This window comes from Oncorhynchus gorbuscha, linkage group LG16 (assembly GCF_021184085.1).
Source record: "Oncorhynchus gorbuscha isolate QuinsamMale2020 ecotype Even-year linkage group LG16, OgorEven_v1.0, whole genome shotgun sequence".
Lineage (NCBI taxonomy): Eukaryota > Metazoa > Chordata > Actinopteri > Salmoniformes > Salmonidae > Oncorhynchus > Oncorhynchus gorbuscha.
The window spans coordinates 69,280,813-69,394,463 of NC_060188.1; the positions used below are offsets into that span (position 1 = coordinate 69,280,813).

General features: G+C 43.2%; 1 protein-coding gene across 2 annotated transcripts; it reads left to right on the top strand.

Annotated features, from left to right (window-relative positions):
* Positions 1 to 13,186: 13,186 nt before the first annotated feature.
* LOC123998842 (nectin-3-like protein) lies at positions 13,187 to 104,047 on the top strand. 2 transcript variants are annotated; one of them, XM_046304040.1, is made up of 8 exons: positions 13,187 to 13,393; positions 65,659 to 66,006; positions 66,890 to 67,189; positions 67,428 to 67,545; positions 67,682 to 67,833; positions 90,357 to 90,501; positions 95,033 to 95,135; positions 102,418 to 104,047. In XM_046304040.1, exons 1-8 carry the CDS (start codon positions 13,312 to 13,314, stop codon positions 102,583 to 102,585), a joined length of 1,416 nt encoding a protein of 471 aa, XP_046159996.1. In that variant the 5' UTR covers positions 13,187 to 13,311; the 3' UTR covers positions 102,586 to 104,047. The 2 variants fall into 2 exon arrangements, with proteins under 2 accessions (XP_046159996.1, XP_046159995.1); XM_046304039.1 differs by lacking the exons at positions 90,357 to 90,501; positions 95,033 to 95,135; positions 102,418 to 104,047 and adding an exon at positions 71,353 to 73,952 and having other exon boundaries at positions 13,190 to 13,393.
* Positions 104,048 to 113,651: the final 9,604 nt, after the last annotated feature.

Here is a 113,651-nt window from a genome sequence, read left to right on the forward strand (position 1 = left end):
TTAGCAGACGCTTTTATCCAAAGCGACTTACAGTCATGTGTGCATACATTCTACGTATGGGTGGTCCCGGGGATCGAACCCACTACCCTGGCGTTACAAGCGCCATGCTCTACCAACTGAGCTACAGAAGGACCACATCAATGGGACCTCAGTGGAGACTACTACAATGCTCTACCTTCCGGCTACCCGGATAAAGCACTAAATAAACTTCAGTTAGTGCTAAATACGGCTGCTAGAATCCTGACTAGAACCAAAAAATTTGATCATATTACTCCAGTGCTAGCCTCCCTACACTGGCTTCCTGTCAAGGCAAGGGCTGATTTCAAGGTTTTATTGCTAACCTACAAAGCATTACATGGGCTTGCTCCTACCTATCTCTCTGATTTGGTACTGCCGTACATACCTACACGTACGCTATGGTCACAAGACGCAGGCCTCCTAATTGTCCCTAGAATTTCTAAGCAAACAGCTGGAGGCAGGGCTTTCTCCTATAGAGCTCCATTTTTATGGAATGGTCTGCCTACCCATGTGAGAGACGCAAACTCGGTCTCAACCTTTAAGTCTTTACTGAAGACTCATCTCTTCAGTGGGTCATATGATTGAGTGTAGTCTGGCCCAGGAGTGTGAAGGTGAACGGAAAGGCTCTGGAGCAACGAACCGCCCTTGCTGTCTCTGCCTGGCCGGTTCCCCTCTTTTCACTGGGTTTCTCTGCCTCTAACCCTATTACAGGGGCTGAGTCACTGGCTTACTAGGGCTCTTTCATACCGTCCCTAGGAGGGGTGCGTCACTTGAGTGGGTTGAGTCACTGATGTGATCTTCCTGTCTGGGTTGGCGCCCCCCCCCTTGGGTTGTGGCGTGGCGGAGATCTTTGTGGGCTATACTCGGGCTTGTCTCAGGATGGTAAGTTGGTGGTTGAAGATATCCTTCTAGTGGTGTGGGGGCTGTGCTTTGGCAAATTGGGTGGGGTTATATCCTTCCTGTTTGGCCCTGTCCGCGGGTGTCATCGGATGGGGCCACAGTGTCTCCTGACCCCTCCTGTCTCAGCCTCCAGTATTTATGCTGCAGTAGTTTATGTGTCGGGGGCTAGGGTCAGTTTGTTATATCTGGAGTACTTCTCCTGTCCTATCCGGTGTGCTGTGTGAATTTATGTATGCTCTCTCTAATTCTCTCTTTCTCCCTTTCTTTCTCTCTCTCGGAGGACCTGAGCCCTAGGACCATGCCTCAGGACTACCTGGCATGATGACTCTTTGCTGTCCCCAGTCCACCTGGCCGTGCTGCTGCTCCAGTTTCAACTGTTCTGCCTGTGATTAATTATTATTTGACCATGCTGGTCATTTATAAACATTTGAACATCTTGGCCATGTTCTCTTATAATCTCCACCCGGCACAGCCAGAAGAGGACTGGCCACCCCACATAGCCTGGTTCCTCTCTAGGTTTCTTCCTAGGTTTTGGCCTTTCTAGGGAGTTTTTCCTAGCCACCGTGCTTCTACACCTGCATTGCTTGCTGTTTGGGGTTTTAGGCTGGGTTTCTGTACAGCACTTTGAGATATCAGCTGATGTACGAAGGGCTATATAAATACATTTGATTTGATTTGATTTACTCAACTCTGCACCTTAGAGGCTGCTGCCCAATATACAGTTGAAGTCGGGAGTTTACATACACCTTTGCCAAATACATTTAAACTCAGTTTTTCACAATTCCTGACATTTAATACTCGTAAAAATTCCCTGTCTTAGGTCAGTTAGGATCTCAACTTTATTTTAAGAACATGAAATGGCAGAATAATCATAGAGAGAATTATTTATTTCAGCTATTATTTCTTTCATCACATTCCCAGTGGGTCAGAAGTTTACATAAGGTCAATTAGTATTTGGTAACATTGCCTTTACATTGTTTAACTTGGGTCAGATGTTTCGGGTAGCCTTCCACAAGCATCCCACAATAAGTTGGGTGAATTTTGGCCCATTCCTCCTGACAGAGCTGCTGTAACTGAGTCAGGTTTGTAGGCCTCCTTGCTCACACATGCTTTTTCAGTTTTGCCCACAAATCTTCTATAGGATTGAGGTCAGGGCTTTGTGAAGGCCACTCCAATACCCTGACTTTGTTGTCCTTAAGCCATTTTGCCACAAGTATGCTTGGGGTCATTGTCCGTTTGGAAGACCCATTTGCTTTAACTTCCTGACTGATGTCTTGACATGTTGCTTCAATATATCCACATAATTTTCCGTCCTCATGCTGCCATCTATTTTGTGAAGTGCACTAGTCCCTCCTGCAGCAAAGCACCCCCACAACATGATGCTGCCGCCCCCGTGCTTCACAGTTGGGGGAGGCTTGTTCTTTGGCTTGCAAGCCTCCCCCTTTTTCCTCCAAACATAACGATGGTCATTATGAACAAACAGTTCTATTTTTGTTTCATCAGACCAGAGGACATTTCTCCAACAAGTATGATCTTTGTCCCCATGTGCAGTTACAAACCATAGTCTGGCTTTTTTATGGCGGTTTTGGAGCAGTGACTTCTTCCTTGCAGAGCGCCCTTTCAGATTATGTCAATGTAGGACTCATTTTACTGTGGATATAAATACTTTTGTACCTGTTTCCTAAAGCATAATTAGTGGCGGTGGCGGCTCCGGTGCAGGTCGTAGCCCCCACCCAGACCCCGGATCCGGCCATGGCACCGGGCTGAATGCTGTGCCTGGACTGAGCATCGGCGCAAAGGAGGGCTCCAGCCATGGAGCTGGGTTGGACACCATGCCTGGACTGGGCACCGGCGCAGAGGAAGGCTCCTGCCCTGAAGCGGGACTGGACACCGTGCCTGGACTGGGCATCGGTGCAGAGGAAGGCTCCTGCCCTGGAGCGGGACTGGACACCGTTCCTGGACTGGGCACCGGCGCAGAGGAAGGCTCCGGCCTTGGAGCGGGACTGGACACCGGCGCAGAGGAGGGCTCCTGCCATGGAGCGGAACTGGATGCCGTGCTTAGACTGGACACCGGCGCAGAGGAAGGCTCCTGCCCTGGAGCGGGACTGGACACCTTGCCTGGACTGGGCATCGGCGCAGAGGAAGGCTCCTGCCCTGGAGCGGGACTGGACACCGTGCCTGGACTGGGAATCGGTGCAGAGGAAGGCTCCTGCCCTGGAGCGGGACTGGACGCCTTGCCTGGAAGCTCCGGACCGTTGACCGTTGCTGGAGGTTCTGGACCGTTGAACGTAGCTGGAGATTCCGGACCGTTGACCGTTGCTGGAGGTTCTGGACCGTTGAACGTAGCTTGAGGTTCCGGACCATTGACCGTCGCTGGAGGTTCCGGACCGTTGACCGTCGCTGGAGGTTCCTGACTGGGAACCGTCGCCGGAAGCTCTGGACTGTGAACCGTTGCAGGAAGCTCTGGACTGTGAACCGTTGCAGGAAGCTCTGGACTGTGAATGCGCACTGGAGGCCTAGTGTGTGGAGCCGGTACAGGTGGCACCGGACTGGTGACACGCACTTCAGGGAGAGTGCGGGGAGCTGGCACAGGACGTACCGGACTGGGGAGACTCACTGGCCATATTTGGCCAGCTAATGTTAAATTTTACTTTATGTGTTGGTTATGTAGGCTTATTCTAACCCATAGCTTTCTACTACATATTGTAACAACTCTGGGTTCATAAGCGTGGATATCGACTCCGCTCGAGCATGTTTTTGGGGCACAGTTGACGGCACGCTGGACTTCGGGCTAGAAGGTCAAGGGTTTGAGACCTGTTCCCTGCCTGTTTCATTACAATATAATAACACCATTAAATTATATTTTTTTACATAAAAAAACAAGGTTTATCATATAATTCCACTCATTCCAATAAATGTTATACCTCTTGATCTTCAAGAATAGGACTTGGAAATATGGAAGTATAGATTAGCCAAATTGTTTTACCTGAGCATAACCCCAAAACGAAGGACTTAGCCATTCCTACTCTGTTGTTTATGATTTTGTTGTCATGGAGGACTGATTGGGTGTCACACCCTGACCATAGTTTGCTTTGTATGTTTCTATGTTTTGGTTGGTCAGGGTGTGATCTGAGTGGGCATTCTATGTTGGATGTCTTGTTTGTCTATTTCTATGTCTGGCCTGATATGGTTCTCAATCAGAGGCAGATGTTAGTCATTGTCTCTGATTGGGAACCATATTTAGGTAGCCTGGATTTCACTATGTGTTTGTGGGTGATTGTTCCTGTCTCTGTGTTTTGCACCAGATAGGGCTGTTTTTGGTTTTCCAAGGTTATTGTTTTGTAGTGTTTGTGTTTATCTTTTTGTTATTAAACATGAATCAAAGAAACCACGCTGCATTTTGGTCCGCCTCTACTTCACCTAAAGAAAACCGTTACATTGGGCTCATTGATTCGAGGTGAAAAATAAATGCTACGCCCATGGAATGGCATGCTTTGAGCAATACTGAAAAGTGCTATTTACATGTGAAAGATGAATGTCATATGCTGCATTTGCTATAGGCCTTTTTTTAAAACCGTTTTGTTGGTGACACTTTGATATCTTGATAATATTCAGCTGTTTAAGTAAGCCTGGGTATAGCAAGTATCAGTATGTTTCATCATAGAAAGAGATACATTCTATTATGGTTTTCTTGGTAGCCTATTGGTTTTTTCGTTCCTGTTAATGGAACTATGCGTATTGAAAACTTGTTTATGGTTAGCTGGAATTGCTTAATAGATTACGTGGGTCGAATTTGCAATGGGAATGGGGGCCTGCTTGGTCCTCCTTTTCCTGTAGTCCACAATCATCTCCTGTCTTGATCACGTTGAGGGAGAGGTTGTTGTCCTGGCACCACACGGCCAGGTCTCGTCGTTATCGGTGATCAGGCCTACCACTGTTGTGTCATCAGCAAGCTTAATGATGGTGTTGGAGTCCTGGCTGGCCGTGCAGTCATCAGTGAACACAGAGAACAAGAGGGGAGGTTACCTTAGCATGCGCCCCTGACGGACCCCTGTGTTGAGGATCAGTGTGGAGGATGTGTTGCTACCTACCCTTACCACCTGTGGGCGGCCCTTTAGAAAGTCCAGGATCCAGTTGCAGAGGGAGGTGTTTAGTCCCAAGGTCCTTGGTCCTTTTTTGATGAGCTTTGAGGGCACTATGGTGTTGAACGCTGAGCTCTAGTCAATGAATAGCATTCTAACATAGATGTTCCTTTTGTCCAGGTGGGAAAGGGCAGTGTGGAGTGCAATAGAGATTGCATCATCTGTGGATCTGTTAGGGATGTATGCAAATTGGAGTGGGTCTAGGGTTTCTGGAATAATGGTGTTGATATGAGCCATGACCAGCCTTACAATGCACTTCATGGCTACAGACGTGAGTGCTACGGTTTGGTAGTCATTTAGGCAGGTTACCTTAGTGCTCTTTGGCACAGGGACTATGGTGGTCTGCTTAAAACATTTTGGTATTACCGACTTGGACAGGGAGAGGTTGAAAATGTCAGTGAAGACACTTGCCAGTTGGTCAGCGCATGCCCGCAGTACAGGTCCTAGTAATCTGTTTGGCCCTGCGGCCTTGTGAATATCGACCTGTTTAAAGGTCTTACTCACATCGGCTGCAGATGAATGGTTCCGATTACTAAGAGCTGTTTTCTTGGATCTCTGTGCAGTAGTAGGACCAGCTTTACAGAAAAGCACCCGCAGAAACCAAGCCGTGCCTGTCCCACTTCAACTCCTTGGCAACCTCGTCAATAGCGTCGATGGTGTCTCTTTGCGTTTGCAGGACTGCATCTGTGAGGACATGGCCGCTGGAGGGTTGTGCAGTGGTTGCGCTGGGGCTGGGCGCACTCAGCTCCTGCTCAGCTGCAGCACCACCAACCCTGTGACTAAAAACAATAGAAAATGTAAATTGTTTGTGTAAATAACTGTTTATGCACAACTTGAATCGATTTGGTTTACTCTTTTCAAACGAGAGAATACAAATTACATACCTGGATCATCCGGTGCGTCTTGCATGTCCGTGTCCCCCTCCACCTCAGTCACTACTCCACTCCAGAGGGATTCCCCTATAATGCGGCAAGTCGCTCATCAAGGGGGTTGAGCTCCGGTGTCCCTTTTCCCCCTTTCCCCCACATGTGGCACAAACACTTTGTCTGTGTAAGGCTATGCACCTTTTGGCCTCCACTTTTATGTCAGACCATTTTTTTTCCTGAGAGGGTCCGACCTTCTGAGCCAGTAGCATTCACAGCGTCCACCACATGCTGCCACTCAACGCCTTTTTGGCATTTGTAACGCCCACACTGTGTCCACCAAACAACATATTTTTTCTTGCTCCAACCTCCCCTACAAGAACTTCCATTTAAAAAAATAAATAATTTGCCTTTCTGTCGGGATTTGCTGTCATTGTCGTCATGCAGTCAGTGTTGATGAATATTAATTAGGGGTGTTTCACTAACTATTTATAGGCAACTATGGGCGTTAAAAGGGTGGGACAAGATGCTCGCTCACTCACGACAAATTTCGAGTTGATTGTGATTTATAAAGGGAAACAGGGAACTGTGTTATAAATCAGAATAATTTTGTGCATAAGCACTTTATCCTCCGCATAGTTTATAAGTGAGGCCCCGGGTGTCTGTGACAGCACAGAGCAGCCTCCAGGTGGCGCAGTCGCATGTCGAGAAGACCAGACAGCTCTCTGGAGGCAGAGAAGAACCTAAAGGACAGCCAAAGGATCACGCTACCTGCTGCCATGGGAGAGAAAGTAGACATCCCATAGGCATATCTGCGAATGGATTCACTTTAGATTTTTACATCCATTCTCACACCTTTGAGGCATTTACACTGTTGTCCACATCATGCTTTTTATAATGGGACTCTGTACTGGGCAATATGGATTGATGCTGCCTGTATGGAAGCCTAGTGTGAAACAGACCTCTAATGGTGATCTGGTTATATAGTGGATTTGATTTCCTTGGTATGACAATGATCAAAAGGTTGTTACTCAAATTCCTTGGAATCAAATCGTAGCACATATACTGCTATTGTGAATATTGCTGTCATGAGCTTGTGTGCATTTAAGCAGAAAGTCCAATTTTAGATTACAGCTTCAACGCTGTCTTTTTTACATCCTGTATTAAAATGCATGTACATACTTTTTACAAGGGGGTTGATACGTGCTGAAAATACAAGTATTGGTTATGACTCTAAAGGAGGCAAAAAAGTGCATGTGACATTTTTTATTGCAGTCTGAACTTGTTTGTTTATCTGTATCAGTTATGTTGTCACTTTAAATGTATACTGAACAAAAATATAAAAACAACAATTTCAAAGATTTTACTGAGTTACATTTCATACAAGGAAATCAGACAATTTAAATAAATAAATTAGACCCTGATCTATGGATTTCACATGACTGGGAATACAGATATGCATCTGTTGGTCACAGAAAACTAATAAAAAAAGGTATGGGAGTGGATCAGAAAACCTGTCAGTATCTGGTGTAACCACCATTTGCCTCATGCAGCGCGACACATCTCCTTTGCATAGAGTTGATCAGGCTGCTGATTGTGGCCCCCACTCCTCTTCAATGACTGTCCGAAGTTGCTGGATATTGGCGGGAACTGGAACAGGCTGTTTTACACCTTTATCCAGTGCGTCCCAAACATGCTCAATGGGTGACATGTCTGGTGAGTATGCAGGCCATGGAAGAACTGGGACATTTTCAGCTTCCAAGAATTGTGTGACAGATCCTTGCGACATGCTGAATGAGGTCATGGTGGCGGATGAATGGCACGAAAATGGGCTTCAGGATCTCGTCACAGTATCTCTGTGCATTCAAATTGCCATTGATAAAATGCAATTGTGTTCATTGTCCGTGGCTTATACCTGCCCACACCATAACCCCACCGCCACCATGGGGCATTCTGTTTACAATGTTGACATCAGCAAACGGCCCGCCCACACGATGCCATACACATTGTTTGCCATTTGCCCGTTACAGTTCAAACCGGGATTTATCCATGAAGAGCACACTTCTCCAGCGTGCTAGTTGCCATCGAAGGTGAGCATTTGCCCACCGAAGCCTGTTACAACCTCAAACTGCGTTCAGGTCAAGACACTGGTGAAGTCTAAGAGCACGCAGGTGAGCTTCCCTGAGACGGTTGACTGCCAAATTCTCTATAACAACATCTCTGGTGGACATTCCTGCAGTTAAAACTTGATATATCTGTCGCATTGTGTTGTGTGACAAAACTGCACATTTTAGAGTGGCCTTTTATTGTCCCCAGCACAAGGTGCACCTGTGTGTAATGATAATGCTGTTTAACCCCCTAGAGTCGATTGACACAACGGTGCGTCAATCTAAGTAACATAGCAAAAAAATCCCCATCAAATCTGTCAGTTCAAGCTAAAGATCTGTTTTTTTTGGATTGGATGCGACTCAATCCCCCGCAGCTGCCGATATCACACTTCCGCATCTGCTAGAGCGGTGTTTGTCAGACAATGAGAATTTGAAAAAGTCTGTAGAGTCCGAACGGTTTGATCTACTCTAGTTTATTTCTTTCTTGAACTGCATTGTTGGTTAAGGGCTTGTAAGTAAGCATTTCACAGTAAGGACTACCCCTGTTGTATATCCGCGCATGTGTCAAATACATTTTTATTTGATCACAAACTCTCACGAACACGAACAAGGGTGTTCCCCGTTTTGCTCTACAACCCCCAAAAGTGTCACGTGAGTTGTCTGAAGGTAACTGGTACTGGTTTTAAAAAATGAATGGAAGGATGAAGGTAGTTTTGTAAATACATTTTTGCACAACATTTGAGAGAAATAAGCTTCTTATATGTATGGAACATTTCTGGGATCTTTCATTTCAGCTCAGGAAACATGGGACCAACACTTACATGTTGCGTTTATATTTTTGTTCAGTGTAAATAAAAAAGGATTTCTGATTGAATGATTTTTGATTATATTTGTTACTAGTACGTAACATGCCAATAGAATAGCATAGGATTTGGTCTGGAGTGAAACTTGGTCTGGTATCAATTTCTTATGCAATTAGGGCATTGAGATAAAATGGGTGAATATTTCCTTTAAGTCAACAAATGATGTCTTAAGTCCATGATTTATTGACTTAAGTCCATGTTAAGTCTTTTCTCAAGTTTGAATCGGGCACCCAATAAAGAGCAGTATGCAAGATGTGTTACCAGTGTCATAGTTACCCGTGTGAATTCTCTATTATGGCCTGCAGATGTCGATGTAGGTTCAAATATGGTCCTAGCTGTGCAGCTCTCGACTATGAATCTACTCATGCATGATGAGGTGTAATCTTGGGAGGAATAAAGCAGAAATCTAGTTGAAGGCTAGGCCCTAGTGAAGGAATGCACAACTTTATGGTGGTTTTATTAACATGTGCTCACCTTAAATAGTGGTCTTTCCCTCACTCAGTCAGAATGTATCTCTTTCAAATGGTGCCTATCTTTCCTATTCATTGAAGCATACAACTTGATGCTCTGGGATGTGAGCTCATCTTGATATTAGAGTGCTGGTGAGGTTTGAAAAGCTCTGACAATTTGAATCGGGGGTAAACTAAATCCATGGTCTTTTCCCTGACTGTAATTGTGTAAGGCTTTAGCCACAATTAAAGTCCTAATTTAACACCTGATGTACATAACAAATGGCACGTCTCAATAGGTGGTCCAGATATGACATGACATAGCATACATGGGGGGGAGGCCAATGACATTACATCAGGCCAACTGGCATACATGGAGGAAGTTTTTAAATTCTCTTTGGTTTAGCCTTCATGGAAAAAGCAGAATTAAATGGTCTAGAACTCCAAAAGTAACCCGGTCCGAACAGAGTACTGTACAGAATATCCTTGTCCCTGGGAAAACATGTAGTCCATTGAAAGACCCTTAGCTATACAGACAGACTACAGACAAACATGCATGCATCCATCCATCCATCCACTGACCCAGGCCTGGGAAACTGGACGCTTGAGTGTAGTTCCCTCAATTTACATCATGACTTATTGTGCTCCATAGTCCCAGACCTGGCCACAACCCAGACAGACACTTGTGTATGAGACAGGACAGGAAAGAGAGAGAGATTCATGTGGGTAAACACAGAGGGGAGGAGGAGACCCACAGAATAAGAGGATAAAGAAGACAGAAAGAGGGGGACTTGTACTTATTTGATCTTCACTATGCCAGCAGCCTTCACCAGCCCCACTCCAATCCCCCCTGGCCCTCACTGAAGAGCACTTGAGGCTTACATAACATTCCTCAGAGAGACAAAGTACTCTGTGAAAGAGAACAATGTGAACACGAAGAGATGTTTGTTGTCCATGCCATAGGACAACAGCACAACACATTTTTAAACAGACTCCTCATATCCTACATCAAACATGTTGTCATCATGGTTATTGTTCAAAGTGAAAGTTCTGTTACACAGCTCCTTTTCCTCCTCTGTTGCCCTCGGCTTCAATTAACTGCTTCATTTAATTAATTATGTATTATAACAGATGTATTGTGGTTCCACATGAGAATTTGTGGAAAAAAATGTGCCCTCTTGTCTGACAATGGAAGTGCTAATGGTTTTACTTCTCTACCTTTCTTTAAATAATTATGCTGCCTCTCTCAAAACAAACCATTAATTTCCTTGCTAAAGATATGCAGATGTATTTTAACGTGGAGCAGAGTGCAAAGCATTCATCTAAGATTAACAGGATAGGACCTTAACTGTGCAGGTTCTGTTGCCATTTGTGAGTGTGTATGTGTACAAGTGTGTGTGTGTGTGTGTATGCTGTATGACCTATTCAGGCTGTCCAGTGTAAAGTCTGTTGGGTGCGTGTGTTTGTGGTAATTAGGGGAAACACTTGTGAAATGGGAAGATCAGTAGGAGAGGACTGCAGTAACTGACAATATCCAATCTGGTTCCAGATTATTCACAGGCCATAGATGTCTATGTCTCTATAATGATATAGAGGGGTACTGGCAAATAGAAATATGACACCCTACTGATTTTCAGTCACACATAAACAAGTTCTATAGACTTATAAATGGAGTTTATGTGGTAGATCATCTGAGATTGACAGTTACTGGCAAGGCCAGCTTCTCTTTGGATATTGTCAGTTGGCGAAGAACTAAACACACTGCACTGTAAACACACAATAATGAAATACATTCTATTTGAGATATAGTGTACATGACTGCATTATGAAATCCTAATATCACATCATCACTGTGTGAATAAAGATATTGCATCATTGGGAAAAGTTATGTAGGAAAAAGTGAAGACACCTGAGGGATGATAGAGTAAAAAAGGAGTTTGAGACAGCTAAGAGACTATTTATGCTTGATCCGAAAATGTGGTCGGAGGCGCCATAAGATGGTGTGACGCAATTGCGAAGTCTCCGGAGGCACACAGAGGCCAAACTGAGCTCTGTACCATATTGCCGTGCGCCTCTCAAATGTTCTGACAACGTGGAAGGCTACGTATACCTCTGCATTTACATGCTTGGTTGATAGGTAGGTGAGAGTAGAAGGTAAATCACCATAAATGCTGCATGGCCAATGCAGACGTTGAAATGACCATGCAGCACCTTTAAAAGATAAATAGATTGAAATACAATACAGTGTCGAGTTTCAGGTCTCAGTTGATCTAAACATTGGCAGATGACAAGGGCTTGTCCAGAGCTGAGTGAATGCCCCTGCTCTCAGGCACATCGATGCGAGGACTCCCAGGGCTCTGCTGCTGGGGCCACCGACAAACAGGACGCTCATGTTATGACAGCCACTCACTGCCCCGTGGTGAGGGGATGTGAGAGAGTTTTGGAAAACTTTGAAGTCATTTTATTTTGATGAGGTCATGAGTGTGGTGTAACCAATGATGTATATATAAATCACTGGGTGTAACCATAGATCATACAATGATCATAAAATGAAACAAATGAAGCATGTACAGTATTTGTTCCACCCCCTCCACCATCAAAACTGTCCAAGACTCCCTAACAATAGGACTCTGTACCATCTGTAAGCCTGCCTCTGTGCAAGGAGTAATGAGTCTGGGTCTGGCTGACTGGTATATAGCCAAGTAGCCTGTTGCTAGATCATTGCTTGTTGTGAATGATCACATGCTCTCTTTTCTCATATACTAGGATATCAGTGTCTGAGCTCTTTGTAGCCCCAATATTAATGTAATTTCATCACTAATCTGACGAGGTATCTCTGAGATTCTAATACACAGACATTGTGATTTCTTTAAAAAGTCTCTATCAATGGTGTGCTCAGAAAAGTATTCATAGCATTCACAATGGCTAGGGCACTCCAAGATATATGTTTCCCCCATCTCATCAGCCAGACGGAAAGACGTGCAGAACACATCCCAACACACACACCCTGGGTTGCCTCACACTGTGCCAGGGTGTGGATGAATAGGGTGGCATGAGAGTAATTGTGTCCCTGGTGGCTCTTGAGAAGACATAATATGAGACTCAAATTAAAGCACTGACCTGGTTAGCTTCCAGCCAACAGGAGGGGCACCCCCCCCCCCCCCATAATTGCTGTTTGCAAGGATTAGCTAGTTAATTTGTGAACGCCCCAATTAGACTTGGGATGGGGTGGTGGGGGTGCTCTAGTTGTTGAACAGCGGCAGGGGGTCGGATACACAGATTGGGTTTTTGGAGATAGGATATGGTGGGGGATTACCCGTGGGGTACATGGGGTTAAGGTTGATACTGGTTCTGTATTAACTTGCCTTCAGAGAGAGGTGAAACATGCATAGAAGAGGAATTAATTCGTACATGGGGTGCAGCGATAGGCCTAAAGCAATGGATGATCGTGGACACAAACACACTGACACATGCACTATGCTCATTGTGCTGCATTCTCCATGCTGTACACAGCAATGTGTCTGAATAAAACCTCCACTTGGTGAGAATATGTGTCAAGGCCAGAGTGTTACTCAACACATGTCAATCATATTGATCTTAAGAAAAGCTTAATTCATTCAGTGAATTTATTATAATCATGTGTTGTTTTTCACTTATCACGGGAAAATTAAACCCGGTTAAAACACATCACGTATGCTTTATTTCATACTCATTAGCCTAAATATGTCATGTAGCAACACAATTTAAATCAATATTTGCAATAAGGATGACGTAATCTAACAACGTCTTTTTGGGGTGGTGTGGTGGAAGATTGCCTCTCATTTGACTGTATCGCTGGAATCAGGTGAGCTCCCCTTATCGCTGCTCTAGTGGTACAGTCCAATCGCAGTTAGGAGTTGTTGCTGAGGAGGTTTCATGGTCCGGCGGACAGACAAACGTGTTCGGTGAAAGACGGATCTACTTTCAAAATGTTCCTGCCTTGCCTCAGGAATTACCCGCTTCATAAGAGACAGCATGCTGTATTTATTTTTCTTCTGTACAGCTTGACAGGTATGCTATCCATTATGCCCGCTCGCTCGGTAACATTAGCTAATGTAAAATATTTGGAGAAGTTCTGAGTGCAGCCGACGAGAGCGAGCCAGAAAGCCGAGTGTTTCGCGCGACTCTGACTACTTGTATGGGGCTCCTCTACAGTCTGAACATTTGTTTTAGTAGTTCATTTTAGATGTGGACTGTATTTTTTTCTATAAGAAAGGTTGACTTTACCATTAAGGACTGTGCAAGGGCAAGGCAGGCGTCCTTTTGTTGAGAAGTTTAGTGTTGGAATGGTGCCGCTACCGATGATTGTGTGATCCGCGGCTGCCATGGAAACATTATTCATGTAGGCATTATTCACAGGGAACCACTGAGGAGCAACAGTGAGGTGCTCTTTAGTGGTGAGACAACTTTGAAGAGCAACACGGTCGCACAGCAACTGCACTCACCTTTACTAACTCAACTGAAGACGTCTGATCCAAACGTCTGGTTGTTGTATTTAGTTGAAGTTATGATTCACAATTTTATTTACATCCTCCAAACTAGGCCTCTTTTGGAGACTCGTTTTGGAGAGTGGGGACTGTGGGCGCTACAGCAAGGAGACCCCTGGCTGCTCCTAACATAAATTCCATAATAGGACATTTATGGTAGGAGACACTCACCTGTGGTGTTATGTGCTTTTAGCAACACAGGTGTTTCTACTGAACAAAAATATAAACGCAACGATTTCATTAATTTTACTTAGTTACATTTTATATAAGGAAATCAGTCGATTCAAATAAATAAATTAGGGCCTAATCTATGGATTTCACATGACTGGGCAGGGGTGTAGGCATAGGCCCACCCACTTGGGAACCAGGACCACCCACTGGGGAGCCAGGCACAGCCAATCAGAATGAGTTTTTCCCCATAGAAGGGCGTTATTACAGACATAAATACTCCTTAGTTTAATTTGCTCTCCGGGTGGCTGGTCTCAATTCAATTCTCTGGCAACAGCTCTGGTGGACATTCCTGCGGTCAGCATGCCAATTGCATGCTCCCTCAAAACTTGAGACATCTGTGGCATTGTGTTGTGTGACAAAATGGCACATTTTAGTTTTTTTTTTTTTTGTGACCCCCAACACAAGGATAATGCTGTTGAATCAGCTTCTTTATATGTAAACTAATTTGTGCACAACATTTGACAGAAATAAGCTTTTTGTTCATATGGAACATTTCTGGGATCTTTTATTTCAGCTCATGAAACATGGGACCAACACTTTACATGTTGCATTTATATTTTTGTTCAGTATACATAGCTACAGTAGCGTTGCTTTCAATTGTATTGCGTTGTGCAAAAACAGCCCGTTGGAATCCAGAAGTTAAATACAATTCCATTCCAACTTCTGTGCCGGTGGGTGGAACTGTTGGTCAGTATTCCTCTCTGCTTACTTCATGGCAAAATAAAAGTCCCCCACAAGTTTTTCCTTTTTTGTCCACATATGGTGCACGTGCAGGACTTTTTATTTTTACATGAGATAAGCGGAGAGGAAGTGCGTCTACAACAGACCCACGTTTGGGAAGTCTGTATTATTAAACAATCTTTTAGATATGTTGTCTGAATTGCCCATCCTGCTTAATGACCAACCATCCTGTTGAAATGGAATTGTGTTTAAAGGTAGATTCCACTAAATCCCATTGCCACGAGCAGCACAGGTGATATTGAGATGAGCTAGATGCAACACTTAGCGCTCAGACATTCGAAAATAGTATCTGCGTGGAAGCAACAGGCTTCAACGCTCTTAGTTGTTGTGTAAATTGACCCACTATGATGTTGTTTACTTTCTGCATATACGTCATCTCGCTGAGTCTACCTTTAACTTCTGGTTTCCACTGAATGTTTTTGTGCAACCAAATACAATTGAAAGCAATGCTAGTGTATGCAAGTACACCCGCATTGATAAAAGCACCTTCCGTGGTGTCTGTGTCCTAGAAATAGGAACGAGGGAATATCATTGTTCATTTTTGCATTATTTTTTATATTTAGTCTTTTGACAAAAAATGTCATTGTCTTTGTAACATTTTTGCCATTTTAATTATGATTTAGTCGAGTTATTGTCAAAATGACAGTGGCCATTTTACTTAAGTAAATGCCATTTAATTTGAGTCATATCACATTTTTATTGCCTGGTTAAACTATAGTAAAGATAAATCACAGATTTTCATGTGCACAAACATACATAGCCATGTTCTACCAACACATTTTTCTACATAACTTCCTATCGCATGATTCTCTTCCCAACAGTCAAATTGGCAGAAGAACACATTACTCTGCAGCAGGTTAAAAATCACACCCCATGACAGGGCTCCAGAGAAAAATGTTCCCCTGGTGGCACTTGTACCACGTTTTCAGTTTGTGGCACCAGCCTATGATTTGGGCGCACCAATTATTTTCTGTGGCAATGTAAGTGCTTGATTTGGACTGAAATAGTATGTGGACACCCCTTCAAATGAGTGGTTTCAGCCACACCTGTTGCTTACAGGTGTATTAAATCGAGCACACAGCCATGCAATCTCCATAAACAAACATTGGCTGTAGAATGGTTCGTTCTGAAGAGCTCAGTGACTTTCAACGTGGCAACATCAATAGATGCCACCTTTCCAACAAGTCAGTTTAAGTTCTGCCCTGCTGGAGTTGCCTGGGTCAACTGTAATTGCTGTTATTGTGAAGTGGAAATGTCCAGGAGCAACAACGGCTCAGCCGCAAAATGGTAGGCCACACAAGCTCAAAGAACATGACCGCCGAGTGCTGAAGCGCGTAGTGTGTAATGTCTCTACAAGAACTGTTAGTCGGGAGCTTCATGAAATGGATTTCCATGGCCGAGCAGCCGCACACAAGCCTAAGATCAACATGCGTAATGCCAAGTGTCAGCAGGAGTGGTTAATGCCCGCCATTGGACTCTGGAGCAGTGAAATGTGTGCTCTGGAGTAGAGGTCGACCGATTTATGATTTTTCAAATCCGATACCGATTATTGGAGGACCAAAAAAAAGCCTATACCAATTAATCGGCCAATTTTTATTTATTTATTTGTAATAATGACAATTACAACTACTGAATGAACACTTATTTTAACTTAATATAATACACCAATAAAATAAATTTAGCCTCAAATAAATAATGAAACCTATTCAATTTGGTTTAAATAATGCAAAAACAAAGTGTTGGAGAAGAAAGTAAATGTGCAATATGTGCCATGTAAGAAAGCTAACGTTTCAGTTCCTTGCTCAGAACATATGAAAGCTGGTGGTTCCTTTTAACATGAGTCTTCAATATTCCCTGGTAAGAAGTTTTAGGTTGTAGTTATTATAGGACTATTTCTCTCTATACGATTTGTATTTCATATACCTTTGACTATTGGATGTTCTTATAGGCACTTTAGTATTGCCAGTCTAACAGTATAGCTTCCATCCCTCTCCTCGCTGCTACCTGGGCTTGAACCAGGAACACATCGACAACAGCCACCCTCGAAGCAGCATTACCCATGCAGAGCAAGGGGAACAACTACTCCAAGTCTCAGAGCGAGTGACTTTTGAAACGCTATTAGCGCGCACCCCGCTAATTAGCTAGCCATTTAACATCGGTTATACCAGCATAATCTTGGGAGTTGATTAGGCTTGAAGTCATAAACAGCGCAATAGCTGCTGGCAAATGCACGAAAGTACTGTTTGAATGAATGCTTACGAGCCTGCAGCTGCCTACTACCGCTCAGTCAGACTGCTCTATCAAATCACAGAGCCTTAGTTTCCGGATTCGACCATATCATCTCAAAAACAAAACGTTTATTCTTTCAGTGAAATACGGAACCGTTACGTGTTTTATCTAACGGGTGGCATCCCTAAGTCTAAATATTCCTGTTACATTGCACAACCTTCAATGTTATGTCATAATTACGTAACATTCTGGCAAATTAGTTCGCAATGAGCTAGGCGGACTAAACTGTTGCATTTACCCTGACTCTGCGTGCAATGAACGCAAGAGAAGTGACCCAATTTCACCTGGTTAATATTGCCTGCTAACCTGGATTTCTTTTATCTAAATATGCAGGTTTATAAATATATACTTCTGTGTATTGATTTTAAGAAAGGCGTTGGTGTTTATGGTTAGGTACACGTTGGAGCAACGAGTCCTTTTTTTGCGAATGCATCGATTATATTTAATTTTACCTTTATTTAACCAGGCAAGTCAGTTAAGAACATATTCTTATTTTCAATGACGGCCTGGGAACAGTGGGTTAACTGCCTGTTCAGGGGCAGAACGACAGATTTGTACCTTGTCAGCTCGGGGGTTTGAACTCGCAACCTTCCGGTTACTAGTCGAACGCTCTAACCACTAGGCTACGCTGCCACCCCATATGCAGCGCAGGACACGCCAGATAAACTAGTAATATCATCAACCATGTGTAGTTATAACTAGTGATTATTATTGATTGATTGTTTTTTTACGAGAAGTTTAATGCTAGTTATCAATTTACCTTGGCTTCTTACTGCATTCACGAAACAGGCAGGCTCCTCGTGAGGAAGGTGGTTAGTGTTGGACTAGTTAACCGTAAGGTTGCAAGATTGAATCCCTGAACTGACAAGGTAAAAAGCTGTCTTTCTGCCCCTGAACAAGGCAGTTAACCCACCGTTCCTAGGCCATCATTGAAAATAAGAATGTGTTCTTAACTGAGTTGCCTAGTTAAATAAAGGTGAAATTATTTTTAAAAAGAAAGGGGAAAAAAGAGCATGTACACTGATTGTTTAAAGCAAAACTACCAAACCTATCGCTGATGGTGAACCTTAGCTATCGAAATAAAATATCTTGAGCAGATAGCCTATAGCCAGAATAGAGTTGTCTCTGGTAGCTTACTTTTATTCCAGTAAAATACCATTTTCAACAGCGCATAGTTCACAATAACCAATTAAATTGCAAGTTTGTCACTCAGCTAATAAAGCCTAATATCGCGCAAGCCATTTTAGCATTTGAATGTGCCATGCAGATGTGCAAGATCAGGAAGAGGCCGCCTAGCTCGTGTTGGTCAGCATGCGAACCTGGGTACAGTGCGCAGTTTGACTATGCTACTGACATTCCCTTCGGTTGTTCGGCATGGAAAATGACTTCTAGATCAATGATTGTCAACAACATTACATGCAGTTTGACACTGAAGGAAAGGACGCATCATTTGTCACAAAATATGAGGAATTTTCGGGAAGGTAGAAAGAAAGTAATATATTATGTTAGTGAATTGGTGATTCATAACGTTTGATTCGATTTTCTGACTGATGCATGTTACATCTTGGATCAGTTTGGGGTCCAAAGCTTCCAAAGCTACTATATATATTTCCCGCAATTTGATTTTGAAATGTTATATACAGCCAGAAGCCTTTTTACTCTATCCCAGAGCAGCAGGCTCCAGCGAAACAGGCCCGGGCTGGGCAGACCCTTTCATTACAGGAATCATGAGGATAATGTACTTTGACCAAATCATAGTTTGAGCTGCCAAAAATAGGATGTTTTTTAACTTGTTAGTGAGGTGACCATGTAATAAATGTTTAGCTCACACTGTGACCAACAAAAAATGTAACTTGCACAGCCAAGTCAAAAATGCAACTAAATGGCCACATTCTGGAGCCCTGGCCCTTGACATACTGTGGCTATATTGTACTCAAAGTTCTGTCATCCAATAACAGCATTGCAACATTACAAAGGGAAAGCTTTTACAATTCTACTAATCGTATGCATGCTTTTGATTGGACTAAACAAATAACACTGAAAAGCTATCAATCTCTCCAAAAACTCTTGTCCAGTCCATTTACTAGTCAGATTTTAGTCACAGAGATGATTTAGTTTCATCTCGTTTATCGTCAACCAAAATGAAAAAACATTTTCATTTAGGAAAAAATAATAATTCTGGGTCTAAATTTTGGTCAGTAATCGTCTCGTCAATTGACACTGGAAAAATAGCTGTTTGACAAATATGTTTGTTGACTGGGGATTATCTGATGTATGTAGTAGGAAGTGGTAGAATCTGCAGACCGGTCCAGAAGGCATCAACATGGTCACCTTTTGCTGGTTACAGTCAATTGTGGGTAATACAGTGCTTGAAATTGAGTTTGTTTGTGGACATCTTTCTCCATTTACTAGACTGACGACGATCAAACAATAGTCTAAAGGTGGTCTCGCTAGCCATGACAGAAGATGAAATAAACGCATGGCAAATTGGTCCAATTGGTGTACCATATGCAGCACCTGTCGCTAGCATTGAAACGTTTGCTGTCAGGCAAGTGAGCATTAGTTGATTTGATTTCGGGTAGGTGTGTCTGTGCAGTTTAATCTGTTTCTCCTGTCCTGAAATGATTGAGATGCACTTTTTGTTGTCAGTTCTTTATTTTAGTTAATATTATTATGCTGTACAGCAGGTGCTATAAAGATGGCTGTCGACTTCCCAGGAATTGGTGAATCCATAAAAGTCTCTTTAGGGAGATCAACGATGCTCCAATATAGACATGATGGTCGGTAGGCTAGTTCTGTGGTCATTTATCTCACGGCTCTTACATTAGAAATGGTGGGCCATGTTGTTATTGTTGCCTGGTTTAGCAGGGATTTTCATGAAACTCAAGCTGTTTCTGTTGTCTGTCTGGTTAAAAGTCAATTATTTATGTAGTGATGATTTCAAAAAAATAATGCAGTCGATCCTGTTTAGAGATCAATATGGTCTCTCTCTCTCGCTCTACACACACACACACACACACACACAGACAGAGGCGCGTCTCCAGCCAGTGTGAGACCTTGGGTCCGGTAAGGTGGAACACAGCCCCCCAGGTGGCCCATGCATGGCCATTAGCTGCTGTGTTCAGACTGACTGATGGCAACAGGGGAAGAGGAGAAACAGTTAAAATACCAGAGGGGAGCGGGGGATTACTGCCGGCATTCCTCTCACATCACTGGTGACTGCTGTGTCTCTGTTCCCTCTGTTCTACACTCTTAGAAAAAAGGAGCTATCTAGAATCCCCCCGCTGCCCCATAGGACAACCATTTGAAGAACCCTTTTTGGTTCCATGTAGGACCCTTTTTGGTTCCATGTAGGACCCTTTCCTCAGAAGGTTCTGCATGAAGCCAAAAGGGTTCCATGTGGAACCAAAAAGGGTTATTTCTAAGAGTGTAGGAGGATCCTCTCCTTCTCATTTCCTCCTCTACCCTTTATTCTGTAGTCAGCTTCTATCTATGTCTTGGCTCCTTCCTCTTCTGTCAGTATGTCTTCCTGCTTGTGGCCTTCGATCGATGAAGGCACTGATGTGACTTGGGAATTGAAAGTAGCTCAATGCTTTTACTGAACCCACACCCACCTTCTCAATGCATCACTGTTGTCTCTGCAAAATATTTGTACACTGCTCAAAAAAATAAAGGGAACACTTAAACAACACAATGTAACTCCAAGTCAATCACACTTCTGTGAAATCAAACTGGCCACTTAGGAAGCAACACTGATTGACAATACATTTCACATGCTGTTGTGCAAATGGAAAAGACAACAGGTGGAAATGATAGGCAATGAGCAAGACACCCCCAATAAAGGAGTGGTTCTGCAGGTGATAACCACAGACCACTTCTCACTTCCTATGCTTCCTGGCTGATGTTTTGGTCACTTTGTAATGCTGGCGGTGCTTTCACTCTAGTGGTAGCATGAGACGGAGTCTACAACCCACACAAGTGGCTCAGGTAGTGCAGCTCATCCAGGATGGCACATCAATGCGAGCTGTGGCAAGAAGGTTTGCTGTGTCTGTCAGCGTAGTGTCCAGAGCATGGAGGCGCTACCAGGAGACAGGCCAGTACATCAGGAGATGTGGAGGAGGCCGTAGGAGGGCAACAACCCAGCAGCAGGACCGTTACCTCCACCTTTGTGCAAGGAGGAGCACTGCCAGAGCCTGGCAAAATTACCTCCAGCAGGCCACAAATGTGCATGTGTTTGCTCAAACGGTTAGAAACAGACTCTATGAGGGTGGTATGAGGGCCTGACGTCCACAGGTGGGGGTTGTGCTTACAGCCCAACACCGTGCAGGACGTTTGGCATTTTCCAGAGAACACCAAGATTGGCAAATTCGCCACTGGTGCCCTGTGCTCTTCACAGATGAAAGCAGGTTCACACTGAGCACATGTGACAGACGTGACAGTCTGGAGACGCCGTGGAGAACGTTCTGCTGCCTGCAACATCCTCCAGCTGACCGGTTTGGCGGTGGGTCAGTCATGGTGTGGGGTGGCATTTCTTTGGGGGGCCGCACAGCCCTCCATGTGCTCGCCAGAGGTAGCCTGACTGCCATTAGGTACCGAGATGAGATCCTCAGACCCCTTGTGAGACCATATGCTGGTGCGGTTATGCCCTGGGTTCCTCCTAATGCAAGACAATGCTAGACCTCATGTGGCTGGAGTGTGTCAGCAGTTCCTGCAAGAGGAAGGCATTGATGCTATGGACTGGCCCGCCCATTCCCCAGACCTGAATCCAATTGAGCACATCTGGGACATCATGTCTCGCTCCATCTACCAACGCCACGTTGCACCACAGACTGTCCAGGAGTTGGCGGATGCTTTAGTCCAGGTCTGGGAGGAGATCCCTCAGGAGACCATCCGCCACCTAATCAGGAGCATGCCCAGGCATTGTAGGGAGGTCATACAGGCACGTGGAGGCCGCACACACTTCTGAGCCTCATTTTGACTTGTTTTAAGGACATTACATCAAAGTTGGATCAACCAGTAGTGTGGTTTTCCACTTTAATTTTGAGTGTGACTCCAAATCCAGACCTCCATGGGTTGATAAATTTGATTTCCATTGATAATTTTTGTGTGATTTTTTTATTTTTTTGTCAGCACGTTCAACTATGTAAAGAAAAAAGTATTTAATAAGAATATTTCATTCATTCAGATCTAGGATGTGTTATCTTAGTGTTCCCTTTATTTTTTTGAGCAGTGTATATTTGACAGCACTGGCATAATAAGACGGACACAATGTTAGATAGAATTATGTTGTTTGACCTGTAAGGTTGTGACTGTTATGGAATTTTGGGTAATGATTAATTGTCATGCAAATGGCCACAGTTATTGACATAATTGTAATTTTTGTTAAAATGTTTTGAGCTTGTAATGCGTCTTTGAAATGAGCTACAACATAGGCCTACCTAATGAATACAAAACAGCTTTAGTGACACCCCTGTCTCAAAACAAATGTTTTTTGACCACCTGGAACTTTTAGAAAGGAAGCTTTTCCTACCAAACGTGCCATTTTGCTCTTAAAATGATTATGTATTAAGGCTATTTTGCAGATTACTCATTTTAGTCAACGGTTATTTTACATAATTGTCAGTTACATGATTATACGATTATTGTGCCAGGCCTATTGACCTGTAATAATGCTATGAAAGCATTGTGTTGATGTTAGGCTGTGGAGGGCAGGCCAGGGGCTACAAAGGAGAAAGAAGGGATTCTGAATAAATCATGTTCTCTTCACATCAAATCAAACTTGTATTCGGCGCATGAGACAAAACAAACAGGTGTAGGTAGACCTTACCGGGAAATGTTTACTTACAAGCCCTAACGAACAATGCAGTTCAAGCTACCCTGCCCCGTGGTTAGAGCGTTGTGCTACTAACAGAAAGGTTGCAAGTTTGAATCCCCCAGCTGACAAGATACAAATCTGTCGTTCTGCCCCTGAACAAGGCAGTTAACCCACTGTTCCTAGGCCTAATTTGCCAGAATTTTACGTACGTAATTATGACATAACATTGAAGGTTGTGCAATGTAACAGTAATATTTAGACTGATGGATGCCACCAGTTAGATAAAATATGGAACGGTTCCGTATTTCACTGAAAGAATAAACGTCTTGTTTTCGAGATGATAGTTTCCGGATTCAACCATATTAATGACCTAAGGCTCACATTTCTGTGTGTTATTATGTTATAATTAAGTCTGATGGAGCAGTCTGACTGAGCGATGGTAGGCACCAGCAGGCTCATAAGCATTCATTCAAACAGCACTTTCGTGAGTTTTGCCAGCAGCTCTGCTGTTTCTGACTTCAAGCCTATCAACTCCCGAGATTAGGCTGGTGTAACCGATATGAAATGGCTAGCTAGTTAGCGGGGTGCGCTTTCATACGTCACTCGCTCTGAGACTTGGAGTGGTTGTTCCCCTTGCTCTGCATGGGTAACGCTGCTTCGAGGGTGGCTGTTGTAGACGTGTTCCTGGTTCGAGCCCAGACAAACAAGCAAGATTTCTGGCTCTCACAGACCTGTAACTTCTTCTGTAAGAGGCTCCTCTGTCCTCCACTCGTTACCTGTATTAATGGCACCTGTTTGAACTTGTTATCAGTATAAAAGACACCTGTCCACAACCTCAAACAGTCACACTCCAAACTCCACTATGGCCAAGACCAAAGAGCTGTCAAAGGACACCAGAAACAAAATTGTAGACCTGCACCAGGCTGGGAAGACTGAATCTGCAATTGGTAAGCAGCTTGGTTTGAAGAAATCAACTGTGGGAGCAATTATTAGGAAATGGAAGACATACAAGACCACTGATAATCTCCCTCGGTCTGGGGCTCCACGCAAGATCTCACCCCGTGGGGTCAAAATGATCACAAGAACGGTGAGCAAAAATCCCAGAACCACACGGGGGGACCTAGTGAATGACCTGCAGAGCTGGGACCAAAGTAACAAAGCCTACCATCAGTAACACACTACGCCGCCAGGGACTCAAATCCTGCAGTGCCAGACGTGTCCCCCTGCTTAAGCCAGTACATATCCAGGCCCGTCTGAAGTTTGCTAGAGAGCATTTGGATGATCCAGAAGAAGATTGGGAGAATGTCATATGGTCAGATAAAACCAAACCAAAAACTGAACTCGTCGTGTTTGGAGGACAAAGAATGCTGAATTGCATCCGAAGAACCCCATACCTACTGTGAAGCATAGGGGTGGAAACATCAAGCTTTAGGGCTGTTTTTCTGCAAAGGGACAGGACGACTGATCCGTGTAAAGGAAAGAATGAATGGGGCCATGTATCGTGAGCTTTTGAGTGCAAGGGCATTGAAGATGATACGTGGCTGGGTCTTTCAGCATGACAATGATCCCCAACACACCGCCCGGGCAAAGAAGGAGTGGCTTCGTAAGAAGCATTTTTCAAGGTCCTGGAGTGGCCTAGCCAGTCTCCAGATCTCAACCCCATAGGAAATCTTTGGAGGGAGTTGAAAGTCTGTGTTGCCCAGCAACAGCCCCAAAACATCACTCCTCTAGAGGAAATCTGCATGAAGGAATGGGCCAAAATACCAGCAACAGTGTGTGAAAACCTTGTGAAGACTTAAAGAAAACATTTGACCTCTTGTCATTGCCAACAAAGGGTATATAACAAAGTATTGAGAAACTTTTGTTATTGACCAAATACTTATTTTCCACCATAATTTGCAAATAAATTCATTAAAACTCCTACAATGTGATTTTCTGTATTTTTTTTCTTCTCATTTTGTCTGTCATAGTTGCAGTGTACCTATGATGAAAATTACAGGCCTCTCTCATCTTTTTAAGTGGGAGAACTTGCACAATTGGTGGCTGACTAAATACTTTTTTGCCCCACTGCATTGCACTTTTACTTTCTTCTCCAACACTTTTTGTTTTTGCATTAAACCAAATTGAACATGTTTCATTATTTATTTGAGGATAAATTGATTTTATTGATGTGTTATTTTAAGTTAAAATTAGTGTTCATTCAGTATTGTTGTAATTGTCATTATTACAATTAATTTTTAAAAATCGTCCGATTTAATCGGTATCGGCTTTTTTTGTCCTCCAATAATCGGTATCGGCGTTAAATTCATAATCGGTCGACCTCTACTTGACAGTACTCTAATGGTTGGATCATGGGATCAGGGTGGTCCTCATGAAGAGGGTGGGATTGTATCAATCCAAAACCCAGAGCCTCACTTTGATCAGGTAAAGGCCCCCACACACCCACTCTCCCACTGCTCTACTCCTGCTGCCTCTCTACATCAAAGCCATCAAACATGGGACTGTGGTCGACTCTGACTGAAAGAGAGAGCGGGAAACGCAGAGGCAGGGCTGCCTGTGTTGAACTCATTATGCTCCACTTCTTACCTGTGTTAAACCTATCCAACTCCCACTGTGCTGCTGCTGTCTCCGCTGTGGCTCAAATGGGACGATACCACATTCCTTCATTCAATAATGAGAAACTGGCCAGACATTCTGAGAGATTTGAGATTTGCGTCAGGCCTGACTTGTGCATTTTGTTAGAATCTGCTGCTTTTGTGTTATCCATTTGACACTATGTGTAGGCCTACTGTATGTGTCTGTGATTTCCTGCCTCATGTCAGATGTGTGTTCAGAAACCGCTCTTCTCTGGGTTTTATGTAAAGCACGTACACAAACACACAGGGACACCTGGCTAACACATTGGTATTCTCTGGTGATCCCCAGGTCTTCGCTCAATGCCACTACAATGTCGTGTCAAGATTGACTAAAGTGTAAACTCAGCAAGCCTGCTTCTCCTCATCCTCCTCTTCAGCCTCACTCACTCGCCTCTGCTTTTTACTCTGCGCTGTTGCATCTGACCCGACCTTCACCCTGACAGAGAGGAGGAGAGGGGCAATGGGAGGGAGGGAAGCAGCTTAAGCATGCTCGTTCTTTCTCTGGGGAGGGCCGACCTTCACGACAGTTAAACACACACACTCAACCTGGCTCAGTATAATAATATCTCGTGTGTGTGTGTGGGGGTAAGCATTTTTAGCTGGAATCAGAAGTTCCATTGTAGAAACATTGCAGGATTGAGGTAATTTCAGTATTGATTTGTTTACATGTCCTAATAATAATTTGAAAGATGGCTCAGAAAACCAGGTGTTTTAATCGGCGTATGCTTACTTTGATTTTGACCTTATGCCAATTATAAGATAAGCAGAGTAAGGTGTTTATATGACTGTTGCATAATCTGCCTACTGTTATAATCAGTTTAATATAGAATTATTAGCGTGCATGTAAACATACTCATTAAATATGAATGCACAAAGCCATCGATCGGGCGATGCCTTTTAATTCCTATGTGAAGATTTAGTCTGCAGTGTGGAAGTTCAGCTTTACAGCGTGATTGAAATTTAAAGGTAAAGGTGTATTCATGGTAAACGCTGCATATGTCTGCTCATTCAGAAATACCCTTTAAACTTATATTGCGGAATCTGTAACACTTTAGTTTTACAGATTGAGTAGAGCCCTATATAGTGCATTTGAAGCCAAGGAATTTAGTTAAGATGTTGTTTTATGGAGACAACATGCACAGTTTGAGTTACTCCAGGAAGTGATGTTGCAGGTTACCTGAGTGCTGCCCCCTCTCATTGAGTATCACAAGTTGAATTCCGCCTTTTGAAACTGCAGGCTGCCATTAGCAACTAAATTATCCTGCTAACTTATTCTGTGTGCGATTTGTAAAATAATCAGTTCAAGGTCATACATCCGGTGTAATAGAAGCAATTATTGGTACCATGATTGTCTTCTATTAATTGTGTTTTTTACATGATGGGGGACCTGTTTTCTGAAAGCAATGCCTGCAGTACTGCCGCGGTCGGCCTTGAACGTCTGTGGCTTCAATGAGAGGGGGCAGTCGTTCTTCCAGTGTGTGTGCGCGCACATGCTTGTGCATTAGGGAGGGGGTGTGGGGGTTCACTGGGCAAGCTGTCTAAAGCAGTGACCCAGCACAAGCTTTGTAGGATCTGTCTTTTGTTAGCTCTTTAGAGGATTAGATTGATGCTAGGTTTAAATGCTTGTGTTTTGTGGCTGAATGAAGAGAATATGATGGGCCATGTTGATGTCTGTTTTTGTTTGAGTGATGAGACCCTGACCTCCCAGCCGGACATAGCCTATGTTTTTCTAATGTGTCCCCTCCCTCTCTTTAAAGGAGTTTATTATCGGACTACAGAGTACTACCAGATGCAGTTTTTAACTCGAAAGACTGAAACTGAGAAATGTACCCCTCCCACTCTGTATTTGACCTTGTACAGTGGCATTATACAGTACCTTCAGAGAGTATTGATACCGCTTTACTTTTTCCACATTTTGTTGTTACAGTCTGAATTTAAAATGGATTAAATTGAGATGTCACTGTCCTACATACAATACCCCATAATGTGAAACTGTAATTGTTTTTAGTCATTTTTACATGTCTTACTAAAATTAAAACAAAAAATGTTGAATGCTGAGCTGAAGTCAATGAATAGCATTCTCATGTAGGTGTTCCTTTTGTCCACGTGGGAAAGGGCAGTGTGGAGAGGAATATAGATTGCATCATCTGTTGAGGCAGTATGCAAATTGGAGTGGGTCCAGAGTTTCTGGGAAAATGATGTTGAGCTGAGCCATGACCAGCCTTTAAAGCACTTTATGGCTACAGACGTGAGTGCTACGGGTCTTTAGTCATTTAGGCAGGTTTACCTTAGTGTTCTTGGGCAGAGGAATTATGGTCATCTGCTTGAAACATGTTGGTATTACAGACTCAGTCAGGGACAGGTTGAAAATATCAGTGAAGGCACTTGCCAGTTGGTCAGCGCATGTTCGGAATACACGTCCTGGCAATCCGTCTGGCCCTGCGGCCTTGTGAATGTTGACCTGATTAAAGGTCTTACTCACATCAGCTACAGAAAGCGTGATCACATAGTCGCCCGGAACAGCTGATGCTCTCATGCCTGCTTCAGTGTTGCTTGCCTCAAAGCGAGCATCAAAGTAATTTAGCTCATCTGTTAGGCTCGTGTCACTGGGCAACATGCGGATCTGCTTCCCTTTTTGTAGTCTAATAGTTTGCAAGCCCTGCCACATCCGACGAGCATCGGAGCCTGTGTAGTACGACTCAATCTTAGTACTGTATTGACGCTTTGCTTGTTTGATGTTTAGTCGGAGGGCATATCAGAATTTCTTATAAGCATCCGGGTTAGAGTCCCGCTCCTTGAAAGCGGCAGCTCTACCCTTTAGCTCAGTGTGGATGTTACATGTAATCCATGGCTTATGGTTGGGCTATGTACGTACAGTCACTGTGGGGACGACTTCATTGATGTACTTACTGATGAAGCCAGTGACTGATGTGGTGTACTCCTCAATGTCATCGGAAGAATCTCGGAACATATTCCAGTCTGTGCTAGCAAAACAGTCCTGTAGCTTAGCATCTGCGTCATCTGACCACTTCTTCTTTATTGACTGAGTCACTGGTGCTTCCTGCTTTAATTTTTTCTTGTAAGCAGGAATCAAGAGGATGGAATTATGGTGAGATTTGCCAAATGGAGGGCGAGGGAGAGGTTTGTATGTGTCTCTGTGTGTGGAGTACAGGTAGTCTAGATTTTTTTTGCTCCTCTGTATGCACATTTAACATGCTAGTAGAAGTAAAACTGATTTAAGTTTCCCTGCATTAAAGTCCCCGCCACTAGGAACCCTGCCTCTGGGTGAGCGTTTTCCTGTTTGCTTATGTCTGTATACAGCTCATTGAGTGCAGTCTGGGTGCCAGCATCGGTTTGTGGTGGTAATTGAACAGCTACGAAGAATATAGATGAGAACTCTCTTGATAAATAGTTTGGTCTACAGCTCATCATGAGATACTCTACCTCAGGTGAGCAAAACCTCAAGACGTCCTTACTATTAGATTTCGTGCACCAGCTATTGTTTACAATATACACAGACCACCACCCCTTGTTTTACCGGAGGCGGCTGTTCTATCTTGCCGATGCAGTGACAACACCGCCAGCTGTATGTTATTCATGTCGCCGTTCAGCCACAACTCTGTGAAACATAAAATATTACAGTTTTTAATGTCCCGTTGGTAGGATACTCGTGATTGTAGTTTGTCATTTTTGTTATCCAATGATTGTACATTGGCTAATAGGACTGCAGGTGGAAGCAGATTACCCACTCGCCGTCAGATCCTTACTTGCAAGGCACCCCGACCTATGTCCCCGATATATCTTTCTCATGCGAACCACGGGGATTTGGGCCTTGTCGGATGTCAGAAGTAAATCCTTCATGTCCAACTCGTTAAAGAAAAAATCTTCTTCCAGTATGAGGTGAGTAATTGCTGTCCTGATATCTAGAAGCTCTTTTCTGTCATAAGAGATGGTGGCAGAAACACTTTGTACAAAATAATTTTAAAATAATGCGGAAAAACACTAAAACGGCAGCTATCTCCTCCGGCGCCATTATCTCTTTAATACCGTTAAATTTTATTGGCTGTGATAGGTGGAAACTGAGGATGGATCAACATTGTAGTTACTCCACAATACTTACCTAAATGACAGAGTGAAAAGAAGGAAGCCTGTACAGAATAAAAAATATTCCAAAACATGCATCCCATTTGAAATAAGGCACTAAAGTATGACTGCAAAAACTAGAAACTGCTTTTCAACAGACACTGGGATACAAATTCGTCTTCAGCAGGACAATCTCCTTCAACACAAATATGTAACTCCTTTCAGGAAACTAGGTGTATGTTGCGCGTCACTACTTTACAGTTTGCTCTGTTCTGTGAAGCGAGTCGTACACAGCGTTGTACGAGATCTTCAGTTTCTTGGCAATTTCTCGTTAGTAGTTTTCAGTCCTACTAACATAATCGCAAAAGGGTTTTCTAATGATCAATTAGCCTTTTAAAATTATAAACTTGGATTAGCTAACACAACGTGCCATTGGAACACAGGAGTGATGGTTGCTGATAATGGGCCTCCGTATGCCTATGTAGATATTCCATAAACAATCTGCAGTTTCCAGCTACAACTGTATTTCTGATCAATTTTATGTTATTTTAATGGACAAAAAAAATGTGTTTTTTGTTCAAAAACAAGAACGGTAGCGTATATGGGTAAGACAGTCTAGCGAGCAAAAAATTTCAGATTTTACACGTTTCTAATTTTGTCAAAGTCGTTTTCATTTCAAGATAAAGTGTACTGTTAGCTAGCTAACGTTAGCTGGCTGGCTTGCTAGCTAACATTACGTGTATGATCTGTGTCATGACGAGGCCCTTTCTGGGTATAGAGCGTGGCATCCCCCTCTCTCTCCTCTCCTACGCCCAGGTTCTGTTTTCTCAGGTCGTAAATTCCTGGAGGAGAGAGTCTCCCCCTGGCCATGCAGAAAGAGACACAGCGAGAACAAATAAACTTATTTTACATCATAGAACTTGAACTGAACAATATCCATTTTTTGGAGAATGTTTAAACGGTCGGTTGGGAAACCAGCTGCGACCCGGTCAGTTTTGTTTCATGTTTGTGACCTCATGAAAGATAATACAGCAACATTACCATAACTCTGTTTGTACAGGTGCCTCCGTTATGAGGTTTGCGTCTAATTATTGTATAAAATGAATGAGTAAAGATGAAACTATTTGTGAAATGATGTAAGGTGATGTTAACCCTTATAATGAAAGAGAATTGTATTCCCTTTAAAGTTTAATCAAGTTATTGACACGCCCCCGTGAGCAGAGACATGATCTGGCATCATGGGACAGCCCTTTTCTACTTTTACGAATAAAACCCCCACCTGAAGAAATCCTCTTCAGACCATGCGTACCTTGGTCACCGAGAGGGCAAAGGTTTGAGTAGAGACCACAAAACCTCAATATAATCTAAGGTTGTAATGGTTGTTGAATTCCTAACTATACCCAGTGGAGCATTGACTACACGGTTGGAAATGCTTGAACTATGATACTATCGATCCTGACAGAAGAAGAGAGAATCTTAGATACTAATTACTAGTCTGCAACTAGAACTTATGTACCATGGGATGCGAAGACCAACAACCCCAGAAACATCTATTCTATAAGAACATTTCTGAATGGTACCCTGTAGTATCCATTCTAACCACAGAAGAATTCAGGGAAGCAGAGAGGCTCGGATGAACTTTCCAACAGAAGGAATGACGATTCCAACAGAGATCCCGACGACAAACTGGGCGTAAATATATATTGATTGCAATTATTCCTGAATGAGTGAGCGTTCATGTGCAAAGGATTAGCATTTCAATTAGTATAATTATCAACTGTGTAGTGACTCTTTTGTAATTCCCACCCTTCTCAGTCCACACCCATTTCCCTTTGTCCACCAGGCCGTCATATCGGCTTAGCCCACCAGGGAACCTCCCTTATCAGTTCATTGTAACCATACAGTGGGCCAAAAAAGTATTTAGTCAGCCACCAATTGTGCAAGTTCTCCCACTTAAAAAGATGAGGCCTGTACTTTTCATCATAGGTACACTTCAACTATGACAGACAAAATGAGAAGAGAAAAAAAATCCAAAAATCACATTTTAGGATTTTAAATTTATTTGCAAATTATGGTGGAAAATAAGTATTTGGTCACCTACAAACAAGCAAGATTTCTGGCTCTCACAGACCTGTAACTTCTTCTTTAAGATGCTCCTCTGTCCTCCACTCTTTACCTGTATTAATGGTACCTGTTTGAACTTGTTATCAGTATAAAAGACACCTGTCCACAACCTCAAACGGTCACACTCCAAACTCCACTATGGCCAAGACCACAAAATTGTAGACCAGCTCCAGGCTGGGAAGACTGAATAGGTAAGCAGCTTGGTTTGAAGAAATCAACTGTGGGAGCAATTATTAGGAAATGGAAGACATACAAGACCACTGATAATCTCCCTCGATCTGGGGCTCCACGCAAGATCTCACCTCGTGGGGGCAAAATGATCACAAGAACGGTGAGCAAAAATCCCAGAACCACACGGGGGGACCTAGTAAATGACCTGCAGAGAGCTGGGACCAAAGTAACAAAGCCTACCATCAGTAACACACTACGCTGCCAGGGACTCAAATCCTGCAGTGCCAGACGTGTCCCCCTGCTTAAGCCAGTACATGTCCAGGTCCGTCTGAAATTTGCTAGAGAGCATTTGGATGATCCAGAAGAAGATTGGGAGAATATCATATGGTCAGATGAAACGAAAATATAACTTTTTGGTAAAAACTCAACTCATTGTGTTTGGAGGACAAAGAATGCTGAGTTTCATCCAAAGAACACGATACCTACTGTAAAGCATGAGGGTGGAAACATCATGCTTTGGGGCTGTTTTTCTGAAAAGGGACCAGGACGACTGATCCATGTAAAGGAAAGAATGAATGGGGCCATGTATCGTGAGATTTTGAGTGAAAACCTCCTTCCATCAGCAAGGGCATTGAAGATTAAACGTGGCTGGGTCTTTCAGCATGACAATGATCCCAAACACACCACCTGGGCAACGAAGGAGTGGCTTCGTAAGAAGCATTTCAAGGTCCTGGAGTGGCCTAGCCAGTCTCCAGATCTCAACCCCATAGAAAATCTTTGGAGGGAGTTGAAAGTCCGTGTTACATTCTCAAAACATCACTGCTCTAGAGGAGATCTGCATGGAGGAATGGGCCAAAATACCAGCAACAGTGTGTGAAAACCTTGTGAAGACTTACAGAAAACGTTTGACCTCTGTCATTGCCAACAAAGGGTATATAACAAAGTATTGAGAAACGTTTGTTATTGACCAAATACTTATTTTCCACCATAATTTGCAAATAAATTCATTAAAAATCCTACAATGTGATTTTCTGGATTTTTTTTTCTTCTCATTTTGTCTGTCATGATTGAAGTGTACCTATGATGATGATAAATTACAGGCCTCATCTTTTTAAGTGGAGAACTTGCACAATTGGTGGCTGACTAAATAATTTTTTTGCCCCAATGTATGTACTGTTTGTTTGTTTATGCATTTCTGTGATTATTTAGTTTAGTTAGTAAATAAGTTATTTAAGACAATTGGTGTAAAGGCTGGGTTCGTGCAGAAAACCAACAATTTACGACGTTTGAAATGAGACTAACGTAAGGTAAAGAATAATTCATTAATTAGAAGACTAATTGATCAGATATTAAAATATCTGAAGAGTTATATTAGGAAAATTAACTTTGTAATCTGAAGATTTTCCTTGGTGCCCCAACTTCTTAATGAATTACATTTACATGATTAGTTTAATCACGTAATAATAAGTACAGAGAATTGTTATTTTATCAAATCAATCTCAATTTAATGATGCCAAAGACACAACATCTGTGTTGTAATATTATTTTTTATCTCAGAGCCATTTACTTTGCTAGTTATAGCCTACCTGCAAATTCATGCGGGGTAGTAACGTCATGAGTTGGGATTATGGTTAATTGTTTAGCTACCTAGGTCAGAGTGAGCGGTTCTCTCATTTGTGTCTGGATGTAGCTAGCCAAAGTTAGCCAGTTAGCTTGGGTGCTTGACTGCTGTTAGGACAGAGAGCTCCTTAAAGAGATGGGTGGGGATAAAGCCTAAGATGATGTGAACGATACTGAATGGGTGTAGACAAAGAGCTCCTCGGTATGTGTGCCAAAACATTAAAGGGACATTTTCTCAAAAATGAGGTTACAAGTTTGTCAACTTTCAAAGCAGAATTACGTTCCCATTGTTCCTCAGCTGTAGTGTATGATATACCATTTTCTAACTCTGAGTCTCCTATTTTATCCAATGTAAAAATAAATTATAATTGTGCTACATATGACCGAATCAAGCCGGTTGGTCACATATACACTGGAGTTGCTTTCAAAGACGACATTGAATGTTCCTGAGTGGCCTAGAAAATGTCTATCTAGCAATGATCAACAACGAACTTGACAGAGCTTGAAGAATTAAAAAAATAATCATGTCCAAATATTGTACAATCCAGGTGTGCAAAGCTCTTAGTGACTTACCCAGAACGACTTACAGCTGTAGTCACTGCCAAAGGTGCTTCTACAAATCATTGACTTGGGTGGGAATACTTGTGTAAATGAGATGGATATTTCTGTATTTAGTTTTCAATAAATTTGCAAAAACATATTAAAAAAGAGTTTTCACTTTGTTATTATGGGGTGTTGTGTGTGTGTGTGTGTGTGTAAATGGATGAGGAAAAAAATTGTTTTAATCCATTTTGAATTTAGTCTGTAACACAACAAAATATGGAATAAGTCAAGGGGTATGAATTCTTTCTGAAGACTCCTTTATATGCTCTCATTTCTGCTCTTATACTATTTTGTAGTTATGGAAAGTGATATTTGCCGATGTGCTTTAAGATGAAGGGAGAGACAGCAGGAGCGGTAGAGATACTCTGATGACCGGCTATGAAAAGCCAACTGACATTTACTCCTGAGGTGCTGACCTGTTGCACCCTCGACAACTACTGTGATTAATATTATTTGACCCTGCTGGTCATCTATGAACATTTGAACATCTTGGCCATGTTCTGTTATAATCACCACCCGGCACAGCTAGAAGAGGACTGGCCACTCCACATAGCCTGGTTTCTCTCTAGGCTTCTTCCTAGATTTTGGTCTTTCTAGGGAGTTTTTCCCTTCGGCTGGGTTTCTGTACAGCACTTTGAGATATCAGCTGATGTAAGAAGGGCTTTATAAATACATTTGATTGAGAGAAAAAGCAGCATTTTAAGTGGGCCTAGACTATTCTCATTGTTGATCACATCAACACGCAAAGGCATTTTAATAGGAAAAGCAGCCTTGGAAAATTACATCTTTAACCTCTGCCAGAAAATGTGCAGCCAGTTGAGGAAATCTATGACTGGGAGATGTTTTAATGCAAATGTAATTATACCATAAAAACCAGTCCTGAGCGAAAGAGCTCACTCCTCTACTGACTCTTCTTCTGTCCCATCTCTAACCCGTTCCCCTCCTTCTCTCTTCCTCCCTCCTTTTTTTGTACATGACCTGCAATGCTGATGGCAGATAGCAGCACTTGTCATCTGTTATTAATCATTTGTGGTTGGTTAGGTCTGATGATGCAGAGCTGGAGGTAGTGACTTCTTCACCCTGCTCTCCAGCCAGAGAGTTTACACTGACTGCTCTCTCCTCTTTATGCAACTCCTAGTCACCACAACAGGCCAGAAGGGTGGATAAACCTGACATCTACCTTCCTCTTCTTTTTCCTTTTAGTCCACCCACCTACTCTGTCGTTTCCTGAGATCTTATTTCATCTATCTCACTGTAGACCTACATTAAATTTTACTTTTTGTTGTTGAATTATTTATATTTCTGGAAACAGGAAAGGCATCTCTAGGGGTTAAAATATACCACCAGTGTTTTCAGGTAGAGCTGAAGTTGACTGTATGAGACACGACTGTACTTTTCGTGGGTTTGTGGGCAGACTTGTGAATGACGTCTCCACATAATTATCTAGCTGGTGCATCACTCTGGCTTGAGGTAGGTTACTTTTTCAGATCCCCTTGTCTATGAGCTGTCTATGTGTGGGCATGGATTTACACTGCTAAGGGAATGTGTGGGGATGGCAGGGAATTGGTAACCAGACGGTTGTGGAGTCCGTCTGGGGGATGTTGTAGGCCTATCCATTCTGCTCCAGAGCTGAATCACTTAACCTCAGCTAGTGAGACTGTTTTAAAGTTGCTCTTACTGTAACTCCCACCCACACGCAGTGCAGAAAAGAGAGTGGCGCAATGAGAAAGGGCACTTCTCATTGTGTCCAAAGGGATGGGTGGGTTCATGCACAGCATGTGTGCCTGTGGAGCTGTGTTTCCTCTTCCTCCCTGCACTATGAGCCTGTGAAGGTGTGTTTTATTATTATAAGCCAGCCTATTTCTCAGTGCAACTAGAAGGCTAGAAGACATGTTGGATGACTAGTGTATTGCTGATGGGCTGAGCACAGTGTGCTGATGTGTGTAGCCTAGCTTGTGCAGAGTGGTGAACACACCGTTCCATAACAGCGGCCCTTCAATTATGAATGCACAGCACTTGGTAACATTTGTTACCCTTATACAAAGTGTTTTTAATGCCATTATGACCCAGTGTAATCTCCCACTGCTCGGCTATTGTTTCCTGTTGGGGAACTCTGATTGGGACTGCATGGGGCTTGTTTCTCTGTGATGTCATATTCTGCCCAGTGCTAGTGGAGGTTGTTCCTGCCCAGTGTGGTTTCTCTGCACTCAGTCAGTGACTGAGTCTCTGACAAGGACCAACCACCAGGCCACTGTGCGGTGGGTCTGTGGCGTTTCACTGTCAGCCCTCACCCTGTCTTTGTTTCTGCCCATTGCCCTGGAAGGCTTTAATGACATCTTGGCACCGGAGGACCAGCCTAAACCCTACTGTTTATCTGTATACACAGCATGTTTGTGTTTTACCACTTAGCCTGAACAAAGTTATAGATGGGTAGTCTGTCTCAAGTTAGTTGGTGTCTTTGCTAGAGGATTTTCAACCTCTACTTTGAGGTGGTTGAGCGAGGACATTCCAGGCTGTGTGAGCACCTTAGCCTACATTGAGGGCTTATTGCAGATCATGGGGTACGTTCTATGAGCTCCATATACACTTTAACACAAGGCCTGTTGGTTGCCAGAGAGGGAAGGCTTCTGGAGATACTGTATACTCACAACGACCAGAGTAAACAACACTTTATAACAATTCAGTCTAGGCTGCAAGGACAGGGAGGGTCATACTGTGTTTGAGCCCTCTGTTTTCAAACTACTCAAACAATAACTTTGTTCAGAGACAAAACTGAAACTTAGAATGAGGAGGGAAAAGTTTATTGGGTGGTATGTCTCAGGACTAACCACAGTTCAAAACAACTTGTTTTCACCAAACCAAGATGCACATCAGAGACGGTTAAAGCCGAGATGCACATCAGAGACGGTTAAAGCCGAGATGCACATCAGAGACGGTTAAAGCCGAGATGCACATCAGAGACGGTTAAAGCCGAGATGCACATCAGAGACGGTTAAAGCCGAGATGCACATCAGAGACGGTTAAAGCCGAGATGCACATCAGAGACGGTTAAAGCCGAGATGCACATCAGAGACGGTTAAAGCCGAGATGCACATCAGAGACGGTTAAAGCCGAGATGCACATCAGAGACCGTTAAAGCCGAGATGCACATCAGAGACGGTTAAAGCAGATGCACATCAGAGACGGTTAAAGCCGAGATGCACATCAGAGACGGTTAAAGCCGAGATGCACATCAGAGACGGTTAAAGCCGAGATGCACATCAGAGACGGTTAAAGCCGAGATGCACATCAGAGACGGTTAAAGCCGAGATGCACATCAGAGACCGTTAGGCTATTATTACTATTTCAATTATTTTGCTTTGCCGACATTGACTCACTCTTGTCTTGTCACTTTGTGGCATTGCCAACAAAGCTTGTTTTAGTTAGGATTTGCTGTTAAGTAAAGGAGCCAGAAGAGCCAGAATGAGAGAGGGAGGGTTGTGGAAGTGGAAAGCTCTGTGACTCTCAGAATGCTGCCTGGTGTTGTGCCACATCTCTTCAAACTACATATAGCTTTGGGACAGGATTCACTCACTCCCTCTGCTCTCTCTCTCTTTCACACACACACACACACACACACACACACACACACACACACACACACACACACACACACACACACACACACACACACACACACACACACACACACACACACACACTTGTAATTACTGTGGCTCTCCTGGCGATAGGCGTCTGTCCGCTGCTCTATAAACAAGCTCGAACCACAGCCAATCAGACCAGCTCATTCACCCCCAGACCCACCAATCAACCACTCTCAAGGCCTGAGGGTCATAGAATTATTATTTTTTCTTAGGGGGTAGATCAGCTTTAATATAGCAGATAGAGTGTAGCTTCCATCAATGTAATTGTCACTTCCAATCCCCCATATATATTTTTGCAAATATATACACTACCGCTCAAAAGTTTGCTGTCACTTAGAACTGTCCTTACTTTTTAAAGAAAATCTAAATACAATTGTCCACTAAAATAACATCAAGTTAATCAGAAATACAGTGTAGACCTTAATGTTTTAAATGACTATTGTAGCTGGAAATGGCAGATTATTTTAATATATTTTTTTAATCCTATAAAAATCAGCTGTTTCCAGCTACAATCGTCATTTACAACATAAGAATGTCTACACTGTATTTCTGATCAATTTGATGTTATTTTAATGGACAAAAAATGTTTATTTTGTAAAGTGACCCCAAACTTTTGAACGGTAGTGTACGTACGTATAAATACATATACATACATGTGTGTGTATATATACATATATTTTTTAAATTATATTTTCCTTTATTACTTTCTAACCCTACCACCCCTCCCCTAATTGGATTAAACTAGTGAACAACAATGCTTAGGCCTATACTTCCAGCTTATACATACTATATACATTTTATGGGCAAAGTCTGTTTTGCAATAGTTGTTTGTTTTTGCTCCTGTTCTTCCTCAACTTCTCCCATCTATTCCTGATGTCCATCCGGAATGTTCTCTATTTGCCATATCTTTCATACTGTGCTCTTTCGCAAAAGTTCTTAACTTTTATATACATACAAAACTTTGGAAAACTATATTCCCTCTTGCCTTGCTGTTGTAGAAACAAAACTTTAGAACGGGAAGCATAAAAAAATAGCACACAGAACAGATCCACTGCTTCTTAGACTTGCTTTCAATGAGAATGAAAGATATATAACTTACATTTCTATGTGAATTTGATCAGGTCGCCTAAAAGTTACATATTGCAGGTTTAAAAAGCTACTCCTTTGGTGCCGAATGACCAATCTGCACGAAAACTTGATATGTGGTATCTATAGACAAAGGTAATACGCAATATATTCCAAACTAGTGCCTAAAACAACATGGTAGCTATTGACCAAGACAAATTCATGTGGGTGTGGTCTGACACACAAACCCTTTGCCTGGGAGTGCGTCATTGTCAAGTCCCTGTTTTCGTCCCCTACGGATAGACAGAGCCTCAGCATCCCTCTTCTTTCTCTATCTTTAAACCAGAGCTATTCAATTCTGGTCCAGGAGGGCCGAAACACTGGTTTTTATTTCCAACTGGTAGTTATTTGCACTCACCTGGTGTCCCAGGTCTGAATTAGTCCCTTATTAGAAGGAGAGGATAAAAGCCAAAAGTGTTTCGGCCCTCCAGAACCGACATTGAACAGCCATGCTTTAAACTCTTTACTGAGCAAGCATATGTCTCTTATCTGATGATTTGTCGCTCGATTTTTTTCCACAGATAAGTTCAATGTTCGTGTCTGACAGGGAGTTTATGGGAACTGGGAATGGTGTTTTGAAGGGGATTTTCCCTCCATGCTAGACAGTTGTGTGTCCTTGGAGTCCATTGTCTTATAGGAGCTTAACATTGTGTGTTTTTAGGCATGCAGGCCATGTTGGCTTGGTGTGGTCCTGACATTTCCTCCGTGAGAGGACTGTGTGAATTTTTACTGCTTCACACGCTGGGTGTGTCCCCTACCTCCTTAGCATGGGACTGTTTATGTAGGCCTGTGTACTATCCACAACTGCTTTCCTGGCTTTCCTAGTGCTCCAACCCAGTAGTAGTACATGTCTGTCTCTAGCTATCCTGCTGATCCTCTATCAACACAGAGCCGTCCTCCGGTCTGCCCTGTGGTTTAGCAACCTTGTATTCTCTCTCACTCCAATGTCTGATGTGGAAGAGTCAGGGAATGTGATAAATACAGTGCCTTGCGAAGGTATTCGGCCCCCTTGAACTTTGCGACCTTTTGCCACATTTCAGGCTTCAAACATAAAGATATAAAACTGTATTTTTTTGTGAAGAATCAACAACAAGTGGGACACAATCATGAAGTGGAACAACATTTATTGGATATTTCAAACTTTTTTAACAAATCAAAAACTGAAAAATTGGGCGCGCAAAATTATTCAGCCCCTTTACTTTCAGTGCAGCAAACTCTCCGGAAGTTCAGTGAGGATCTCTGAATGATCCAATGTTGACCTAAATGACTAATGATGATAAATACAATCCACCTGTGTGTAATCAAGTCTCCGTATAAATGCACCTGCACTGTGATAGTCTCAGAGGTCCGTTAAAAGCGCAGAGAGCATCATGAAGAACAAGGAACACACCAGGCAGGTCCGAGATACTGTTGTGAAGAAGTTTAAAGCCGGATTTGGATACAAAAATATTTCCCAAGCTTTAAACATCCCAAGGAGCACTGTGCAAGCGATAATATTGAAATGGAAAGAGTATCAGACCACTGCAAATCTACCAAGACCTGGCCGTCTCTCTAAACTTTCAGCTCATACAAGGAGAAGACTGATCAGAGATGCAGCCAAGAGACCCATGATCACTCTGGATGAACTGCAGAGATCTACAGCTTAGGTGGGAGACTCTGTCCATAGGACAACAATCAGTCGTATATTGCACAAATCTGGCCTTTATGGAAGAGTGGCAAGAAGAAAGCCATTTCTTAAAGATATCCATACAAAGTGTCGTTTAAAGTTTGCCACAAGCCACCTGGGAGACACACCAAACATGTGGAAGAAGGTGCTCTGGTCAGATGAAACCAAAATGGAACTTTTTGGCAACAATGCAAAACGTTATGTTTGGCGTAAAAGCAACACAGCTCATCACCCTGAACACACCATCCCCACTGTCAAACATGGTGGTGGCAGCATCATGGTTTGGGCCTGCTTTTCTTCAGCAGGGACAGGGAAGATGGTTAAAATTGATGGGAAGATGGATGGAGCCAAATACAGGACCATTCTGGAAGAAAACCTGATGGAGTCTGCAAAAGACCTGAGTCTGGGACGAAGATTTGTCTTCCAACAAGACAATGATCCAAAACATAAAGCAAAATCTACAATGGAATGTTTCAAAAATAAACATATCCAGGTGTTAGAATGGCCAAGTCAAAGTCCAGACCTGAATCCAATTGAGAATCTGTGGAAAGAACTGAAAACTGCTGTTCACAAATGCTCTCCATCCAACCTCACCTAGCTCGAGCTGTTTTGCAAGGAGGAATGGGAAAAAATGTCAGTCTCTCGATGTGGAAAACTGATAGACATACCCCAAGCAACTTACAGCTGTAATCGCAGCAAAAGATGGCGCTACAAAGTATTAACTTAAGGGGGCTGAATAATTTGCACGCCCAATTTTTCAGTTTTTGATTTGTTAAAAAAGTTTGAAATATCCAATGTCATTCCACTTCATGATTGTGTCCCACTTGTTGTTGATTCTTCACAAAAAATACAGTTTTATATCTTTATGTTTGAAGCCTGAAATGTGGCAAAAGGTCGCAAAGTTCAAGGGGGCCGAATACTTTCGCAAGGCACTGTATTAGGCCTATACTGAGTGACAGGAAACAACCTATTAGCAACAGCCTGCTCTACAAGGTCCATTCAGGCTCTACCACATGTTGTTCATTCAATACAGAATAAGGGTCTGTGAATGCCATGGCGATATGCTAATGTGAATGTTGGGGGAGTGAATTGAAAGGGAGGAAAGAGATACATAGTCTTCTTTTATAGGTGTTATAGGCGCGCTTCGATCTGTGGTTTATTGTGATGATAACTCCATGAGTCGTTCTCCCGACGCCACTCTTCCTCCGTGTGACCAACCTTTTATAGAAACACTATGGAATGGTTTTCCCAGTGTTACCTCAACGTTATTACGGCATAAGAAGGACATTATGACTCCATTAGCAGAGTGCTTGTTACCACAGCCTGAGCGCTGAGTTATCATGGCCATGGCAAAACCTCAGCATTAGCAGGTCTGGTTTCTCCATCACCCAGCAGAGACCGACATACTCCCCTGTCTGGTACCGGAGGCCTGTGGGGATGACCCCTCAACCAGACACAGTTAACCACCTCTGGAGAGTTAAGGAGTCTGCATTAGAGGTTGACCGATTATGATTTTTCAACGCCGATACCGATCCCGATTATTGGCGGACCAAAAAAAAAAGCAGATACCGATTAATCGGACAATTATTTTTTTATTTGTAATAATGACAATTACAACAATACTGAATTAACACTTATTTTAACTTAATGTAAAACATCAATAAAATCAATTTAGCCTCAAATAAATAATGAAACATGTTCAATTAGGTTTAAATAATGCAAAAACAAAGTGTTGGAGAAGAAAGTAATATGTGCCATGTAAAAATGTGTGCCATGTACAAAAGCTAACGTTTAAGTTCTTTGCTCAGAACATGAGAACATATGAAAGTTGGTGGTTCCTTTTAACATGAGACTTCAATAGTCCAAGGTTTGAGGTTTTAGGTTGTAGTTAATATAGTATTTATAGGACTATTTCCCTCTCTACCATTTGTATTCCATATACCTTTGACTATTGGATGTTCTTATAAGCACTATAGTATTGCCAGTGTAACAGTATAGCTTCCGTCCCCCTCCTCGCCCCTACCTTGCTCGAACCAGGAACACATCGACAACAGCCACACTCGAAGCATCGTTACCCATCGCTCCACAAAAGTCGCGGCCCTTGCAGTGCAAGGGGAATAACTACTCCAAATCTAAAAGCAAGTGACGTTTGAAACCGTATTAGCGCACACCCAGCTAACTAGCTATCCATTTCACATTGGTTACAGCAGCTATTAGGCTGATAGGCTTGAAGTCATAGACGGCGCAGTGCTTGCGAAGAGCTGCAGGCAAAATGCACGAAAGTGCTGTTTGAATGAATGATTACGGGCCTGCTGCTGCTCAGTCAGACTGCTCTATCAAATCAGACTTAATTATAACATAATAACACAAAGAAATATGAGCCTTTGGTCATTAATATGATCGAATCCGTAAACTATCATTTCGAAAACGAAACTTTTATTTCAGTGAAATACGAAACCGTTCGTTATTTTATCTAACGGGTGGCATCCCTAAGTCTAAATATTCTTGTTACATTGCACAACCTTCAATGTATGTCAGAATTACGTAAAATTCTGGCAAATTAGTTCGCAATGAGCCAGGTAGCCCAAACTGTTGCATATACCCTGATTCTGTATGCAATGAACACAAGAGAAATGACACAATTTCACCTGGTTAATATTGCCTGCTAAACTGGATTATTAGTTCTAACTAGCTAGTGATTTATGATTTTTTTTATAAGATAAGTTTAATGCTAGCTAGCAATTTACCTTGGCTTCTACTGCATTCGTGTAACAGGCAGGCTACTCGTGGAGTGCAATTTTTAGTGTTGGACTAGTTAACTGTCCGGTTGCAAGATTGAAACCCCTGAGCTGACAAGGTGAAAATCTGTCGTTCTACCCCTGAACAAGGCAGTTAACCCACAGTTCCTTGGCAGTCATTGAAAATAAGAATGTGTTCTTAACTGACTTGCCTAGTTAAATAAAAGGTATAAAAAAAGTACTTTAAAAAAAAATTGCCGCCCAAAAATACCGATTTCCGATTGTTATGAAATCGACCCTAATTAATCGGCCATTCCGATTTAATCGGTCGACCTCTAGTCTGCATACTAGGTCCGGTTTGCTCCTGGTATAACTCAGCTAGGTTAAGTCCACATCTGTGTCTCACATACTCCCTTAAAAGACTTTTGCTTGATAAAGGGCAAAAAAAAATTGTCAATAGGACTGTTTGTCCCTCTTGAGATGCCTTAGCCAGTATACACTTCCTCAAAATAGTCAGACTTAATCTAAGATAACTCATTAATTTACATTTTTCCAATGAGGTGTCAGTCACAATTTTACATCTAATAAAGATGCTTGGTACAGTATTTCTCAAGTAAAAAATTTGCACAACCCCTACTGTTGATCAATCATTGACAAAGGATGTAGACTTCGGCTACCGAACTTAAATTGCCTCAAGAAAAAAATGGTGTGTACGAACAGTCAAAAGAAAAAAATTTGCAGGAGACAAAAACAAAAACTTTACAAAATGTTGTAATAATATATGCACAAACAATTTTGAACGGTATCGGATGGAAAGCATGCAGACGCCTTTAGAGATCGCTGGGACATTTATTTTTTTATTTTTGGAACTTATTTTAAGACCCATGTGCTTTCCAGTGCTCAGAATTCAGGCAGCTGAGAGCTGTCTCTGTGAAAGGGGGATTTGTGAAACCTGATGCCTTTGGAGCTGCTACTGTGCACAAAGTAATGATCTGACCTTGTGTGTTATTGTATGTAAAAGTACACGTGCACACAAACACATTAATGACTAAACCGTGTGTGTGTGTGTGTGTGTGTGTGTGTGTGTGTGTGTGTGTGTGTGTGTGTGTGTGTGTGTGTGTGTGTGTGTGTGTGTGTGTGTGTGTGTGTGTGTGTGTGTGTGTGTGTGTGTGTGTGTGTGTGTGTGTGTGTGTGTGTGTGTGTGTGTTAAATCCCCAGTCTTTTCACTCTGCCTAGAACACCTGCTCTCTGCACTAACTGAAGTGGCTCTCCAACCATGTCACCCTTTAACTTCTAACTTTACACACACCACACAAAATAGTAGTTAGTTTTAGGTTTTTAAACAACTAATTGACCAGCATCCATTCAATTATTTTAATTCCATTTCATAAATTGTTTTCAGTGGGTTCAATGAGATAAATCAGATCAATCCCAAACTGTGCGATGTAGTAGGGAATTGGAGTTTCCAATGTCCAATATTCTACATAGTTTAGTGCAAAAAACATGGTACTTCACTAAAATGACCATAATCCATTGTGCCCTACTTGTCCAGTCTGTGCAGACATGAAGAGACAGAAGAACGCACGATCGAGCGCGATAGAGAGCAGCAGTTTCGTGTGTTATCTCAACCTGGAAATACATAGTTGGTATTCAGCAGTCGTAAAAGTATTTACTTTTAAGAACTACTAAAATAGTGATTTTGTCAGACAGCATAGGCAGTAACTCTATAGAGCTGATGCCTATAGACCTGCAAATAGGCCTTAAACAAATGTAATATTCACAACTTAAATATTTTATTAAAGTAATGTGAATAAATGTTGGATAACAAGTGATAAGCAGGAATGGGTAGTCACTACCATCGTGGGACTTTTATTAATTGTTTTATTCTGTGTTACAGCATTCAACCCATATAGTGCATTTAATGTATAAAATAAAAAAAATCAATCAAACTGAGATTGTTTTTCATAATTGAACTGAAACCAAACCGACCTCAAAAAGCACTAATCGCTCAGCACTAACACAAAGACAGCCACTCTACTCAATTGCCCAATTTATCCACGATGGAGAGGGAGTTTAGTTAAATTATAACACTTATTAACATCCATTTTATACCTGTACTAATGATTATGTCCTTATGTTCATCAATAATCAAATAATATTTACAGTTGAAGTCGGAAGTTTACATACACCTTAGCCAAATACATTTAAACAAATTTTTTCACAATTCCTGACATTTAATCCTAGTAAGTAGTCTCTGTCTCAGGTCAGTTAGGATCACCACTTTATTATAAGACTGTGAAATGTCAGAATAATAGTAGAGAATTATTTAAACTTATTTCTTTCATCACATTCCCAGTGGGTCAGAAGTTTACATACACTCAATTACTATTTGGTAGCATTGCCTTTAACCTTTGACCCAGGTTAAACAATTTTCCGGGTAGCCTTCCAATAGATTCCCACAATAAGTTGGGTAAATTTAGACCCATTCCTCCTAACAGAGCTGCTGTAACTGAGTCAGGTTTGTAGGCCACCTTCCTCGTACATGGTTTTTCAGTTCTGCGCACATATTTTCTATAGGATTGAGGTTAGGGCTTTGCGATGGCCACTCCAATACCTTGACATTTTTGTCCTTAAGCTATTTTGCCACAACTTTGGAAGTACGGTTGGGGTCATTGTCCATTTCGAAGACCATTTGCGACCAAGCTTTAACTTCCTGACTGATGTCTTGAGATGTTGCTTCAATATATCCACAAACTTTCCCTGCCTCATGTTGCCATCTATTTTGTGAAGTGCACCAGTCCCTCCTGCAGCAAAGCACACCCACAACATCAAATCAAATGTATTTATATAGCCCTTCGTACATCAGCTGATATCTCAAAGTGCTGTACAGAAACCCAGCCTAAAACCCCAAACAGCAAGCAATGCAGGTGTAGAAGCACGGTGGCTAGGAAAAACTCCCTAGAAAGGCCAAAACCTAGGAAGAAACCTAGAGAGGAACCAGGCTATGTGGGGTGGCCAGTCCTCTTCTGGCTGTGCCGGGTGGAGATAACAGAACATGGCCAAGATGTTCATAAATGACCAGCATGGTCGAATAATAGTAAGGCAGAACAGTTGAAACTGGAGCAGCAGCACAGTCAGGTGGACTGGGGACAGCAAGGAGTCATCATGTCAGGTCGTCCTGGGGCACGGTTCTTGGGCTCAGGTCCTCAGAGAGAGAGAAAGAAAGAGAGAATTAGAGAGGGCATATGTGGGGTGGCCAGTCCTCTTCTGGCTGTGCAGGGTGGAGATTATAACAGAACATGGCCAAGATGTTCAAGTGTTCATAAATTACCAGCATGGTCAAATAATAGTAAGGCAGAACAGTTGAAACTGGAGCAGCAGCATGGCCAGGTGGACTGGGGACGGCAAGGAGACATCATGTCAGGTAGTCCTGGGGCATGGTCCTAGGGCTCAGGTCAGCATGACAACATGATGCTGCCACCCCTGTGCTTCACAGTTGGGATTGTGTTCTTCGGCTTGCAAGCCTCCCCCTTTTTCCTCCAAACATAACGATGGTCATTATGGCCAAACAGTTCTATATTTGTTTCATCAGAACAGAGGACATTTCTCCAAAAAGTATGATCTTTGTCCACATGTGCAGTTGCGAATCATAGTCTGGCTATTTTTATGATGGTTTTGGAGCAGTGGCTTCTTCCTTGCTGAGCGGCCTTTCAGGTTATGTGGATATAGATAATTTTGTACCTGTTTCCTCCAGTATCTTCACGCGGTTGCTCTGGAATTGATTTAGACTTTTTGCACCAAAGTACATTTGGAAATTGCTCCCAAGGATGAACCAGACTTGTGGAGGTCTACCATTTTTTTCTGAGGTCTTGGCTGATTTCTTTTGATTTTCCCATGATGTCAAGCAAAGAGGCACGGAGTTTGAAGGTAGGCCTTGAAATACATCCACAGGTACACCTCCAATTTACTCAAATTGTGTTAATTAGCCAGAAGCTTCTAAAGCTATGACATTTTCTGGAATTTTCTACGCTGTTTAAAGGCACAGTCAACCCACTGGAATTGTGATGCAGTGAAATCATCTGTAAACATTTGTTGGAAAAATTACTTGTGTCATGCACAAAGTAGATGTCCTAACAGACTTTCCAAAACTATAGTTTGTTAACAAGAAATTTGGGGAGTGATTGAAAAACTAGTTTTAATGACTCAACTGTATTTGTCACATGCTTTGTAAACAACAGATGTAGACTAAGAGTGAAATGCTTACTTTCGGGCCCATCCAAACAATGCAGAGAGAAAGAAAATAGAGAAATATTTGATATTACAGTATTCTCAAAATGTGCCTAGCTCATGTATTCTCCTCCAAGAGACCTCTCGTGATGTCTGAGTTCACCCAGGGTTTGTTGTAGTAACTCTGAGTCTCACCTCCTGTCTGCTGAGTGCTGAGACACACATCGGATAGCACAACCTAGAAGGACACCTAACAGTTGATGGCCCTAATATATATATATTTTTTAAATGTTTTAAGTGGGCGATAGGCTTTGGTCTGAAGCCAAAAATAAAGGAAATTCACACGAGCACCACAATGCCTACTCCACCCATGATCTACCAAGGTTTTTCAGTACACAGCTTTGACCAACTACATTAGCCTTGTGTTCTATTCAATAGCCAACTAGGGCTGTCGTGCAAATAGGGCTGTGGTGGTCATGACATTTTTTGTCAGCCGGTTCTTGTCATGCAAAAAGCTGTCAGTCTCACAACCGTAGCTAATATAAACACGTTTTCCAGGCCTCCAAGCTGCTGATGCAAGCCTTTGGAACATATACATTTAAAGAAGTTTAATACATCAATTTAACTTACACCATCACAATAAATCAAGTGATCATATTTTCACCTATCAGATTATTCTCAATTTAATCTTGTCTTTACTAATATGTCAAATATGTTTCGGTTTAGAATGGCCCATTATCAAACGGGCAGGGGGGAAAAATACAAATTTGTATGCACTCAAATAGTGAATGGAGGCCATACGCTTTCCCGCCAGTCAGTTTTGTAGGCTAGTTTGGTTTCAAAGCGGAGCATGTGTTTGAAATGAACAGCTGAAAAATAAATACAAGAACACTTTTTTTCACTCCAAGCATCAGCCACCGTTTGAGGAGCATGCTCTCGCTGCCCGACAGGTATATTCTGCCCAAACTCTGTATGCATGGGCTCTCAAACCTTGTTCATGCAGCTACCCAGTGCTTCATTTGGGAAATCTGTTTGGGAACATCAAAAGTAACATGTTTTCACAATTTTAAATATTTCACTAAACTGTTAACAGCCAGTCTGTGTGCTGAAGAAAGGAATAAATGAGAGAGGAGGAGATGGAACTGCATGGTGGTGAGATATTCTGTATAACTGAAGGTAATGTCACAATTAATTATGGAATTATTTTTTTCAAATCCTTATTACTAAACTATTCAAAATCAAATAATAATTGTAGGCTAACTGTAAGCCACCCTGCGCAATCAATGAACTAATAGCATTGCCTACAACTATTCGTTCTTTCCCAAATTCATGGATAGAAATGTTGGAGCGTAGCATAAGGAGACCAGTCCATCCAGTATGCATAATAATACAGTCCACACTAAAAGGCGATTACTCACATTTGTTTTGTACCAAAGACATCTTAAATCAGTCTAGTTTAGTTTTTTTCTGCCATGCATAATATGCGGTAGGCTATGTATTGTATCACGGCACAGTCATCATTTTTATTCCGCTTTTTCTTTCGAGCTTGGGCTCAAAAGTCTATGCATACGGTCTAATACAGTGGGGCAAAAAAGTATTTAGTCAGCCACCAATTGTGCAAGTTCTCCCAATTAAAAAGATGAGAGGCCTGAAATTTTCATCATAGGTACACATCAACTATGACTGACAAAAAAAAAAAAAAAATCCAAAAAATCACATTGTAGGATTTTTTATGAATTTATTTGCAAATTATGGTGGAAAATAAGTATTTGGTCAATAACAAAAGTTTATCTCAATACTTTGTTAAATACCCTTTGTTGGCAATGACAGAGGTCAAACGTTTTCTGTAAGTCTTCACAAGGTTTTCACACACTTGCTGGTATTTTGGCCCATTCCTCCATGCAGATCTCCTCTAGAGCAGTGATGTTTTGGGGCTGTTGCTGGGCAACACGGACTTTCAACTCCCTCCAAAGATTTTCTATGGGGATGAGATCTGGAGACTAACTAGGCCACTCCAGGACCTTGAAATGCTTCTTACAAAGCCACTCCTTCGTTGCCCGGGCGGCGTGTTTGGGATCATTGTCATTCTGAAAGACCCAGCCACGTTTAATCTTCAATGCCCTTGCTGATGGAAGGAGGTTTTCACTCAAAATCTCACGTTACATGGCCCCATTCATTCTTTCCTTTACACGGATCAGTCGTCCTGGTCCCTTTTTAGAAAAACAGCTCCAAAGCATGATGTTTCCACCCCCATGCTTCACAGTAGGTATGGGGTTCTTTGGATGCAACTCAGCATTCTTTGTCCTCCAAACACGACGAGTTGAGGTTTTACCAAAAAGTTATATTTTGGTTTCATCTGACCATATGACATTCTCCCAATCTTCTTCTGGATCATCCAAATGCAGGTCATTCACTAGGTCCCCCCGTGTGGTTCTGGGATTTTTGCTCACCATTCTTGTGATCATTTTGACCCCACGGGGTGAGATCTTGCGTGGAGCCCCAGATCGAGGGAGATTATCAGTGGTCTTGTATGTCTTCCATTTCCTAATAATTGCTCTCACAGTTGATTTCTTCAAACCAAGCTGCTTACCTATTGCAGATTCAGTCTTCCCAGCCTGGTGCAGGTCTACAATTTTGATTCTGGTGTCCTTTTCCAGCTGTTTGGTCTTGGCCATAGTGGAGTTTGGAGTGTGACTGTTTGAGGTTGTGGACAGGTGTCTTTTATACTGATAACAAGTTCAAACAGGTGCCATTAATAAAGGTATTGAGTGGAGGACAGAGGAGCCTCTTAAAGAAGAAGTTACATGTCTGTGAGAACCAGAAATCTTGCTTGTTTGTAGGTGACCAAATACTTATTTTCCACCATAATTTGTAAATAAATTCATTAAAAATCCTACAATGTGATTTTAAAAAAAATATATATATATCATTTTGTCTGTCATAGTTGAAGTGTACCTATGATGAAAATTACAGGCCTCTCATATTTTTGTGTGGGAGAACTTGCACAATTGGTGGCTGACTAAATACTTTTTTGCCCCACTGTATACATATGGGTTTTTTGAATGAATCATCACCATGGAAAGCACTGTCTGGTGATTATACAGTCACGACAACAGCCCAATGTGCAACTCAATATTAGGAAGGTATTCCTAATGTTTGTTATACTCAATGTAGAACTGTAACTACTGCAAGTACTGTAATTGTAGTTTTTTTGAGTAGCCTGCCCTACAATTCGCGGGCAGTCCGTCATATTTAGGTTGGGGGAAAAGTCGATATAAAACCTTGTTGAATTCAAACGTTCTGCTGACAGGTCCACAACAGTTTTCCATTGTTTCCTCATTCAGAAACTGACAGTCCTTTTCCACACAGAGCGTAAATTACTGCTAAAGATTTAAACATTCTGCCAACACCGTAAATAGACCAGTAGTTTATGTAGGCCACAGTATTGCTGTGTTATAAGAGTGCCACATCATTCCCTAAGGCAGGACATATAAACCCAATCTTTTGATGAACAGAATATTGAACAATTTGTATTTTTCATTCCATGGCCTAATGCCAAGAGTTCTAAATTATACTGCAAATAAAAGGGTGTTATTGTCACATGAGTATGTATGGGGTGGCCAAGTATATAAATCTCAATGTTTTGTATGCGCACCAACTTCAGAAATGGTGCATGCAGAAATGTAGTGTGACATGTATGCAACGGTTATACATGAGACAACAGGTGGTTGTCACGCCTTGGTCATTGTATTTTGTGTTTTTGTTATATGTTTGGGTAGGCCAGGGTGTGACATGGGTTTATATGTTGTATCCGTATTGGGGTTTGTATTATTTGGGATTGCGGCTGATTAGGGGTGTGTCTAGTTAGGCTTGGCTGCCTGGGGCGATTCTCAATCAGAGTCAGGTGCTTGTCGTTGTCTCTGATTGAGAACCGTATTTAGACAGCCTGACTTTCGCGTTGTATTTTGTGGGTGTTTGTTCCTGTCTTAGTGTTGTAGTCACCAGATAGGCTGTAATAGGTTTCACGTTTCGTTTGTTGTTTTCATATACAGTTATTTCATATACCGCAATTTTTTTCATTAAAGTCATGAGTAACCTACACGCTGCATTTCGGTCTGATTCTCTTCATACAACAGACGAATGTCGTTACAGAAACACCCACCACTCACAGACCGAGCAGCGTGTGAACTGGCAGGAGCCTAAGGAGGACGTTATGGACAGCAGAAGCATGGAGTATACGACGTGGGAAGAAATCGACAGGTGGGCGGCCGACTCAGAGCGAGTGCAGGAGCCCGCCTGGGATTCTCTACAGCAATGCGAAGAGGGCTATAGTCGTATGGAGTCGAAAAGGAGAGCACGGCTATACAGAGCGAAAACCGAAAGTAACGGGGGAAAGCGCAGAGAGAGAGTGGCTGAGTCAGCAGTCAGACCTGAGCCTACTCTCCCTGTTAATCGTGAAGAGCAGTTGCAGTGGGAGAGACTGCACCATTTGGAGATTTGGACATGGGAGGAGGAATTAGACGGAAAAGGACCCTGGGCGCAACCGGAAGAATATCGCCGTCCCAAGGAGGAAATAGAAGCAGCTAAAGCGGAGAGGCGCAGGTATGAGGAGGCAGCACGGCGACGCGGTTGGAAACCGGAAAGTCACCCCAAAAAATGTATTGGGGGGGGCTTAGGGAGAGTATGGCTGAGTCAGGAGATAGACCTGAGCCAACTCTCCTTGTTCATCGTGAGGAGCCAAGGAGGAGACCAGAACCAGAGCCAGTGTTAGAGGTGAGCGAAGCAGAGACTGAAGGAGTTAATGGGGAAAGTGGAGTGGAGAGTAATGAGGGAGTTGCTAGTTTGGTGCTATAGATATAATATTCGTCCGACGGATCGTGTCGGGGATTTGATAGTACCTGAGTTAGCGCTCTATACTCAACCTGAGGTGCGTGTTAGTCAGCTGGTGAAGTTGGTGCCAGCCTCACGCACCAGGCCTCCTGTGCACATCCCTAGCCTTGCACGTCCTGTGCCTACACTGCTCTCAAGATCTCCAGTACGCCTTCACGGTCTAGTCTATCCAGAGCCACCTCTACACACCAGTCCTCCGGTAGCAGCTCCCCGCACCAGGCTTCCTGTGCGTGTCCTCGCGCCAGTATCACCAGTTCCAGCACCACGCACCAGGCCTCCAGTGCGCCTCGCCTGTTCAGCGCAGCCAGCGCTTTTCTCCTCTCCTGCGCTGCCGGAGTCTCCTGTCTGCCCAGCGCCGCCAGTGCTCCCAGTCTGCCCAGCGCCGCCAGTGCTCCCAGTCTGCCCAGCGCCGCCAGTGCTCCCAGTCTGCCCAGCGCCGCCAGTGCTCCCAGTCTGCCCAGCGCCGCCAGTGCTCCCAGTCTGCCCAGCGCCGCCAGTGCTCCCAGTCTGCCCAGCGCCGCCAGTGCTCCCAGTCTGCCCAGCGCGGCCAGTGCTCCCAGTCTGCCCAGCGCGGCCAGTGCTCCCAGTCTGCCCAGCGCGGCCAGTGCTCCCAGTCTGCCCAGCGCGGCCAGTGCTCCCAGTCTGCCCAGCGCGGCCAGTGCTCCCAGTCTGCCCAGCGCGGCCAGTGCTCCCAGTCTGCCCAGCGCGGCCAGTCTGCCAGGATCCGCCATAAGTGCCAGTCTGCCAAGATCTTCTAGATCGGCCAGACAACCTGAATCATCCAGTTCCACCAGCCAGCCAGGATTTACTGGAGCCTACTACCTGCCTGAGCTTCCTCTCAGTACTGGGCTGCCTCTCAGTACCGGGCTTCCCCTCAGTACCGGGCTGCTTCAGTCCCGGGCTGTCCTTCTGTCCCGAGAGGCCCCTCTGTCCCGAGCTGCCCCTCTGTCCCGAGCTGCCCCTCTGTCCCGAGCTGCCCCTCTGTCCCGAGCTGCCCCTCTGTCCCGAGCTGCCCCTCGGTCCCGAGCTGCCCCTCGGTCCCGAGCTGCCCCTCGGTCCCGAGCTGCCCCTCGGTCCCGAGCTGCCCCTCGGTCCCGAGCTGCCCCTCGGTCCCGAGCTGCCCCTCAGTTATGTGGGGATCAGGGTGAGGACTATTAGGCCATGGTCGGCGGAGAAGGTGGATTATCCCAGGACGCGAAGGGGAGGAACTAGGACATTTATGGAGTGGGGTCCACGTCCCGAGCCAGAACCGCCACCATGGACAGACTCCCACCCGGACCCTCCCTATGCTCTTGAGGTGCGTCCCGGAGTCCGCACCTTAGGGGGGGGTGGGGGGTTCTGTCACGCCTTGGTCATTGTATTTTGTGTTTTTGTTATATGTTTGGGTAGGCCAGGGTGTGACATGGGTTTATATGTTGTATTCGTATTGGGGTTTGTATTATTTGGGATTGCGGCTGATTAGGGGTGTGTCTAGTTAGGCTTGGCTGCCTGGGGCGATTCTCAATCAGAGTCAGGTGCTTGTCGTTGTCTCTGATTGAGAACCGTATTTAGACAGCCTGACTTTCGCGTTGTATTTTGTGGGTGTTTGTTCCTGTCTTAGTGTTGTAGTCACCAGATAGGCTGTAATAGGTTTCACATTTCGTTTGTTGTTTTCATATACAGTTATTTCATGTACCGCGATTATTTTCATTAAAGTCATGAGTAACCTACACGCTGCATTTCGGTCTGACTCTCTTCATACAACAGACGAACGTCGTTACAGTGGTGTGCTTTCTTAACTGCAAGGGTTGCTGGTGTGAACGCTGGTCTGCTGGCTTTTGCCCTCTAATTGCTCAAAAAGTTTAACTATAAACGTTTGTTTAGAATTTACCATGGATCGTCAAAAATAGTTGTTTGCCGTTTTCAGAAGGTGAATAGCTCAATTGATTGTGACAGTCTTACATTGTAAAATAATGCTAAATTCCCATTGAAAGCAAAGGAAAATGGTTTAAAGTCATTGACTTTTGAAGGTTGCATAACTCACCCATAGAGACTAAACAAAAATATTCCCATGTCTTTTTCTTGTGCCTTTTACAGCTTGTTTCTAGCCTAAAGCAGAGTTATGCATCCTATACATTTATATAATCTGGGTATTGGGGGGGGGGGGGGGGGGCATTAGCCCACTCCCCCCACCACCTAGCGGCGCGCCACTGGAATGGCCGTGCACTGCAGTTGTTGTCTACAAATATCAAACACGGACTAGTCCAGCATCCAGATCCGAGCTGTAAATACAATCAAGACGGTGGCAGAGTTGTTAGTTTGGCACTGTTGATCAGCATTGATTTGGATTCAAATGTAAAGACAGGAGAAGGATCGTGCTAGAATCTATTCTGGATGTTTAAAAAATTGTGTGTTTCTGATGCTAGCAACCTCAGGAGGCTGAAGAAATTCGGCTTGTCACCAAAAGCACTCACAAACTTCTACAGATGCACAATCGAGAGAATCCTCGCAGGCTGTATCACCGCCTGGTACGGCAACTGCTCCACCCACAACTGTAAGGCTCTCCAGAGGGTAGTGAGGTCTGCACAACGCATCACCGGGGGCAAACTACCTCCCCCCAGGACACCTACACCACCTGATGTTACAGGAAGGCCATAAAGATCATCAAGGACAACAACCACCCGAGCCACTGCCTGTTCACCCCGATATCATCCAGAAGGCGAGGTCAGTACAGGTGCATCAAAGCTGGGACCGAGAGACTGAAAAACAGCTTCTATCTCAAGGCCATCAGACTGTTAAACAGCCACCACTAACATTGAGTGGCTGCTGCCAACACACTGACACTGACTCAACTCCAGCCACTTTAATAATGGGAATTGATGGGAAATGATGTCAAATATATCACTAGCCACTTTAAACAATGCTACCTAATAATGTTACATACCCTACATTATTAATCTCATATGCATACGTATATACTGTACTCTATATCATATCATCTACTGCATCCTTATGTAATACATGTATCACTAGCCACTTTAACTATTCCACTTTGTTTACATAATAATAATATAATAATATATGCTATTCCAAAGCTTTGTTTACATACATTCTCGTCTCATATGTATATACTGTACTCGATACCATCTACTGTATCTTGCCTATGCTGCTCTGTACCATCACTCATTCATATATCTTTATGTACATATTCTTTATCCCCTTACACTGTGTATAAGACAGTAGTTTTGGAATTGTTAGTTAGATTACTTGTTGGTTATTACTGCATTGTCGGAACTAGAAGCACAAGCATTTCGCTACACTCGCATTAACATCTGCTAACCATGTGTATGTGACAAATAAAATTTGATTTTAGTTTTGCAAAAACCCATTGCATTGTAAGCATGACAATTTGCCCAAAGTTTGGTGTTTGTTTTGAACTGGTGTGGGTAGCAAGCTATGTTTTGTGGAAACATTCAGGATTGGCATTTGGATATGAGCTAGCTATCTGTAGCCAGCTTCTGTGTTGATGTCTGCAGTTGTTGTCTGGCTTTAGTTAGCTATTTGTGATTTGTGTATCAAACCTTCCATAAACAAGTATAGTTAGCTACCTTTGCCTGTTCGTTAGTTAAGCTAGCTATCTTTCAGCTGACTGGTGTTAGCTAGCTAGCTACAGAGGCTGGCGTCTGGACTTTGTAAATAATACATGCATATCCCCTTCAAGCTTGTGAGTCCCCTATCCTATGCAAAAATAATAATAATTGAGTTTCAGTGCACTAACATGCAATGCAACGCAATCTATTTTACGCAGGTATTTACTTTGCAACATATATTGTCATTGACTAGAACAAAATATAATTGTATGAGCTATGCATCTGTGTACCAGCATTTTTGTACCCCTCTACTACTAACTAACTAGCTAGATGGGGCAGTTCAGTCCCAGAGGCAGTCTGTTCAGCATGCCTTCTTGACTTGATACAATGTGTCATCATGCATTTGTGCATGCACACTGGTAACTGGCATAGCTCAAATCAAATTTTATTAGTCACATGCTCCAAATACAATAGGTGTAGACCGTACAGTGAAATGCTTACTTAGGAGCCCCTAACTAAAAATGCAGTTTAAAAAATGGCAATAAGAATAAAATAACATGTAATTAAGAGCAGCAGTAAAATAACAATAGCGAGACTATATACAAGGGGGTACCGGTACAGAGTCAATGTTCGTGGGCACCAGTTAGTTGAGGTAGTATGTACATGTAGGTAGAGTTATTAAAGTCACTATGCATAGACTATAACAATCGGGGGGGTGCACAATGCAAATAGTCTGGATAAGAGCGTCTGCTAAATGACTTAAATGTAAATGTAAATGTAAATTAGATGATCAGCAGTCTTATGGTTTGGGGGTAGAAGCTGTTTAGAAGCATCTTGGACCTAGACTTGGCGCTCCGGTACCGCTTGCCGTGCGGTAGCAGAGACAACAGGCTATGACTAGGGTGGCTAGTCTTTGACAATTTTTAGGGCCTTTGTCTGACACCGCCTGGTATATAGGTCCTGGATGGCAGGAAGCTTGGCCCCAGTGATATACTGGGCCGTACGCACTACCCTATGTAGTGCCTTGTGGGTCGGTCGGATGCCGAGCAGTTGGACACTTGAAGCATGTGAACTTGAAGCTCTCAACCTGCTCCACTGCAACCCTGTCGATGAGAATGGGGGCATGCTCGGTCCTCTTTTTCCTGTAGTCCACAATCATCTCCTTTGTCTTTATCACAGGAAGAGGTTGTTGTCCTGGCACTACACGACCAGGTTTCCCAATAGGCTGTCTCATCGTTGTCAGTGATCAGGCCTACCACTTATGTCATCTAAATGTAATGATGGTGTTGGAGTTGTGCAGTCATGAGTGAACAGGGAGTACAGGAGGGGACTGAGCACGCATCCCTGAGGGGCCCCTGTGTTGAGGATCAGCATGGCGGATGTGTTGTCATCTACCCTTACCACCTGGGGGCGGCCCGTCAGGAAGTCCAGGATCCAGTTGCATAGGAAGTCCAGGATCCAGGGTTGCATTTAGGCATATTACCTTAGTGTTCTTGGGCAGAGGGACTATGTGTTTAAAACATGTCCTCAGATGAAAATGTCAGGAAGACACTCTTCCTCACATCAGCTGGCCCTTCAGCCTTGGAGAGCGTGATCACACAGTCTCCTGGAACAGCTGGTGCTCCCATGCATGTTTTGTGTTATTTGCCTCGAAGCGAGCATAGAGGTAGTTTAGCTCGTCCAGTAGGCTCGTGTCACTGGGAAGCTTGCTGTTGTGGTTCCCTTTGTAGTCTGTAATGGTTTGCAAGCCCTGCCACATTCGACGAACGTCAGAGCCGGTATAGTACGATTCGATCTTAGTCTGATATTGACGCCTGTTTGATGGTTCGTCGGGGGGCATAGCAGGATTTCTTGTAAGCTTCTGGGTTAGAGTCCCGCTCCTTGAAAGCGGCAGTTCTAGCCTTTAGCTCCGTGCGGATGCTGCCTGTAATCAATGGCTTCTGGTTGGGGTATGTACGCACGGTCACTGTGGGGCAACGTCATCGATGCACTTATTGATTAAGCCAATGGCTGATGTGGTGTACTCCTCAATGCCTTCGGAGGAATTCCGAAACGTATTCCAGTCTGTGCTAGCAAAACAGTCCTGTAACTTAGCATCTTCTTCATCTTACTGGTGCTTCCTACTTACATTTTAGCTTGTAAGCAGGGATCAGGAGGATGGAATTATGGTGAGATTTGCCAAATGGAGGGCTAGGGAGGCTGTGTGTGGAGTAAAGGCGGTCCATCATTTTTTCCCCCTTTGGTTGCACATTTAACATGTTGATAAAAATTTGGTTAAACGGATATAAGTTTCCCTGCATTAAAGTCCCCGGCTACTAGGCGCGCCGCCTCTGGCTGAGCGTAAACAGCTACGAAAAATACAGATAAACTCTTTAGGTAGGTAGTGTGGTCTACAGCTTATCATGAGATTCTCTACCTCAGGCGAGCAATAGCTCGAGACTTCCTTAGATATCGTGCACCAGCTGTTATTTACAAAAATACATAGTATACATTTCATAGGGACCTCACTGTCACCACTGGTCATATAGCTTGTCACTTAGCCAGCAGGGTTGCATCGGTTTCTATTGGACAAGAGCTTGCTAGCTAGCTAACGCTTGTTAGCTAACGCAAGCATGCAAATCAAGCAAATGCTACTGAACTCATGACAAAATCATGTTTTGACATTGTACTGGCTATTGATTTTTTTGTTTTTGCTTCTTGATATTGCTAATATCATCTTTTGGGCACTTAACTACCGGTACGTATCTAATCCGGTTTTGTCATGAAAAAATGACTGAAGTCCCAAATTCCCATTAGTTACTGTGAGACTTTGCACGCTCACAGATACGAAGTCTCAGAAATAAAGATCCGATCACAGAATAGGAGCCACTCCCTTAATAAAAATTGTTACATCTACAAACTTGGTCAATCCTAAAATTAAGTCCAATGGTCACTTTTTGGACTCTAAAGTCTCATTTTTATCCAATATCTAGAATTTGGACTGTCGCTGGAGAAATAACTCCAATGCTAACTGAATACTCCAATGCTAAAGACTCTGTCAAAAATCCGGTATGTGGTTCTCTGTAACGTTTGGACGGCTCATGACGAGGCGGGATGTGTGTTGTGTATCAACATTCAAGTTGATTTGTGAGTTTTCATCGATATTAGCATTGAACTTCAACCAATCCCATACTATAGTTGCGCCATCCGGCGCTGACTGAGGGAGAATGATCACCTGAGTCTCCTCTGGGAACAATGTCTCCTTGCTGCCAGGACAGCCAGACTCGCTGTGTGTGTGTGACAGAGGTGCTACAGTAGGTTCTTCTCTGTAATGAGGATGTACAGTTGAAGTCAGAAGTTTACATAAACTTAGGATGGAGTCATTAAAACTCATTTTGAAACCACTCCACAAATTTCTTGTTCACAAACTATAGTTTTGGCAAGTCGGTTAGGACATCTACTTTGTGCATGACACAAGTCATTTTTCCAACAATTGTTTACAGACAGATGATTTCACTTATTATTCACTGTATCACAATTCCAGTGGGTCAGAAGTTTACATACACTAAGTTGACTGTGCCTTTAAACGGCTTGGAAAATTCCAGTAAATGATGTCATGACTTTAGAAGCTTCTGATAGGCTAATTGACATCATTTGAGTCAATTGTAGGTGTACCTGTGGATGTATTTCAAGGCCTACCTTCAAACTAAGTGGGAAAATCAAAATAAATCAGTCAAGACCTCAGAAAAAAATTGTAGACCTCCAAGTCTGGTATATCCTTGGGAGCAATTTCCAAACGCCTGAAGGTACAATGTTCATCTGTACAAACAATAGTATGCAAGTATAAACACCATGGGACCACGCAGCCGTCATACCACTCAGGAAGGAGACGTGTTCTGTCTCCTAGATGTGAACGTACTTTGGTACAAAAAGTTCAAATCAATCCCAGAACAACAGCAAAGGACATTGTGAAGATGCTGGAGGAAAAGGATACAAATGTATCTATATCCATATTAAAACAAGTCCCATATCGACATAACCTGAAAGGCCGCTCAGCAAGGAAGAAGCCACTGCTTCAAAACTGTCATAAAAAAGCCAGACTACGGTTTGCAACTGCACATGGGGACAAAGATCATACTTTTTGGATAAATGTCCTCTGGTCTGATGAAACAAAAATGTTTGACCATAATGACCATCGTTATGTTTGGAGGAAAAAGGGGGAGGCTTGCAAGCCGAAGAACACCATCCCAACCGTGAAGCACGGGGGTGGCAGCATCATGTTGTGGGGGTGCTTTGCTGCAGGAGGGACTGGTGCAAAACAGGGACTTCACAAAATAGATGGCATCGTGAGGAAGGATAAATATGTGGATATATTGAAGCAACATCTCAAGACATCAGTCAGGAAGTTAAAGCTTGGTCACAAATGGGTCTTCCAAATGGACAATGACCCCAAGCATACTTCCAAAGTTGTGGCAAAATGGCTTAAGGACAACAATGCCAAGGTATTGGAGTGGCCATCACAATGCCCTGTCCTCAATCCCATAGACAATTTGTGAGCAGAACTGAAGAAGTGTGTGCAAGCAAGTAGGCCTGCAAACCTGACTCAGTTTACCAGCTCTGTCAGGAGGAATGCAACTTATTGTGGAAGGCTACCCAAAACGTTTGACCCAAATTAAACAATTTAATGGCAATGCTACCAAATAGTAATTGAGTGTATGTAAACATATGACCCACTGGGAATGTTATGAAAGCAATCAAAGCTGAAATAAATCATTCTCTCTTCTATTATTCTGACATTTCACAATCTTAAAATAGTGGTGATCCTAACTGATCTAAGACAGGGAATTCTTACTATAATGAAATGTCATGAACTGAGTTTAAATGTATTTGGCTTAGGTGTATGTAAACTTCCGACTTCAACTGTATGCTTGTTGCTGGTCTTAAAGGCTGATTCATTTTGATACAATAGAAGGAGTAGCTTTCACAAACGGTTATGTTAAGCATTTCTTTGCCTTCCTCTTTCCCCTGATGGTTAGGTGATTACATTAGAGGGCCTATTTCACTATGATCTGTCTTTTCTTTCTGTATACCTCTCTCTGCTTTTGAGGGGAGCCTAAAAATAACAACAGATCTCTAGGGCTCGAGCAGTTCTCTAGTGGTCTGGTTATTAACATCTACCAATATATGACTATTTAAATCCCCTGCTTCCCATTTATAAAAATCTCCATCTTAAAGTTCCAGTTGTGAGCGACCATACAGCCACTCTTCTCCTGGACAATATGCTCATCAGAACCCACATCCTGTAGATTGGTCTCAGTGGATGAAACTCTGTATCTGCTGGGTTGCACTGTGATCTTTCAAGCATCACCTGTTTGGAGTGAGTGAATGCCCTTTTGTGGAATTCCTGGCTGGGAATGCAGTCGCTATGTGTAACTAGCTAAATACCTCCATCACTGTCAGCTCACTAACTAGCCTTATTGAGCCACCCAGAAGTGACACAGCTGCCACTGATATTTGACATGCCTAACAAGAGTCAACAGCTGTCCAACAGTAAACGTAATGCTGTGGTTCCACCCTGTAGACCTAGGAGCCAAGGTTGCAAAGTCAACTGTGGTCAATGCAGGGCACTTCAGCAATGGGAAAATTCACATACCTAGTCGTTGCGTTACGTGCTATTCAAACATCCGAGAATTCAGGGAAGGATTACAAAGAGTGTTTCCCATCCTTTATTTGCTTGAGATCCCACCCCTATAAAATGGCACAACTCCACTGTTAATCTCTAGGGCACGGCAGGGCGGTCAGCAAATATATTTTCCAATAAAACCCTATAGGGCTGTCCCCGAACATACGTATAACTAAAGAGGGAGCCAGAGATCAATATAGACTAACCAGAAGAAAAAAACCTCTTCTGGTCGGTCAGAACCTTTTTCCTTTTGGAGTTCCAAGTTATCCTACCATTTCTGCTGATGTGGGTGCCACAAAACCTAACTTAATGAAAATCGTTGATCAGCTGCTAGAAGAGTGTCTTTAGTCGCAAAATGTAAAGTTATATTTGTTCATTTAAATGTTGAACTTGAGGTGATTTAATCCTCTGGCCCAAAGCTTGTGGGGGGGGGGGTGCCTTAGTCGACATCCACGTCTTCAGCGCCCGGGGAACTGCCTTGCTCAGGGGCAGAATGACAGATGTTTACCTTGTCAACTCAGGGATTCAATCCAGCAACCTTTTGGTTACTGGTCCATTGCTCTAACCACTAGGCTACCTGCCGCCCTTAACCAAACAAGCATTTTAGCTCATTTCCCCCCCCCAACATCAGACGTTCCCTAACGTCGGACACTCTAGCGGTTAGAGGATTAAATCACCTCAAGCTCAACATTCAAATGAACGAATATAACTTTACGTTTTGCGACTAAAGACACTCTTCTAACTAGCTGACCATCGATTTTCATTAAGTTAGGTTTTGAGATTTTTCAAAAAAGTAACAAATGTACATTTTTGTGAGACGCTGTATATTGTAAAAATTTGACTGCGCGACAGACCACACGTAATTTAATATCCCACATTTTACTTCTGATATATAGCTAACGGATTTCAGGCACGTAATTATTATTATTTTTTTACCGGAAGGTTAGCCAACGAGTCAACTTCACATATGAGGTTGTTGTCTCTTTGTTTTTACAAAATGAAATGGATATACCTTGTAATTGAACAAAATAGTAAGGTGGCCAATAACTGTTTTAATATGGGACGTTTTTTTTTGCTAAACCACTTATCAAAAATAAATGTCAAACACGCTAATTGCTAAACCGGTAGCTAACATTCTTACGACACCAATAATCACAAAACATTGATGGCTTGATCACAAGAACACTTGAAGGTAATATGTTTTTTTAAACTCTTTTGAATATACTGATAATACGTGGTGCTACACTAGATGAGAGATAATGGGAATTAACAGTAAATGTGCTACTGTTGTGCCAACCCTGCCGCGTCCGCACTTGATTAGTCCACTCAGACAGGCGCGTATCAGAGGTCTTGTGTGCCACATTTAAAAAATGATTTGCCACTGCTCTACTAAAAAAATATTGATTGACCAAACAATCGACAAGTCGACTAAATGGGGTCAGCCTTCAAACCCTGTCTTTTAACGAATGGTCCTCTTGTTGATTTCCTCTCCTCTCTCCCTCTGGCATTCTAATGTCATTTTCACCCTCTCTGTGCTCAGGTCTCAGGCTTCCAGGTTGGGGGGACACTCAGGAAAATACTTCTGTTGGGTTGGCTGAGAGATTGGGCTGGGGTTGTTGTTGGCTCGGCAACAACAGGCAGAATGTTTTGAGTCAGTTGCCAAGCAATGCAGAGGGTTTTGATTTACGATGACGTCTTCCCACTGGCAGCTTGTTGCAATTAGTGATGTGGTTGAGTGGTGTGGTGAGTGCAGCATGGTGGTATTATTATGATGTTCATGTTTATTTATCTTTCTGGGACTCGTTCCTTCCACAGTTTTTTTTTCTCTCTTGGACAGCAGAATCTCTTAGTGATAGATTTGTTTCCTCATCTGTTTCATATGACCCTTTACTTACTTTAGACTGTTCCTTCTCCCACTAGCACTTTCATCATATTGCCATATCTTCTCCCTGTCTTCCTTTCTCTTTCTCCCACCTTTCTCTCTACCTCGCCCTTTCCCGTAACTCTCTCCCTCTGTCTGTGTCTGTGGAGTACTGCAGTTTCTGTCTCGGTCTGCCTCTGTCTCCATCTCTCTCTCTCTCTCTCTCTCTCTCTCTCTCTCTCTCTCTCTCTCTCTCTCTCTCTCTCTCTCCCTCCCCTTTCTCCCTCCCCCTCTCCCCCTCTCTCTGCCTGTGTCTCTGGAGTACTGCTGATCTTAATGCTGTGAGTGTGGACAGGCCATGTTAATAACTAGAGGGGATGATAGAGCTTTAGGGGCTAGTTCTGATTGGATACAGGGACAGAGCGAGTGATTTTGTTTCACAAAGGGCTGCTTTTAATTCCTGGATTCAGGTCAGGAGTAGGGCAGGCAGGCAGCTATTGTACAAGAATAAACTGATCTTTGGAACAACATACACAAACGCTGGCCTGTGTATTACGTTGATGGAAAACCAAATGTTGGTTGCTGTGGATTCATGATCAGATCAGCACAGATGTCTGTGAATGCTTAGTTTGGAACTGACTAAGCTTGTGTTTTGGTTTGGGAATGTCTTAGCGGAGCTGACGTCAGTGCTCTTTCAAGTAAATGTTGTTCACAAAACCATCTCGCTCTCCCGACCACGCACACACACGCATGCGCTCGCACACACACACACACACACACACACACACACACACACACACACACACACACACACACACACACACACACACACACACACACACACACACACACACACACACACACACACACACACACACACACACACAGACACACACAGACACACACACACACACACACACACACACACACACACACAGACACACACTATTACACCCAACATGATAAATGTTTATTGATAGTGCCTTGAGAGGAGACTATGATTATCTTCAGATGACACACGCATGAAACGAAGAGATCAAGTTGGTGAAGTCACCCAAGGCTCTGATCAGGCCCTACACCCAAATAAGGGCACTGCGTTCATCCACCTCTGGCCTGCTCGCCTCCCTACCACTGAGGAAGTACAGTTCCCGCTCAGCTCAGTCAAAACTGTTCGCTGCTCTGGCTCCCCAATGGTGGAACAAACTCCCTCATGACGCCAGGACAGCGGAGTCAATCACCACCTTCCGGAGACACCTGAAACCCCACCTCTTTAAGGAATACCTAGGATAGGATAAAGTAATCCTTCTCACCCCCTCCCCCCTTAAAATATTTAGATGCACTATTGTAAAGTGGTTGTTCCACTGGATGTCATAAGGTGAATGCACCAATTTGTAAGTCGCTCTGGATAAGAGCGTCTGCTAAATGACTTAAATGTAAATGTAAAACACTGGTTTATGTCATGGGCTTAAATATGGTTTGAGGACTTTATAAAAGAGAGTCCAGCTGAAATGAATGGTGCTCGAGTTTCATCCATGATTATATGACTAGGTGTGTGTGTGTGTGTGTGTGTGTGTGTGTGTGTGTGTGTGTGTGTGTGTGTGTGTGTGTGTGTGTGTGTGTGTGTGTGTGTGTGTGTGTGTGTGTGTGTGTGTGTGTGTGTGTGTGTGTGTGTGTGTGTGTGTGTGTGTGTGAGATACCGCACCTGCTGCTGTTGTTGTAGTACTAGCAGGTTGTCCCCACATGTCCTCCTTACCTATTCACAAACTTTAACACACACATATTCACAAGCTGTGCATGCGTTTCAGTTTTATTGTTATTATGGTAAATGATGTGATTCTGAGAGACTGATGGAGGTCCTTTATTGCCATCATCAGTGGGCATATTGAATGTACAGCCATACACATTACACACCCACTTACAGGCTTATGTTTCACTGCCCAAGTACAACTGTTAGGATTATACTTAATAACTTAACATATTCCCCACTGCTTTTCTCTCAATGTTATTGCTAACAGTAGTTCTTTAGAAATAATTGGAATGAACTGATCTTTGATGGTGAAACTATTCATTCTTTGTTTCTCTCCCTGGCTCCAGGTGTGGGGGGCAGTCAGGTGTTGGTGCCCCAGAAGGTGAGTGCTGTATTGGGGAAGAACGTGACGTTGGGCTGTAGTGTGGAGGTGGAGGCCAACCTGAGTTTTACCCAGAGTTCCTGGGAGCGCCGGTTGCCCACAGGCTCGGTGACTGTGGCGGTGTACAATCCCGTGTTCGGTATCTCCATCCCCCCGGACTACGTTCGCCGCCTGTCCTTCCTCTCACCCTCCTCCCATGACGCCACCATCGTACTGGAGGACGTGGGCTTCACAGACATTGGAGTGTACACCTGCAAGGTGGCCACCTTCCCCCTGGGCAACACACAGGCCTCCACCACTGTCAGTGTGCTTGGTAAGAATCTGCATATGTTTGCTTGTGTATGTGTCTGTGTGCAAAACACCTTTTGTAAATGTATGTGTGTGTTTGTCTGGCTAATAGTGTGCTTGTAAGATTCTAAAATGTAATTCTGTATCTTAGTAAAGTGCCTCTTGTAAATTGAATGAATAATGCATACCAATATTCTGGGGGAGAGACATCCTACTCACATCACTGAGCCGGAGGGAAAGTGGTAAGACAAAGTGGAAGACGAAAAAAAGAGAAGGGGGAGAGTGAGGAAGGAAAGTGGTGAGAACGAGAGATTGGAATAAGGGTTGGTCGATGAAGTGGCGTTGCAGTGAGGAGTCATGGAGATTTGCTGTGGGGTAAACAGTATGACAGTTGGGTACAGTTGCGAGAATGAGTGGAGGGGTGGAGGAATGGGAACGAGGGAGCAAGGGAGGGGTGTAGAAGAACAGGGTGCTATAATTAGAGCTAGAGAAATGCGGTGGGCAATAAGGCGTGCGGTGTGTGTATGTGTGTTGCACAGTTGAAACGTCCCTCTATTTTAAGGGATCTCCTGGGAGGGGCTGGGGTTGGATAGATCTATCCATCTATCCATCATTCCAGGCAAAGCCATGGCTTTATATATATACACACACACACACACACTTTTGGAAAGGTTACAGGATGTCCCTGAGCTGCTACTGCATAGTAAGAAAGGGGGGGATCTAGGGAGATGGAGAGAGTGGCAGAGGTGGACAGAAATTAACAAGAGCTTGGTGAATGACTGAAAGAGGGTGTGTGTTTGGAAGCTCTCCCAGACTCAGGAACTCAACTCTACTTCCCTAGAGGCTACTGGAACTCTGTCTAAACAGTACAGCTATTTCTCTCCATTTCTCTCTCTCCTCTCTCTCAGTGGAGCCCAAGGTGTATGTGTCGGCTGGCTCGGTGGCGCTGATCGATGAGGGCAATGAGACGGTGGTGGCTACCTGCATCGCTGAGCGGGCCCTCCCCCCTGCCGAAGTCTCCTGGGAGACGGACCTGTTTGGCCATTCAGAGGTGACGATGCAGGATGAGGCCAACGGCACCACCAGCACCCAAGTGCACTACCTGTGGCAGCCCACCCGCCACGTCCAGGGTCAAGCCCTCACCTGTGTGGTGCGCCATCCTGCCCTGCACACGGACTTTAGGATCCCCTACCAGCTCAATGTGGAGTGTGAGTCTCTCTCTGTCCGTGTGTGCGTGCGTGATTGAACGCGAGTCCCACAAGAATGCCTTTTTTGTTCACAATCATTCACAGATTAGTCATGTCTATCATGATGGAATTTAGACAGATTTGATTGATTTAACTGATTCACATGTCATTTCACACCATTTTTTCTTTTTGTGGGGGGGGGGGGGGGGGCTTTTCCTGTTGCTATATATGTTAATCCTCCTGTGTCTTATCTCTGCAGATGCCCCAGACATTGTGGTGGTAGGTTATGATGGTGACTGGCACGTGGGCCGCGAGAGCGTCCTGCTGACCTGCAAAGCCAAGGCAAACCCACCAGCCCACCACTTCAGATGGATCAGGTTTGTGAGCGTGTGTGATCACATTTTTAAGTGTGCACAAATTTGTTCACACTGCAGATTGAACATTGAACCAGTGTTTGTGTATAATTGTGTCCGTCTTTCATTTTGTGTTCTTGTATGTGTGTGTGCATCCCAGACTGGACGGGGACATGCCAGAGGGGGTGGAGATACTGAACAGCACGTTGCTGTTTCTGAGGCCCCTCCAAAGGAATGACTCTGGAGTCTACAGGTGTGAGGTTGCCAATGCCATCAACCTACGCAGCAGGGACCTGCGGATACGCATACAAGGTGAGAGGGGAAACTCTGCTGAATATGCACACAGCTTGCTATTGCACACATTCTCCCTGTTTCTCTTGGGGAGAACTTGAAGCTTTCAGTGTAGAGATAATACCATGGAGATGAGTCTTGATTTATCTCTATGGACAATACTATCTCTGTGTCTCTATGGCTCTCACTACTAAACACTTCACTTATAACTTTTTTATGGTTTTGAAACAATGGTATACTTTTCCGAGGATGAATCACATTTAAACACACACATGGTCCATCCAGCATTTCGTCATTCTAAACCCTAATCCATCTAAGCTTGAGGGTGTGTCAGTGTTTGAATTGAAGCGAGCTGCCACGCTGTATTAGTGCAGATTATTTCTGGTCCTCAGATGTAAGAGTCTTAATTGGAGCCTGATTAGTCTTGATTAGGTCTCCAGATGTTCAACAGGAGAGGAGAGCTCCCTAGTTCTCTGGCCAAACCCATCTGTCTGTCTGCTCATCCCTAATCATCATCTCAGACTACTAACTCACTCCAGGCTTTGTTGCCTGTCCCCTGTTGTTCCCCTGGCCTGGCATGTGTCTGTCTCTTCTGTGCAATATGAGCACCACGTCCCTGAGGTTTTGTTAACCCCCTCACCTCCCTCGGCTCATAAACCTTTCTTCTCTTCCTGAAATAAGCTTTCAGTATGACTACTGTACATCTCTCCCTCCATCCCTCTTTTTTGTTACTCTTTTGCTCTCTCTTCCTCTGTACTCTCTCGGTGTGTGTGTGTGTGTGTGTGTGTGTGTGTGTGTGTGTGTGTGTGTGTGTGTGTGTGTGTGTGTGTGTGTGTGTGTGTGTGTGTGTGTGTGTGTGTGTGTGTGTGTGTGTGTGTGTGTGTGTGTGTGTGTGTGTGTGTGTGTGTGTGACGCAGTGAAAGGCAGAGGCGTGCAGCCTTGACTGAGATGTCCCAGATTCATAAAATATTCACCAGCTCTTTTCAAGTCTTATTTATTAAACATATATATTTTTTTGCTTTTCCCTTTGAGGGAAGCTCTGTGGGTTTGCGTGGTGTGTGTTCTCTGTGTGCGCGCTTCTGGGTAATGTGTTTCGCTCTTGTGTGTGTGCTCGCCCACACGTTCGTGCAGTTTCTCCGCATGGCGTCGGGACGACGTCATTCTGTTGGATCTGAGAGTCTGATATCTCTACAAATATCGGACCTGGAACCAGGACTAGAGTGTTATTTTATGTTGCTGTTTTAAGAACTTCACAACATCACTGAACACTTAGGGGAAACCTTTCACACATGTGCAGTCCTAATCCAATCACAACCACAGCTAGGGTTGCAAAGGGAGGGTATATATCACTGGAACATTTCTAAATTTAACAGGAAACTACCAGAATGTTGGTTATTTTCATGGATTTGATGTAATCTCTCACAAGACATCTAGTGGCCCTTTTGGGTACTTCAGGTTATCACAAGCATCTAATTATCTCTGGCCTTCTGCATGGCCTTATCACATGAAAAATTATATTAAATCATTGAATAAGATTATTTCAAAATACAAAAATGAATGACAAAGCTGTAAAACATTATGCTAAATAAAAACCATCAATTTAGTGAATACATTTGATGTTTAATATGAGGGTTTCAGCATTATGTATTAGTTTTACTATGTAAGTATGTGTTAGTTTTACTATGTAAGTATGTATTTGGGGGCAGTTGTGAGAAGTAAATAGTTCAAAGTAATGCCATTGTTGATTAGATGCTTTTTTTAACCATTAATTAAGCTATTTTCTCTTGAACCATATGGTTTAAGAGAAAATATCTACTTTATTTACTCATGGACAATATTACATTTACATTTACATTTAAGTCATTTAGCAGACGCTCTTATCAATATGGACACAGATATAATAAATGAATACTATACATGTTTAATTAATAAAGTTATTCCAAGTATAAATCACCAAAGTTATGATAGTGCCATATATTTTCTGTTAATTGCCAAAATTACTGAAGATTCCGGTAACTTTGGTAAATTACCGGTAGCTTTGCAACCCTGACCACAGCAGTTAAATACAGACTCAACAAGTCCGGACAGAAATACCAGCGGATGGAATAAGGAGAGCAGCATGTCTCATCTGCTGATGTAAGGTGTTTGATCATGGTTCATCTGGCCTAAAGAACATTATAGGGAGCATGTGAAGATCTGGATCAAGTCAACACAGGGAGTGTCCAAATCACTTATTCAAACTGACTGAACTGTAAAGGAGTGATTCGCCATTTTGCCCATTTCTTTTCCCTGAACCACTCCCTGACATTTTTAGTAGTCCTTCCCATCTCTCCAAGTCCCCTAACGTCTTGGTAGTCCTTCCCATCTCTCCAAGTCCCCTAACGTCTTGGTAGTCCTTCCCATCTCTCCAAGTCCCCTAACGTCTTGGTAGTCCTTCCCATCTCTCCAAGTCCCCTAACGTCTTGGTAGTCCTTCCCATCTCTCCAAGTCCCCTAACGTCTTGGTAGTCCTTCCCATCTCTCCAAGTCCCCTAACATTAGTGCTGATTCTATTCTAGACATCCCTTCCCTCCTACGTATCAGTGCCTTACGACATTCTCAATGACAAAGACATGTTTCTCTTTATTTGAAATGCTCAGCATAAGCTCTCCATAAATTCTTTATAAGCACCCATAACAGGCACATAATAATCATAAAAGTGTTCATCAGTTCATTCGACTTGATTTTAATGGCGGTACAGCTACAGAATGTCGTGATTGATTGTCCCTCTAAAGCTGATCTGTGCAATACGGAACAAATCTTCTCTTCCTTCTTGCAAAGATTTACATGGCAAGGAAAATAGTGTTGAGTGTCCATGACTTACAGTTGACAGTGTGTATGCCATGCAGTGCCTAAAGTTGTCAGCGTAAGTTATATGTGGGCATTATGAACAGCTTATACTACTTCAAATAAGGTGTTACTGACAAAAGCTAGTCAGCATTAAGTTCAATTCATGATTGTTTTAAGAATTTGTTTTTGCTTTGTAGAGGTCTTAGTTCTTAATCACCCATCTCTGGTTCCTAAACTAGTAACATCTACATCCCTCTGCCTTACCTTGCCTTTCCATTCTTTTGTGATTAGTGTAATGCTCACTCTCACAGTCTCTGGTTTTCTACCGATCAGGCTACCGCCCATTTGGATGCTCTAAACGGCATGATTTTTTTAGTCTTTATTGTCAATTTGTATACATTTACCTCAATCCCGAAACATCAAAACTTAATTTACCACATCTATACGTTTTAAAGGTTACTTCTAACCTCAAGTGGTCTGTCAAGAGATCTAACAACAACAACATACTTTGTTCAGATAACATGTCAATGCAAACCTGAGGCTGTTATGAGCACGTTGTTTTAGATGTAGAACTGTTTTGTAGTTTTCTCATGTCTACCTATCCCCTTTCAGTAATATGCTGATGTAGTTGGCATTGACATTCTCTACTTTTCTGTCTGTCCATCCCTCCCTCCCTGACTCTACTTCCCTCCTCCCTGCCTCCCTCCATTAGATCCTCCCACCACCTCCATGCCCTCCACCACCCCTGCGCCTGTCCTAACTGGCTCTGCCTCCTCCTCCACCTCTGTGGGAGGCAAGCAACGGGTCCTCTTCACCTCCCCCACCCTGGCAGCCCTGCCCCCTGCCAACCAACTGGGCACCATCGTGGGCGGAGCTGTGGGCGGAGCCTTGTTCCTCCTGCTGCTTCTAGTGCTGGGCGGGGTCTGTTACCTCCGACAACGACAGACCTTCCGCGGGGACTACTACACCAAGCAGTACCTAGGGCCTTCAGACATGCAGAAGGTTCCTCCACAGCACGAGCTCCACCCCTCCAAGCCTGCCAATAACGTTTTTGTAGACAAGGACCGCGAGGAGTGGGGCGACCGCGAACGCAACCACGAGCGGGACCGCGAGCGCCTCCACCTGCATCCAACATCAACAACCATCATGAACAGCCACAACCACAGAGAGCCAGAGCGCCAGTCCAATGGCCGCACGAGGGCGACAAGAAATGGAGAACACCATGACCACGACCACCTGCGTAGCTACCCCAGCCCCCACCAGAGTAGCCATGCCAGATACACTGCCCCACCACACCCGCTGAGCAACGGTTCCCCCTACTTGTCGGATGACTGCTTTGACAGTGGGGCCGAGGGGGACTATGTCTCTCATATGGATGGCTCCGTGATCTCACGCAGGGAGTGGTACGTCTGACCCCACCACCACCACCAGGCACGCTACCCTGCCAACAGACCCTGCCACCAGAGAGAAGAGAGACAACGCTGCAGAAATCACAGGAGGATTTCATACATTATTCAACAAAAGAGAATACTCACACGTTCTGCCTCTCTCTCTCAAGCTGTCATACATTTTGGCATCATCCTTAGTTCCCTCTCTTTTTCAACATGGTTTGTCATTTCTCAGTTATTTTCCCTTGATTTTGATCGTCATCATGGAAGATGTGTGGATTGCCTAGCCACACTGTGGACATGCCTTCATTCTGCACTAGAGGGCAAATCTGTGTTTACTAGCTAATGTGGGGAGGGGAGGCTTTCCCCAAAGAAAGATTAAGTAGGAAGGGGAGAGAGAAATCAAAAAGGGGAGAGTGTTTCTGGCACATACAATATTATTTGGTACAGTATGTGGATAGCATGGCTACAAATCACACATACCCATCATGTGCTGTCCCACACGCGTGTGTGTGTGTGTTATGAGTACCAGTGCCAACTTTGTCAGTAGGTGCTGTCATTGCAGCAGGATGTCATAGGCTAGAACTAAGTCTGCAATGTTATGTATCAGTGTGGTGGTCTGTCTCACTGTCTCAGATAGCGGTACCATAATGATAACTAATGAGTTAGAACTGGGTTTTAGTTAACCTTTCTCATTTTTTCATGCAGTAATTTTCAGCCCTATATAGAATATTTAAAAAATATGACAGATGAGGGGATGGCTGTATATTGTAAGAGGAGTTGCAGGCATTCTGTAAGCACCCTCTCCTCTTTAATTATTTGTGCTTTAGTATGCATTAATTTATCATCTGAAATGCCCGTAGTAATAGAATACGATTAGTAGACTGCAGGGTCCCGTGTAGCTCAGTTGGTAGAGCATGGTGCTTACAACGCCAGTGTTGTCGGTTCTATTCCCACTGGGGACCCGTATGAAAATATATGCACTCACTACTATAAGTCACTCTGTATAAGATCGTCTGCTAAATGACAAAAAAATGTCAAATGTAGACTTTATATTTATGGCCGTCTAGAAAACAGTGAATGGGGCATAATAATTGTTGCTTCAGTTTTGTTATTTCCTCTGTAATACAGTGAAGTAAATGGAGATTATTCATGGTTCTCTGTCGTCTAGTGAAATTTCCTCTGTTACTCACTGCTCTGGGTTCAGTTATGTGACCGGTGCCTTATCCCAGAAGAGTAGTAAAGTAATTTAAAAAACAACGATAATGTTATTTTTACAGACAAGTGCAAGGTCTGTTTGGTCCTCTGAGAGATGTGTTTGTTGCCTTTGTTTTCTACTTTTTTTCACTGTTTTGATTGAGGGATTCTTTTTGTGCCATATCCCCTTTTCTGTTTTCTGTCTCTAAGCCATGGAGTTTGACAATAGCATTATTTTTGCTCACATAATGAATGACATTTGCAACATCTTCAAGTTGCAAAACACCTGAACAAAGCTGATGTAAGCTAAAAGGGCGATAATGTAATTATTGCACAGTTCCTATATGTCCGTTTTCGGTTAGGGCAGCATCGTTAAGTGTGCTTGGTATATAAGAAAATAACGGTGGGGATTTCCAGATTCCAGAATGTTTTGTTTAGTTCAAAAAGTCAGTTTGTACAAAGTGAGGGAACGGAGAGTGAAGTGCACTAGTGCACCTCGCCAGGGTCTATCTCCAACCGTATTTCACATTCTCCTTGCAAGCACCTTCATGTTATTCATGTTTGTTTTGTATACAAGAGAAGAGCTAATGTAAGAAAAGGAAGAAAAAAAATAATGCAAGAAAAAATAGAAAATAATCACATGCTGTATCATCTACGACAACAAGCATTATTTTGTAAATCTTTTTTGAGATATTTTTGTTTTCAATAAAGCACCTTTTTTTCTGTGTCTCATTTCCTGATTGATCTGATCTCCTAGACTGAAGCTGCCTGCTTCACAAGCTCCCTCAGGCTGCTACTTTACTCTCAAACTGATCATTCTCCCTGTGCTCTTTCAAAGTGACGTCATCTCTAGCTCAGTCACTCATTGTACAGCCTGAGCTCCTGTGAATCACTGGCCGCTTTCGCCATTTCAGCCGACTTTAAAGGCTTGTAGAGACTGACGGATCTACAAATCACCTTTAATTATAGATGACTACTCCAATATTATTTCTAGATCAGTCAGTCACAGTACAGCTGTGATCCAGCATGTTGTTGATGCTTTCAAACACAGTCATTGTGCACACACTCCATATCGTGTCACTGTCGCTAGCCAGCGTTTCAATATGAGATTTTAATTGATTTTTTTGTTGCTCTATTTGACTGCTGCCCATCTCTTTCTCTCCTCCCCTGTCTTCCTCAGCCTCTCTCCACCTGCTTAGCAGAGATCAAGAAGATCAAGAAGCCCTCTCTTGTCTTGTCTCTCTCCCCTCTCTGGTTCTCTTTGACCTCTCTCATCTGACTTTGTGACAGAACATAAATTGCCCCCTGCTCCCATCTACAGCTTGTCTCCTTTGTGAATTCCCCCTGTGCATCTCTCCCAGTGTCTCACAGCTGGTGAAATCAAACAGTGTTTATGTCTGCCCCCGAGTCTCCCCTCTCTGAGCCATTGACTGTCCCCATGGCAACAGTCTTATCTGGAGCTGGTGACAGAGGCAGGCTCCCTCAGGGCTCCACCGCCTATACCTGCACACCGAGAGAAAAAGAGCGGAAGGGAGTGAGGGGAGAGCAAGGTTAAAGGGGCTGTTGAAGAACATTAGAGAATTGGCCATCAGACATGAAATTGCCAATTATGATAAACTGCCTGTTGTATAGGAGGGTGGAGAAATCACGTCATTGTGACCTTGGAATTGTGTACAGTGCCTTCAGAAAGTATTCATACCACTTGACTTATTCCACATTTTGTTGTGTTACGGCCTGAATTCTAAATGGAAGAAATGAAATGCATTCTCACCAACCTACACACAATACCCCATAATGACAAAGTGAAAACTTTTGCAAATGTATTGAAAATTAAACAAATACCTCATTAACATAAGGATTCAAATCCTTGAGTCAATAGATGTTAGAATCATCATTGGCAGCGATTACATCTGTGAGTCTTTCTGGGTAAGTCTCTAAGGGACAGATCGAAATGTACAGGGTTGATCCAACTCAAGGTGTCCTAAAAGAAAAAATGCACCCCCACTCCTCAAAGTTGCAAATATTTTCACATGACCCTCTTGTACTGTTAAATACATTGAACATCGTCCCCCCTCATATAATTAACTAAACATGTTTACGACCACAAATGACAACTGTAGGGACCCTGTGTTTGTAAACATGGATATCAACTTTGCCACTTCAGCATGCTTTTGTGACACAGTCGATGCTACGCAGGACTATGGGCCTGAAGGTTCTCTGACCACAGAAGAACTCACTTTCCCTGCCTGTAAACATTGCACTACAAACAGAGCTGTTGTAGATAATGATCAGCTAGGGGGAAATCAGGTTTTCAACATTTTGATGCCATATTTATAATTACATAACATTTATGCAACAAATTTTCCACCAACGTCTTTCTGTGCCAGTGCACCACACAACCAATAAACAAAGCATACCGACTTCGGGCACTTCAACATCATAGTTTGCGTTTTCATATTCTAAAATTTTAATTAAAAAATGTTTTTTTTAGGAAAATTTGGCACTGGAAAACACAAATTTCATTCTACCTGACATTCGAGAAATGTAATGGACATCCATATGCATTCAGATCCAACCAGATCAATAAACGAGGGATGTTAGCCAAATGAGCCACATTTACGTGTCCTTAAAAATATTTTGGAAACAAATAACAAAAACACTATTCATAGTTTTGATGTGTAGCATATGCAGAACTTTATAGCCTTTTTTTTAGCTACTCTTTCTGGGATCCAGCTAAATTAAGGCAGTTTATACCATTTTAAAACATTTTACAGATTTCACAACACACTGTGTATTCTCAGACCCCTACTCCACCACTACCACATATCTACTTTACTAGATCCATAGTGCACTTGTTATCGTGTGTGTGTGTGTATGCATGGGTCTGTGCCAATGTTTGTGTTGCTTCACAGTCCCCGCTGTTCCATAAGGTGTTTTTTAAATCAAATTTTACTGCTTGCGTCAGTTACTTGATGTGGAATAGAGTTCCATGTAGTCATGGCTCTATGTACTGTGTGCCTCCCATAGTCTGTTCTGGACTTGGGGACTGTGAAGAGACCTCTTGTGGCATGTCTTGTCAAATCAAATGTTATTTGTCACATACACATGGTTAGCAGATGTTAATGCAAGTGTAGCAAAATGCTTGTGCTTCTAGTTCCGACAATACAGTGATAACCAACAAGTAATCTAACTAACCATTCCAAAACGACTGTCTTACACACACAAGTGTAAGGGGATAAAGATATATGGATGAGTAATGGTACAGAGCGGCATAGGCAAGATACTGTAGATGGTATCGAGTACAGTATATACATATGAGATGAGTATGTAAACAAAGTGGCTAGTGATACATGTATTACATAAAGATGCAGTAGATGAGATAGAGTACAGTATATACGTATACATATGAGATGAATAATGTAGGGTATGTAAACATTATATTAGGTAGCATTGTTTAAAGTGGCTAGTGATATATGTTACATAATTTCCCATCAATTCCCATTATTAAAGTGGCTGGAGTTGAGTCAGTGTATTGGCAGCAGCCACTCAATGTTAGTGGTGGCTGTTTAACAGTCTGATGGCCTTGAGATAGAAGCTGTTTTTCAGTCTCTCGGTCCCAGCTTTGATGCACCTGTACTGACCTCGCCTTCTGGATGATAGCGGGGTGAACAGGCAGTGGCTCGTGTGGTTGTTGTCCTTGATGATCTTTATGGCCTTCCTGTGACATCGGGTGGTGTAGGTGTCCTGGAGGGCAGGTAGTTTGCCCCCGGTGATGCGTTGTGCAGACCTCACTACCCTCTGGAGAGCCTTGCGGTTGTGGGCGGAGCAGTTGCCGTACCAGGCGGTGATACAGCCTGCGAGGATTCTCTCGATTGTGCATCTGTAGAAGTTTGTGAGTGCTTTTGGTGACAAGCCAAATACACAACAGTATCTCGGACATGCCTGGTGTGTTCCTTGTTCTTCATGATGCTCTCTGCGCTTTTAACAGACCTCTGAGACTATCACACTGCAGGTGCATTTATACAGAGACTTGATTACACAGGTGGATTGTATTTATCATCATCAGTCATCAGGTCAACATTGGATCATTCAGAGATCATCACTGAACTTCTGGAGAGAGTTTGCTGCACTGAAAGTAAAGGGGCTGAATAATTTTGCACGCCCAATTTTTCAGTTTTTGATTTGTTAAAAAAGTTTTAAATATCCAATAAATATCGTTCCACTTCATGATTGTGTCCCACTTGTTGTTGATTCTTCACAAAAAATACAGTTTTATATATTTCTGTTTGAAGCCTGAAATGTGGCAAAAGGTCGCAAAGTTCAAGGGGGCCGAATACTTTCGCAAGGCACTGTATATTGTAATCACTACTATGGATTTGGATACTGCTTTAAAGCAAATTTCTGCAGCGTTAGTAAAAATGTGATCAATACATGTTGATGATTTAATTCCTGTGCTGTTTGTAACTACCATGATAGGTTGACTGACAACCTGATCCAGGTTGCAGGCACTGGTTACAGTTTGACATTTTTTCCTGAGTGGGCAGCTTGATGATAGCCAGTCAATATTTAAATCACCAAGAAAATTCAGTTTAATTCAGAAATTTACATGCACCTTAGCCAAATACATTTAAACTTAGTTTTTCACAATTCCTGACATTAAATCCAAGTAAAGATTTCCTGTCTTATGTCAGTTAGGATCACCACTTTGTTTTTAAGAATGTGAAATGTCAGAAATAATAGTAGAGAATTATTTCAACTTTTATTTCTTTCATCACATTCCCAGTGGGTCAGAAGTTTACATCACTCAATTAGTATTTGGTAACATTGCCTTTAAATCGTTTAACCTGGGTCAAACGTTTTGGGCAGCCTTCCAATGGCTTCCCACAATAAGTTTGGTGAATTTTGGCCCATTCCTCCTGACAGAGCTGCTGTAACTGAGTAAGGTTTGTAGGCCTCCTTGCTCGTATACGCTTTTTGAGTTCTGCCCACAACATTTCAGGAATTTGTGATGCCACTCCTACACCTTGACTTTGTTGTCTTGAGCCATTTTGCCACAACTTTGGAAGTATGCTTGGGGTCATTGTCCATTTGGAAGACCCATTTGCGACCAAGCTTTAACTGATGTCTTGAGATGTTGCTTCAATATATCCACATAATTTTCCTGCCTCATGATGCCATGTATTTTGTAAAGTGCTGCAGTCCCTCCTGCAGTAAAGCACCCCTACAACATGATGCCCCCCCCCCGTACCTCCAAACATAACGATGGTCATTATGGCCAAACAGTTCTATTTTTGTTTCATCAGACCAGAGGACATTTCTCCAAAAAGTATGATCTTTGTCCTCGTGTGCAGTTGCAAACCGTAGTCTGACTTTTTTATGGTGGTTTTGGAGCAGTGGCTTCTTCCTTGCTGGTCGACCTTTCAGATTATGTCGATATAGGACTCGTTGCACTGTGGATATAGATACTTTTGAACCTGTTTCCTCCAGCATCTTCACTAGGTTGTTCTGGGATTGATTTGCACTTTTCGCACCAAAGTACGTTCATCTCTCGGAAACAATGCGTCTCCTTGCTGAGCAGTATGGCGGCTGCGTGGTCCTATGGTGTTTATACTTGCGTACTATTGTTTGTACAGATGAACGTGGTACCTTTAGGCGTTTGGAAATTGCTTCCAAGGATGAACCAGACTTGTGGAGGTCTCCAATTTTTTTTCTGAGGTCTTGGCTGATTTCTTTTGATTTTACAATTTTCCCACTGAGTTTGAAGGTAGGCCTTGAAATACATCCACAGGGACACCTCCGATTGACTCAAATTATGTCAATTAGCCTATCATAAGCTTCTAAAGCCATGACAACATTTTCTGGAATTTTCCAAGCTGTTTAAAGGCACAGTCAACTTAGTTTATGTAAACTTCTGATCGACTGGAATTATGATACAGTGAATTATAAGTGAAATAAACAATTGTCTGTAAACAATTGTTGGAAAAATGACTTGTGTCATGCACAAAGTAGATGTCCTAACCGACTTACCAAAACTATAGTTTGTTAACAAGAAATTTGTGAAGTGGTTGAAAAACGAGTTTTAATGAATCCAACCTGAGTGTAAACTGTATACTTCTCTGTTGATATCACATACATTATCAAGCATTTCACACATATTATCCAGATACTGACTGTTAGCACTTGGTTGTCTATAGCAGCTTCCCACAAGAATGTGCTTTATGTGAGGCAGATGAACCTGTAGCCATATTACTTCAACAGTATTAAACATTAGATCGTCTCTAAGCTTTATAGGAATGTGATTCTGAATATAGACCGCAAAACCGCCTCCGTTGGCATTTCTGTCTTTTTGGTAGATGTTATAACCATGTATTGCTACCACTGTATCAGCGAAGTTATTATCTCAGTGAGTTTCAGAATATGAATGTCATCTGTTACAAGCAAGTTATTGACTTCATGGATTTTGTTTCTTAGGCTACATACAGTGGGGCAAAAAAAGTATTTAGTCAGCCACCAATTGTGCAAGTTCTCCCACTTAAAAAGATGAGAGAGATCTGTAATTCTCTTCATAGGTACACTTCAACTATGACAGACAAAATGAGAGAAAAATCCAGAAAATCACATTGTAGGATTTTTACTGAATTTATTTGCAAATTATGGTGGAAAATAAGTATTTGGTCACCTACAAACAAGCAAGATTTCTGGCTCTCACAGACCTGTAACTTCTTCTGTAAGAGGCTCCTCTGTCCTCCACTCGTTACCTGTATTAATGGCACCTGTTTGAACTTGTTATCAGTATAAAAGACACCTGTCCACAACCTCAAACAGTCCCACTCCAAACTCCAGTATGGCCAAGACCAAAGAGCTGTCAAAGGACACCAGAAACAAAATTGTAGACCTGCACCAGGCTGGGAAGACTGAATCTGCAATAGGTAAGCAGCTTGGTTTGAAGAAATCAACTGTGTGAGCAATTATTAGGAAATGGAAGACATACAAGACCACTGATAATCTCCCTCGATCTGGGGCTCCACGCAAGATCTCACCCCGTGGGGTCAAAATGATCACAAGAACGGTGAGCACACGGGGGGACCTAGTGAATGACCTGCAGAGAGCTGGGACCAAAGTAACAAAGCCTACCATCAGTAACACACTACGCCGCCAGGGACTCAAATCCTGCAGAGCCAGACGTGTCCCCCTGCTTAAGCCAGTACATGTCCAGGCCGGTCTGAAGTTTGCTAGAGAGCATTTGGATGATCCAGAAGAAGATTGGGAGAATGTCATATGGTCAGATGAAACCAAAATATAACTTTTTGGTAAAACCTCAACTCGTCGTGTTTGGAGGACAAAGAATGCTGTGTTGCACCCAAAGAACACCATACCTACTGTGAAGCATGGGGGTGGAAACATCATGCTTCGGGGCTGTTTTTCTGCAAAGGGACCAGGACGACTGATCCGTGTAAAGGAAAGAATGAATGGGGCCATGTATCGTGAGATTTTGAGTGAAAACCTCCTTCCATTAGCAAAGGCATTGAAGATTAAATGTGGCTGGGTCTTTCAGCATGACAATGATCTCAAACACACTGCCCGGGCAACAAAGGAGTGGCTTCGTAAGAAGCATTTCAAGGTCCTGGAGTGGCCTAGACAGTCTCCAGATCTCAACCCCATAGAAACTCTTTGGAGGGAGTTGAAAGTTTGTGTTGCCCAGCAACAGCCCCAAAACATCACTGCACTAGAGGAGATCTGCATGGAGGAATGGGCCAAAATACCAGCAACAGTGTGTGAAAACCTTGTGAAGACTTACAGAAAACGTTTGACCTCTGTCATTGCCAACAAAGCGTATATAACAAAGTATTGAGATAAACTTTTGTTATTGACCAAATACTTATTTTCCACCATAATTTGCAAATAAATTCATAAAAAATCATACAATGTGATTTTCTGGATTTTTTTCCTCATTTTGTCTGTCATAGTTGAAGTGTACCTATGATGGAAATTACAGGCCTCTCTCATCTTTTTAAGTGGGAGAACTTGCACAATTGGTGGCTGACTAAATACTTTTTTTGCCCCACTGTATGTTAATATGGGCTATATTTAGCACTTTTCTGGGTTGCTTGATTGTTTTTAATGCTTTACTGGGAAGTGTATCAGAGGTAGACTTACTCATGTTATTTACATTGGAGCTGATAGAACAGGGTGAGCTGCATAAAGTGGTCTTCCTACTATTGCACACCACCTCAGTGCTAACAGTGTAACTCTAGTTTATAGGCTCATGATTACTGCTTACATTACATTTACATTACATTTAAGTCATTTAGCAGACGCTCTTATCCAGAGCGACTTACAAATTGGTGCATTCACCTTATGACATCCAGTGGAACAGTCACTTTACAATAGTGCATCTAAAACTTAAGGGGGGTGAGAGGGATTACTTATCCTATCCTAGGTATTCCTTAAAGAGGTGGGGTTTCAGGTGTCTCCGGAAGGTGGTGATTGACTCCGCTGTCCTGGCGTCGTGAGGGAGTTTGTTCCACCATTGGGGGGCCAGGGCAGCGAACAGTTTTGACTGGGCTGAGCGGGAGCTGTACTTCCTCAGTGGTAGGGAGGCGAGCAGGCCAGAGGTGGATGAACGCAGTGCCCTTGTTTGGGTGTAGGGCCTGATCAGAGCCTGGAGGTACTGAGGTGCCGTTCCCCTCACAGCTCCGTAGGCAAGCACCATGGTCTTGTAGCGGATGCGAGCTTCAACTGGAAGCCAGTGGAGAGAACGGAGGAGCGGGGTGACGTGAGAGAACTTGGGAAGGTTGAACACCAGACGGGCTGTGGCGTTCTGGATGAGTTGAAGGGGTTTAATGGCACAGGCAGGGAGCCCAGCCAACAGCGAGTTGCAGTAATCCAGACGGGAGATGACAAGTGCCTGGATTAGGACCTGCGCCGCTTCCTGTGTGAGGCAGGGTCGTACTCTGCGGATGTTGTAGAGCATGAACCTACAGGAACGGGCCACCGCCTTGATGTTGGTTGAGAACGACAGGGTGTTGTCCAGGATCACGCCAAGGTTCTTGGCGCTCTGGGAGGAGGACACAATGGAGTTGTCAACCGTGATGGCGAGATCATGGAACGGGCAGTCCTTCCCCGGGAGGAAGAGCAGCTCCGTCTTGCCGAGGTTCAGCTTGAGGTGGTGATCCGTCATCCACACTGATATGTCTGCCAGACATGCAGAGATGCGATTCGCCACCTGGTCATCAGAAGGGGGAAAGGAGAATATTAATTGTGTGTCGTCTGCATAGCAATGATAAGAGAGACCATGTGAGGTTATGACAGAGCCAAGTGACTTGGTGTATAGCGAGAATAGGAGAGGGCCAAGAACAGAGCCCTGGGGGACACCAGTGGTGAGAGCGCGTGGTGAGGAGACAGATTCTCGCCACGCCACCTGGTAGGAGCGACCTGTCAGGTAGGACGCAATCCAAGCGTGGGCCGCGCCGGAGATGCCCAACTCGGAGAGGGTGGAGAGGAGGATCTGATGGTTCACAGTATCGAAGGCAGCCGATAGATCTAGAAGGATGAGAGCAGAGGAGAGAGAGTTAGCTTTAGCAGTGCGGAGCGCCTCCGTGATACAGAGGAGAGCAGTCTCAGTTGAATGACTAGTCTTGAAACCTGACTGATTTGGATCAAGAAGGTCATTCAGAGAGAGATAGCGGGAGAGCTGGCCAAGGACGGCACGTTCAAGAGTTTTGGAGAGAAAAGAAAGAAGGGATACTGGTCTGTAATTGTTGACATCGGAGGGATCGAGTGTAGGTTTTTTCAGAAGGGGTGCAACTCTCGCTCTCTTGAAGACGGAAGGGACGTAGCCAGCGGTCAGGGATGAGTTGATGAGCGAGGTGAGGTAAGGGAGAAGGTCTCCGGAAATGGTCTGGAGAAGAGAGGAGGGGATAGGGTCAAGCGGGCAGGTTGTTGGGCGGCCGGCCGTCACAAGACGCGAGATTTCATCTGGAGAGAGAGGGGAGAAAGAGGTCAGAGCACAGGGTAGGGCAGTGTGAGCAGAACCAGCGGTGTCGTTTGACTTAGCAAACGAGGATCGGATGTCGTCGACCTTCTTTTCAAAATGGTTGACGAAGTCATCTGCAGAGAGGGGAGGGGGGGGGGAGGATTCAGGAGGGAGGAGAAGGTGGCAAAGAGCTTCCTAGGGTTAGAGGCAGATGCTTGGAATTTAGCGTGGTAGAAAGTGGCTTTAGCAGCAGAGACAGAGGAGGAAAATGTAGAGAGGAGGGAGTGAAAGGATGCCAGGTCCGCAGGGAGGCGAGTTTTCCTCCATTTCCGCTCGGCTGCCCGGAGCCCTGTTCTGTGAGCTCGCAATGAGTCATCGAGCCACGGAGCGGGAGGGGAGGACCGAGCCGGCCTGGAGGATAGGGGACATAGAGAGTCAAGGGATGCAGAGAGGGAGGAGAGGAGGGTTGAGGAGGCAGAATCAGGAGATAGGTGGGAGAAGGTTTGAGCGGAGGGAAGAGATGATAGGATGGAAGAGGAGAGAGTAGCGGGGGAGAGAGAGCGAAGGTTGGGACGGCGCGATACCATCCGAGTAGGGGCAGTGTGGGAGGTGTTGGATGAGAGCGAGAGGGAAAAGGATACAAGGCAGTGGTCGGAGACTTGGAGGGGAGTTGCAATGAGGTTAGTGGAAGAACAGCATCTAGTAAAGTAAATGAGGTCGAGCGTATTGCCTGCCTTGTGAGTAGGGGGGAGGGTGAGAGGGTGAGGTCAAAAGAGGAGAGGAGTGGAAAGAAGGAGGCAGAGAGGAAAGAGTCAAAGGTAGACGTGGGGAGGTTAAAGTCGCCCAGAACTGTGAGAGGTGAGCCGTCCTCAGGAAAGGAGCTTATCAAGGCATCAAGCTCATTGATGAACTCTCCGAGGGAACCTGGAGGGCGATAAATGATAAGGATGTTAAGCTTGAAAGGGCTAGTAACTGTGACAGCATGGAATTCAAAGGAGGCGATAGACAGATGGGTAAAAGCTGTAGGCTTTTGTAAGCCTACAGCTTACAAAAGCTGTAGGATCAACAGATGTATTCGGTGCAATTAGGGGTACATAAATTAAATTACTTACATTGTGTTTGCCAATGCCCCTAGGATCATGTAGATTTGATGCAGCATTGTGACGACTCATTGTCACAATGGTAGGGATTAACTGAGCTGGTCTCGGATCCTTTACCAGTCATTGTTTCAACACAGCCTTGAAATGCAAGGACAGTGTCCAGGAGCCAAGATGATTTGGATAGACTCCGTCATTCTTGTAGAGTATCTTCTGTTTCCAGAAGGTGTCAAAGTTATCAATACAAGTGCCTACAGCAGAGCTACAGTAGTCTGTAGCAAGGGTTTAGGCTGCTTTCCTAAAACAATAATTGTCCACCTTACAGTTCAGCTGTCAAATATTTGAACAATGAATGTATCAGGACATTGCATTCAAGGTTTAGGTGCAAGACTTAGATGTCAACTGTATGTTATTCATATTTTAATAAATATATACAGTACCAGTCAAAAGTTTGGCCACACCAACTCATTCAAGGGTTTTTCTTTATTTCATTTTTTTTCTTATTGAAAATACAGCTGTCCCGGTTGATATATTATCGAATAGATATTTGAAAAACACCTTGAGGGTTGATTATAAATGTTTGCCATGTTTCTGTCGATATTATGGAGCTAATTTGGAATATTTTTCGGCGTTGTCGTGACCGCAATTTCCGGTCGATTTCTCAGCCAAACGTGAAGAACTTGCGGATCTATTTCGGCTACAAAAATAATCTTTATGGAAAAAAGGAACATTTGCTATCTAACTGGGAGTCTCATGAGTGAAAACATCCGAAGCTCATCAAAGGTAAATTATTTAATTTGATTTCTTTTCTGATTTTCGTGACCAGGTTGCCTGCTGCTAGCTAGGCATAATGCTATGCTAGGCTATCGATAAACTTGAACAAATGCTTGTCTTGCTTTGGCTGTAAAGCATCATTTCAAAATCTGAGATGACAGGGTGAATAACAAAAGGCTAAGCTGTGTTTCAATATATTTCACTTGTGATTTCATGAATAAGAATATTTTCTAGTAATATTTTTAACCATTGCGTTATGCTAATTAGTGTCAGTTGATGACAATTCTCCCGGATCCGGGAGCGCTAGTTCCAAGAAACAAATCCCAATATATTTTAGATTTTAGATTCTTCAAAGTAGCCACCCTTTGCCTTGATGACAGCATTGCACACTCTTGTCACTCTCTCAACCAGCTTCACCTGGAATACTTTTCTAACAGTCTTGAAGGAGTTGTTGGCTGCGTTTCCTTCACTCTGCAGTCCAACTCATCCAAAACATCTCAATTGGGTTGAGGTTGGGTGATTGTGGGGGCCAGGTCATCTGATGCAGCACTAAATCACTCTCCTTCTTGGTGAAATAGCCCTTACAGAGTCTGGAGTTGTGTTGGGTCATTGTCCCGTGGAAAAACAAATGATAGCCCCAATAAGCGCAAACCAGATGGGATGGCGTATCGCTGCAGAATGCTGTGGTAGCCATGCTGGTTAAGTGTTCCTTAAATTCAAAATAAAACACTGACAGCAAAGCACCCCCACACCATCACACCTCCTCCTCCATGCTTTACGGTGGGAACCATACATGCGGAGTTCATCCCCTCACAAAGACAAGGCGGTTGGAAACAGAAATCTCAAATTTGGTCTCATCAGACCAAACGACAGATTCCCACCGGTCTAATGTCCATTGGTCGTGTTTCTTGGCCCAGCAAGTCTCTTCTTCTTATTGGTGTCCTTTAGTAGTGGTTTCTTTGCAGCAATTCGACCATGAAGGCCTGATTCACGCAGTCTCCCCTGAACAGTTGATGTTGAGATGTGTCTGTTACTTGAACTCTATGAAACATTTATTTGGGGTACAGTCTGAGGTGCAGTTAACTCTGTTGAACTTATCCTCTTCATTAGAGGTAACTCTGGGTTTTCCTTTCCTGTGGCGGTCCTCATGACAGCCAGTTTCACAATAGCACTTGATGGTTTTTGCGACTGCACTTGAAGAAACCTTTAACCTCTTGCTCCTACCTGGCACGCAGGCGTCCCATCTAGAGCTCTGGAAATGCAAATGCGCTACGCTAAATGCTAATAGTATTAGTTAAAACTCAAACGTTCATTAAAATACACATGCAGGGTATTGAATTAAAGCTACACTCGTTGTGAATCCAGGCAACAAGTCCGATTTTTAAAATGCTTTTCGGCGAAAGCATGAGAAGCTATTATCTGATAGCATGTAACACCCCAAAAGACCCGCAGGGGACGTAAACAAAATAATTAGCATAGTCGGCGCTACACAAACCGCACAAATAAAATATAAAACATTCATTACCTTTGACCATCTTCTTTGTTGGCACTCCTAGATGTCCCATAATCACTATTGGGTCTTTTTTTCGATTAAATCGGTCCATATATAGCCTAGATATCGATCTATGAAGACTGTGTGATAAACGCAAAAAAATAACGTTTCATAACGTAACGTCATTTTTTTAAATTCAAAAAGTCGACGATAAACTTTCACAAAACACTTCGAAATACTTTTGTAATGCAACTTTAGGTATTAGTAAACGTTAATAAGTGATTTAATTAATCACGAGACGAAGTGTTTTCTAAATAATGTCCGTGTATTTCTCAACCAAAATATCCGGTCGGAGACCTGAAGAAAAAGCCTGTCTCTTGTTCGTTTGACCAAGAAACAAATAATTGGCAAATGACAAGACTGTTGACATCGTCTGGAAGCTGTAGGTACTGCAACCTCAGCCCTATTTAATGTCTTTCGCCTATAACAATGGGTTGAAACGGCGGATGGATATATTTTTCCACTTTCAGTGATCAGATTTTCCTGCACTTTTCAATGAAACGCACGTTCTGTTAAAGTCACAGCCGTGATTTAACCAGTTTTATAAACGTCTGAGTGTTTTCTATCCACACATACTAATCATATGCATATACTATATTCCTGGCATGAGTAGCAGGGCGCTGAAATGTTGCGCGATTTTTAACAGAATGTTCGAAAAAGTAGAGGGTCGACTGAATAGGTTAAAGTTCTTGACGTTTTCTGGAATGACTGACCTTTCTTGTATTAAAGTAATGATAGACTGTGATTTCTCTTTGCTTATTTTGAGCTGTTCTGGCCATAATATGGACTTGGTATTTTACTAAATAGGGCTGTCTTCTGTATACCACCCCTACCTTGTCACAACACAACTAATTGGCTCAAACGCATTTAAAAAGGGAAGAAATTCCAATTCCTGTTAATTGAAATCCAGCTGACTACCACATGAAGCTGTCTGAGAGAATACTAAGAGTGTGCAAATCTGTCATGAAGGCAAAGGGTGGCTACTTTGAAGAATCTCAAATATAAAATATATTTTGATTTGTTTAACACTTTTTTGGTTACTACATGCTTCCATATGTGTTATTTCATAGTTGTGATGTCTTCACTATTATTGTACAATGTAGAAAATAGTAAAAACAAAGAACAACCCTGGAATGAGTAGGTGTGTCCAAACTTTTGACTGGTACTGTAAATATATAGCCTATGTAAAGGAAGAGAAGCTTCGGCCTATCCCCAGTGAGATAGAGATATGCCGTTGGCATGCTACAACACCAACATGCATTTATTTTGTCAGGTGACTACTGAATCTGCTATAGAGATATAGACGTACAGAAGGAGGGTCATTTGTACATTTTCGATCCAAATATTTTGTAGAAAGATGAGCATTATATTGTTTGACTATAGTAGTAACTGGTAGGCCAGGGAGCCTCCCGAGTGGCGCAGTATTCTAAGGCACTGCATCGCAGTTGCTAGCTGTGCCACTAGAGATCTTGGTTCAAGTCCAGGCTTTGTTGCAGCAGGCCGTGTATGGGAGTCCCCGAGGAGGGTTTGGCTGGCAAGGATGTCCTCGTCCCATCGGGCTCTAGTGAGAGCTTATGGGGCTCTAATTCCACTTATGGGGTATTGTGTATAGGCCAGTGACAAATAAAATCTCAATTTAATCCATTTGAAATTCCAGCTGCAACCCAACTAAATGCAGAAAAAGTCAAGGGGTGTGAATACTTTCTGAAGGCACTGTATGTCATCAGGACACAGCTTTTCCAGAATTTCTTATTCTTTTTTATCTTGTCATGTGTGCTCCCTCTCCGGCCTCTAGGTCACCAGGCTGCTCATTATGGCGCACACTGTTACCATCGTTACACGCATTATGACACTCACCTGGACTCCATCACCTCCTTGATTACCTGCCTTATATATGTCACTCCCTTTGGTTCCTTCCCCAGGCGTCATTGTTTCTGTTTCATGTCTGTGCGTTGTACGTGTTTCTTATTTTGTATTATGTCGTGTTTATTTATTAATACACTCAATCCCTGAACTTGCTTCCTGGCTCTCAGCGTGCAACGTTATAGATCTGCTCTTCTTTCAGTAGTTAGTCTATGAAAGTTGTTCAAGCTCTCATTCACCTTGGCCTAATACTATAGTACTGACCGGAATGTTAATTTAACACCAGCTCTCCAACAGTAATGAGTTTCAGTCTGTTATGCTTGAATTGCATTGAAACCCCCAATTAACACATATATTCAATGATTTGTCTTATCTATCACCTTCAGCAGATATGAAGAGATTCTAGTGATACTTTACGAACCAGATTCGACAACCCGCAGTGCAGACAGCAGGGTAGGGCACATTCTAAATGAATGTGAAAAGATTTAATTTATTAATCAGTTAGTTCTTAAATAAAGATTGAGCTCGACTGTAACAGAGTAGTGGGGACCACCCCACTGTGCTGCTAGCTGGTGTCTGATAGGGACAGATGCTTGAGAGGGTGACAGACCACGACCACCCACACTCTTCCTGTCCCACCTCCTCGTTCCATCTGACCCGCCCTCTACATGAGCATCTGCTTCCTCATGGCTAGCTGTTGTCCCAGTAACCATGTGACCCTTGACCTTACTTGTGGTGATTTTAGGGTGGGTGACTGTCTCAGGGGGCATCCTCTGACCCCTCCCGCCCTCAGTTTGACCTCTATAGGTCAGTGAGGTGTGTTCAGTCACCTCTGAGGGTCGCCCTGACCTAAACTGGGTTAGGAGCGGGATTTGGTCGTAAACTTCTGCTTCCTTCTGACCTTTCAGGGGGATTGGGATTGGCTCTCTGTCAGCATTTAGCACTCTTCTGAAACCAGTGGATTAGGAGATTGAGTGAAACATTGAAACCCTGAGAGGTTTAACCCTCTGCCTGGGTCAGTTTGTAGTTTTGGAATGCATTGCCAGGATGGAGTTTTATAACCTTGGCGGTTCTTGTCTCTTTTACTATCTGATCCTCTTAAAGGTGTTGGTCATGGAAAAGTTAAACATGGACATCCACACACCCTGCAACACTCTCCTCTCACCTACAGACCTCACGCCTGTCTCCGACATCACCACCCCACTCAACTCATAGGATCTCTCTCTCTCTCTCCCTATCAGCCCTCTTTCATGCCACTAACTAATAAGCAACCACACTGTTATGTTCAACCGGGCCTCATAAAAGTTGTGTGTATGCCACTAGGTTGTATAAGTGCCCTCCCCACCTCACTGGCCACGGGCCAGGGTTCTGTGAATTTAATTCATCTTAATTAATCATAATTATTGCTAATCCCCCTCTCTGGACCCCCAACATGGATAACGAGCATGTAATCTAACAGAGTTAACAGAGAGAGGTTGCCAAGCCACCTTACATTCACAGGATCAGGGAGAAAGACTGATAGAGAAAGATAGAGGTTGAGGTGAAATGTGAATGAGGCCAAGTTAAGCATTGGAGACCTGCAGGGGAGAGCCTTCAGCAGGAGCAGCACGGAGCCCCTAATTACACTGTTACTGTAGTTAGTACTGCTCGGAGACAGAGCAAGTAACCTGCCTACAGCACACAACAAACTCTCGCTCTCACACACATCACACACAGACATCACACATAGCCTCTTAAACCTACAGTTACACTCTTAGAATGTTCCTGGATTTGTATATTCTCACTTATTTCTGCATGATATCCACACTGCTCTATTACGTGGTGTTGTGTCTGTGCTGTTTCATATCATCCGTCTGTGTTCTTTTCCAGACCAGTCTCAGGAACAGAGGTACAACTCCATTGCCGTGGCGGGGGCAGTGATGGGGGCGGTCCTCGCCCTCTTCCTCATTGCCGTCTTCACCATCATCATCCTCACCGCACGGAAGACCTCGTCCCCAGTGTACACAGACAAAGTGTGAGTTAAAGTGATGTCACTGTATTCTACGGCAGTAGCTAATCAATTAAGCCATGAGTTATATCATCAACTGATATGTTTTGTGACTGTATCATATCAGCATACAGTCGAACTCAAATCCAAAAGGATGTCCTACACATACTGCGTTTTGTGTCATTCCACTGCAGTGTACCATAAAATGGTGTCTGGTGCAGGGAAGTAAAGAGGTGGTGGTATAAAGTTGAGGTGTGACAGGTAATTGCAGTCTTGGCAGGAGTTCCTTGTCTTGTTTAGCTGAGTAAGTTTCTATTGATAGACCTGCGCTCATGTTAACGTTGGGGCAAGGAGAAGGAAGGAACCTTTAGATTCAATTATTTACAGTACATGAGAGTTGGGTCACTCCCTGCCCAAGAGGTCTGTCACTGGCATCTGACCATGTGTGCGTAGGTGGATTCTAGTGATTAAGTTGATTCTAGTGATTTGGAAGCCGCAAAATAAGTGGCTGGTATAATATTTAAACTCATATCTGTGTGTCCTCCTGTCCTCCTTTTAGGATGAGGTTTTATGTCAGACACACACAAATACACACATTTCCCAATACAGGATGTGAAGCAAAACAATAGCATGTTTTTCTCATTGGTTTATCCTCCTATTACAGCATAGATATGGAGATCCACCCGGCATCTCTATCCCCACGGGGATTACATAATTTCTGTTTCCCTTTTGTTCATGAAAGGCCTCCTCAATCCCACACCTCCCCTGTCTGTCTGCATTTCCTCACCGTCCATTCACAGATTCAGTTTCTGACACCCGGGACGAGCTGGCCAATCAGCCGCTCCCGTTCCATAGAACTGGGCGGATCCTAGCAGAGCATCACTCCCAGATGATGTTCTTCATGAGGGAGACAGAGATAAACACAGTGAGCTGAGGAGGATGTGTCTAATGTGGGAACAATCAGCCTGTGGTTCTACAGCCTTTATTAACGTACATTGCACACTGTTAAACACTGCATGCAGGGGAGGGTTCAACTACAATACAGAATAATGTACATTAATTAATACATGAATGTACAATACCGTACATTGATGTGAATGTACAATACAGTACATTGATGTACATTACAATAGAGAGAATGGGAGTTGTTGGGCTGTAGGCAGTCCTGCTAAAAGGCTTTCATTCATCTGTCATGGTAGCAGTTTAGGATAAAGCCTTTGGAGACCCTCTCAGCTTGCGGGAGGTGGGGTTGTTTGGATCTTTGTGTGTGTGTGTGTGTGTGTGTGTGTGTGTGTGTGTGTGTGTGTGTGTGTGTGTGTGTGTGTGTGTGTGTGTGTGTGTGTGTGTGTGTGTGTGTGTGTGTGTGTGTGTGTGTGTGTGTGTGTGTGTGTGTGTGTGTGTGATTATACAGTTGAAGTTGGAAGTTCACATACATTTTAGCACATACACCTTATACACATTTAAACTCTGTTTTCCTGACATTCCTGACATTTAATCCTAGGAAACATTTCCTGTCTTAGGTCAGTTAGGATCACCACTTTATTTAAGAATGTGAAATGTCAGAATAATAGTAGAGAGAATTATTTATTTCAGCTTTTATTTCTTTCATCACATTCCCAGTGGGTCAGAAGTTTACATAAACTCAATTAGTATTTGGTAGCATTGCCTTGAAATCGCTTAACTTGGGTCAAACGTTTCAGGTAGCCTTCCACAAGCTTCACACAATAAGTTGCGACCAAGCTTTAAACTCCTGACTGATGTCTTGAGATGTTGCTTCAATATATCCACATACTTTTCCTCCCTCATGATGCCATCTATTTTGTGAAGTGCACCAGTCCCTCCTGCAGAGAAGCACCCCCACAACATGATGCTGCCACCCCCGTGCTTCACTGTTGGGATAGTGTTCTTCGGCTTGCAAGCCTCCACCTTTTTCCTCCAAACATAATGATGGTCATTATGGCCAAACAGTTCTATTTTTGTTTCATCAGACCAGAGGACATTTCTCCAAAAAGTAGTTTGTGCAGTTGCAAACTGTAGTCTGGCTTTTTTATGGCGGTTTTGGAGCAGTGGCTTCTTCCTTACTGAGCGGCCTTTCAGGTTATGTCGATATAGGACTCGTTGCACTGTGGATATAGATACTTTTGTACCTGTTTCCTCCAGCATCTTCACAAGGTCCATTGGTGTTGTTCTGGGATTGATTTTCCCCATTCGCACCAAAGTACATTCATCTCTAGACGCCAGAAAGCGTCTCCTTGCTGAGTGGTATGGCGGCTGCGTGGTCCCATGGTGTTTATACTTGCGTACTATTGTTTGTACAGATGAACGTGGTATATTTTTTTTCTGAGGTCTTGGTTGATTTCTTTTAATTTTACAATTTTCCCACTGAGTTTGAAGGTAGGCCTTAAAATACATCCACAGGTACACCTCCAATTAACTCAAATGATGTCAATTAGCCTATCATAAGCTTCTAAAGCCATGACATTATTTTCTGGAATTTTGCAACCTGTTTAAAGGCACAGTCAACTTAGTTTATGTAAACTTCTGACCCACTGGAATTGTGATACAGTGAATTATAAGTGAAATCATCTGTCTGTAAACAATTGTTGGAAAAATTACTTGTGTCATGCACAAAGTAGATGTCCTAACCGACTTGCCAAAACTATAGTTTGTTAACAAGACATTTTTGGAGGGGTTGAAAAACGAGTTTTAATGACTCTAAACTAAGTGTATGTAAACTTCCGACTTCAACTGAATGTATGCTTGACTCTTACTCACCCTATCCTTACATTCTAGCAGTTTCTTATTAAGAGCACTAGTTTAATCCTGAAAATAATGGTGATAATAAGCCTAGATTGTTTCACTAGTTTCGCCATTGATCCAAGGTGTTTTTTAACCATTATGATAGTAGTCTGATCGCTTTGTTAAATCTCGACTCTGGCTCTTTCACTGGAGTTTCACATTTGGATTCAACAGCCGTTTGTCCCCACGGCCTTGGAGCTGGTGAGTGTGAGAGCAGATTCTCAGTCTGACTGTTGGAGAAGACTCTAATACATCCAGTCTGGCCAAAAGAAACATGACCCTGATCTGAAACCCAGTATTGAACAGCTGTGTGCGAATGGAAAGAAATACTTTCTGTCCCTGCATGAGTGTGTGTGTGTGTGTGCGTGTGTGTGTGTGTGTGCCACATTACTCGACTACTCAAACACACCACACAAACACGCGCGCGCACACACACACACACACACACGCACGCACGCACGCACGCACGCACGCACGCACGCACGCACGCACGCACGCACGCACGCACGCACGCACGCACGCACGCACACACACACACACACACACACACACACACACACACACACACACACACACACACACACACACACACACACACACACACACACACACACACACACACACACACACACACAGGTCCAGACGGGTGTGTCTACTCTACTCTGGGCCTTCTTGGTGTGTGTCTGATGCCCAAAAAAAGGCGGTCGTCCTGAGTGTAACCCCGGCTGTGTCCCCCTGAGGGCGTCCCTATTGACCCTGTGGGCCCGGCTGAGTAGTTCCAGGCCTCATCCCTCTCTGTCATCACACACACATTAAAGCCCAGGTCTTCTCCTAATGGATCCGGTGCAGTCTACTGTCACACAGGCTACTGTGGGAAACACACGCAAGTTCATTAACTATACATCAACCATGTCTTCTCTCCAGGTGTCATCCAAGTAGGAGAGAAGGAGCTGGAGTCCTAGGAGTAAGGCAGTTAGTTATAAGGGATGTACTTTAGGGTGATCAATCTTTTTAGAAATCAATGATTATGACGAGAGGTAATAAATGACCAAGGTCCAAGTGTATATGTTTTTGATCAGTGGGGGAAGGTTGCAAAAATTAACTATGAACTCAAGCTGCTTTCCAATTCTCTGGAGTGTGAGGGTCATCACTACAATAATAGGAAGTATATCCACAGCCTAACATTACATGTCCCTGTTTGTATGACCTGGGTGAAGGACAACAATTTGGAGTTAGAGCAAGAGCGATGATACTACATCTCTCCAAAACAGGAGTAAAGTGTAGAGGAAAGAGCTGACAGTGTAGTGGAGTGAAGATGCTGTGATGGTTGTGTGAGGCGAAGTAGGAGGATGGTTTTTACGACTAGTGTTTAGAATAGGATCCATTGGAGGGGAGTTGGTCAGTGTTTTGCTGGTGGAGGGGGATTGATGTTGAGGGGAACTTGAGTGGGGTTTGAAGGATGTGGGAGGAGATTAGGTTGATTGGTAAGCCAAGCGTGAGGTGAGCCTTGATTAGGGATGGATGTTAACCTAATGATTCTATTCAACCCGGCTTAGTACCTGTCAATTCTAGTCTGCAATTGATTTAATTCATAGTGGAAACCGTTCCTAACAATTGAATTAATCTGGTCCAACCACTTTGCAATTACCTGGTTTGCCATCTCACAATAATATGTCTTACGGTGTGAGTTTTAGTCACTGTCTGCTTACATTTTAAGAGTGACATCAAATGTTTTTTATTTTCTCCTGTCTCCCTGCAGGATTGATCTACCTCCAACACACAAGCCACCTCCTCCATACACAGAGAGACCCCCAGCCATCCCTCTGGCTGTCCATGCACCACAGGTGGCCTCCCTGTCGCAGGTAAACACTGCACTGCTACACTGCTATTATTGAACACCGCCCTCTGCAACTAGATCCTGGATTTCCTGAAGGGCCAACCCCAGGTGGTGAGGGTAGGCAACATCACCTCCGCCACGCTGACCCTCAACACAGGGGCCCCACAGGGTTGTGGGCTTAATCCCCTCCTGTACTCCCTCTTCACCCACAACTGCGTGGCCAAACACGACTCCAATCATCATCAATATTGCTGATGAAAGGTATTAGGCCTGATCACTGGCAACAACCTGTCAAGACGACAACCTCTCCCTCAACGTCAGTAAGACCAAGGAGCTGATCGTGGACTACAGGAAACGGAGTGGCGAGCATACCCCATCCACATCGACAGGGCTGCAATGCAGAGGGTCGAGAGCTTCATGTTCCTCAGGGTCTAAATCAATAAGGATTTAAATTGGTCCACTCACACGTGCACAGTTGTGTAGAAGGCGAGACAGCTCCTCTTCCCTTTCAGGAAGTGGTAAAGGTTTGGTATGGGCCCTCAAATTCTTAAAAAGTTATGCAGCTGCACCATTAAGAGCATCTTGACTGGCTGCATCACTGCTTGGAATGACAACTGCACCGCCCTCAATTGCATGGCACTACAGAGGGTGGTGCAGACAGCCCAGTACATCACTGGGGTCATGCTCCCTGCCATCAAGGACCTCTATATCAGGCGGTGTGAAAGGAAGGCCCGTACAATTGTTAAATACTCCAGCCACCCAAGCCATAGACTGTTTTTCTCTGCTTCTGCGTGACAATCGGTACCGGTGCATCAAATCTGACACCAACAGGCTTCTGAACCATTTCTATCCCCAAACCATAAGACTGCCAAATAGCTAAAATAATAATAATATAATAATAATAATAATATAATAATAAATAATGGCTACACAGACTATCTGAGTTGACCCTTGTATTTTTTTATACATTTTTTTGCACTGTCTCTGCACACTCACAGGACTCTACACACTCACGCACACTGACACTCCAACACACTGTCATGACGTTGGCCTCTTTGGCTATAGCAAGCCCCATCCCCCTCTCCCTGCCTCCCCCTTTGCCTCCTTCAACTAAGTTGCTGTGGTCAGAGAGGTCGTAAATTCCTGAGAAGACCCTGCCACATGGCCACACAGTTTAGAGAGAGTAGATTTTCATGGAGAACAAAGGAAATCCTTCCACCTCACAGAACTTGAGGTATGAACATATTTAATCTTCCGGAGAAAGTATAAAAAATGAAGAATCCAGCTACGAACTGGTTCGTTTGTTACAACTTGGGGAAGCTCATGGGAGACGGTGTGGCCACATTACCATAAAGCTGTTTATATAATAGCCTCAGATATGAGGTTTACATTTAATTGTTGTATAAGATGAATGAGTGAGTATGATACTGTTTGTATAATTGTGTAGTATGATTTTGGACTGTTTAATGAAGACAAATACAATTCCCTTTTGATTTGAACTAATTCAGAGGACCGCCCCTGAGCCCAGTTAGGGTCAGGCCTCCTGGGACAGCCTTCTGAATAAAACCCCCACTCGGGTTTTCGATCAGCAGACCGAGCTTACCTCAATTACGAGATGGCTAAAGGTTGCAGACCATGTTTCTCTCAATCACCGGAGCACAAAGGTTGTAGACCATTGCTGAATCTTTTAACCATACCACGTGGTTAAACTCTTAGACTGTCGATTACCTCAATTACGAGATGGCTAAAGGTTGCAGACCATGTTTCTCTCAATCACCGGAGCACAAAGGTTGTAGACCATTGCTGAATCTTTTAACCATACCACGTGGTTAAACTCTTAGACTGTCGATGCCGACAGAATAAGAACAAGTCTTTGATATTAATTACTAGTCTGCAGCTAGGAATTCGGTATCATTGAACGCGAAGAAAGACAACTGCCGAAACACAAATGAATGAATGTCACTCTGAACTATCCCCTCTAACCACAACCGAGAGAGAAAGGGAGAGAGATGGACAATTCTACAAAAGAAACTAACTTTTCACCAGAGATCAAGACGACACACTGAGCATAAATATATATATATTGATTGCAATTGTTCCCGAATGAATGAGCGTTCATGTGCAAAGGATTAGCATTTCAATTGTTATAATTATCACTGTAGAGACTTCTTCGTCGACCCCCACTTCCCCTTTTGTCTAACAAGCCGCCATGCCGGTTTAGCCCACTAGGGCACATTCTCCTATCATTTCATTTAACCACATTTACCTTGTTTGTTTGTTTGTTTATGCATTTCTGTGAATTACTTAGTTAGTAATAAATAAATGATTTAAGACTATTGATGTATGGATGAGTCATAGTGAAGACTGGGTTTGTGCAGATAACCAACAATTTACGACGTTTGGAATGAGACTAACGTGAGGTAAAGTAAATAATTCATTAATTCGAAGACTAATTGATCAGATAAAATATCTGAAAAGTTATTTTAGGAAATTATAACTTTGTAATCTGAATACTTTTCCTTGGTGCCCCGACTTCCTAGTAATTATGGTTACATGATTAATCAGTCTAATCACGTAATAACTAATTACAGAGAATCTTTGATAAAAAATCAGTCTATCCGTCTTCAGTTAATGATAGTAAAGATGCGACAACACACATAACATGCACACACATTTATACTGACTCTACACACATACACACATGCTCACATACAATCATAATTTATGCTACTGCTTCTCTGTTTATCATATATCCTGATGCGTAGTCAACTTACCCAATACATGCAGTATTTATCTCTATCACTCCAATATTCCTGCACATTGTAAATTATGGTATTGGAACTGACCCTGTAAACAGCTTGTTACTTAATTTTTATTTCTTGTGTGTTTTTGCTCTTGTGTTATTTTTAGTACCACATTGATATTGATTACTGCATTGTTGGGTTTGGAACTTGCAAGAAAGGCATTTCACTGTACTTGTGCCCGTGACATTAAAACTATACACTTTATTATGTGTAGGGTTGCAGGTGGTGCTAGGGTTAGGGCTACATCTGGGTTTAGGGTTGTGGTTAAGATTTAAGGTTGAACAGTGATGTAGACATGAAGCTCCTAACATCCCACATGAAATATAGTACTTATAATTCTGTAGTAAACTGTAGTGAAATGTAGTATACTGGATAGTACTATACTATACACTGTAGTATCCCTTGATCATGTGTAATTAGTACTTAAAGAACTATATCATGTTGTAGTATACTGTAGAATACTAGCTATACTACTCGTAAAGAATGATCAACGATGGGCTATGTATTCTATGGAAAATAATGAACAACGTGGAAGGTGTGTTCCAAGATGTGCAAGCGTTGAAAATGTGTTCAACACCCACTGAAGTAGCTAGCAAGTTTACTAGATAGCAACAGTAGGTGCCATGGTAACCAAACAAACATACCTCGGCAAGACGGAGCTGCTCTTCCTCCCGGGGAAGGACTGCCCGTTCCATGATCTCGCCATCACGGTTGACAACTCCATTGTGTCCTCCTCCCAGAGCGCTAAGAACCTTGGCGTGAACACCCTGTCGTTCTCAACTAACATCAAGGCGGTGGCCCGTTCCTGTAGGTTCATGCTCTACAACATCCGCAGAGTACGACCCTGCCTCACACAGGAAGCGACGCAGGTCCTAATCCAGGCACTTGTCATCTCCCGTCTGGATTACTGCAACTCGCTGTTGGCTGGGCTCCCTGCCTGTGCCATTAAACCCCTACAACTCATCCAGAACGCCGCAGCCCGTCTGGTGTTCAACCTTCCCAAGTTCTCTCACGTCACCCCGCTCCTCCGCTCTCTCCACTGGCTTCCAGTTGAAGCTCGCATCCGCTACAAGACCATGGTGCTTGCCTACGGAGCTGTGAGGGGAACGGCACCTCAGTACCTCCAGGCTCTGATCAGGCCCTACACCCAAACAAGGGCACTGCGTTCATCCACCTCTGGCCTGCTCACCTCCCTACCACTGAGGAAGTACAGTTCCCGCTCAGCCCAGTCAAAACTGTTCGCTGCTCTGGCCCCCCAATGGTGGAACAAACTCCCTCACGACGCCAGGACAGCGGAGTCAATCACCACCTTCCGGAGACACCTGAAACCCCACCTCTTTAAGGAATACCTAGGATAGGATAAAGTAATCCTTCTCACCCCCTTTAAGATTTAGATGCACTATTGTAAAGTGACTGTTCCACTGGATGTCATAAGGTGAATGCACCAATTTGTAAGTCGCTCTGGATAAGAGCATCTGCTAAATGACTTAAATGTAAATGTATATGATGTAAATGTAATACTTGCTAGTTTAGCCTACCAAACCATCAATCCTAGCTTGCTATTATGAAAACAGAATTCAACAATACCAATACTGTTTTCAATTCGACTTTTGCTTTCAAAAGTAGGTCAAACAAAACTTGTAAAAATGATCTATAGCCATTGAATTATACCGTGCAAATATACTGTATGTTATTGGGAAATAATGCACACACTAGAATTCCCTTCAAGTCAATCCGAAAGGAGTATTCAACAATGCCATGGGATAAACTGTATTATAAACTGGGTGGTTCGAGTCCTGAATGTTGATAAAATCAAATCAAATGTATTTATATAGCCCTTCGTACATCAGCTGATATCTCAAAGTGCTGTACAGAAACCCAGCCTAAAACCCCAAACAGTAAGCAATGCAGGTGTTGAAGCACGTTGGCTAGGAAAAACTCCATAGAAAGGCCAAAACCTAGGAAGAAACCGAGAGAGGAACCAGGCTATGAGGGGTGGCCAGTCCTCTTCTGGCTGTGCCGGGTGGAGATTATAACAGAACATGGCCAAGATGTTCAAATGTTCATAAATGACCAGCATGGTCAAATAATAGGTCTGGGACAGGTAGCACGTCCGGTGAACAGGTCAGGATTCCATAGCCACAGGCAGAACAGTTGAGAGAGAAACTGGAGCAGCAGCACGACCAGGTGGACTGGGGACAGCAAGGAGTCATCATGCCAGGTAGTCCTGAGGCATGGTCCTACGGCTCAGGTCCTCCGAGAGAGAGAAAGAAAGGGAGAAAGAGAGAATTAGAGAGAGCATACTTAAATTCACACAGGACACCGGATAAGACATGAGAAGTACTCCAGATATAACAAACTTACCCTAACCCCCCGACACATAAACTACTGCAGCATAAATACTGGAGGCTGAGACAGGAGGGGTCAGGAGACACTGTGGCCCCATCCGATGATACCCCTGGACAGGGCCAAACAGGAAGGATATAACCCCACCCACTCTGTTAAAGCACAGCCCCCACACCACTAGAGGGATATCCTCAACCACTAACTTACCATCCTGAGACAAGGCAGAGTATAGCCCACAAAGATCTCCGCCACGGCACAACCCAAGGGGGGGGGGGCAACCCAGACTCAAGTGACCGCACCCCTCCTAGGGACGGCATGAAAGACCACCAGTAAGCCAGTGACTCAGCCCCTGTAATAGGGTTAGAGGCAGAGAATCCCAGTGGAAAGAGATGAACCGGCCAGGCAGAGACAGCAAGGGCGGTACATTGCTCCAGAGCCTTTCCGTTCACCTTCACACTCCTGGGCCAGACTACACTCAATCATATGACCCACTGAAGAGATGAGTCTTCATTAAAGACTTAAAGGTTGAGACCGAGTTTGTGTCTCTCACATGGGTAGGCAGACCATTCCATAAAAATGGAGCTCTATAGGAGAAAGCCCTGCCTCAAGCTGTTTGCTTAGAAATTATAGGCACAATTAGGAGGCCTGCATCTTGTGACCGTAGTGTACGTGTAGGTATGTACGGCAGGACCAAATCAGAGAGATATGTAGGAGCAAGCCCATGTAATGCTTTGTAGGTTAGCAGTAAAACCTTGAAATCAGCCCTTGCCTTGACAGGAAGCCAGTATAGGGAGGCTAGCACTGGAGTAATATGATTTTAAAAATGTGGTTCTAGTCAGGATTCTAGCAGCCGTATTTAGCACTAACTGAAGTTTATTTAGTGCTTTATCCGGGTAGCCGGAAAGTAGACCATTGCAGTAGTCTAACCTAGAAGTAACAAAAGCATGGATAAATTTTTCTGCATAATTTTTGGACAGAAAGTTTCTGATTTTTGCAATGTTATGTAGATGAAAAAAAGCTGTCCTTGAAACAGTCTTGATATGTTCGTCAAAAGAGAGGTCAGGTTCCAGAGTAACGCCGAGGTCCTTCACAATTTTATTAGAAACGACTGTACATCCATTAAGATTAATTGTCAGATTCAACAGATGATCTCTTTGTTTCTTGGGACCTAGAACAAGAATCTCTGTTTTGTCCGAGTTTAAAAGTAGAAAGTTTGCAGCCATCCACTTCGTTATGTCTGAAGCACAGGCTTCTAGCGAGGGCAATTTTGGGGCTTCATCATGTTTCATTGAAATGTACAGCTGTGTGTCATCTGCATAGTAGTGAAAGTTAACATTATGTTTTCGAATGACATCCCCAAGAGGTAAAATATATAGTGAAAACAATAGTGGTCCTAAAACAGAACCTTGAGGAACACCGAAATGTACAGGTGATTTGTCAGAGGACAGACCATTCACAGAGACAAACTGATATCTTTCTGGCAGATAAGATCTAAACCAGGCCAGAACTTGTCCGTGTAGACCAATTTGGGTTTCCAATCTCTCCAAAAGAATGTGGTGATCGATGGTATAAAAAGCAGCACTAAGGTCTAGGAGCACGAGGACAGATGCAGAGCCTCGGTCTGATGCCATTAAAAGGTTATTTACCACCTTCACAAGTGCAGTCTCAGTGCTATGATGGGGTCTAAAACCAGACTGAAGCATACATTGTTTGTCTTCAGTGAGTTGCTGCGCAACAGCCTTTTCTATATCACTACAAGAATATATACATTTTAGTAATTTATCAGATGCACACACAGACAAGAATACTATTGAAACCACACACTAGTAAGGTTTCTTTTCTCCCTGTTATTAAATTAATATCTGTGTATGTAGAGCTTGGGTCTAGTATTTCTAACAATGGCTGCTGTCTGTTTGGACTACTGGGAGAACAGTCCTTTCCTTTCAATTAGCATCTCTCCTTTGTGAGCCCCTCTCTACTGATTCAGTGCCAACCTAAACAACATCCTTTTCAACTCACACATCTTGATATTCTTTTTTAGCTGCATATATTTAGGATTGAAATGGAAAGTTTTTTACATTTCTGGAATATGATATGTTTATTGTATATCAACAGCGACTGAGAGTGTCATCCCGTCCTCTTTGTTGTGTGTTGCAGGCTCGCAGGGCTGATAGACAGTTTGAGATGGCAGAGAGAACACCCACCAGGCTCGCGCACCAGGAACCCCAAAGCCCCTCCCATCAGCCACTGTCTTATCAGGAATGGGTGTGTCACCAGCATGGGACGGACCGCATCTTCATCAACCACCGGGAAAACTATGTGTGACAGACACATCTTGAGCCCTTCTATGGACCTGTCACTCACCCCGCCCACACCCAACGCCATGCCATGTATGCTCACAGAGGTCATCCTTTACAATGTGAAGAACACAGGCATTTGAGAGCAGCAGTTATCAGCTGTAAGAAACAAGACTAATGAGGCCGAAGCATAAACTGCTGAGTTTCACGAAGGAACACATCCATACACCCCCTCCACTCCACTACCATAAACCACCACACACCCTTTCTGTTCCCAACCACATTAATAAACAGAGCATAACAGTAGGGGGAATGGGAGGAAACCGACTTGGTACAGTACGACAAAATAGATATTTAAAACAACTAATCTCTGTTGTGTACTATATATATATATAGGAGTGGAATAATATGAAAACACCATACTAATATTTAACATGTATAGGAATTAAATAAGTTACTATGTCACTGTAGCTATAGGGATATTGTAATTATGTGATAATCCTGTGTTCAGTTATGCTTTTTGAATTAGATTTAAACCTAATTAAAACATCTTATATAATCCCACAGCACCCCCTAACACTAGTACTTGACTTGTTCCCCCCTAATATCACTGACTTTGCTGATAGCTACTTTATTGAGGAAAAATGTACTGACTATGACTGAGATATGTGATAGCTATTTTAAGATGAATGCACTAACTGTAAGTCACTTGATAAGAGCGTCTGCTAAACTACTAAAATAAATGTAATCATTATTTATATAATTGTGGTAATAAATATCAGACATATCTCAAAATGGTTCTGGTAAACACGCAGCCAATTTAGTAGGATTCTAACTTTCTGGTATAAGAACAAAGATGGCAACATTGTCTGAAGCAGGGTTTCCTGAACTCGGTCCTGGCACGCCCCCCGGGTGCACGTTTCGTCTTCTGCCCTATCGCTACACAGGTGATTTAGATAATCAACTTGTCATCAAGCTCTGATGATTTGAATCAGCTGTATAGTGTAAGGGGAAAATAACTAAAAGTACACCCAGGGCGGGCCCCAGTACCGAGTTTGGAAAATCCTGGTCTGAAGGACCAGGCACCAGTATTACATCAGGATCAAGTACTGTATTTCATTGAGTAGGCTATATCAGATAGTAACATATAATGTAAATTCGCTGTATACAAATGTTCAGAACTAAAATGTTCAGAAAAGATAAATGTGGTGTAGTTCTAGTGTTTTGAGAAGTCAACTGAATCATGTAAAATATTTACTTCCGTACATGAAATTTAAACATGAATCGTTCTTTCGTCAGTGAGAAAATCATATTTTGTTTTTTTTCATTGCAAGTTTGTAATTTTTGAAATTTTCTTGTGCCATGTTAATATTTGAAGGGGGATTTTTTTCCCACTATATATATGATCCGTTTTTAAAATTGTAATTCTTCCATTGTGACTAGTTAAATATATGCAGTGTTTTCTTTTTTATATATATTAAACATTATGTTTATTACACAGTAGTATTTTTTTTTACCATCATATTTATACAATATAAGTAGTCTGTTTATATATGGTCAAATGATAGGAAGGGCAGTATCAGCCCTAGACAGGATTCTGCTAAGGACCTGAGCCCCACATAACAGAGTGCTGATGATCTAGGCCTCTGTGCTTCTCCTCTCCTGGCCAGGCTGGTTCTCCTCTCCTGGCCAGGCTGGTTCTCCTCTCCTGGCCAGGCTGGTAGGGACCAGGGCTCTAGCTGAGCTCCAACCCACAATAAGGCCATTGTTTGTTTCCCTGTCACTGGTGAATAAGCTCTCAGGAATGCAATAACTATTAAAATATACAAATGTGTCAATTCCTGGGCAAACCTTGCTCAGTTTCCATCAGCTAACAAACTGCCCGGCTGATGCACGAGTAGAACGGCATAAGTGTGTGAGGGGCTAGTTTCACTTTTGTAGTTCTACTATACAACTTAAGTATCGTTATGATCGTATGTGTAGGATAGCATTGGTGGTTTGGGAACTGATCTCAGCACATTCCTAAAGAGGCTACCTCATCCTGCATAAGGCTGCCAGCTCATAAATAGTTAAAAGTAATGTTTAATTTAGACTAGTCTTAAAGGAAAACAATACATTTTAGAAATGAAATATGAGTTTATGAATGGATTTTCAGTTTGTTCACATGTTCACAGAGGGATTTCTTCTTTTGGCCAGTAGCTGTCCTGTGTACTGGCCTCTTCCAGACATACATTCTCCCTGTTAGTTTAATGAATAGTGCTCCCCTGTTAATGTGCTGGTGTACAGGCCAGATAGAGAATGAGGAATGTCTCCCACGCAGGTACAGCCAAGAAATATATCTATAATAATCGTATGCCTGCAGAGACACCTGAGGGAGACCTGTGTGAAGAGCGCAGCCAGCTCTCTGTCCAATTGACAGATACAGTGGGGAGAACAAGTATTTGATACACTGCCAATTTTGCAGGTTTTCCTACTTACAAAGCATGTAGAGGTCTGTAATTGTTATCATAGGTACACTTCAACTGTGAGAGACGGAATCTAAAACAAAAATCCAGAAAATCACATTGTATAATTTTTAAGTAATTAATTATAATTTTATTGCATGACATATTGCATGAGTAAAACGGTGACGTGAGAGTGATTATATGTGACCCATAACAGTGGTTAAAACCTTTTGAGGTGTTGTTAAACTAGTGCAGCCACACACACACACACTCTCTCTCTCTCTCTCTCTCTCTCTCTCTCTCTCTCTCTCTCTCTCTCTCTCTCTCTCTCTCTCTCTCTCTCTCTCTCTCTCTCTCTCTCTCATAGGGGGCCAGACTCGGGGGATAGGGGGCCAGACTCGTGCAATTTACTGCCCTTAAGAGGAGGGGCTTGGCCTTTCTTCTTCACCTGAGCTGTTTGTCACGTTATTTATTTTACTGCTGGAAAATGTGGATGAAGAAATACAGTGACATGGAGACGGGTATGGAATAATTGATGGCTTTGTGAAAAAAGAAGGGATGAAGGATGAGGGAGGGGAGATGAGAGGGGCGAGTCTTTAATAGCATTCAGGGGTGATCACGGGCACCATACTTAGTGATGTGCCATCTGTTGAAATCGGCTGCGTGAGTGTGTGCGTGTTTGCCTCGTTCAATGCATTGTAGTATTTCTGTTCCTACTCACCTCACAGTACAGGCCGAGCCCTCTGAATGACTCAATCAGTGGAGCACAGAGCCAGTTCTGCTCGTTATAGCACTGTGAAACACCTATAAATCAGACTAAGAAGAACACAGAAGTGATATAAATGAATTCCTCTTTCTCAGTATTGATCTGTGACCGTTTATAGAACAGTGGTTTATCACCGAACAACAGCCAGCAGGTTGTTTACAGAGCAGTCCACAGCAGGGAGACAAACACTATTAGCCAAGTCCAGCTCATGACATCTAAATGGGGGAGGAACATATTGTTTCTGAAAGCTTATCTATAAAACCTAGTCTAACACAGAGGCACAAGAAAACCAGAGCAGCTCTTGCTCATAAAGTCGATAAAAGTATTTCTCGACAAACCCATATTTGCATGTACAGTTGAAGTCGGAAGTTTGCATACACCTTAGCCAAGTACATTTAATCTCCGTTTTTCACAATTCCTGACATTTATTCAGAGTAAATATTCCCTGTCTTAGGTCAGTTAGGATCACCACTTTATTTTAAGAATGTGAAACGTTATCACATTCCCAGTGGCTCAGAAGTTTACATACACTCAATTATTGCCTTTAAATTGTTTAATTTGGGTCAAACGTTTTGGGTAGCCTTCCACAAGCTTCCCACAATAAGTTGGGGGAATTTTGGCCCATTCCTCCTGACAGAGCTGGTGCAACTGAGTCAGGTTTATAAGCCTCCTTGCTCGCACACGCTTTTTCAGTTCAGTGTTTTATAGGATTGAGTTCAGCGCTTTGTGATGGCCACTCCAAAACCTTGACTTTGTTGTCCTTATGCCATTTTGCCACAACTTTGAAAGTATGCTTGGGGTCATTGTTCATTTGGAAGACCCATTTGTGACCAGGCTTTAACTTCCTGACTGATGTCTTGAGATGTTGCTTCAATATATCCACATAATTTTCAACTTGGCACCGTCATAGGATGCCACCTTTCCAACAAGTCTGTTTGTCAAATTTCTGTCCTGCTAGATCTGCCCCAGTCAACTGTAAGTGCTGTCCTCAGGTTGCAAAACTCACTACCGAGTTCCAAACTGCCTCTGGATGCAAAGTCAACACAATAACTGTTCGTCGGGAGCTTCATGAAATGGTTTTCCATGGCCAAGCAGCTGCACACAAGCCTAAGATCACCATGCGCAATGCCAAGCGTTGGCCTGAGTGGTGTAAAGCTCACCGCCATTGGACTCTGGAACAATGGAAATGGGTTCTCTGGAGTAATAAATCACACTTCACCATCTGGCAGTCAGATGAACGAATCTGGGTTTGACGGATGCTAGGAGAACGCCACCTGCTCGAATGCATAGTGCCAATTGTAAAGTTTGGTGGAGGATGAATAATGGTCTGGGGCTGTTTTTTATGGTTCGGTCTAGCCCTTTAGTTCTAGTGAAGGGAAATCTTAACGCTACAGCATACATGACATTCTAGACAATTCTGTGCTTCCAACTTTATGGCAACAGTTTGGGGAAGGCCCTTTCCTGTTTAGCATGACAATTCCCCATGCACAAAGCGAGGTCAATACAGAAATGGTTTGTCGAGATCGGTGTGGAAGAACTTGACTAGCCTGTACAGAGCCCTGACCTTAACTCCACCTTTGGAATGCTGACTGCGAGCCAGGCCTAATCGCCCGACATCAGTGCCCAACCTCACTAAGCTCTTGTGGCTGAAAAGAAGTTCCCACAGCAATGTTCTAACATCTAGTGGACAGCATTCCCAGAAGAGTGGAGGCTGTTATAGCAACAAAGGGGGGACCAAGTCCATATTAATGCCCATGATTTTGCAATGAGATTTTTGTAGAGCAGGTGTCCACATACTTTTCATAATGTAGTGTACTTTAGTGCTTTTGATGGGAATAATATTGTATGTTTTTGTGCGTGATACTCCACCTGTAAACATGAAAGGTCATGCTGGTTGTTTAAGGACATACAGCCTCTCTCCCTCTAGAATGCTTCCAGTATGAGTGTGAATGCACAGAGACATGTTTCAGACCCTCCCTGTGTTAGAATGAAACGTTTTGCCCAGCCTTTCCCCCTAATCATTATTTCTGAGTTTCAGCCCAGTCTCAGTCAGTACAGTGAGAAAAATGTGCCTTTTCGCAGGAGTACAAAAATAGCAGCCATTATTCTTTGTTAGTGTGTGTCTAGACATTTGCACAATCTGAGCTACACCCTTTTGAGGCCCTGTGATTGCGTGTGTGTGTGTGTGTGTGTGTGTGTGTGTGTGTGTGTGTGTGTGTGTGTGTGTGTGTGTGTGTGTGTGTGTGTGTGTGTGTGTGTGTGTGTGTGTGTGTGTGTGTGTGTGTGTGTGTGTGTGTGTGTGTGTGTGTGTGTGTGTGTGTGTGTGTGTGTGTGTGTGTGTGTGTGTGTGTGTGTGTGTGTGTGTGTGTGTGCATGCTTGCATGCATGTGTGCTTGTGTGTGTGTCAGGGTGTGTTGTTGTGACGAGATGGCCTCTATATACTATAGGATTGATCCTGTCTACTTGTCCTCCCATCGATCACCCTCATCTAATCTCTATCTCTGTCTCCCTTTAACCCCTTTTCTTCCCGTTCCTTCTTTTCTCCCCTTCTGTCTCTTTCTCGTTCTGCCCTATTCCCCAGTCCTCTTACTCTAACCCACACACTGTTCTTCAGAAAGGACCACTTTGTTGATACTCCAAGTATACTGTAAAACATTGAATATCTGCTTAAAACAAGGCCCCAATTGCTGTTCTTTTGCATCTACTATCATTGTCAGTTCTTGTGGCCTATGTATTATGGCCATTTCTGTTGTTGGCTGAGCAGTGCTCCTGTATTTGCCTTGTACTATACTGTTCCTACTCCGTGCACTCAGACTCAGTAACTCATTCACGAATCCCAGAGAAAACAGAGATGCGTGACTCCTGGCCTCCTTAACCCATTTGGTCTTCCTTGAGGGCATATTATGAATTTATGGCTGTTAAGCTGAGGCCATTGTGGATGTCCACACTCCAAGGCCTGCACTCCATTGCGCCGGCCAGCATGTTGATATTTTCCCTCCCCTGTGTCATGGCAGGGGTGGTGTGGCGAATAAAGCAGGATTGGTGGGGCTCTGTTCAGACATCTCCATACATCACAATGAAGGAGTGGGGTTTCCCTCTGCCTGTCTGTCTGCCAGACCTCCATCTGACAATGAAACTGGAGCGTGTGTGTGTGTGTGTGTGTGTGTGTGTGTGTGTGTGTGTGTGTGTGTGTGTGTGTGTGTGTGTGTGTGTGTGTGTGTGTGTGTGTGTGTGTGTGTGTGTGTGTGTGTGTGTGTGCGTGCGTGCGTGCGTGCGTGCGTGCGTGCGTGCGTGCGTGCGTGCGTGCGTGCGTGTGCGTATCTGCAGAGAAGAATTGGAGATACTCCCCAAATACAGTTGTAGCGTCATACCCAAGAAGATTCGAGGCTGTAATCACTGCCAGAGATGCTTCAACAAAGTACTGAGTAAAGGGTCTGAATACTTATGTAAATGTGATATTTCAGTTATTATTTTTCTAAAAAACTTTTTTGCTTTGTCATTATGGGGTATTGTGTGTAGATTGATGAGGGAAAAAAACAATTGAATCCGATTTATAATCAAATTGAATAATTCAAGGAGTTTGAATACTTTCTGAATGCACTGTATACAAACACAGGGACTTAAGATGTGTGCATGTGCACTCAGCTGGTGTATACATTTTCCTTTCAACCAGAGAAAGATTTCGTTTCAACAAGGAGTTAGAAAGTCATAAAGACAGAAGGTATCCATGTAATTGAATATGATGATGATGATGATGATGATGATGATGATGATGATGATGATGATGATGATGATGATGTTGATGATGATGATGATGAGGAAAACTTAAGGCCTTCCAGGGGGCTTGTGTCTTAGTAAGCGTCCCCTTTCCATCTGTGGCCCCAGCTGTCGTCTAGTCACATGCCGAGCCCGATCAGCTATAACAATAGAGGTCAGAGGTCATAATATCAGCACTGGGCTCTCCCATTGTGCCCCCAGCAGCCTGGTGTTCATTGTTTGGCTTGACACTGCACAAGGCCAAAAGCATTAGTGTGATGTAACTACTGACTGTATTATCTACTTATACATTGTAATATGTATTGGATTGTTTTGCAGTGATTTCTACATCCAATTAGATATGGCAGTGTTCTAAAAAAACATTTAAATCAGATACAAATAACTTTAAAATAACATAAAAATGTAAGCCCCAATGTCATCTGAATACAAGTTAGTTTACCTGTTGCATGCTTACTGAAGGGAGCTTAACATTTGTTGTTCCAAAGCACCTCCTTGTGGTGATAGAGGTGTGACGTGATTCTGAAAGGACCATGCAGTCAAAAACGTTGTTTTATTTATATTTCCACACTACGAGGTTGGAATAATACTGTGAAATTGTGAAAATTATGTAATGCCCTTTTAGTGTAAGAGCTGTTTTGGAAGGATGGAGATTTGGTCTTCCATGGTGACATCACCATGCGGTAAATTAGTTAATAGACCAACAAGAAAGCGATTTCCAAACCTCTCTGCCAAGATCAGCTCATTTTCCTTCCTCACTTAAACCACTCCCAGGTCAGGACTCTGACTGGGCAACTCCGGAAGGTGTATTTTCTTCTGTTGAAGCCATTCTGTTGTTGATTTACTTCTGTGATTTGGGTCATTGTCCCGTTGCATCACCCAACTTCTGTTGAGCTTCAATTGGCAGACAGATAGACTTACATTCTCCTGCAAAATGTTTTGATAAACTTTGGAATTCATTTTTCCATCGATGATAGCAAACTGTCCAGGCCCTGAGGCAGCTAAGCAGCTCCAAACCATGATGCTCTCTCCACCATACTTTACAGTTGGGATGAGGTTTTGATGTTGGTGTGCTGTGCCTTTTTTTCTCCACACATAGTGTTGTGTGTTCCTCCAAACAACTCAACTTTAGTTTTATCTGTCCACAGAATATTTGGCCAGTAGCGCTGCAGAACATCCAGATGCTCTTTTGCGAACTTCAGATGTGCAGCAATGTTTGTTTTGGACAACAGTGGCTTCTTTCGTGGTGCCCTCCCATGAACACCATTCTTGTTTAGTGTTTTACGTATCGTAGACTCGTCAACCGAGATGTTAGCACGTTCCAGTCTTGAGCTGACACTAAGATTCGACTTAATCTCATTGAGCATTCTGCGCTGTGCTCTTGCAGTCATCTCTTGCAGTCATCTCAGTCAATTACCTGGTAAAATAACAGATAAATAAAACATTTGCCTAGAGGTTCACATACTTTTCCAACCTACACTGTGAATGTTTAAATGATGTATTCAATATAAACAAGAAAAATACCAAATGTGTGTGTTATTTGTTTAAGCAGACTGTGTTTGTCTATTGTTGTGAAGATGAAGATCAGATAAAATCTTACGACCAATTTATGCAGAAATCCAGGTAATTCCAAAGGGTTCACATACTTTTTCTTGCCACTATATATACAGTTGAAGTCGGAAGTTAACATACACCTTAGCCAAATACAATTAAACTCTGTTTTTCACAATTACTGACATTTAATACTTGTAAAAATTCCCTGTTAGGTCAGTTAGGATCACCACTTTATTTTAAGAATGTGAAATGTCAGAATAATAGTAGAGAGAATTATTTATTTAAGCTTTTATTCCTTTCATCACATTCCCAGTGGGTGAGAGGTTTACATACACTCAATAAGTATTTGGTAGCATTGCCTTTAAATTGTTTAATTTGGGTCAAACGTTTCAGGTAGCCTTCCACAAGCTTCCCTCAATAAATTGGGTGAATCTTGGCCCATTCCTCCTGACAGAGCTGCTGTAACTGAGTCAGGTTTGTAGGTATCCTTAATCGCAATCACTTTTTTCAGTTCTGCCCACAAATTTTCTGTGGGATTGAGGTCAGAGCTTTGTGATGGCCACTCCAATACCTTGACTTTGTTGTCCTTATGCCATTTTGCCACAACATTGGAAGTATGCGTGGGGTCATTATCTATTTGGAAGATTCAAGCTTTAACTTCCTGACTGATGTCTTGAGATGTTGCTTCAATATATCCACATACTTTTCCTGTCTCATGATGCCATCTATTTTGTGAGTGCACCAGTCCCTACTGCAATAAAGTACCCCCACAACATGATGCTGCCACCCCCATGCTTCACGGTTGGGATGGGGTTCTTTGGCATGCAAGACTCCATCTTTTTCCTCTAAACATAACGATGGTCATTATGGCCAAACAGTTCTATTTTTGTTTCATCAGACCAGAGGACATTTCTCCAAAAAGTACGATCTTTGTCCCCATGTGCAGTTGCAAACCGTAGTCTGGCTTTTTCATGGCGGGTTTGGAGCAGTGGCTTCTTCCTTGCTGAGTGACCTTTCAGGTTATGTCGATATAGGACTCGTTTTACTGTGGATATAGATACTTTTGTACCTGTTTCCTCCAGCATCTTCATAAGGTTATTTGCTGTTGTTCTGGGATTGATTTGAACTTTTCGCACCAAAGTACGCTCATCTCTAGGAGACAGGTCTCCTTCCTGAGCGGTATGATGACTACTATTGTTTGTACAGATGAACGTGGTACCTTCAGGCGTTTGGAAATTGCTCCCAATGATGAACCAGACTTGTAGGGGTCTACAAAAAAGTTCTGAGGTCTTGGCTGATTTCTTTTGAATTTCCCATGATGTCAAGCAAAGAGACACTGAGTTTGAAGGTAGGCCTTGAAATACATCCACAGGTACACCTCCAATTTACTAAAATTATGTCAATTAGCCCCTATCAGAAGCCTCTAAAGCCATGACGTAATTTTCTGGAATTCTCCAAGCTGTTTAAATGCACAGTCAACTTAGTGTATGTAAACTTCTGACCCACTGGAATTGTGATACAGTGAAATAATTTGACACACAAGTGTAACGGGACTCGTCTGAAAGTAACCGGTACCAATAAAATAAATGAATGGAAGTATGAAGGTAGATTTGTGCCTACCCAAAATAGGGGTTAAATGCAGTGCCTTCAGAAAGTATTCAGACCCCTTGACTTTTTCCACATTTTGTTACAGTCTTATTCTAAAATTGATCAAGTATTTTTTTCCCCCTCATCAGTTTACACTCAAGATCCCATAATGACAAAACAAAAACAGGTTTTTAGAAATGTTTGCTCATTTATATTTAAAAAAACTGAAGTATAACATTTAAATAAGTATTCATACCTTTTACTCTGTACTTTGTTGATGTACCTTTGGCAGCGATTACAGCCTTGAGTCTTCTTGGGTATGAAGCAACAAGCTTGGCACACCTGTATTTGGGGAGTTTCTCCCATTCTTCTCTGCAGATCCTCCCAAGCTCTGTCAGGTTGGATGGGGAGCATTGCTGCACAGCTATTTTCAGATCTCTCCAGAGATGTTCGATCGGGTTCAAGTCTGGGTTCTGGCTGAGCCAGTCCTGCGTTGTCTTCGCTGTGTGCTTAGGGTCGTTGTTCTGTTGGAAGGTGAACCTTCGCCCCAGTCTGAGGTCCTGAGCGCTCTGGAGTAGGTTTTCATCAAGGATCTTGTCGTACTTTGCTCCGTTCATCTTTGCCTCGATCCTGACTAGTCTCCCAGTTCCTACCGGTCCCTGACTAGTCTCCCATGCTTCACTGTATAGATGGTGCAAGGTTTCCTCCAGACATGATGCTTGACATTCAGGCCAAAGCGATCAATCTTGGTTTCATCAGACCAGAGAATCGTGTTTCTCATGGTCTGAGAAACTTTAGGTGCCTTTTGGCAAACTCCAAACGGGCTGTTTTGTGCCTTTTACTGAGGAGTGGCTTCCGTCTGGCCGCTCTACCATAAAGGCCTGATTGGGGGAGTGCTGCAGAGATGGTTGTCCTTCTGGAAGGTTCTCCCATCTCCACAGAGGAACTCTGGAGCTCTGTCAGAGTGTC

What these genes read in the sequence shown, in the direction of transcription:
- LOC123998842 (XM_046304039.1), top strand. Translation starts at nt 13,312, where the DNA reads ATGTTCCTGCCTTGCCTCAGGAATTACCCGCTTCATAAGAGACAGCAT. An exon ending in CTACCAGCTCAATGTGGAGT is followed by an intron (nt 67,190 to 67,427) that starts GTGAGTCTCTCT and finishes TTATCTCTGCAG; the next exon opens with ATGCCCCAGACATTGTGGTG. An exon ending in CACCACTTCAGATGGATCAG is followed by an intron (nt 67,546 to 67,681) that starts GTTTGTGAGCGT and finishes TGTGCATCCCAG; the next exon opens with ACTGGACGGGGACATGCCAG.